This window comes from Capricornis sumatraensis, chromosome 3 (genome assembly GCF_032405125.1).
Source record: "Capricornis sumatraensis isolate serow.1 chromosome 3, serow.2, whole genome shotgun sequence".
In the NCBI taxonomy this organism is placed as follows: Eukaryota; Metazoa; Chordata; class Mammalia; order Artiodactyla; family Bovidae; genus Capricornis; species Capricornis sumatraensis.
In genome coordinates, this window is record NC_091071.1 from 74994905 (window position 1) to 75139083 (window position 144179).

The window sequence follows — 144179 nt, forward strand, 5'->3', positions numbered from 1 at the left end:
ACCAACCTAGACAGCATATTCAAAAGCAGAGACATTACTTTGCCGACAAAGGTCTGTCTAGTCAAAGCTGTGGTTTTTCCAGTGGTCATGTATGGATATGAGAGTTGGACTGTAAAGAAAGTTGAGCGTTGAAGAATTGGTTCTTTTGAACTGTGGTGTTGGAGAAGACTCTTTAGAGTCCCTTGGACTGCAAGGAGATACAACCAGTCCATCCCAAAGGAAATCAGCCCTGAATATTCACTGGAAGGACTGATGCTGAAGATGAAACTCCAATACTTTGGCCACCTGATGCGAAGAGCTGACTCATTGGAAAAGACCTTGTTGCTAGGAAAGATTGAAAACAGGAGGAGAAGGGGAAGACAGAGGATGAGATGTTTGGATGGCATCACCAACTTGATGGACATGAATTTGAGCAAGCTCCAGGAGTTGGTGATGGACAGGGAAGCCCGGTGTGCTGTAGTCCACGGGGTCACAAAGAGTTGGACACGACTGACAACTGAACTGAGACTTGGCAGTCAGTTCCACAGGGAATGATTTCAAGAGTCCTTAAGTATCCGAAGAAAATTTCTATGTAGTGTAAACATCAGTTCTTTAAGCAGACCTCTTTCATTATAGTTTTTTGTCTCTTTACAATTCTGATCCTTCTTCTCTGAATACAGTTCAGGAAGTGGATATTCTTAAACTGCAGTAACCAGAACTGAAGTCAGCACTTCACAGCATGGGTGGATATTGGGGTGGTGGTGTAGGGGGAGTGGTGTGGTTAGGGCAGGGAGTCTATTATGAAGCATAAATCTTGTCCAGGTGAACATACATGTTCATTTTTAAAATCTGAGTCCAACACTTTACGTTTAACTCTTAATTGTTACACGTCTTCACTTCCTTCTTTTGAATCCTGAGTTTGTGATGCACATGGTAATATCCCATCCCAGTTCATGTCAGGCTGATGTTGTTTCTCTTTCAAGGAGGGCCTCAATTACAGAGAGATGCCTTGCTTAAAAGCATGACCAATCCGGGGTACTCACATGCAATGATTGATCACGGTGGGCTTAAAGACCTGATGTCCTTGGCTCACTAGGGGACAATTCCAATGGGCCATATTGGCTCTGGGGCTCCCTGTGGGTTGTACTGAGTACACATCACAGTTTCATTTATTCCTCTGTTTAATTGCTTCGGCCTCTTTGATTCTACAAGTATTGATACCTAATAAATATCTGCATGTCAACCCCCATTTTAGAGTCTGTTTCTTTAAAATCCAGTCTGACAAGAAATGGTCCCAAAAAAGTAGTCAATATGATGGGGTTCTGGAGCTGCACTTGCCCATCACTGATGGTATGTGACCACAGATGCCCAAGGTGGCAGTCCACTGGGGCTAGTGGAACTCAAACACAATAAAGGACAGGTAAGGGCATCTAACTGCTCAAAGCCAGAAGGTTGCACTTATCATAATGAGTGTCAGAGTCAGAGTAGCAGGAAAAGGTCCTGACACAGAGAGCTATGGAAATGGCTCATAGATACTGGTGTATCTACTGACAAAATAGATGGGCAGCCTTTATACCATCGCAGGAAATTAGGATAGATGACTAACAGCCTAAAGCCAATCACTCCAATAAAAAATTGCAATAGCTCTTGCCCATTTTCCAGACCTGAGTTAGTTTTCAGACTCAGGATGCATTGACCCAAGAAGGGGCTAAGTCCCTAGGAGGAAGGACCCAACTGTATCATACAAGTCTATATGGTAATGGTTCCCCCAGTCCTCCTAAAAAGGGACCCACAACCATTTATTTAGATGACTGTGCACCAGGGAAAGAGGAATATCCCAACATTTAAGGACTGTTTGATGCTGCATTAGACTTGACTATATCTGGAGAAATGAAGCCTCATCATGAGCCTCCTGTTTCAGAGGGGACCTGTAAGAACCAGGAAATAAACAGAGTCCAAGTCCAGGGCTGGCTTAAGTCCCCTAGGTTTGTAGATCCATCAGTGGTCACTTCCCCTGTCTGAGATCACATAATTGAGATTGGCATATTTGGTATACATGAAGTCCCTACACAGGGCATTTGGCTATGGGATAATGGCTATAATAGTGAGGAAGGCCAAGAGGAAATCTCTGAAACTGTTCCTGCCCTCTCCCTCTAATCAAAGTAAAATAAAATAAACAAGGTTGCAATCCAGGGAGGATAGTGGAAATTAGTCTTACCCTTAAATACCTAAGATGTGCAGGGGTGGAGGTCCCATCACATCTTCACTTAAGTCACCTAAGTCCCTGTAGAATGCAGATAGATCTTGGAGAATGAGAATAGATTATTATAGATTCAATCAAGCGGCCGCTGCAATTGCAGTTGCTATGTCAGATAGAAAGAGAACATTTGCTAGAGAAGGCTAACGAACCTCAGGTACGTGAGTGAGGTCATTGGTTTGGAAAATGTATTCCTTTCTCTTCCAACCAGAAAAAAGAAGGGAAATTGTTTGCATTCATGTGGATTGGGTGAGTCATAATATAGTGCAAAGAGATACTGATTCTCTGGACATCTTGCAGTTAATACCACACCATCTATGATATTCTGCAAATCAGGCCAGGTGAGTAATAAATGGTCAGCATGGTGGAGGCATTAGGTGCTCTAAAGGGCAGGAGATAAACCCTTTGAAGACTCAGGAGCCAGCGACATCAGCATAATCTTTGGGGATCCTGTGATCTGGGGCTTCCAAGACATATCCTTCACAGTAGAAATAAGTTATTGCATCTCCTACCATGAGGGGGGAAGCATAGTACCTGGTGAGACTCTGGGTTCTGGAGGCAGCATGTTGTACACCTGGGAATGCCACTCTGATCATAAACTGGACAACGGGACAAACTGCCATCTCTGAGTGAACACAGAGCAGACAGGTCTGTGTAGCAAGTCCTGGTTGCAAGTGTCAAAGTGTGGCAGAAGCTATGACATCAGAGGTGATGGTAAAAGATGTGGTATGGAGGTCAGGGCAAGTACCAGTGGTATAATCACAAGCCAGGCCTGTGAATCAAGGCATTGCCATTTGTAGTAGTAATTTATATGCCTTTTGAAAAACAACTCAATATGTTCCTGAGGCTTGGTAGAGACTAAATACCTGACTGAAATGAAAGTGAAAGTGAAGTCGCTCAGTTGTGTCCAACTCTTTGTAACCCCGTAGACTATAGCCCACCAGGCTCCTCCGTCCATGGGATTCTCCAGTCAAAAATACTGGAGTGGGTTGCCATTTCCTTCTCCAGGGGAATCTTCCCAACCCAGGGATTGAACCCGGGTCTCCCACATTGCAGGCAGACACTTTAACCTCTGAGCTACCATGGAAGCCCATGCCTTTGGAATCAGATCTCAGAAGTTGGATTCCAACAAAGCCACTAAGTCCAAAGATAAGGCAAGGCTAGCAGCGATCCATGGTAAAGTCAAAGCAGAAAGACTGGGGCTAAGCACAAACCAGACTGGAAGGCATAGGAAGCTGCATGAACAGGGAGCCCCATCTTCCATCTCTGTACCAGCACCTCTCACTCAGCTCACCTTTTTACCATGTGGAGGATTCCTTATGTCCATTCCTTATGGAGGAGGAAAAAAAACTTGAATTTTGTTTGGAAAGTAGATGCAGTGTAAGCTCAAAACGCATGGCAACTGCTCTGCAGCCTCACTCAGGGGTTCAGTTCATTTCAGTTCAATTGCTCAGTAGTGTCTGACTCTTTGTGACCCCGTGGACTGCAGCACACCAGGCTTCCCTGTCCTTCACCAGCTCCCAGAGTTTACTCAAACTCATGCCCATTGAGTTGGTGATGCCATCCAACCATCTTATCCTCTGTCATCCCCTTCTCCTCCCGCCTTCAATCTTGCCAGCATCAGGGTCTTTTCAAATGAGTCAACTCTTTGTATCAGTTGGCCAAAGTATTGGAGCTTCAGCTTCAACGTCAGTCCTTACAATGAATATTCAGGATTGATTTCTTTTAGGATGGACTGGTTGTATCTCCTTGCAGTCCAAGGGACTCTCAAGAGTTTTCTCCAACACCACAGTTGAAAAGCATAAATTCTTTGGCGCTCAGCTTTCTTTAGAGTCCAACTCTCACATCCATGCATGACTACTGGAAAAACAATAGCCTTGACTAGACGGACCTTTGTTGGCAAAGTAACATCTCTGCTTTTTAATGTGCTGTCTAGGTTGGTCATAACTTTCCTTCCAAGGAGCGAGCATCTTCTAATTTCATGGCTGCAGTCACCATCTGCAGTGATTTTGGAGTCCTCAAAAATAAAGTCAGCCACTGTTTCCAGTGTTTCTCCATCTATTTGCCATGAAGTGATGAGACTGGATGCCATGATCTTTGTTTTCTGAATGTTGAGCTTTAGGCCAACTTTTTCATTATCTTCTTTCACTTTCATCAGGCGGTTCTTTAGTTCTTCTTCACTTTCTGCCATAAGGGTGGTGTCACTTAAAGTTAGCTTTCAAAGATAGTGGCTGGGGAAGACCTTTCATATGGGCAGAGCATCAGTGGTGTACCTGGCTGTTCTAGTATGGAAGGGAAAATGGCTCTGTTAAGAATATGCATCATGAACAGAAGTGAATGGCCTGGCTGATTAATTAAGGCCCTGAGATGAGAGAGATCAGAAGATTAGGAAAAAGGAGGTCTGGGGTAGGATCATGTGGGTGGGCATATGGGAGTGGGCACACAGTGTGAGGATTGTGGTATTTCATGTTAACACTGACCAGGGAGCATCCACGGCAGAAGGGCCACAAAACGGCACTATGGACCCATGCCTATTACTTTGTCCACTGTCCACATGTGGCTTGTCCAAACTGAAACATGCTGTTAGTGAAAATACTGGACTTCAAAGATTTAGGAGTACAAAAAGAGAGGAACATAAAATGTTTTTTGTTGTTGTGATTACATATTGAAATTTTTTTAATATTAGGGTGAATAAAAATATTTTGAATTTTTTTGTTTTACTATTTTCCATGCAGTTACTAGAAAATGTAAAGTTGTATGTGCAACTCACCCCTATGACTCACATTATGCTGATGTAGGCAGAAAAACTTGGCCAGCTAACAGCAGTGAGCCTCAGCCATTGAGTACTTCAGTGCTGCCGTAATAGGCCCATGAATTGGGCAGCAGTGGGAGACAGGAAAGTTATGCTGGCCCCTTGAGCACAGCCTCCCATTTACCAAGGTAGATAAAGCTACCACTGCTGCCCAAACTACAAAATGCCAGCAACAGACACTCAATATGGTAAGCCCTCGATATGATGCTATTTTTCCAGAAGTCTAACCAGACACTTACTGGCAGATTAATTTCATTGGACTTCCTACATCCTAGATGGATAAGAGCTTGTTTTTCATTGTGGCTGTTGTTTGCTTCTAACTTATGTGTATATGTGTGTGTGTATATATATATATATATATATAAAGTCTGATTTTGCTTTTCTTAGCTGCAAGGCTTACAGTATATTTAATCTGCTCATATTAGACCCCATATCACACCATTTCGGAACGGTGAACTAACTTATAGGAAAGGAAGTGTGTAGTGGGCTTGTGAGCTTTCACTGGCCATATCATGGACTCAGAAGCTGCCGATTGGACAGTGCTGACCGGCCTGCTAAAGGTGCAGCTGGAGTGCAAGTTTGGAGGTGAAATTCTATAGGATGGGGTTATGAAGTCTATACATTGGACCTTTATATACTATTACATCCCCAGTAGGAAGAACACATGGGTCTAGGAACCCAGGTGTTCCTTCCATAGGGTGAAAGCAGAAGTGGCCCCACTTAACATGACCCCCTGGGGAAAACTGTGCGTCCTATTCCACAACTCTATGGGCTTCCCTGGTGGCTCAGAGGTTAAAGCATCTGCCTGCAATGTGGGAGACCCAGGTTCGATCCCTGGGTCGGGAAGTCCCCCTGGAGAAGGAAATGTCAACCCACTCCAGTATTCTTGCCTGGAGAATCCCATGGACGGAGGAGCCTGGCAGGCCACAGTCCACGGGGTCACAAAGAGTTGGACACAATTGAGCGACATCAAAAAAAAAAGGCTCGGCCAGGCTAGAGGTCCCAGTTCTCAAAGTGGGCACACTTTTATCAGGGGTCTAAAGATTCCCATAGAATGTAAGCTGCTGCCTGGGCATTTGGGGCAGGAAGAAGAGTTGTCATCTTAGTAGAATTGACCTTGATCATCAGGAAGAGATGGGTTTACTGTTACACAGTGGGAACAGGAAGAACTATTCATTAGGACGCCTCCTGGGTCTGGGTCTTACCACCAAAGAAGCCACTGAGACTAGCAGAAGTGGTCGCTGAAGCTGAGGAGAAAGCAGAACAGAGAGTGAACGAGGGAGATGATGTGTATCGGGGTGGTTCTAAGACCATCCGCAGCGGCAAAAGCTGTAGTTCGTTCTACTAACCAAGCTCTTCTAAGTTTTCTTGAATCCCAGAGGGCCTGCTCCCCGAAATTTAAATGAAGAAGTGGGTCTGAGTTGTGGTCTGTGAAAGACAGAATTGTCACCTTTAAGAATTCCCCTCCAGGGGAGGGCTTCCCCAGCTTCTGAGAGTGCTCAGTAAACAGTTTCCAGCGTGCAGCTCTATTTTGGGGCATTTCTACTACAGAGGACCAACCTGCCCCAGAGCACTCCCTTCCTGGGGGACCTTGTCCAGTGACTGATTGTGGGGTGGGTATAAAGGTCCAACCATTTTCAGCCCCCAGGCTTGGAGGAGCCCTTTCTTGTCCAGAGCACCCAACTGGGGATGGCTGGCTGGGGCTTTGTTGGGTCTGCTTTGTAGCTTGATCTCCTCCTCACCTGTGTCCTCCTCAAGCTTCCACAAGCATTGGTCCCTAAGGAAAATCCTGCTTGCTAAACTGCATCTCAGCGTTTCTGCTGGAGAGCACAGCCTGCAACCCCAGACTCGAGAGATTCAGTCCTCCTCTTTGTACCATTCTCATTCTCTTTCTTTAGTTACCTCTTTAAACACCCTTTCACTCTCAATCTCACATCTTTATCTAAGCTCTAGATTCCTATTTCCTTCTGTCCATTTGGTATTTTCACTGAGTATTCCAGCAACACTCCTTGTCCAAAATGAACACACCTCCTTGTAACACTAATTTCTGTGGATGATGTATCTATTCACTTGAATTCTTCCCTGTTCCCTTAGATTCTCCACCTGTAGTGTCTGTCTTGAGTTCGTCTTCTTTTTGCTGCTCTTAATCTCTCTCACCCAAGCAGGCTTTCAAATAACTAGTCTTTTCTTTGCCATAATCATCTGGATCCCTGTCCTTGCTTGTCTGGAGGGGACCTGTCTTGTTCATGCTGCCCCCTTGTAATCTAGCAAAATGTCCTAAACATAGCAGGCCCTTGACAATGATTTGATGAATGAGTAGTGACTTCAGTAGCTACAAGGAAGATTTCTACTCTGGCATTCCCATCTTCCCAAACTGTCTGTATCCTGTGACCAGAGTGCTTTCACACTGTTAAGCATCACTCTTACTTGGTTGGACCTCCTCTTCTAATACCTTCAAGATTTCCCTCCTTCCCTAAGGCTAAAAGGAAGACTCTGCAGACTAGTCTTCAGAGTTCTGCAATGTCTGAACAGATTCTCCTCATCTGATTGCTCATTTGTCCTTCAAGGTATATCATCTGCTCTTAGCAGCGTCTTTCTACCCTGCACAGAAGGGGGTGACCTGGTCCTGACTCAGTCCCTCCTCAAGCCATCCCACATCTTGCAATCTGGATGTCCCGTACCTGTAAAATGTCTTCCTCCTGTTGAATCTGACACCATCTCCACCCTTTCAGACAGCCATCCTTCCTTCCTCTGAACTCCTGCAAACGCACCACTCAGATTTGTACGGCACATATGTCAGTAAACACATTTTAAGCAGCTACTATATTCTGGGTGTTAAGTTGGATGCCAAGGACATGGTGAGTAAAAAGACACGCTCGTTTTTGGTTCTCAGGGAGTCCTGCAGAGGGAGTAAATAGGTAAATAAGTTCAGTGAGACTTGAAGTGCTGTGCTGTCACTCAGACGTGTAAGCTGCTGACTTTGCAGCCCCAGGGACTGTAGCCAGGCTCTTCTGTCCATGGAAATTTCCAGGCAAGAATACAGGAGTGGGTTGCCACTTCCTACTCCAGGGGATCTTTCCGACCCAGGGATGGAACCCGCATCTCTTGCGTCTCCTGCACTGGCAGGCAGATTCTTTACCACTAGCGCCGAGGAGCAGGCCATCCTGGAGATTCAGAAAGGCAACATGGAGTTTGAAGGGGCATCTGAGTTTTTGTTCAAAAATAAGTACTCACTGGAATTGTGCTGTCAGGATGTAGTTGTGGGGTGTATATTCTGGGCAAAGGAGGAGGCAGAGAAAAAACAATGTAGTAGAGTCAGACACAACTGGGCAACTGAACAAAAAGAGCAAAAGCAAAGTCTAAGCAGTCTGTGTGCAGTGGAACAAACAGTCTGACAAGTAAAACAGCTAGAGAGATTTGCTGTACCCAGATCTTACATCACCTCGTGGGGACACTCCAAAGTGAAAGTTGCTCAGTCATGTCCAACTCTGAGACCCCATGGACTATACAGTCCATGGAATTCTCCAGGTCAGAATACTGGAGTAGGTAGCCTTTTCCTTTCCCAGGGGATCTTCCCAACCAAGCGATCAAACCCAGGCCTCCCGCATTGCAGACAGATTTACCAACTGAACTATCAGAGAAACCCTGGGTACATTCCAAAGAGTTTGTGTTTTATCTTGTCAACAATGAGGAAGGAAATCCTCAGATTTTTTAAGTAAGTGAGCAACATGATCAAATCTGTGTTCAGGGGTGATCAATCACATAGTATGATTTAACTTTCAAAAATATAGATCTAGTGTTCAAATGTAAGAAAAACAAGTTGTTTGAAGACAGTGACCTGTACATAATAGGAAATTAGGAAGGACCCATTTTCTTTTCTCTTCATTCTACTGCCAATAAAAAGAAGTTTGGTTACCTTGAGTCAGCATGATTAAACAGATAGGCATGTACGTGTACCTATGTGTGCATATTCTAAATACCAGATCACACAGATTCTGCCTCAAGCAAAGCAAAACACAAATACTACTAAACAGGTGAATTGCAGGATACTACTTACAAAAGATTGGATTTGTCTTGGTAAAAATATCCTCCCCAGTTTCACTGGAACAGGAAGTTCCTCTCTGGCCCTCATATTTGTTTACATGTCATTACTTGATGAAAGGGTTGAATACAGCTGAGGAAGAAAAATGTTATTAAGCATCTCCACTTAGAGATCAATCACAGTAGAGTTAGCACATCTCTGAGTCATTTCACAGGAACTGGCTTCACACACAACTTTTCAGGAATGTATCTGTTACACCGAAGGAGGGAGGTATTCTTCTATGTGTGTGACTGCTTTGAAGGTAAGAACAAAAGATTTACACAAAATGCAACAATAGATACAATTTAGAAACTGGTTTTACTCTGCTGCAAACAAATGGACAAGATATTTGTACAATATATAATAAAAAGTACAGCATAATACAAGGGCCACTAATAAAAGAAACTTAAGGATAAGACTTAAAAATGCTTATTTGTAATATATATATATATATATACACACTGCAATAAAAAGCCACAATAAATACACGAATTTCCATGTCATTCATAATAAATACTGAAAATATAAATACAGAAGACTACAGCTAATATGAATAAATTATTACAACATAAAATCCAGGTTAAGTTCTGTTGACTATTACTGTAGCTTATTTTATATACCCTTTGGCATCTTTGATGTTATAACTTATACACAAGAGAAATCAATCTAGAAACTAAGTGACATACAACATGATGTCTTAGTGTAAAGTGAAGGTATGTATGACTTTGATTTTCTTCCCGTCAACCTTTCTAAGTGATTATACTGAGCATAACAGTAATAAAGTATCTATTGAAATACTGTTGAAATTGAGTAAAGGTCATAGTAAGAGTCAACAAAAAGATAAAACCAATCACAATATAGAAATGTTATATGGTGAACTGATCCCACTGTGTTTAGATTACTTTTTTTTTGCCAGTGAAATCCAACAGATAAGAAACAAAAAAACCCACAAATACTCTCAAAAGACTTCCCTTGTGTAAAGACCATTCCCAATGTCCGAATGGTTCAATGTAGACTGAAGGATAACACCCAAATGCTTTGGATCATTTGATCTACCATTACATTCAGCTCACAAAATTTCACCAGAATTTGCAAATGTACCAAATTTCTATGGCAGCTGGAAAGTGGACACACAGTTGATGTCTAAGACTATGATCAAGATAAAGATACTGCAAAAGGTGACATTTGTCTATGCAACCAATTATACATACACATTTTAAATGGGGAGAATGCATTTTTGACCAATGTCAGATGACCTTTTCCTATCAAACTGTTATACCCTGTGACACTGAGGGAAACACATTGAAATAACAAAGTGCCATTTTCTGCATTAACAGGCATTAACCAGTACATATGTATTAATAGTTCTATCTTAAGAGGCTATTACACCAGAAATGCAATAAACTAAAATGAAAGCAGCTCAGCTTTACTAAGACACAATAAAGGCTGAGGTTCTTAGGAATAGAGTAGTAATCTACATTTAAAAAAAAACAAAATTATTTCTGTACTGTAAATGTCTAGCATTTATTTTACATCAAACACTTTTGAAACATGTTTCACAAACTACGCCTCAGACTTATTTCCATAGAGGTGTCTAGAGTCAATTAAAACATGGGCCAAATGATTCAACATTCTTTACATAAGCAATCTATAGGGTTTTTGTTTTTGTTTTTTTTTTAAAGCAAAAAAAGGTTATTTCCCCTAAGGTTATTTATGGGGAGCAACCACATGGATGTGGCTGTCATTTCACAAGATCATCTGAGTTGGGGGAGTTAAGCAGCTGTACCTAGACTGGAAAAAATCCCACAGAGAGAGGAGAAATTGATTTCCAGGGTGCTCCTTATTTTCCTGCTAGTTCTAACTCCAAGCTGGAAGCTACTCTGAACAAACAGAAAAAGCTCTCTGCAGGGGGTGCTTGGGTCAAGTGATGTAATCAGAAAAAAATCACCACCCTCCTGGACTCCTCCTTCTGTTTTCAGGCTTTGTCAGGACAACACATTTTTAATCATTGTGTGGAACCCTGAGAAGGCATGCAGCCACTGTTTCCAGAACATGGGGACAAAGGCTGGGATCAAATGGTGGCTGAGTAATTTCTCTGGAGTCATTCTATCCCACACCAGACTCTCCATCGCCAGTCCATTCCCCAGAAAAAGTGGGAAAAGTAGAGATTCTCCTTTGTCATTTTAGGGTGTAGAAAGATGAATGAGAAAGTATCTATTTGGAAGCAAGAAGGGAGAAAATGCTCCCTTTTTGTAACTGCAACTTCTCAGAAAATTGAGCAGTTCAAAAGCTGAGTCACTTGATCCTAGTTCTGATATCTGTCACTGGGGATCTGAAACAGTCACTTTTCCTGATATCATAGGAATGGCAAAACAAAAAAGGAAATAAAAACAAACCAAAAACTACAGCAATATTTGTCATGAGCAGGTCAAGTTACTGAACATTGTCCCAATAGCCAGATTTTTATTTTTAAAACTCTGATTTCTTAGGAGTCTTAGGGAATCATCAAATGTAACAAACACCAAAGGTTAGGGGAACCCAACTTTCTGAGGCTCCCAGGACAATGGCCCAAATCACCACATCTGTTGCCAGGTGCCTAGTTCACAAAGACAGGCCAAGACATTTTCCTACTGTGAGAAAAGCCTAAGAGAACTGGATTGTGTTGCTAAGGAAACCATCTTCCCCAGAGATGTTAAGAATAGATGGGTATCTATCCTGTAGAGCATGCCTGAGTGACAGTCTTCCCTAGAGGTAGATGGATGAGTTAGATGACCTCTGGAGCCACAGGGCTATAAAATTTGAAGAATACAGAAGAATCTCAAACTTTCCATTATTCACACACAGTTGGCCATTTTAAGTATCTTTGAAAAGATGAAACTATGCTGAGATACCCGTTTGGCATGACTAATGCCTAATGAATCAAGACACAGTAACCCATGGCAGTGGACCTTATTTGGTTATGGTAAAGAGGAAATGACTTTGCCTATTACTAAAATTTAAAATCAATTATATTCAGAAGTCATTTGGGTATCATTAAAACATTCAACATTAAAACATCAACACTAAATTAAAAATAAAACAACAGCTAACCTTGGGCAATTTATATTCTAGTTTTAGATATTTGGGTTTTTTCTCTTTAGAAGAATTCAGATAAGAATTTCATTTCATTTCTTCTTTCTCTTTCATGTTTAACTATCTTTTCAAAATGGTATATAGATCTTTGAATTTTTTTTAAAGATAAGCACTTTATCTATGGCTAAGGAGAAAAGCTTGGTGGCCAACATAAAAAGAAAGAACAAAACAAAATTGGATAAATTTTGCTACAAAGTTAGAAACTTCAATTTTATTTTGTATAGGTGCCCTACTTAGAGACAACAACAAAACCATATTAGGAGATCACACCCCTGACAAGGTCATTTCTGGTCCTACCCAACATGGCAGGAGAGCTTGATAAAGAGCTTGGGTGATAGAAGCTCCTAGACAATTTTTAAAGAGATATTTTCTAAGTCAATTTCCCTTCTAAAAATATTCATTAATAAATAACTTGCAATATCCTGCTAAGCCAGATTAAAATATTGAGAGAAAGCCACAAGAGAAAGGAGAATACCTAACAAAGAAGTATTCCAAAATTACAACGGAAGTCATTCCAACAGGTCACATAAATTAATTTAGACAAAGACTAGGCTAATTTCTACCATACATTTGTCTTCTCCTAAACCCTTCTAATCAATATATATTAGCTTAAAAATATTTAAGCGGCCTCACATGTCACTAGAATGAGTCACTGAACTGAGTTGACTATCACCATGGTAACGAGTAATGCAAAGAAAGGAATGCCACCATTAGTACGCTGAATACAAGCATTGTCCAACATAAATTCTACATTCTTGAAACTTCAGTTCTGCCAGAAGCTTCTAGGAGAAGAAATAAAATGACACACTAGAGTTGGCTTTTCTTGAATTACAAGCAAGTGAAGAGTATCAAGCAAAAACAATTACCCTGTATAGTGATATATTTATCAAAAGTGAAAGAAGGTAGTCAACAACCTGACTTAAATCTTTGAAATTCATTTTCCATGAATGTACCAAGTATCTGAGTTTACTGAAATCGCAGCCTATATGTTAGATTACAAAAACTGCATATAAAAATGAACTGGCTTAGGTTTTCAATCTGGTTGTACAGAGCTTCCTGCTTCCCATCATTCTGTCTGAATCACCACTGCCAGGATACAGCAATCAGGGCACTATCCAGACAGCACAAAGTTAGACTAACCCCAAGGCTGCTTATCAAGTAAAACCCAGGTCACATCAAGCTTTTAAATTTGAATTTCTGATAAGAAAGAAAAAAACCAAAATACTTGCATTGTTAGAAAGGGAGGAATCTCTTGCTCCCCTTTGTAGGAGAGGGGTTGAAATAAAACTCAGAAACAGCAGTTTTAAATAATCACATTCAATATACAGATTTGGCAGGTGAAATATCAAAGAGCTCTTTCATTTCCATATTCATGACTTTTGACAAGACTCTATCAGTCTTTTTAATACAAAATGTGTTTACATCTTTAAAAGTTTTTTTTTTTATCATGCTGTAGCTCTGTATTTTTTTTTAAAGCATCAAATTATTTTTAGATAGGAAGATGTAATTGATGGCAATAGTAGGTCACAGATATGAATACAAACTGGGCTGTGAGGGTCCACACTGTAACTTCTAGGTTTTGGGTTGCCATTTATGAATTCAGTTCTGCTAGTAAAATAAAATTCTAGTTTCTCAGCTCAGCTGAAACTTTATGATTCATAGGAGACACCATAACTTATTAAGCTTATAGTCCATTCTCACCCCACCAAAAATTTCTATAATTCTAGTGAGTTTTCAAATTGCTGATATTCAGTTAAATTAAGTCAATTACATTCTTTAATGCTACAGAAAACATCTGATGAGCTGTGCTGTTTGCACAGAGCTGTGGCATTCGGCTTAGGCATTTAAGTTACTCATGCACAAGTTGGCAGATTTCAGAATGAATAATGTAATCAGTAGTTGCAAATTTGTGTTAGAACTAAGAGTGATTAAGGCTTTAGCTTTTGGTGTTGGTTATGGTAAGAATTCATAGCTTAGTTCCCGTTTTGAATTATAGTGGTCTTGCCTTTGAAAGCATGAAGCTAGTTCTCATTTAAGGTTGGTATTTTATACATCAACTACAATAATAAACTCTGAACTATCTTGAGACAACAAGGAGCAGATGCCATCTTGAAGAGAAAGATTAAGTCTGTGTTTGGAGAAAGGGAAGTCTCGTGGCACCTTTTACAAGGGTAGTCTCTTAACTTTGGAGGATGTCGATTTTCTACCTGCTAATTCAATGGTTTGTAATCCCTGGCTAAAAGTAAGGAGGCCGAGTGACCTGTTTTCTACAAGCTGCAAGGCAATGCTGTTGGAACCAGGAACTCAAGCTTAGCTATTTTATAGGCTCTTTGTAAATAGAAATGAGTGATGGTGTTCTACATTGTTGCTTCAAAGGTTTCCTGAAAGGTTTCCTGGGTTATGTGTGAGTCAACCTGCCTTTGAAACTGTCTGGTAGGAGTGCTGGTATAAATTTAGTGTAACTTACATAGGTCTAACACCGAAGAAGCAATTATGTGAAAATCTCTTTTTCATTGGGTTAAGTTCTTCTAGTTGTGGCCAAATTTAATTCATAAATTTCAGACAGAGAGGGAAGTAGGAGGGTCCAGTGACTTCTACTAATTTAGGCAAATTAGTTTTCATGTAGTCAGACAAGAATTGATGTCATTTTTTCTAACATCACTTTATAAAGTCATAACTTAAAAGGACTGTAATGAAGCTTGATTATTTCATTCCACTTTTCATCATTATCATAATCCCTTGGAATTTGTAGCGTTTCCCCCTCTTTTTAACCACTTAGGACAGTTCTTCTAATATAGTAGGTGTCCAATAAATATTTGTTAAAAGAATTGATAAACACACTGTAAATATGTTAAGACCAAAGGATTTTGACTTGTACAACAATCTCAGAAGTTTAACCAAAGAATCAGTGATATATCAGTGAATAGGAAATAAATCATTCATTTCCTTGCTTAATGACAACCAAACCAGAATTCTGCCTAGAAATCATCTGTCAGAGGATAAAATTTTAAAGAACATAATCATTTATAATCTCCTTTTTCCTTTGTTAATGTGTGAGACCAGTGTTTCTGTAATTTATTGTTTTTATTGGGGGAGGTATTGCTGGGCTATAGATGATTATGAAGATTTTAATAATAAAATTAATTAGTAAGTATTAGCTTCCAATTTTATATGTGATTGGCACTCTGGGAAAAATGCTGTTTCACCACGAAGAAAAGACTGGCTTTCAGAAAGTAACCATATTCTTCAATTAACCAAAAGGCAGAAGACAAATGGATTTTACTGATGTCTTAAATAATCAATGATCAAGAGAAGGGAAAAAAGTAAATCTCTTTGATTGATTTCTTTCTCCCAGAGGAAACCTAGAATGACAAAGGAAATGCAAGCTGCTCCAGCCACTTGACTTGCAAATCAATTTGGCCTGGATTATAACTGGGAATTAAACCCTAATAAAAGGTAGAGGGCTGGTGCTAAAACAACAGGGATTAAAGCACGACGCTTTGCCATTGACAGTGAATGACTAAAAAGCCGTGTGTCAAAACAAGACTATAATTTGGCTAGCTATACTACGGGGGTAATGCAACAGCTGCAGGTCAGGTTACTGTGTCTCTGTGTAAAGATCTGAAGAATCCACTGGCTGCGCCCAGCTCTTGGTCCCCATTTAAAAATGCTTAGAAAAACCGTAGCCCTTCCTGGCATGTGGGCATTTTTTTGTTGAATAGATGATCTATTAATGGAAAAAAAAAGAGTCAAATGGCACACTGTGCTCTCTCAGCTTTCGTGGGAAAAAGTAACAGTGAACCGATTCCACCATTAGTAGTATTTACAACTTTGAACCAGTATATTTAAACTATAGCTTTAAAAATCATCTTCATTTCCAGACCACAGTTTTAGATCATAAAACCCAACCAAATGCTAGGGTAGGAAAAATTCAGTACTCCTTATTGGCCTAAAATCTGTCATTCTCTGATGTGTGGTATTACACCTACTGTGTGTATTGAGGGAGGCATGTACGTGAGTGTTTTCAATAGGTAATCTATGTATGTAGGCAATATTTAGGGGTTAGGTTATAAATATATATATGAACGTTTGGAACAGAAGCTCTCGTGGCTGGAAGGTTAATCCTGTGTAGCAGTGACTTTTGACCCCAATTAGACAGACAGGGGAAAAAGCTCTGTTTTTTTGTTTGTTTTCCTGTTTCTAGATTAAGCATCTTTTTGGAAATGAAGCTACAAAACAGAGACCCAGTCCAACATAAACAAGTAGGTGTCAACCTTCTTGTGAAAATAAAGCTGAACTGAATTAAATATCCATCCTTTCAGAATCTAGACTGGCATTCTACCCTTCAATTCTGCACAGAGACACCTCTGCCCCACTCTGCCGCACTGTGTTCCAAGCATAAGCTGAGTGCTTCACACATGAGTAACTATTTCAAAGGCTTGCAATGGTCTAATCAATATGGCACACAGGATTTTTCATGTGCTCAAATGAAGGAACAATAGTTTCTTGTCATTTTCTCTTTGGGCCTGTGCTCTTTAGATTGTATTGATAGGGGGAAAAATTTGGAGATCAAGCACTAAAAACTGTAATTTTACAGACAACATGAGATATGGTATCAAGATTTGAGCAAAACCCCAATCTGAATAGCCCAAAGGGCCTGTCATTCAAAAGGAGCATCCCTGCCCCTATTACTGCTACCTCCATAAAGACCAGCCCAAAGCTGCTTTAATATTAATGGTTCTAAGGTTGGGTTGGCTCATTGTGGGGGTAGAGTAGGGGCTGTAACCAACTGCACAGTGGAAGAGCTGCCAAGTAAACATGTTTTCCCCAAGTCAAGTCTTAGTAGAAATTCTTCCATTGGAGGACTTTCTCTAGACCAAACATTTTTAAATTCAGTGAAATAAAATAGTATTCTTTAAGGACTTGAGATCTACAATGTATTTATATCCATATTTCTAAACATCCAAGTCTAAGAGACAAAAATTAAGTAGTGATGCAGTCACTGAATAGCAAGGCATGTCCACATTTCAAAGAGGCATAAAATGTGAAATGACATAACAATAGAAGGTCAAAAATATGAAACAGATTTAGCATAGTCATATTGCATTGGAACTAAAAAGTTAGAACACACTATTTAGTTACCTAAACTAATTTACAGGAAAACAGGATCTTAGAAGTTCTCCGACGAACCAAGTGCAGATAATCTAAAGGTGGGGAGTGCATGTTTTATTTCTATCTGTCCCCTTTTATAAGAGAACATGAGGTAATTAGAAAGTATTCAATGCATTCTGGACTGTTCTGCTAATTGTCCCAGGCAAGAGAAATCAAAATGATTCAGAAAAGTAAGGCCTAGTTGAGTATTTGGGTAGAGGCCCCCACTTCAGTCAGCTAGTCACTAAGTGTAAATTTCATTAAACACTCATTTTTGTAGAGACGGATTGATCACGCTGTAGAAAAAGGCTGGTTGCTGAGGCTGTGTCTCTTCCATGTTTTCTCAGCCTCCTCTGCTTTGACCGAGTTAGGTCTTGAGAGTGGTGAAGGAAAACAGGTCATTTTTCCTTCATAAAGTATCATTGGATTGATTCCTCTATTTAATTCTATGAACCTTATAATAGTTACAGATTTTAAAAATGTTTTCTGTTTTTAATTTTTCATCTCAAAGAGTTCTTAGTCCCCACCCCTCACAAGGTACCATGAAGGGGCACTAAAGTGCATTTTGATGCAGGGGAGTAGAGTTTGAAGGTGCTGTCCAAGCTAAGAACCAAGATGCTGCTGTGTTTAAAAAAGAAAGGCAATTCCTTCTACCTCCATCTCTGGAGTCAGCTGAGGGAGGGCAATGAACTAGGCCCTCACCAGAGGATTGTCCTAACTCTTAACTTTAGAGAAAACTGTGTAAGGACCTGCACATACAGACTCATTTGTTTGTCCAAAATAGCAAAAATAGGCCTATTTCACCCTTAAGAAAGGATTTGCAAATCTGATCAGACATGATCATTAAAACATGAATGGATTCCAGAGGCAATCCATGTGGGCATGCTCGGTGGTACTAACTATGCATCTTCAGCTGAAAAGTACATGCTGCAGTTCGTTTTCATCAGAACATGACTTCTAGCTACCATAAATAAAATACACATGGGGCAATTAAATCTTTTTCTTACAATAATAACTTTTACATTAAAAAGTCACCGTCATCTTCAGATATATCGAAAATTAGGACTCTAAATCTCATTTCCCAGTCTTAGTTAACAATCTTGCACAGGCCCGATAATCCAAAACTTGGAGCTCTGATCTAAACAGCTTGGCAGGTTTCACACAGTTTGACAGGTAGGCAACTGTGAGATATGCTTTTTTTAAAATTAGCATTTTCTATCAAAACAGTCTGAAATCATTTAAAATCCTCATAGAGACTGCGTTTGTGCAATGGCACAGTCATGTAGCTAGAAAGGAGAAAACAAAATACAGTCTGGAAGCTTCACCACGGGCCAAGTTTTCTTGGTCCTCAGTTGAAACCACAACGAGCCCAGGAAATCCAATTAAATACAGTGCTTTAAATAGGAGAAGAGTTGGTCTTAGAATAACTTAAACTACTAAACAGGGACAGTCTCGACCACGGGCGATTTGATGCACTCTTCGTGCAATCTACTGTTTTCTGCAAGGCTCAAAGGATCTTCAGCAGGATGCTCTGAAATGTGACTGTCACCATTCATCGCAGAGACAAACCCTTCCTGGGAGGGGCCTTTCAAGTATGAGTGAAATTCCACTTGAGGATGACTGGACCTGTGTTCGGGATATAAGCTATTGCAGGGCACGCCGCCGTCACTTTCCGAAGAGGAGCAGCAAACGATGACGGAGGGGTTGGCGGCTGGATAGTGGGAGGCGCCGTATGCCTCTTCGGCTTGCCGGGCGTAGTCCACGAACTGCTCCGGGGTCATGGTGTAAGGCACCAGCGAGAGGGTACCGCTCTTGACAGTCTCTCTTTCCGGATAGTTCTCAGAGATCTGGTTGGGAGTTCCTGGAATGTGGCTATCTATTTGGTAATAGAGGGTCGAAGAGTTGGCATAAAAAGGAGCGTTCTTTGAGTGGCTCTCGTGGATGGCGGTGCCATCGGAGTAACAAAGGACGGAAGGAAGAGGGACCACCTCGGCGTGGGGACCCAGACCTTCCACGAAACTGTCCCCTTTCTCGTCGTCGTCCTCTTCCTCCTCCTCCTCCTCTTCCTCCTCCTCTTCCTCGGACTCACTGGGGGCCAGGCTCTGCGTGCTGGAGTCCGTGACTCCGCTGCAGAAACTGCTGCCATCCTCTTCCTCCTCCTCCTCCTCCTCCCCCTGGCAGTCTAACTCCTCGGCCGACTGCAGGTGCAGCACGGCAGCCTGCGGTTCCGTTTCAATCTCGAAATTGTCTGCGAGAGCGTATTCGACGGAGTGAGCCACCGGGCCCATGGAACTACCGTGCGCACTTATCTCCCCGTGGCAGCCGTTCAGCGCGGGGATTTGCTGCTCTCGGTTCTTCTCCAGTTCAAGTTTCATTATTGTGTGCAAAAAGTGAGTCCGGACACGGATAGGATTAAATTCAATTCTACCTGCTGTGTTACTGCATCCTTCTTTAGTGCAGCCACAGGGGAAAGACATTCGATCCACCTTGGGAGGAAGAACACAGATTAGCCCCCCTGGAACTCTGAACAAATCAAATCAAAATCCGGTACCTCACGGCAAACCCTTGGAATCTGGGATGACAAACCCACTTACGCCAGAATAAATGACAATCAAACAGTAAACAGAAGCAAAAGGGGAAGTGAAGGCTTACGACAGAAGAGTTAAACTAATTTTAAACCTATGCTTCATGTAACAATGAGTTGATGGTAAGATTTTAGTCCGTTTATCCCTCCTGCGCTTTCTTTACTTCTGTTTCCATCCTCCCTTACCCCTTCTCTCCTGCCCATTAATTTCGGTCCCATTTTTTCCCCCCAGTGCGTCTCTCTTTTTTCCTGAGCTCTCTTTTTTCAGCAGCAAGCCAGCTCACATGCCCAATTTTAAACAAATTTACTGCCCTCAATACCCATCTGCTATTTTTAGTCTAAATAACATGACACTCCTTACACTAGCCATGAGTTTTTTCTTTTCTTATTGTAAAATGAACTTCTCTGCCTGAGCCACCATTTAGCCTCATGCAGCCTGATAATTCACTCGCATTGGTTCACTGTCTTATTCTTCTTGGTACTTGATGCACTGTGGGGGCTGCGATAGGTCTGCACATTCATGACTGTGACTGGTGGATTCCGGTTTAGTTGCTGGCTCCCCGTCTCCTGTCCCTCCCTTAGACTACAGGCTTCTCTAGAAAGCGAAAGTGAAGTCGCTCAGTCGTGTCCAACTCTTTGCGACCCCGTGGACTGCAGCCCACCAGGCTCCTCCGTCCATGGGATTCTCCAGGCAAGAATACTGGAGTGGGTTGCCATTTCCTTCTCCAGGGGATCTTCCCGACCCAGGGATTGAACCCAGGTCTCCCGCATTGCAGGCAGACACTTTAACCTCTGAGCCACCAGGGAAGCCCCCACAGGTTTCTCTACAGAAGCTGCTTATTTAATCAATACCCCCAAATTACTCCAATAGTTGGACTCTATAGATACAGTGATTGGGTTCAGCAAGGGCTGTAAGACTGAGCTCCTCACTCAGGTGATGAGTGGAATTCTGGGCATCCCAAGGAACGCCTAAGATATGCTTACTGTCTTAGACCCCATCTGTATGCAGACCAGAGTATAGGCAACCAGGAAGAACTTGCCTTTCTTGCTACCTTATTCAAGCTCAGGAATTTCCCATGTCATCCTGGCCCCAACAAAAAGCAGTAGCAGATGTCAGAGCCAGAATCTAGAGCCGGCTTTCTAAGCTGTGATTTCCTTTTCTGTGAATCCACCTCAAGCAACTGCTCAGCTCAGGAGAACAGCCTTCTCCTTTTGTCTGCCTGAGGGCTTTAACTGAAAAAGTTGAATTTCTGCATAAAATACCACATCCTATCTAATCACATAGCACCAATGCTGCAGATGGATAGGAACCTGAGAATCATCTAGTTCAGGGGTTGGTAAGCTTTCTTTTTGTAAAAGGCCAGAGAATAATCTTAAGCTTTGTGAGTCATACAGTCTCTCCAGCAACTACTCAACTCTGCTGTAGAATTATGAAAGCAATTATAGGAAACATGTAAACAAAAAAACAAAAACATGGCTGTGCCTCCATAAGACTTTATTTACAAAATCAGGTGGCGGGCCAGATTTGACCTGTGAGTAACCATTCCCCAACCCCTGATCTAGTCTAGCCCATTCAGGTCAGAGGTGCAAAAATTGAACCCAGTAAGCTTACCTGACTTGCCAGTTTCACATAGTGGCAGAAAACAGAGTCAGGAGAACTCAGTTTTCTGAAGTTCCAGTATAATCATTATTTCACTAGTCTGCACCACTTCTAACCAATCATCATTTTATAGCCCATGGATGGATTAGAGAATGCAAACTCAAATGGTGGGGATGACATGATCTCCCTGGCTGCTTGTTAGAAGCCAAAATGAGCTCGTATAATAAACGAATCCAAGGGGAAACAATTTCAACTGTTAATTGCAGCTTGGATTGCCTTTCACACTATATCATATGTGTGTGTATATATATTATGTAATATGTGTATATATACACATTAATATATTATATATACACATTTATGTATTATGTATACTATGTATATAATACATGTATTATATATACAAATAATATTATATAACATATAAATATATGGGTGTATAGGTAATACACATATATAATATATAAAATATTATGTACACATATATTTACATAGATATGTATATATGCATGTTTATATAATATATATTATGTATAAGTATATATATTACATATACTCATTGAATTAGCATTTCTCTCTTCTTGAATCATGTGTCTTGCCTTGCTTCAGAGTTTTTTTCACGTGTGGGAAACTTCATTACATGTAACACAACTGCCTCTTAGTGGATAGTGTATAATGTCTTGCCTTTGGGTTCCCTGAAATCCCGATCCTTACCTGACACTTAATGCCTGCCAGGCTGCAAGTACACGTTTCTGGATCACAGAACACCCGGCAGTCACAACCACAGTCCTCTCGAGACAGGCGGATGGCCCTCAGCTCATGCTTTTCCTCCACATCAATCTTTTTAACTCCAGAGGCCCGCAGCAGTGCTCTTCGTTTTTTTGTCGGCAGGGGTTGAAGAAAGAAGTACTCATCCACCTCGGTATTGTCTAAATCAATATCATCATCAGAAATGTCATCCACTGTAAGAGTGCTCGCTTCTTCAGATTCCACGGTGCCATTCTTTGTCATCTAGAAATACAAAGCAGCAAATAAGAGACTTAGCAGGTTTGAAAATCCCCACTTTTGCACTTGGTAAGAATGAAGTTATTATATAACATTATGTCCCCATAATCCATAAGTGTTTATGGATAGGTGTGGGAGATTAAGAGATCTACACTTCCACTTACAAATGATTCATATGGGATGAAAAAAACAAAAAACTGTGAGTCAAATCATTTCCTCTTACTTTTCTTTTTAGAGAAGTTACAGGAAGGCACATGAACATATCAAAATGATAGGCTTTTATATAGACACAAGACCTGTTAATTGGAACTCTTAACCTCCTAATCTAGGAGCTACAGTTGTTGGAGCCTTCAGCCAGCATGATGCAAAACAGGCCAAAGGTTACAGATGCCCATCACTGAAAGCTATCTTTAGACTCAGTTCATGATGGACACATTTGATGTTGGGATAAATGTATCCTTGTTCAGAGGTGATAGCATCTTAGTGGAAGCTGCTGCCACCTAAATCAGCAAAACATGTCCTTGAAACAACTCTGTCTTTTGAGCTCCAGAGAAGCCATGCACTAGGAAATAAAGTTTTGCTGCCCTGTGCTGTTTGGATTACGAACATGGTTTCTGTACAGAATGTTCCATGAATGAGGCCTTGATACGAAGCAGTCAGTCAGGTCAGTGTGCTCTCAGTAAGACAAGAGCAGATGGCAGTGAGGCAGGCTCTTGCACACAGGTACCCAAACAAACTCCGCCCTCCAACGAGTTCATAGGAGACTACCCACAGCAGTACCTTCTGCAATAGAGCCCCTGTGGACGGCTGGGTCTCATACCATAACTGTTCTCTTCCATGTATATTTCCTTTCTAAATTAATTTCATTCATCAGGAAACCCAGAGTCAGTATTTCACTTCTTACTGCTATATCACCACATAACATGTTTTCTTCATAAACAAGCATTTAGAAAGAGACACTTTCTCTGAATATGAGCAAAACATATATTCTGAGAAGCAGCTCAGGAATGAATGCAGAAACTCAGTAGGGGACTATTCAAGGAAGTTCTAAATAGAACTTTTTTGATTCTTTAGCTTTTCAATGTATTACTTTATGGATTTCATTAACTATAACCATTACTATGCTTTTTGATCTTAACAACAATTCAGTTATTACACAGTTAAAATACCCTGGTGACACCAGACATCATTTTCTTATCTTCATAGGAAAAAGTCTGACATTTAGAGAAGAATATTCATTACTGACCAAAAGTCCCAAACTTGACAACTTGACAACTCTAAATGTATTGAAAAACAAATAAAAGGTTGATCTTTGCCCTTAGGTGGAGGAAACAACACAGTAGCAAGTGTGTGTGTGTGTGTGTGTGTGTGTGTCTGTGTGTTGCAAAGAGTCCCTGAAATAATTCTCAAAAGCTGTTGATTTATTATATAAAATTTTTGTTTTACTTCAGAGCTTAAATCTATGTTCTAACAAAGTTAAGGCATTTCCTTTTATTGGGTTTTGTTTCTTGCTGTGATCTGTAATTTACTACCTTTCTTGAAATTTCTTTATAAATGCATTGGTTAAGCTGTTTTCACTTTTCTTTGATGTCCACTAATAGGATATGACTTTGTTTGGCTGCTATTAGCACTTTTGTTAATTCTTATTTGCCCACAGAAACATCTTTCCATCTGTAAAGATTTGACTTTTGAAGGAATTCAAGTGTATAACTGCCCAACATATGCTCAGTCCTGCCTAACATATACTCAATTAACCAACAGGAGGCTTACCTTTCCTACTTTGTCATTTCTGTGGGATTTAAATTATGTTTTCATTAATTCCTGGCTTGTCTATGTGAACTTCATCAAAATTCTGACTCTGCAGCACATGCAGGACACCCAGGACTTGGTTAGCATGATTCATTTCAGTACCTCCTTCCTACTTAATCTCCATGTTCTATAATATTTATGCTCCCTTGTGAAGCTGGTAACATCACAAAAACAACAAAGAACTTCATTTCATATTGACAGGGCTTGATTTTTAAAAAAATAATGGCAGCTGTCATATAACACATGGAATCTAAAAATCAATAAAAATAAGCAAACATTTTAAAAACATGAACATTTTTAGGACAACATGAATAACCCAACTGGCATCTAAGAATGAAAAAGAAACAACTGTATCTCAAATAAACTACAGATGATTCTTAATCCAATACCGCATGATCCACTGATCCCATTCCTGAGCATTTATCTGGAGAAAACTATAATTTGAAAAGATACACGCACCTCAGTGTTCATTCATAGCAGCACTATTTACAATAGCAAAGACATGGAAGCAGCCTAAGTCCACTGACAGAAAGCTGATAAAGAAGATGTGGTGTGTGTGTATATACATATATATATATATGTCTGTGTGATGGAATAGAAAACGAATGAAATGACCCCATTTGCAGCAATGTGAGTGGACCTAGAGATTATCATAATAGGGGGAGTAAGACAGACAGACAAAGATAAACATCGTATGGTATTGCTTACATGTGGAATCTAAAAAAAATGATAAAATGAACTTATCTACAAAACAGAAATAGACTCACAGACAGAAAAGAAATTTATGATTACCAAAGGGAAAGGAGAAAAGAAGGATAAGTTAGGAGTTTGGGATTAAAATATACACACTACTATATATTGTATAAAATAGATAACCAACAGGGTTGGTTGTTGGTTCCCTGTATGGCACAGGGAACTCAATATCTTGTAATAACCTATATTGGAAAAGATTCTGAGAAAGATATACATATATATAAACCTGAATCACTTTGCTGTGTACTTGTCCCTTAAATTACAATAAGGAGTTTCATTTTAAAACAAAAATTCAATTATGAATCTAAAAATCCTTGATACAGAGTGCAAACTATTTTCACTCTTGTTCAAGAACACACAAGGGTCATAATGAAGATTTTCAAAATCTCATATTATCACTGAAGTGGTCTGACAAGGTTTTCTCCTCACCTATCCAATATCATCTCTGCCATTTCTAGTGAAGACTGGAACTATTCCAGTTCATCCTAGTTAACTGGCTTGTCTCCCCTCCTCACAGTATCTGGTTTGGTGTGTAACCACTGACAGGTACTATTCTCTGCTGTCCCCTTGGAAGTCTTTCTCCAACTCTCTCCTCCAGGATATGCCCATTTGCACCTTTAAAACTCAGGCCAAACCTACTGAGCTTAAGTGCTCTTTTAAATTAGAGTATTGCATACATTATTTTCAAATGCATTTTCTATATTACAGCAATGGAGAAATAAGTCAATGAGCATTTTATTTCTGTTCACTAACTCATGTTCATTTCACTTTCAAGATCTAGTACAACAAACTCTGGGGAGTCTTCCAAGACTTCCTCATCTGTTTTTGCCTTTGTTTCTGCATCTCCTTTACCCCATGACCCATCTTCCCAGGAATATTTATTTTGTACAATTTTTTTTCTCTTTGACATGAATGATACCTTTAAATGTCTTTTTCCTATCTTAAAATAGAATCATTGAATTTTCAGACGTTAGTTCATCAAATGCAGCCTCCTTATTTTATGCATTCCTGAAGCTCAGATTATTAACAATTACATCTTCTCTAAGACATGCTTATAGAATCTAATCCCCTGACTTCTATTTTAGTATGCTTTCCCTGTATAAAACAGATGGATCCCAAGTTCAATGGTACCTAATGCAGTATGGGGACTATTAATATAATGTGAAATTAAACCACAATGTGTCTAAAAAGTTCCTTTGTTTATAAAATAAATGCATACAGAGTAACGATCACATTCAAAAAAATGCTCTCTTTTGAAGTTGATTCCTTAGAAGACAATCTGTCTTGGACCATTTCTGGCTCAGTGTTGTTTTCCCAAAGAATGCTGCCTTTCCAAGAGCTCAAAGAAGGCTTGCCAAAAAAATGTGATTTAAGGAGACCATCAAATGATACTGACCTTCAAACCTGTTTGTGTGTGTGTGTGTGTGCGTGTGTGTATGACAGAGAAGGAGAGAGAGAGATTGGAGGTGGGGGTGAAAGAGAGGTGAGAGAATCAGATATAAGATAATAATAGCAATATGAATAACAATAGTTTTGAATCTGCATGTCACTGCTTCAAGCACTTTACCTGCATAAGCTCACTGAGCATCACAAAATATCTCATAAAGTAGATATCAGCATTAGATTGTTTTACTGATGGGGAAACTGAGGCACAGGAATGCTAAATAACCTGTCCAAAATCATAGGCGGTGAGGTATGTACTATGTCAGAATCCTAAATATTTAACTCTGCAGCTTGTGTCCTTAACTGCTTTGATAATTACTGAGATACACTCTTTTTATATATTTAATATATATTCAGTAATCTTTTATGCTTATTTTGCATTAGGCTCTAGGTGTGTTGGTGCACAAGATATGGGTCTTGAAATCAATGGATTAAAGAGGAGAGGAATCTAGTAATTTTTGAAGGCAGGAGGAGAAGGGGACGACAGAGGATGAGATGGTTGGATAACATCACCGACTCAATGGACATGAGTTTGAGTAAACTCCAAGAGTTGGTGATGGACAGGGAGGCCTAGCGTGCTGCAGTCCATGGGGTCACAAAGAGTCAAACACGACTGAGTGACTGAACTGAACTGAACTGATAATGATTTTCTAACTGAACGTGGACACAGGGCATTGAGACTATGTAGAAGGGGCAACTGGTGGCTCAGATGGTAAAGAATCCACCTGCAATGCAGGAGACTGGGGTTGGATCCCTGGGTTGGGGAGAGTCCCTGGAGAGGGAAATGACAACCCTCTCCAGTACTCCTGCCTGGGAAATCCCATGGACAGAGGATCCTGGTGGGCTACAGTCCATGGGGTCACAAGAGTGATATAACTTAGTGACTAAACCACCAGAAGCGGCCTCTAGTGGTGGGGCAAGTGGTGGAGTGAGGAGGGTAGACTTCACACCTAAGCTTGAATCTGAAGATGGAGTAGCAGTTAGCTGAGCAGGTGGAGGCAGAAGGCAGTCCCTGCTGAGCAACAGTAGCTTTACAGGCCTGAGATGGGACAGAGCTTTCACTGGCCTACAAAATATCCAGACTGGATGAACTTGTGTGGCATCCCTTCCTGTCTTGGCTCATAAGCAAAAAACAAAAAGTAACTAAACAGAACGTTTTCAGAAAGTAGCATCCCCCTTCCTCTGCCTTCGCCATCTTCAGGTGATAAGTAATGTCTTAACTCGTAATTTGATTTAGTGATCCTTAGCTTATATTTATTTATCTCATTTATGTGTACATGTGTTTATCCTGTATTGGAAATATCTTGAGGGATGCTCTGTGTGTGTGTGTGTATTTGCTTTGTTCTAATGATGCTACTTAAGATAGGACTTAGTTCTTGAGCCACTGTGTGGCTCTACAGACTCACTCTACAAATTAAAGGATTATAGCTTTTCTTAAACAGAATTGAAACTCCTTACTTTTGCAAATCTATCTGATATATACTGATAAGTATGAGTAAACAGTTTCCAAAGCCCAACAGAGTAAAAGTTTTGCCCATCTAAATATGTTTGAGGGATGGGACATGTTACACATTACTTCCAGAATCAGCAGAGTGATTCTTAGACTATCCTGAATCAAGGACCAGATGGGATGGGGGAGTGAGTGGGGTAGGGGATTGGTGAGTGGGAGATTGTCACATCAGTAGTCAATCTTTTTTTTTCCCCTATATCATGTAGTGAATATATTCCACTGTAAATTCCAACAAGATGAGCTTTTTGATGAATTGAAGGCTTGAAGAAACTAATTTAATGTAAAATAATTATAGCGAGGGAAACAGTACTGAAAATGTGGATCGACCATAATGCTAAAAACAAAGCAAAAACCCACAAAAATAAAAGCACTTCCTTTCAGTGGTTTAATGTGTTCTTAATAGTAAAAACTCCTGGTTATTACAAAGTCATTAACACATGTATCAGTGATAGTGGCAATAAGAATGTGAAAAAATAATTCAATTCCACAAACACTGATTGCTGCCTATAATAATGAGGGTGATGTGGAGAATGACCCAAGCCATCATATATTGAAAATCAGGTGCTGAACTCTCTACTTTATATAAATTATCTCACCTGATGTGCAAACAATCATAGGAAGTATTTTAACAGTTGAGAAAATTGGAGCATGAAGAAGATAATTTGCCAAAGTCTAGCTACTTAGATAGTTGGTGACTGCACTGAGAATCAAACTCAGGTTTGGTTTGACTCCAAAGCTTGAGCCAGGCTCACAAGACCAGTTTGGAGTGAAAATTCTTAGAATAATATTAATAGAAAACCTGAATAGAAGAAAAGAGAAGGATATGGTTGCAGCTACACTCCAAGAGCTGATCTCAGTGCTGTGGGGCAGGAGGTAAGAGAGCAGAAAAGCTTCCTTATAATTAGCTCATTCAGAAATTTAAAAAAATATATATGATTCATACACAGAGAACAAGAGCTCAAAAAAGAATACAGGAAGCCAGCTGAAGATATGACATTCTCACCAGTTAGCATTTCCTTTGAGTAATCTATTTTGTGCGCTTGTGGAGGTGTTCTTTCTAATAGACATGCCAGCAAAAGAAGCTAGTCCAAGTGATAGCTACCAGTGCTGACCTCATGTGTTACTTTTGATTTTCCCAGCTGACTTGTAACTCATTTACCCTGTGCTATATGCTTAGTCACTCAGTCGTGTCTGACTCTTGGGACCCCATGGAGTGTTGCCCACCAGGCTCCTCTGTCCATGGGGATTCTCCAGGCAAGAATACTGGAGTTGCCATTCCCTTCTCCAGGGGATCTTCCCAACCCAGGGATCGAACCCAGGTCTCCCGCACTGCAGGCTGATTCTTTACTGTCTGAGCCATCATTGCCATAGTATGCTGCCTAATTTTGTAGTAATATATTAGTTTTGGTGATTGGTTTTATGTCTATCTCCCTCATTATAATGGGAATATGTTGAGAATAAGGACCACCAGCTACTAGTCTGCTGGGGAGATGATTGTGTAATAAATATGATAGAGTGCGGTAAGTGCAACAAAATATACGAGCAAGTTATAGAAGCAGTGGAGAGGAGCAAATGACAGACAAATAAAATGGGAGAGAGCTACAAAGACACAAAGTAGAATCATTTACTTCCTATTCTGATTCTACAGTCTGTATCAAGAAGAAAAACCTTTAAACAAGAAATGGAAGAACAGATACGTTAGGAAGAATTTCACTTAAAAAAAGAAGGTGGGAGATAGTGAAAGAGTGCTCAGCAGTTTTATGTGAGAATCCTTAGGCCTGGGCTATTCATGTTTTAAATCAACAAAAAAGTTGAAAGTTATGACTGCTCTGTCTAGTATCTGCAAAGAGTTATGGAGAAAGGAATTAAAGGGTAATCAAAACGCAAGTAAATTATTATTTTTTAAAGTGTAAATTCTAGATAAAACTCCAAAAAAAGAGATGATTTAAAAAGATGGTCTCTGTACAGGTGAGAACAGGGAACAGTAACTATGAGACCTCTGCCTGGGCTCACTAGGGAGAGAATGTCCATTTGTCAAATTAAAGTCCATGCAGAATCTTGACCTATTAAACAAACAAAAGTGAGAAAGCTATCCAAAGCCCTGACCCCATGGAACATAACTGGAAAACCAGTGATCTAGTCTTGAGAGTCTCTGACAAAGTTTCTTATGTTCTGTACATGGAAGGATGGGATACCAGCTGATTAATGAGGGTATGGTTGAATGCATGGATTTTAGTTAGTTGAAATGCTGAAAATATTTCAAAGAACAGAGATACTCAGCCTCTTTGAACCACCAATAAGGCGCGTGCTGCCTAGAGATCCTATTGGCAGTAGAGACCAGCCCAGGAAAGGAATCTCCATGAACGTCACCATGGGGTGGTGACAAGGACCCTCTGAGAGGGTATTATGAACTTGGCCCTGTCTTGTTAAATGTAGTTTTTAAATAATATCTTGGATGTATAACTAAAAGGCAGGTTAGCACATTTTTCAGATGATAAGATCAAGTTCATTCAAATAAAAAACCCAAAATTTTATTGACTGCTCTCTATACACCATGTATAGTACTAAAGAGGACTCTTACCCTGGAGACGTTAAAAAGTTTTAATTTGCATGATGATGCAGGCCTGATTTACCAGGCCTGATATGCATGTTTGCTTCATTGTCTTTTTGCTGTTGTTGTTTTACTTACCACCAGCATAATATGAACAAACAAACTGATTAAGATCCAAAAGCTCCTGTACCTTTAGCATATACCTGTGGATAGAGTATCTACAGCTCGGTTAGCAGGTAATGTAACATATCCCTATGTACTGAAAAAATCCCATCTTGAGTGCAATGTCCAGATCAAGTTCCATAGTTTTTAACTGGAGTGTAATAGCTTTACAACGTGTTTGTTTCTGCTGTACAACAACATGAATCAGTTTTATGTATATGCATATCCCCTCTCTCATGAGCCTCACTCCCACCCCACCGCCAGGTTCCATATTTTGAGGTAGACATTAATAAACAGCATTATATTCAGAAGAAGTAACCAAGGCTATAAGGTGTCTGGAAAACAGGAGCGTTAGAGAAAAGAACTAAGGATGTTTAAATCTAAAGAACAGAGACACATGGAGCCCATATAAACTATTGTCAAATAGTTGCATGTCCATCAAGACTGCTTTCAAACACCTGGAGTTTGGAGAACAGGAATAAGATTTATTCTGTGTCTCTGGAGGCCAGAATCAGGGTCAGAAGGTATAATTAGATGATAGCAGGTTGATCAATATGAAGAATAGGTTTTAACAATTATCACTACAAAATGGAATGGGCTTCCTCAAAAAGCAGTGTGTGTTTATATATAGTAGTACACATATATATATATATGTTAATCCCAACCTCCTAATTCATTCCTCTCCTTCTTTCCTCTTTTGTAACCAACTATACTTCAGTAAAACATCTGCTCGCAATTCTGGAGACCCGGGTTCAATCCTGGGGTCGGGAAAATCCCCTGGAGAAGGAAATGGCAACCCACCCCAGTACTCTTGCCTGGGAAATCCCATGGACAGAGGAACCCGGTGGGCTAGTCCATGGGATCGCAAAGAGTCAGACATGACTGAGCGACTTCACTTTCACTTTCACTATACTTCAATCCTTTATTTTAAAAAGCAATGTGCTTTGGGTTGCCAGAGGTGTGCAATGAGAGGCTGGATATACATATCTGCATTTGTATACCCAAATACACATAGGATATATATTTGATGAAAGGGATTCCTGGTTACATGTTATGCATTGAATAATAGTCTGGGTGCTAATGTCTCTGGCAAACCAAACTAAAACATTCATATCACTTTGATATTCAGTCAGATCTTACAGTATAAGTCTTCGGCTCATTAGCTGTTAATTGTAGGTGGCAATTTGGAAACAGATTCATTATGTTTGGCTGTTTTGTCAGCTGATAAGAATTTCAACAACCTGAATTTACAATGAGGCCTTGGTTTACATATTACCCCAAAAGTCACCAGAAAAGATGACAGTATCAAAAAATAAGACATACATCTCCCATACATTCCTTTATTCTTCCTTCTGGTTTAGACAAACATTGTCTCTTTTAGCAGAGGCTAATAAGTGAAATAAATCCAAGAGTGTGCTGGTAAATATTTAATAACTATGTCTCAGAAAAAAAAAAGGAAGGGCTGTTTCTAATTTGTTGTCGAGTTTGTTGTGTTTGTCTAATGTTGTGTTTGCTTTGTGCTTGTCAAGTCCCACAGTATGACTATTCCCATCATTGATGATTTCAAGCTACCATGGGGGAAGAGGTCAGTCCAGTCCACTTTAGCGATGAATTTTTATACGCTGACTCCAGAACACAACATGAGCCCCAAATATTAATGAGAAAAATCAGCTGAATGGATGTCTCCTGAACTAGAAGATCACTGTTTATTGCACAGGAAAACTGTAGAGATTGATTACATATGTTTAATTTTTCCACCTAAATAAAAATGCCAGCATTTTTGAAGGAACTGATTCTTAAATTTATTGCATTTGCTCAGGACTGAAGCCCAGCCTCTCAGGATGCACCACTTTGGTTAGGTGTATTTTCTCTGATCCTCTCAAAATATGTTGCACATATGATATGGCAAGTATTTGAGAAGTCCTTATTTTCCATTTGGTGTCAGAGCAATGCATTCTGAAGTACTGGTCCTACATAAGCTTTTGAGTAATCTCTACAGAGGGCTGACAAAGAAATTCTGTATGGAGTTTAAAAATTCTAAGTGGAGTTTATTTATTTATTTATTTACTTTACAACAAGACCAGCATTCTCTGACCCATCTAGTAAGAACTGTAGTATGAGGAAATAGTTAAAAACCTATCCCTAAATTTGGAAACCATAGGTTAGAGATACCTGGCATCAGTCATCTCTCACAAACCTCTAATGGCTTCTACCTCCTAGAGCATTTAGGAATTTTACTTGAAGATTAGTTAAATTATGAAACTGTTGAGAGGAAACAAGAGGGCAGGGCTGGAAGACTGGGCGTGCAGGTGGAGAATTATAATGCTGTACAGGTAATTACTAACTGAATAAACACAGTCATAAATCTAAGACTCTGGGTAAAGGAAATTTAGACAGAGACGTTTTAAAGTTTGCTCATTAAAGGAAGAGTTACCATCTGGCAACTCTTTTTTTATGAAGAAAGAGAGCAAACAACCAAGCATTACTCAAGGAACGCATGGAAACCCCACAATGAAGAAACAGCTTTGACCTTAGAAAGGAGAGGAAGAATGGTCACGGTTGAGAAAACACTGAGAAAAAGAATCCAGTGAAAGTTGTGAAAACTAAGTTACATTTCCTATACCATGGTAATAGAATCCAGAAAAATATAACCCCAGAGGCGAAGTCAATGCCAAGGTTCTTTTGAAACATAGAAGCAGCCGCCTAATGGATTTTACAGATACACATGAAATGGGAATAAAGGCTAATGTAATTGTTCAACAGTGTGGTGCAGATGATGAAATCTAAGTACTTAATTTGGAAAAATGTGTAGTATTAAGATGACTGCAATGATTACTGTGAAGAGCATGACATGTCTGAATGGGCTTGACAGGGAAAAAGAACTGTACTCTGTAATTTAGAAATCTAAAGCTAGTTATTTCTTCTAGAAACATGTACTTTATTCAATAAGCTTTCTCTATTAATTGTTTCTAGACAATGTTTGGAACAAACACCACCACCACCAATAAAGGCACACTTGAACTCCCCCCCCCCAAATAAAATTGGATTTGTTCTACAAATCTAATTATATATATTATTTCTCAATATATCAAACTCATAATTAGATTGAGATGAATCACTAAGAAGACATTTTACAATGAAAAGCTAAATTTCTATCCTTATTTTGCTTCTGAAGTATTTTATTATAAAGAAACACTAAAACACATGCCTGTGTTCTTTTTACTTAAGACTTTAATCTTAAGACTGTCATATGGGCTTCCCTGGTAGTTCAGCTGGAAAAGAATCCACCTGCAACGCAAGAGATCCTGGTTTGATTCCTGGGCCGGGAAGTTCCCCTGGACAAGGGATAGGCTACCCACTCCAGTATTCTTAGGCTTCCCTGGTGGCTCAGCTGGTAAAGAGTCTGCCTGCAATGCAGGAGACCTGGGTTCAATCAGTCGGGAAGATCCCCTGGAGGAGAGCATGGCAACCACTCCAGTATTCTTGCCTAGAGAATCCCCATGGACAGAGGAGCCTGGCAGGCTACAGTCCGTGGGGTTGCAAACAGTCCGACATGACTGAGCGACTAAGCACACAACACAAGGCTATCATACAGAGTAAAGTAAGTCAGAAAGAGAAAAACAAATATTGTATGTTAATGCATATATGAATGTGGAATCTAGAAAAATGGTATAGATGAATTTATTCGCAAGTACAAATAGCGACGCAGACTTAGAGAACAAATGTATGGAAACCAAGAGAGGAAGGAGGGATGGGATGAGCTGGGAGATTGGGATTGACATGTATACACTATTGATACTAAGTACAAAATATATAACTAATGACAAGCTGTAGTCTAGCTCAGGAAACTCTACTCACGGTGCTCTGTGGTGACCTAAATGGGAATGAAATCCAAAAAAGGGGAGATATGTGTATAAATAAAGCTGATTCACTTTGCTGCACAGTTGAAACTAACACAACGTTGTATATCAACAATACGCCATAAAAATTAATTTTAAAAAAAGGCCCCATTGGAAGAGATGTCATTGTATAAACTGATTCACTGTTTAGAACCTGAGACACCCTGGAAAGACACACAGGTAGAGTGGAAAGAAAAACATCTCCTTTATGTCCTGGAGCTTCTGTTTCTCAGGGAGGTAGGAAGGAAATGACCAGTACCAAGTCCACTGAGTTTCCTGGTGTGTTTTATCTGGTTGGCATAGGGAAGGCTTTGGAAAAAGTTTGACACTGAAAGCTTTGCAAAGTGTTTTTTTATTTTTATTTTTTCGTCAGATGTTCCTTCTCTCTCCTCCCTTAATGGGCAATTCACGGTCACCCACAGAGGACCATCTCCAGGAAAACCAAATTTAAGTGGCAAAGTCTGTCCTTAATAATCCTCCCTTTCTTCTTTGGGTCCCTCTCTCTGCTACTGACCCTCTCTAGCTGCTTTAGCCAAAAAATGGAATCAACTTAGTCACATTCTGTTGCTTATCCCAGAGGTATATTTCAAAGAAAATATCATATTGAAAGTGAAATCTCAAGTATCTGATTGAAATTTTTGGATCCGTAATGTTTTTGGATAGCTAATTTTAGATTTTGGATAGCTAAACCTTAGACAAACATAGTCAATGATATTTAAAAACTCATTGAAGTTAATATACATCTTCCTCCATTAATACCCCTCAGATTTTTCAGTCAGTGAGTCCACATTGCTTTGATCTTTTATTAGTTTTCTGTGAAATGTGTTTCCCAGTTTCTGAATACTTTCAGTAGGATTAGATCAGATCACCTTAGAATCCCATTCATTATCTTTTTGCTTGGCATTCACTTGAAAGGAGTGATGATATCCAAATGCCTTTTGTTTGTATCTTCACCAAAATGGAAAGTTGCATGTTTTCAGTTATCAATGACAAACCAAGGCATGACACCCACTCGGAAGATTGCCTCTTCAACGTGCAATGCTAAGCACAATGACAAAAGTAAATCAATGACAGAAGCCTCTTTCTGCTTCTTCTTCAGCTTGCTAAAAATAAAAGGGTAGAAGTAACTGAATACAAATTATAGTATCAGAATACATCACTGCCTGGCAAGGAGGAATGTTCCTGAAGGTATGTAGCTCCCCCAACAGTCATTGTGTGTGTCTGCTACGAAGGTCACCACAATAAATCTTCTGGTTCTCAGATAGAATTACAGTTCCCCACCTGTTAAAAACCACCACACACAGTTCCAAACCCCAGACAGGGATGACTCCCAATAGGTACAGAGATTGTCTTTCCCGACACCTATTGGGGATAATCAATTAATTTTAGAATAGTAAATAACAAGATAATAGTTTTCTATTGAGTGAGCCAGTTAACATCTTTGTGCTTCTTTATCTTCAGTTGTGCACATGGTCTCATAATTTACATATTCCAGTGGGTTTTTGTCAGGATTAAATTAAATAATGTTTATAAAATGCCTGGCAAGTAAAAAATCATTTAATGAATGGCAGCCCATCACTATTGTTCCGCCAATATTTGAGTTTGGAGAATGACTTCATCTTTTGAGTAAGGGTTACAATTGGTTTGTAGTGAGTTAGAAAAGCAGAGAGTATATTTCAGAAGCAAATCTGAGAATTATTATTAAATTAGGCTACATTCAAAGCTATCAGGAAGAACAGCAACAATAGTGACTTGTTACCAAATAAATCTTAAGGGCCTTTCAATGAACTGTGTCAAAAATACTTCCAAAGGAGTTATGAGACTTGCTCTAGGCTAGGTTGTAACTAGCTTCATTTAAGCGATTGTCTTCTTGCGCAGCTGGGAACAAAGCACATACACGAGGTTTAAAGTACCTAAAAACAGGTGTTTTGAAACACACATCACACCTCTGCTAACTGACTTCATATTGGCCTCTAAAGGTATAGGTAACACAGGTGTGCTTATGGTGTTTCTGCTACTTAACCAGTGATCCTTTATGTTAAGCATCCTGGATTATGTAAGAAAAATCTTTGTCTTTCTTCCTTTGTCCTTAGATAATAATGGGAGGCCATTTACTATAAGCTGATAAGTTGATGGATCAATACAAATATAAAGAGTGTCTCTGATCAAGGAAAAGGTTGTCTGAGCTGTGTTTCTCTCCACTTAATCTCTAAGATGGCACAATGATAGTTATCTCTACCTGGATCCCTCCCTGACATCACTTTAATAACTCAAAAGCCTCTCAGAATCACCTGGATTCCTTGTCATATTCTCGTCATTGAGAAAGGTACTATCACCCACAACCCATTCAGTTTTGCAAGCCAGAAATTTAGGAGTCATTCTTGACAGCTCCCCACTTTCCTTCCAAATCCAGCACATCATCAAGGACTGTTGATTTCATTTCCTAAATTACTCCCCCTGTCCATCTCTCTTCATCTCCCCTAGCATCAGTGTAATCTAACCTACCATCCTCTCTCTCCTGGACTATTGTAATAGCCTCTTAACTGGTCTGACTCCATAAGCTCCCCCGACACGGCTACCCCTGCCCCTAAACCATTCTCAACTCATAGCATGAACCATATCACATTATTCTGCCAACGGACCCCATGCCTAAAACTCCTATATGACTTCTGATGGCATTAGGATGAAGAGAAAAACAATGTCTTAATCAGACTGACAAAGCCCAACCCTACCCCCATCACGATCTACTCCTTCCATCTCTGCTCCAGGCTCACTCGCCTCTGCATGCTCCCGTGCTTCCTCCTGACACAAGGTAACTCATCGTTCCCTGCTGCCTGAACGATTCTCACCAACCTTTTCTGCCTAGTTACCTGTTCAGATTTCAGTTCAATCGTCACTCTCTTGAGGAAACTCCTTGATATCCGGCCCACATCAATTCTCCGTTACATACTTTCCTAGCACCTAGCAACTCCCCTTTATGGTACTTAATGAAGATGTGATTTTGTCTACATGATTAATATTTTTCTTTTCTGTTAATATGCAAGTTCCAGGAGAAAAGAGAGCACATCTATTTTTCATAGCAGTTAGCCCCAGCTGAAGCACAGGGTTTATGACCTAAATAAATATTTATAGAGTGAATAAATACACGATGTCGGGGAAGTTTTCTGCCCTGTTTTCAGTGATGAGACTATACTGTTTTTCCTTTAAAAAAGCCTCAGCAGAGAGTCTGCTTGGAAGATACCCATTTTAATCTGCAGATCTAGATATGAAAATGGGATAATGCAACCAGATTGAGGTAAGGATTGGGGGTTTGGCAAAAAAAAAAAAAAAAAGTGCATTTCTAAGGGTTTTTTTACCTTTAGTTTTAGAGAATTCAGTTTTTCCTCCCTGAGGTGTTCTCTCAGCATCTCCCGGTGGAGCCTCTCCTGCTCTCTGGCAAATTCGCCCAGGGTGTACTGGCGCACGCTGTTGTGGCGGTTGGACATGCCCAGGGTGCTGCCGCCTTGGCTGGGCACACTCGTGAAACCCTGCCTCCTGGTGAAGTAGTACACAGTGACGCAACTGAAATGTACATTCTTGGTCCTCAGCCGCTTCTCTCTTTTGAGGATGGAGGAAGCTGAAAGGGAAAGAAACAACTCAGAGAACAGCCCCACAGCAGCTTTCGGATGAGGTGACGAATTACAAAATGCCACTCGATGATCTTAAATTTACGGTCAACCCTTTCTGGCTGGGAGACACTAAAAATGTTGTCACTCAGAATTGGCACAGACTTCACATTGCTTGCTTAGATTTTCTCCTAGCTGTGGTGAAGTAGACTTTTAAGTCCTCTATAACGGTAGTCTAAGCAAACTTTTAGGCAAGTTGCCAGTAGTCTGTGAATCAGTAGCAGAATTTAATTTCTCATTTTCCTTCACCTTTTAAGTTTTTTGCTTTTATGATTTTCACATGAGTTGTATTTTACTATAACCAGAAAAGACACATATTACAAACTTTTTGGCTCTCATTTGATATGGAAGGCTCTTGGTGTGAAATGTCTATTTTTAAATTTTAGAAAATTCCAAAATGCAATAAAAATTTATAGAAAAAGGCTCAATGGCACTATTTAGGCATTTTTACAATCTAAATCTAGCCAAGTTTTCATCTGAAAAAACACCAATAAGTAACATTATGGACAGTGGGACTTTAATCCAAGTATACATTGAGAATATCAAAAACATCATGAGATATATCAGAACCTTTACTATTAGTTACAGACACATCAAGATGCAGAGAGCACCATGGAAGGTTGAGATGAACTCTGTAGTTGAGAGAAAGAGAATTACACATTGACCTTTTGAAGCTGGAAGATGTGCCGGTCTGTTTATTTTGTTGTGAAGTAACCCAGTCTTATAGAATTTGAGTGATTTCTTTCAATGAAACAGAATGAAACAATGAACCATTTATGGACTGTTCAAAGAACTATACAAAGGACTATGCATGAATTATCTCATTTTATTCTTATGACTGCTTTGAGTTAGAACAATCCAAGCCTCCATTCTGAGGAAAACAATCCACAAAAGGTTAAATTACGTGGCCAAGGTCATATAACTAGCAGTGAAAATGGGATTCATTATTCTAGAACCCAGTCTTTTAGCCATCAGGTCACTGTAGAAAGCTGGGATCAAGCAAAGGAAAATGAACAAGGCTAAGATTTGGTGCCACACTACTTCTGGGAGATGTCAACTGCTGCAGACTCCAAAGATGATTTTTATTTATAAGACTGTATAAACAATGAAAGAAAAGTAACTACAGGAGCACTTTGGATTTATATAAAAATATGCTTCACCTAGAGTCAGACATCCTGGAATGTGAAGTCAAGTGGGCCTTAGATAGCATCACTACGAACAAAGCTAGTGGAGGTGATGGAATTCCAGTTCAGCTATTTCAAATCCTGAAAGATGATGCTGTGAAAGTGCTGCACTCTATATGCCAGCAAATTTGGAAAACAGCAGTGGCCACAGGACTGGAAAAGGTCAGTTTTCATTCCAATCCCAAAGAAAGGCAATGCCAAAGAATGCTCAAACTACCACACAGCTGCACTCATCTCATACGCTAGTAAAGTAGTGCTCAAAATTCTCCAAGCCAGGCTTCAGCGATACGTGAACTGTGAACTTCCAGATGTTCAAGCTGGTTTTAGAAAAGGCAGAGGAACCAGAGATCAAATTGCCAACATCCGCTGGATCATTGAAAGAGAGTTCCAGAAAAACATCTATTTCTGCTTTATTGACTATGCCAAAGCCTTTGACTGTGTGGATCACAATAAACTGTGGAAAATTCTGAAAGAGATGGGAATACCAGACCACCTGACCTGCCTCTTGAGAAATCTGTATGCAGGTCAGGAAGCAACAGTTAGAACTGGACATGGAACAACAGACTGGCTCCAAATAGGAAAAAGAGTATGTCAAGGCTGTATATTGTCACCCTGCTTATTTAACTTCTATGCAGAGTACATCATGAGAAACACTGGGCTGGAAGAACCACAAGCTGGAATCAAGATTGCCGGGAGAAATATCAATAACCTAAGCTATGCAGATGACACCACCCGTATGGCAAAGTGAAGAGGAACTAAAGAGCCTCTTGATGAAAGTGAAAGAGGAGAGTGAAAAAGTTGGCTTAAAGCTCAACATTCAGAAAACGAAGGTCATGGCATCCGGTCCCATCACTTCATGGGAAATAGATGGGGAAACAGTGGAAACAGTGTCAGACTTTATTTTTTTGGGCTCCAAAATCACTGCAGATGGTGACTGCCGCCATGAAATTAAAAGATGTTTACTCTTTGGAAGAAAAGTTATGACCAACCTAGATAGCATATAAAAGCAGAGACATTACTTTGCCAACAAAGGTCCGTCTAGTCAAGGCTATGGTTTTTCCTGTGGTCAATATGGATGTGAGAGTTGGACTGTGAAGAAGGCTGAGCGCCGAAGAATTGATGCTTTTGAACTGTGGTGTTGGAGAAGACTCTTGAGAGTCCCATGGACTGCAAGGAGATCCAACCAGTCCATTCTGAAGGAGATCAGCCCTGGGATTTCTTTGGAAGGAATGATGCTGAAGCTAAGACTCTGGTACTTTGGCCACCTCATGCGAAGAATTGACTCACTGGGAAAGACTCTGATGCTGGGAGGGATTGGGGGCAGGAGGAGAAGGGGACGACAGAGGATGAGATGGCTGGATGGCATCACGGACTCGATGGACATGAATCTGAGTGAACTCCAGGAGTTGGTGATGGACAGGGAGGCCTGGAGTGCTGCAGTTCATGGGGTCGCAGGGAGTCGGACACGACTGAGCGACTGAACTGAACTGATGCTTTTAAGGGAATAGAATGAACTTCCAAGTTCAGTTGTCTCATTTTCTCCTTATAAAACCTTCAAGCCAAATAGAGAAGTTGCTGTGATACATATCATTTTGAGGATTTATATATTTAATAAATATAAACCAGTAGTTTTCTCAGGCACTTTCTAAATGATTGGATATATTGGTGGAAAAGACATCTATGATCCCTGCCCACATGGAGCTTTCATTTCCAGTGATGAGAAACTCATAATAAATAGACTCAAACAGAGTAAAGGAAATAAGACATTTGGGCAAGAATTTAGCTATCTCAACTTTTCCTCCTCATTAATGCTTTACTTCTCCAGAAGAGATTGCCAGGGAGCAAATGCTTCTAGCGTGTATGTAATTTTTCCATTTATCTTTTCTAGTTATCTATGTACATGTTCACGGCAACATACTTGTACTCCTGGCAGTAGTGACAATTTTCAACTTAAATTTAAAAGCTCTGATCTCCTTCATAACTGTAGGTTTAAATCATCTCAGAACAAAGAAGAATCTGTCAAAATGTAAAAGATTTCACCATAGAGAGCAAAATTCAACCATCTGCCCAGTAATTTGCTACCTGATCCGACAACCTCATCCGTCACCACCTTACAGCAGGCTAGAGCCTCTGCTTTTTGGGTGATAATCTTGAACTCATTTTGCCCTTCATATCATAAGAATGATGCCCTGAAAATACTATCTTTCAAGGCCATAATTTACAAATAAAATAAAAATATTTTAATGTACTTATTTAAAATAATTATTATAAACACATCTGATAGTTTCCTTACTTGTCTTTTAGATAATTCATAGTACTCTACATGAGTTTCCTTTAGAAATTTTTATTGAGATTTTGTACCTGCATTTTTAGATGATAAAAGAATTCCACCTTTTGGATGAATTTACTGTACCATCCTTTCACAAAAGGCCATATTATACTTTCCCCAGAAAACTGTTAAGAGATGATTTTCCAAGGCTTGGAAAAAGACAACAGCGACAGAGAGTAGAACCCCTTCACCTGGGCTCTTGGCATTTCTAACACTGTCACAGTACACGTGGACTTATGCTTTTTCCTATCCACTACAGCTTATAATTCAAACGTGCTTATACTTGTTTCAGCATTTGCATATTATAAGTAGCACTATAGAAATATGATCAAAAAGCCTACAGAATACATTTTAAAGGAAGCCTTTGAGATGTTGTAAGATTAGCCTTATAAGGAATATTTTAAATGTGGCTTTCCTAAACTTAAGAGGCACTCATGTCTCTCTCTTCTGATGATTGAACTGGAGCCCTAGAACAGGCCCTTGTGGGCTGTCTCTTGCCTCCAGAACCAATTTGACTAACAATCACAGAATGAAGTTATCAAAAAAGAGTCTGTTTTTCAAACCTGAGAAAAACAGATGAAATCCACCCAGCACATCTGCCATAGGCAATCTGAAACCTCGATACTACACCTACCTAGTAATCTGTGCCCTTTATAGGATAATTGAACTCAACGTTGTGTCTCTACAGAGTTCAGGGTTCATTTTATTACTGCAAGGTCAAGAGCAAGAAAAAAAAAAATGGAGAAGGTGGCGTTCATTACTGCTTTGAAAAATAACTAGTCTGTTTTCATATGCAATGCTAATTTTTTGCTGCCTTCCAGCTCCTCTTCTTTTATCTCATTCAGTTACCATCCTGCAGCAGAAGTGTCTAAGTGCAGCAGTATCATTTGTCCCAACCAGGACACGGCTCTTGAGACCACCATTATGGCTAGCACATCAGGGTGTACTGGTATTGCTGTACAATCATCACATATTATGGAGATAATATTGATCTTTATAAATTAAAGGAATAAACAGCATAGAGTAGCCAGCATTAGCTATCTGCAGAAGCTACTCATCTTGAAAATGCTTTTAAAAATGAATGAAGAAGAGAGTTGAGAAATTAATTCACGATGCCAGGGTTAGAAAGTAAGTAGATAAAATAACATAAGTTATACCATATATTTATATAAAGAGTTCATGCTCAGAGTGGATTAAAAATGGAAGCCATTTGGGATTAGCAGATGCAAACTATTATATATAGAATGAATAAACAACAAAAGTCCTATTATATAGCAGAGGGAGCTATATTCAATATCCTGTGATAAACCATAATGCAAAATAATATGAAAAAGAATGTATTTATGTATAACTGAATCACTTTGTTATATAGCAGAAATAAACACAAGCATTGTAAATCAGCAATACTTCAATAAAATACATGTTTAAAAAATGGAAGCCAAAGCTAAGTGAATATTCTGATCTTACAGAGAAGATGAGTATATTAAGATATCAAAGCTGCCTCACATCAGGCTCTAAGAAAATGCAACCAACCTTGCTCCATTTCGACACGCATAAACCAACCTGTTCATTCAGACTGGAATATAACTTCAAAAGTCAACAAGACTATCTGATTGACTGTCAATTCTATTTCTTGCTGAAAATAATCAAATTTGCTTTCTGGTTTATACTTCAGACGTTTGTGAATGTGTGTGTCACTGCATCTGAGATTGCCCTCTCTGTATGCACAGAGACCATCGTGTGTCTGAGTCTATAAAACTGAAGACAAGATTCTGGATCATTGATTCCACTATAGCGCAATCATTCTGGGGCCAGTGCTTGAGGAGTAATTCAGTTACTCTCTTAATGCGCATTTGGCTCTTTTAGTGTCAACAACTATCAGCAAAGTCCAGATAGAGGTGGAAAGGCAGACAGCAGTAAACAGAACTATGTATTTTGGCTCTGAAGTTGCCACATGGAGGTTAAGAGTTTTTGGTCCAGTCTGATGTTAAACAAGGGGAAAATTGTGGAAAATAATAATTTTATCATTTGGGTCTGATGAAGTTAATAGTATACGTCTTTCTCCTATCCAGTATATTCAAAAGGAAAATATCAGATGATTTGTAAGTCAATATTGAGTTTATTTTTCTTTGTTGTAGGAGTGGGGTGGAATTTAGTAGAAGCAAAGTGAGATTGTTGAAATTAGTTTATCTAGGTAAATCCTGGGTAATAAAAACTTGTTTTCTTAAATTATACAGGCCAAGTTAATCAGGGTCTCTGAAAGTATGTTGTTTCTCACCTTTTAAAGAACAAATCAAGATCATATCAGTTATGAAGTCATGAAACCTAACTTTCAAACAAAAACCCCATTGTCATCAGAAAATATTTTGCATAGAATTAACAATAACAGCTTAGATATTAAATCAACTTCCAATGGTTAAAGTTATTAAGATTTTAAAAAATATATGTCCTCAATCTATCCAAGGGACTTCTACAAATCTCCCGTGATCATATTTTCACATCTTCTCCAGCTTGACACAATTGTCAAGATTGGCCCCTCTTGATCATGGTGTCTCACACATGGTCTCAGAGCTTAATCACAGGTAAGGTGTGAAATGAATCCAGCAACCAAGCAAAACAGGAGTAGTTCCTTTGAAAATGAAGCAAGTTTTCTGTCAAAAGTAATTCTTCCTTGTTCTAATTGTTCCCTTTCATTCTTTTATGTCACATTCTCAAGTTTCTCAAATCTACTTACCACAGTTGTATTTTTGTGGGTTTTTTTGTTTGTTTGTTTTGTTATTTTGCTCAAGTAAGGTATTTAGGGAAGTAATAAATCTTTCAAGTGGGAACAATTCCAAAAGACTAATAAAAGGAAATGTCTTAAGGCATGGATAAATGAGAGGCAAATGAAAGTAAAGACTATTTGGGAGTATTTTCCTTCCAACTGTGAACAGAATTCAAATTACCTGAAGTATATAAAAAAAAATGGTGGCCAAATCAATAGTATGCTATACTCAGGATGTTATTTTATATTCAGTGATGAAAGATATAGGGCCTCCTTGGTGGCTCAAGCAGTAAAGAATCTGCCTGTGATGCAGGAGACAAGGGTTCAATCCCTGGATTGGGGAGATCCCCTGGAGGAGGCATGGCAACCCACTCCAGTATTCTTACCTGGAGAATTCCAATGACAGAGGAGCCTGGTGGGCTACAGTCCATGGGGTCACAAAAAGTCGGACAGGACTGAGCGAATAACACTTTCACTTCATGAAAGATATACCATGTGCAAAAACAATCATGAAAGAAAGACTTTTCCAGACACTGGATCTGTTAGAGACAATACTGGGATATTCCCAATGTTTTGGAATTGAAGTGCTGTGCATTTCCCAAAAGGCCATCAGAATGGAGACAAAGTCGGTAAATGTAGGAAAACGTCAGGACCCATCAAATTAGGGACTTTTTTCTTTTACTATGTCCTTATTTCTATGAAAGCAGCATTCAAAAATAAAAATCAAGGAAGAGTAGCTCCCACTTGAAGTGATGCTTGAGATATCAAGTCCCAGTTTGTTTCTGGTTCCCTGTAGTATGAATGATAGCTCTAACTGCTTTTCAAACTGCAGCACATCTGTCTCTCCAGCCCCTAAATGCCATTCTTCCCCATCTCCAACCAACCAACCAACCAATTTATGTTCTAGTAACGGGGCAAACCGACTGGAGAATATAAAGTATGATAAACATACATAAGAACCAGTCAGCATTCTGATGTCAGTCCTTCTGTAGAAGAGAAATAGGTTTATCATTTACAGACAAGATTAGGTAGTTTAACCATTTAGCCCTAAGTATTTTCCATCCTAATAACAGGTTGAAAATATTCACAATGGATTACTCTGAAGACTAATAACGTCTTTGGTGCATTGAAGCTTCTGAGTGGAAATAACTCAAGATGAAACCCTTTTGTTTAAATCGTTAGTTTTACAAAAACAAAACAAAAGAAAAAACCCTCTCTCATAAGACTATGTGATAATAAATTTTCTATCAAGACGTACAAATACTGCATACGCATTTAAGCAAAAAATTTAACAAGAAAACAGAAATAATATAAAAAGTTGCCCCTTCAGGCTGGACGACCAACGCTTTGTTTTGGATAATGAGCATGCGCGTCACGTCGTCATCTATTCAGTCTGTCAGCTACGTCCACACAAGCAAGCTAGAGAACGGCGGCGTGCAGGGAGGCAGCTCTCTCCCCAGTCTCTTGACAGCTACAGCCTAGGCCGCTCAGCACACTGCAAGCTGAATTTGACATTAGAGAGCGTGGTTTAATAGTGTAATCATCTACTTGCAATTCTCTGCTTGAAAAAAAAAATAAAGTTTATTGTCCAGGATTTTGATATATATTTAGAAAGCTGCAAATAAAAATTGAGAACTTCGACCTTCCAGCTTTGATGTCATAAATAATTATGATGATTAACTCACAAAGAGTGGTCATTTCAGAACTAGCTCTTTTTTATTCATACATTTGAATTTATTAAAAATGCCCTCTGCACTTTCCCCCTAATTCTTGTGAGTTATCTAAAAAATAGGGAGGGGGTCATTTTATTCTCATACTTATTAGAACAAAAGGAATAAATGCTGTATTTTGAAGTTATAAATTTGAAATAAAAAAACTGAAAGAAATGAATAAGGACCTACTGTATAGCACAGGGAATTCTACTCAGTATTCTGTAATAACCTATACAGGGAAAAAAATCTGAAAAACAATTGATATAAGTTTATAACTAATTCACTTTGCTGTACACCTGTAACTAATACAACACTGTAAATCAACTATACTCCAATATAGTTTTTTTTAGATTGAAAGAACAAAAATTTTAAAAAGAAATCATGTTCTCCCTTATCTTTAATCTTTATAGATGACTTAGCACTAACCCTTTCACTGCTTATATTAAATTGATGCCCATTGAAAATGCAATGTGACTTAGAAAGCCCTAGCCATCAACATCAAATGCAATTAATACTGGGAATAGTGAACTGTTAAACTAAAACAAATTTAGATTAAACCATTGATTAAAATAGTACCATTAACTGAACGATCAACCAAGTTTCACTCTAATTTTCCTTTTTCATCAATTCATCCATCAAATTTATAGTACTAGGTATCATGAATCTTGGGATTCTAATTCTATATTTGAAATGAAGTCTTCCTTCTGGTCTTTATATGATAAATAGTGTGTTTATATAACATATCACTTAAATAAAGTTTATATATTAAAATCCTTTAGCAAGATATTGAAAGACAATATAATATTAAAGTGTTTTGCTAAATTTAGAACCTGCATTCTGTTCAGTTCTGTCTCAAACAACTGAAAGTTCAGAAATTTTTTCCCTGTTCCATATATTCAACTGGCCATCTGACTTTATTTCTAGTGAGAACAATTTCACAGAAACTGATCAATGTTATCACCACTTTTCTCTGTTAACAGTATGTATTTTCCTTTAGATAACATAATAATTTTCCAGAGAATCTAAGATTTCTACAGAGATGATATTAACATTTATATATGGAACATTGATTATTACTGAGGTCTTTGTTATCTCATTTTTTAAAGAATGCTTCTTTATTGTAAGCATACCATATCACTAATGAATTAGAGAAAGTATTATCCTATCCTCATACTTGGAAAATAATAAATTGTTAGATAATGTACTTAATTCAAAATCTGAATTCTAAATTTGCTGATTTCCATTATACAGATAAAATTAAGGGGCACCTGCATTTTTCAATCCCTCCGTTAGTATTTTCAGAATTATGTTTACCTCAGGAGTATTATCAGAAATATTACCTTTGTAAAAAACCTTAAGAATCACAGATGGAAAGCATTACATACGCAGACTACTATCTTGGTGATGCTGTTAAACCAAACAAAAAGTGTGTTCCTTTATTATCAGTGAGAAAATAAATACCACCTACTTCCCAGCTTGTTTCCTTAATCTCTCATATGTGCAATTAAACCCTAAAACTACATGCTTAAGAAATACATTTCACTGCTATTAAAGTAACAGACATTTCCAAAATATATAAACTCTCATTTTATTAAAATCTCAACATGTATACCATCTTAGGACCATATCGTTTTTTACTGGGAAAAAAAGGTAGTTGTCACTAAACATAAATATTCGCAGCTCTGGCTGCAGTCCAAGTTGTAAGCACTTTCCTCTGCTGTCTCAGCAATTCTCCTGATGTCAAAGACACATTAAAATAAATGGGAACCATATGGCTCGGCAGCAGAATACCCGCGCTCTTACAACTGAGAGGGCAATGCAATTCATTACCACCATCTGAGAAATATTTGGGGGACATGGAATATCTCAATGCAAAATAAAGCTGCATGAGGCAGGCCATTTGATTAAAATGCTCATACAATGACAGAAGGAGATATTTGCTATTCTTTGGCTCTACTAACCTGTTTTGCTGCTTTTTACATTTTCTCAGTACCACCATGAGCCTCCCCTGTTAGAAGAATTAAACAGCACTTCCCACCTGCTCAACGACTTCCCCACACTGTATCTCATCTGGCTCAACAATGTAGGCCCATCAAGCCTAATATATCATGAAAATCCAGGTCAGAGCATCACTGAACAACAACAACAACAAAATGAAACAAAGTCCTCAAAAATAACAAGAGCAACTAAGATCAAGTCATTCTGGAGAGGACTGGGTCAAAGGTAATGCACTTGAACTTTGCTAAGAATGAGGAAATCTGAAAGCACATTTCTTTTTTATATCCTTAACGTAAAAAGCCTTTGCTATACTCACCCCAAACAAAAATCAAAATCATTAAAAAAAAAAAACATAAAAGGAAGAAATTCATCAATGCTGTATTACTGGCTCCATATGTCAGACATTCTAAATTTAAAAAAGAGATCTAGGGCTGCAAAGTTGGGATTAAAACGGAGTCTGGGAAGGCAGCTGGGAGTGGGGCAGCTGGGGTTACTGTGGTACCTTCTGTTTCCTGGCTGTCAACGAAAGATTTGGGAGGGTTGTAAACAGCAAAAAGAAAGAAAGAAAAACAAAAGAAAAAGTTCATGATTTTTCTCCAAAAATAGTTTTTTGTTGATTGAGCATATGCTTCAACTTCTCATAATCCTCTCAGACACTTTTAAAAGCTACAAATAAGGAAACTGCTTAAGCATCATGTTTGGCATAAAATTACTGCTCCATATCTACTACTAATAGAAAAATTAGTTGAGATTCAGCTCAAATGTCAACTTTAAGAAGCCTTTCATAGAATCCCTAATATGTGGTTTGTGCCCTTTCTACACATTTCCAGAACACCCCTGACTTGGTATAGATAATATGAGGGTGTGTTTCTCCTCCACTGCCTGGTAAACACCCGGTGGGCAAGGAGGTAATTTTGCTCCCTAAAGAGCCCTCAGGGGACAGCACACAGCCAGGCACTGAGGACTCACTTGATAAATGTTTGTGTAACCAAATGAGATGAATGAATAACTGAGCTATGAGGTAAGTATGTAAACGTATACATTTCCTGAATACACTTGCCTTAATTTTAAATGATATGATGGCATTTGACAGTTTTCCCCTAAAGCCTCGTGGTCAGTGTCTTCCTTCCTTCTTAGTTTCTAGTCACTTTATTTTCTGAAGGTACTCTTCAATAAAAAACATAATATACTGAAGAGAGGACACCTTGCCTTCATGGCTTCAGGGTACACACAATTTTTGTATTACAAACCATTTGAAATATGCTATATTTTCCATTTCAATAGATCAGACATAAAAACAAAAACCCTGGCACCATAATAAACCTCTAAATAATTCATTAATAATGGGCTGATAAATCCATCTCTAAAAAGCAAGTAACTAGTAGGGGAGTTACCTGAACATTAGAAAACAGTTTTGAAAGAGAAATCCTGCTGATAAAACATCACTAATTGGTACTGACCTCTAGCAAAAACAAGACTGAAATTTTTGCCTTTAGCAGTTCACTAGTGATAGATCTACAAAACAATTCTATCTCTTGGTACTTAAATTATTATCTTTGCCTTAGAGTCATGACTATCCTGTAAAAATAAAATCATATCACACAAGATTTATTAATTTCCTATGGAATTTTATGATATACAGCCATGTGCTAAGATATCTAATTTTCCTCTTTTTGTGGTTGGTAGAAACGAAAGTAAAAGCCATGGTTGTCGAGTTCCTGAGACAAACTGCAGAAGCAAGCAAGGAGAATTTTGAATTTTTATTGAAATATGAGAGCCAGGCAGAACTGATACAATATAGGCTACTATGTAATTTGAGAGAAGGCAGCTATTTATCTTGTCTGGGACAATTTTACTCTGCAACTAAAGAGTCGTCCTCTTAATATTTCGCAGATGGGGGCAAAAACATGAGTTTCTGGGTCAGAAACAAACTATTTCAGTATTCACAGTACAAGAAGCAGAACGAGCATCTTGTTTCTGTTGGTACTCTTTGTTCACCAGATTCTACAGGGGCAAGGTGGAGGAGCCAAATGGATGCTGCACACACAGTACGTTTGCATTGTACCAAAGGCACAATGAATTTGGGAATCCACTGTTTTTCTTAGCAAGCAGTAAACAAACCTGTTGTTCATTGCGAAGGAGACATTACCTCATCCTTCAGGGTGGTGGTGGTTTAGTTGCTAAGTTGTGTCCAACTCTTGCAACACCATGGACTGTAGCCTACCAGGCTCCTCTGTCCATGGGATTTCTCAGGCAAGAATACTGGAGTGGGTTGCCATTTCCTACTCCACAGAATCTTCCTGACCCAGGGATCGAACTCGAGTTGCTGCACTGCAAGCAGATTCTTTCCCATTGAGCTACCAGGATCTCTTTGCAGCTCACAGATATCTCCCTTTGAAAATACCTTGCCAAAGGAGAGAATCAGCCCAAAGTTCTTGGGAATGTATTTGGCAGTTCCCAGTAGTGGACCCGGTTATGATTTGATATCACATCTATGGGGTAAATAGGGGGATAAATTGGTTCCAGAACCCCCATGGAACCAAAGTCCATAGATACTCAAGTCCCTTAAGTAAAGTAATATAATATTTGCACATAACCTATGTACATCCTCCTGTATACTTTAAATGAACTCAAGATTTCTTATAATGCCTTGTTGTTCAGTTGCTAAGTCGTGTTTGACTCTGCAACCCCATGGACTGCAGCATGCCAAGTTTCTCTGTCCTTCACTCTCTCGGAATTTGCTCAAACTCATGCCCATTGAGTCAGTGATGCCATCCAACCATCTCATCCTATGTTGTCCCCTTCTCTTCCTGCCCTCAATCTTTCCCAGCATCACAATGTAAATACTATGTAGATTATTGCAAATATAATGTAAATATTATGTAAATAGTTGCCAGAGCACAGCAAATTCATGTTTCTCTTTTTAAACTTTCTGGAATTTTTTTCTGAATATTTTGAATCATTTGTTGGTTGAATCTGCAGATGCAGAATCCACGAATATGGGGGCGGTCAACTGTGTGCATCCGCATATACTCTCAGGTACCTCAGGATGTATAGAAACAGTCCCCCTTCTGGGATCTATGTTTTCCTTTTCTATGCTACTCATATGACATATAGGTTGTTACAGGAAATATTTTTTCCAAAGCTAAATGTGACTTTGGGCTATGAAGGAGAACCAAGGTATAAAAAGGTTTCTTTTCCTTCTATATTTTAGGATTTTCCATTCCTTGGGATGGAAGAGAAAAAAATGAGCAGAATGAGAATACTGAGTTTCATAAAAGTAGGATTCAACCCCCTCTATCTTCAAGAGCATCACTTCTCAATGATTTCTATGCTTCTTTTACATCTGGAGTGAACTCAACCTTGGATCCCTGGTTCTCAGCATTCTCCACTAACGAGTTCCCCAACCTCCTCTCATGCATATATGGTCTGTGATGTCTCTAAGTCTAAGGTTTTCTTTTCAGTTAAAAAAATGTTTTTATTGGAGTATAGTTTCTTTACAATGTTGTGTTAGCTTCTGCTGTACAGCAAAGTGAATCAATTATATATATATATACATATATCCACTCCTCTTTGGATTTCTTTCCCATTTAGGTCACCACAGACCACTGAGTAGAGTTTCCTGCACTAAACAGTAGGTTCTCATTAGTTATCTATTTTATATGTTGTTGTTGTCTGTTACTAAGTCCTATCTGATTCTGCGATCCTATGAGCTGTAGTACGCCAGGCTTCCCTGTCCTTCACTATCTCCCTGAGTTTGCTCAAACTCATGTCCATTGAATCAGTGATGTCATCCAACCATTTCATCTCTGTCACCCCCTTCTCCTCCTGCCCTCATTTCATACATAGTAGTGTACATATGTCAAAAAAGTCTGGAACACTTCACAAATTTGCATGTCATCCTTGAGCAGGGACCAGGCTAATCTTCTCTGGATTATTCCAATTTTTGTATAAGTGATGCTGAAGCCAGCACTCTAAATTCAACTTTTAAGTGACTTTCACAAGCAAAGCATTCATCTCCAGCCCCTGCCAGGGACCAATTCGCTCACCAAAGGGAATCGGTGCTGGGAGATGGCATAAGGAAAAAAGTGAGAAGCAGAATCAATTTGAGGTCGACCCTGCCTTGACCCCCCGGACTTCGGGTCTTTGATCAAGGATTCAGTAGGGATAACACAGGATGTTTTTTGAGTACTTGAATAATCTTGAGAGAGTTAAGGGACTATTATTGTTCCCAGATGGTAATGGATATAATTACTTTCCTTCGACAGAAGAAGTTACCCTCTCTTCTACAGCAAGCCATTGAAACTGAGAAAGACTAGAAAAGGCCATATGTAGCTTTGAGCACAGAACTCTTCGGGGAGGAGAAGTCTGGGTACAAGAATCCAGGGGCAGCTTAGGGGCATTAGGAAAAGATAAACCAAGACTTGGTAAATCACTGCTGTGATCTAGTTTAAAGTTTCATGCAATCTATTACTACAAACTACTGCTACATATTTTGACGATCTATACATAAAGTAAGGATATTTGTACATAGGCCAGTTTTAATGGTAGAGGTGTGTAATCACAAAGTTTGAAAACTTACTAGTATACCAGTGGTGAAGCTGTAAAACTAGTAATGATAATTGGGTAATTTTAAAATGTTGCTTCTATTGATGAAGTTTTATTTGTGTGTTGACCACGTGCCAAGGCCTTTCTAAGTGCTTCATAGGTATTAATTTATTGAATCTTCATACCAATACAAGCATTGTTAGAATAGGCAGACTGTTCAATTTTATAAATGAAACTGAGGTCCAGAGAGGTGAAGCGATTTACCAAAACCTCACAGCTGGTAGCAGAGCGGCCTGATGTGAATGCAGACAGCATCAGTCCAAGGCTCAAGCTGTAATCTTAACAATCTCCTGCCCATTCTTAGTTCTGGAATGGGCTGACTCTTTTTTCTCCCTTCTTATGTTTGTTCCATGACGTAAGTATGTTTGTCAGATCAGACTTTAGTCAAGGATTGGCATCCATAAAAATAAAGAGGGCTTATGCCAAGGTATGGGCTTCCCTTGTGGCTCAGCTGGTAAAGAATCAGCCTGCAATGGGGGAGACCTGGGTTCGATCCGTGGGTTGAGAAGATCCCCTGGAGAAAGGAAAGGCTACCCACTCCAGTATTCCAACCTGGAGAATTCCATGGACTGTATAGTCCATGTGGTCGCAAAGAATCGGACACAACTTAGCGACTTTCACTTTCATGTTCCATGAAAATCAGCTTTCAGGACTCAGAAAAAAAAAAAAAAACAACTAGAATTATAGCAATGAAAATCTAGCTTCATTATTAAGAAAACAGGAAGAGAGAAAGCAAGCTGCTTTTGTTTTAGAAGCAGTTAGAAGCAACATAGGTAGTAAACTGTTGTAAGCCTCTGCCTTTTGATTACCAGAATGCTAGTGGCCTGGAGCTATAAATCTTAATGACACAGGCTTTAAAGTCAGACACACCAGTAGGCTCATTGCTAACTTAGGGCAGTGACTTAACCCCTGCTTCTTTATCTCAAATTTCCTAGGGCTGTTGTGACAGAGTAGAGGTTATAAACATGAACTCTGAAGACAAAACACTTAGTTCAAATCCTGTGTCTGCCATTTGCTTGTGGTATGACCTTGGACAAGTTATTTACTCCCTCTATGACTCATGTATTAATATAAAATAGTTTTAGTAATAAAACCCACTGTATAGTGTTGTTACAAGGATTAAACAAATTGATATTTGTTAAGCATTAAACAAAGCTTGGTGCATAGTAAGTACTATGCAAAGTGAAAGTGAAGTCGCTCAGTCATGTCCAACTCTTTGCGACCCCATAGACTGTAGCCTACCAGGCTCCTCTGTCCATGGGATTTTCCAATAGTACTGGAGTGGATTGCCATTTCCTTCTCCAGGGGATCTTCCCAACCCAGGGCTTGAACCCAGGTCTCCTGCATTGTAGACAGACGCTTTACCATCTGAGCCACCAGGAAGTACTATGCAAGTGTTTGTTAAATAAAAATAAAGAAATCAATAAATCATTCATATAATTTGAATTGACATAAATCATTTATATAGAGCAGTAGAGTATGTGAAATGGAGAGATCAATATGTGTTAACTATTCATTGGCAGGGACTAGTCCCATATGACAAGTGTTTCACAATGAAAATGTTCTATTCTGTATTTTCAGTTCAGTTCAGTAGCTCAGTCGTGTCCGACTCTTTGCGACCCCATGAACCACAGTACGCCAGGCCTCCCTGTCCATCACCAACTCCCAGAGTCTACCCAAACCTATGTCCATCGAGTCGGTGATGCCATCCAACCATCTCATCCTCTGTCGTCCCCTTCTCCTCTTGCCTTCAATTTTTCCCAGCATCAGGGTCTTTTCAAATGAGTCAGCTCTTCACCTCAGGTGGCCAAAGTATTGGAGTTTCAGCTTCAACATCAGTCCTTCCAATGAACACCCAGGACTGATGTCCTTTAAGATGGACTGGTTGGATCTCCTTGCAGTCCAAGGGACCCTCAAGAGTCTTCTCCAACACCACAGTTCAAAAGCATCAATTCTTCAGTGCTCAGCCTTCTTCACAGTCCAACTCTCACATCCATACACGACCACTGGAAAAACCATAGCCTTGACTAGACGGACCTTTGTTGGCAAAGTAATGTCTGCTTTTTAATATGCTGTCTAGGTTGGTCATAACTTTCCTTCCAAGGAGTAAGCGTCTTTTAATTTCATGGCTGCAATTATCATCTGCAATATTTTGGACTTTAAATACTTTTTTTTTTTCATTTTTGGTACATTTTTGTCATTGAGTATCTGACATATATATATATATATATATATATATATATATATATATATATATATACACCTGACATAGCTGACATATATATTTTGGGAATTACACAAGGTCCTAGGGTTGTCTGAATAAGAGACAAAAGGTTCCCCAAGTGAGGTTTAGTCTAAGGAAGATATTTTAATCTTGATTTTATGGAGGAGAAAATAAAGGCCCAGAGTGGTTCTCATCCAAGGTCACAAGCTGGTCGATGAGACGCATGTTCTACTCTGTCTGGCTTCACGCTGGTGCCCTCTGCCTTTCCCTCTTCGGCTCGTTCTCCTCAGGTGTCAGCATACATCCTTCACTGTTCTTCGTTTTGCTCCTTCTGCGTCGTGCTTACTGCAAATCCTGTCTATACTTCAAAATTACAGGATTTAAGTAACACTTTTCTTTTACCTTCAACAAGAATTGATTTACATTTATCTGTGTATTCATTTCTTTACCCACCCATATTTATCACCATTAACCTGGGGCCAGATCTCTAAGATAATGAAGATACAGTGATTCCTCATTATTCAGAGATTCTGGATTTGTGAATTCGCCTTCTTGTTGAAACTTATTTGTAACCTCCAATCAATACTTATGGTACTTTCATGATCATTCACAGACATGCCCAGAGCAGTGCGAACTCTGAGTAGCCTCACGTTCTCAGCTGAGGCTGAATAAGCTGACTGCTTGAATCTGTTTCAGCTCTCCTAATGTAAACCAGCATCCTTCGCGTGGTGTGTTCAGTGTCACAGGAGATGCACTTTGGGGCTTTTTGTTGGTCAGTTTGCTGTTTGAAATGGCCCCAAGCATAGTGCTGCAATGTCCAGTGTCCCTAAGTGCAAGGCTGTGATGTGCTAGATAAGCTTTGTATGGGCATGAGTCACTGTGCTGTTGACTATGAGTTTAATGTTAATCAATCAAGAATAAAAATTAAGTAAGCTTCCCTGGTAGTTCAGATGGTAAAGAATCTGCCTGCAACGCAGGAAACTCGGGTTCAATCCCTGGGTTGAGAAGATTCTCCCAGAGAAAGGAATGGCAACCCATTCTAGTATTCTTGGCTGGGAAAGAAAAGCCTGGTGGGCTACAGTCCATGGAGCCGCAGAATCGGACACAACTCAGCAACTCACATTGCCACTACTACCTTGAAACAGAAACACACTAAACAAAGTATATATTGACCGGTGGATGAAAACATGACCACAGGCTCCCAGAAACCTAACCCTATATTTCCTAGGCGCAGAGGTTCAGTATTTGCTAATTTATTGTTTGCTGCAACTTTATAGAACACAACTACTAGCAACAATGAGAATTAGTAGTACTTTTTCTCTGTTCATGGGCCATTTCTCTAACAATTGATGGCTGAGCAAAGTTAACAGAAAAGTGACAGAAAGTGGTACTTAAATGATTAAAATATATAAAAAGTGTTCAAACTCACTAATAATCAAATAAGTAAAAATCAAAACAATAACAAAATACAATTTTTTCCCATTTAACTAGCCAATAATGAAAAATTGGAATAATCTTAAGTTGTGGCAATAGCACAAAGAGATGAGCATTTTTCTATACTATTGATTGGTATATACATTATTACAACGTCTTCAGAAGGCAAGTTCTCAGTGTATATTCCAAGAACCTCAGAAAAGGTTTATCTTTTTCTTTTTTTCAATAAAAATAATTCTGGATCTAGGAATTGACCTTAAGGATACAGTAATCAGAAGTTTTAAAAATTATGTGGCCAAGCATGTTCATTAAGTTATGTATAATAATGACAAACTGAAAACCACCTAAATGGTTGACACTGTAGAAATGGTTGAGTTAACATAAGGCTTTGCCTATATGAAGGGATAGTTCTGTAACCAATAAAATTAGTAAGATTTTGCAGATATTTTAATACTACTGGAAAATGCCTGATACAATGTTCAGTATAAAAATTAGATTAGAAAAAAATGTTTAACAATATATAACAGCTATATAATAACATACAAAAGAAATACTGAGAAAATATACCATAATGCTATTATCATCTTGAAGTGATAGCATTACAGTTCCACAAAATCCATTTCTTTACAGTTTTGAATTTTCCAACTTTTCTACAGTGAATGCCACAAAAAGCAGAAAAGTTATAGACATAAATTCTCCATTTTGTACTTTAAGATCATTCTATTGCTTTTGAATGTAAGACAATAAAATTGTTTAATGCATTCATGAAATGGAATTACTATAAATGAGTCATCTTATACTCTAGCATTTATGACCATATGTTTCACATTTTGAAAATTCCATTAAACATAACCACAAGTCCTTATACATAGATTCCACAGACTATGTTTAAGACCCTAAACTACTCCAAAATGGTTATGAATGTGTCATTCCTTGTCTATCTCATCACAACCAACTAAGTACTAATTCAGCAACAATGTGGATGAACCTAGAAATATGTTAATAAGTTCATCTCCATTAGCATGCCAGGTATACAATTAGTCTGTTCTTTCTTCACAGGACATCCTCACCATCACTGGACAGTAGTGTTTCTACAAATCTCTACGTAAAGATTCAGACAGTTTAAATCAGTCTCATTCTTGGTTCTGAATTCGAATTCCATTTCCTTGTCAGAACTGTAGTTTTGTTATCGAGAACCCTAGTCTCATTTAGTTTCCTCCTAGTCAGAACTTGGTTTTATTCCTTCAATTCCAGCTACTTTATGAATAACACTTGTTGCATCAACCAAGAATCAAAGCTCTATGACCTGCCTATTTCCTTAATCCCACAATATGTTCTGCCATACTTCTTTTCACCATATCAGCCATTTTAGCTAAAAGGAAATAACTGACCTAGATCAGAGCCATACGCCATGATATTGTGAATAGGATTGCTGATTTTCATACATGGGGTCAACCCTACTGCCCAGTCCCTACTGCCCTCAATCCCAATCCACTAGTCATAAACCAAATCTCTGTGTGCTCTACTCCAGCATCAGTAACAAGCAAAAGAATTTGTCAGTTATCAGTCAGCTAATGCTTAATTCTCTGATTACTTAAAAAATAATGCAAGAGTAGGAGAATTATCATGATGGAATTTTGGAATGGATGCGAAGAATATCCATAGAATCTACGTTTTGCTAGAATTCAAATATATGTGTAGTTATATATACAAATAACATAGAGGTATATCTAAATAGTCATATATCCATTTGTTTCAAGTATCTGGTAGATTGCTAATTTGGTTCGAGTGAAGCCAAGGTTGTACATAGTAACAGTAATTACCTCTCCTGTGTAATTACCTCATCAATGCTATAAGTCATGAGAATTAAATGGGAGATATGAGCCCGAATAAGGCAAATACATTAGCACTCCTGAAAGCATCTCAAGGCATATGTCTATGATGGAGTTAGGATAGTTTTCCTCATATAGTTAGAATAGCTTTCCTCATTTCAGATCTCTGAAAACACACAGATCATCTTCCTATATTATTCACTCCTTCAAAGAGTTCCTCACACATAAACACCTAATTTATGCACCCAATTATGCAGGCATAGGAGAAGGCAATGGCAACCCACTCCAGTACTCTTGCCTGGAAAACCCCATGGATGGAGGATCCTCGTAGGCTGCAGTCCATGGGGTCACGAAGAGTCGGACACGACTGAGTGACTTCACTTTCACTTCACTTTCATGCACTGGAGAAGGAACTGGCAACCCACTCCAGTGTTCTTGTCTGGAGAATCCCAGGGGCGGGGGAGCCTGGTAGGCTGCTGTCTATGGGGTCGCACAGAGTCGGACACGACTGAAGCGACTTAGTAGCAGCAGCAGCAGCAGCATGCAGGCACACATTCATATTTTTCATTCACTGAATAAACATATATTAAGCACCTATAACCCTGGCAATTTCTATGTGGCTTCCGCATACATTACCAATCTGCTGACATAATGAGTTTGCCACTGGCCCCAAGCTGATAAGATAAGGATGTTCATTTGACCCAATGGAAGACATTGTTTTTCTTAATGTTTACAGGAACACTACTAAAACAGTGTCATGTGTTTACATAGATGTAGGAACTTGTTACAACAAAAACCAGGTTTCTTTACTCTTTAGTCTGCCACTCCCATGCTGTGTTTGAATGTTTGAGAGCAGAAGCTGGAGGGAGCTAAAGGGCTTTGCATAATGAAAGGATGTGCCTTGCAGCTCTCAGGGGAGCAATTCAGGAGGAAAACGGGGAAGTACAGAGGAAGAATAGAGCTAGGGAGAGAAGCGAGGTTGCACTTTTTATCATGCAATGATTACCTATGACTCTGAAACAGATTTTCAATTCTATGGAATCAGGTCATTCTCATGTGCAATCCTGGTGAGCTTGCACTGGATCATGGCCACAGCTCTGAGATGACTTCTGCTATCTGACACAAAATCTAGACCAGTCCAGACTAGTTTCATCATTAGGTGAGACACTATGTGTAGGCAAGATGATATTACCTCATATGTAAATAGTATAACAAATAAGATTAGGGATTCAAAATAGCTATTTGTACTGCATGTACCAACACTCTATGATGCCATGTTTCTACCTGTATACAAATGACGCACTTGCTCTTTCTTACTTGCTGTCTTTCTGCTTCAACAAATGGTCAACCATTTAATTAAATGGCCAACCAACTTATTAAAGCAGACAATTATCCCAGACAGTAAACTCTCAGACGTGCCTTGCAAATAAGGGTTACGGTTTCTGAAGACTTTGGAATTTAGTTTCCAATTAAAATTCCTTCTTTTCCTGGGAAAAAAAGAGAGGCAGGGTTTTGTCAACCTGGATAAATCAAATTGCCCCGTGTGGTACTGGGATATATATATATATATATATATATGGAGAGAAAAAGAGTACGACTTTCTCCAAGTTCCGCTCACTCATCTCCACTGTGATCACAGTAAGTTTTTCAAACAGAAAGCTAGAGGATGAACCTCACTGGCGTCCGGAGGGCCCAGCCTCCCCGCACTGCTCTGGCAGCTCTCCCACTCGTCCGACTCTCTGCTGCGGGGTTCTCAGTGTGGACAGTAATTCACAGGGGACAACAATCGGCTCCCTCTGCGGAGAACGCCTCGAAGGAACTCCAGGCGCCTCCTCCCCCAGCTGCAGGCTCTGCAGGGAAGGTTCTGCTCAGGACGGCACTGGCCAAGCCCACCAGTCTGCTGGTCCGGGAAGGCACCAGGCACCGCAAGAACGCCGGCGGACACCAAGATGAACAATCTGTCATTCCTTCCTAGACAAATTGACAATATAGCAAGGAACACAGAAGTACCTCAAATAACAAGGCAACAAGGCGCTAGAATGGCTTTCCTCTAGAGGTCGTGTTAGCTGTAGTTTTCCGACACTAGTGTGCAATAATTATCGCCTAGCAGGTAAGTTTCTTCATGTTGATGAGAGCAAAGAGCATGCTTCACGTCTTTATCTTTTCAGCCCCTAGCACAAGGCCTTGCACACTTCCTCATGTAATCCAGGTCTCTGTTCACGTGCCTTTTGCTCAGAGAAGCCCATCCATCATTCTTCAATCCTTTCCCTCCTTTGTTCTCAGAGTCCCTATCACTGCCTGATGTTATACATTTGTCTGTTATCATTATGACCATCAGCATATAAACCTACAGGGCCTTATCAGTCTTTTCACCACTGTATCTTCAGTGCTGGAATATTGCAGAATGGGTGCTCACTGCATATTTTATAAATAATATTTTACAACAAATAAATACTTGTAGAATGACTGGATTGCTTTAATACTATAAAAGAAGTAGGGAATGCTATGAAAACTCAATGGAGAAATTCATCTTGGCTACTGAAGGATCAGGAAAGGTTTTATGGAGCAGGGCCTTGTAAATGTGGGTAAGATTTCAATGGTACTGAAAAGAACCCCAAGGTCGCCAGTGGCAGAAGACATTTAGGGACCACAGAGTGGATGGCTGCAGATGAAGTTCCGTTTATACGATAGTTACTAGTTAAATTTAACAGATATTTATTGAGCACCTACTATATGCCAGGTACTATTTTTAGCACTGAGGAAATAAACACAGGAGTTAGACACAATACAACACAGAACAGATCAGCTTGGTTTTAAACTCAGATCTTGTGATCAGGAGACTGGATTTTTAGTCTGTTCTCAGTGGGGTGTCTCAGAAAGCTTGTAAACTAGGGGATTGAAGTTATTAGGTGGAAAACAAAGAAAGGCATTAGAATGTTGACTAAAGCAAGACTAAAGAAGCTCCAATTATCAGAAGAGATTTCTTTCTTCTTGTAATTAAAAAGTAAATATTTCCCAGGCTGGTTCATAAGAAATTCTAGAAAAATAACAAGATCAGAATACGATGAATGCCAGAAAGGTTTCATGATAGACCATTGCATTCTTTCTTAAAGATAGAAACCCCAAACCTGCTGACTCTGGGAGGTTAATGATCTGTATTCCAATGTAGTTACAGATGATTTAAGTGATAGAAACAATAAAAGACAGTTCTGGTTGCCTTTCTTTTAACAATATTATTACATTATCAGCCCTCTGGAGTGAGCATCCCTACGTTTTAATCACTTGAAATGGTATTATCAGGTAATGACAGAGATGAAGGCTTTCAGAGACAAGGAATCAGCTTAACCGTTCAGTGAGCATCTGGTTCACTCGGGTGGTCCTTTTGCTATGTTTAAGGTGACAGGAACATCTGCATTAAGCATGACATGAAAGAATGGTCAAATATCACAGACTGTATTTAAAAAAGAGAAAGAAAATAAACATTTTTCACATTTATACCATAGTGCTCAGTGTTTTTCAGGTTTTATCTCATTAATTCTTGGCACAGTCCTACAAATGAAATAAAGGGCTTCTACTCTGCAGATAGGAAATGGAAATTGACAGCTGCCTAAGTCGCTTCGTCCATGTTGTTCAACTAGACTGGAGAGTGCAAATTCTGACAAACACAGTAGCAAAATAAAAATGTAAGCAAATCATGAGGTATGCCACAATCATATTTATTGGGACTATCCCATGAGGAGATGTTCATTTAATCCAAGGTTTTTTGTTTTTTTTTTTTAATGAATCACAGTCAAGTATTCTACTGGAGAATTTGTTTCAACACAAATGGTTTCAATTTGTTGATTTCTAGATTTAGATTTGAAAAATGTAAATGTAAGACTCTCAAATCCCATTGCAGGGAGAGACTGTTGAAGAAAGAGAAAACAACATTTGGTTTTTCTTGCTTTCTTTTTTCTTAATAGGATGTCAGGCTTGTGACATTGCTAAGAAAATACAAAGAACATTTTCTCACTAAATTCAGAATTAGTACCTAAGCAGTATTCTAAGCATTTATATAACGCTTAATGGTATTCTATTATTGCTAGTGTGAGGATGGTCATATTTCATTATTGTTTCTAGGTTTGACCACACTGCACAGAAATTGTGAAAATACTCCAAGCAATTCTCGAGTTGAAAGCTTTAAGTGCCAACAGTATTTTAACTCATCACTCTGAAATAGGTTCATGCATATTTTATTGCAGGGGTCAACAAACCTTTTTTCTGTAAAGGGCCAGATAATAACATTTTGGTTTTGCAGGCCATTCTGTCTCCTGCAGCTATTCCACTCTGCCATTACAGTGCAAAGGCAGCCACAGACAATGTGTAATATGTAAACGGACAAGGATGGTTGTGCTCCAGTCAAACTTTACTTACCAAAACGAGTGACAGGAGAGGCTAGGCTTGCAGCGACTGTAGTTTGCTGAACTCCGAATTATAAAATAGATTACTGCTATAAAATATCATTTAAGCAGAAGACATATTCTGATCGCCTGATTACTAGTTTGTGCAACTAATCTGTTTTCACTGCTGCCTCTTTTATTCGGTTGAGATCTTTCAGAGCATGGAGTGCATCTGGCTTTCCCTTAATATCCCTGGTATATTAAGGGCAGGACAACTGGGTGGTTGCCAAAGGTTCCTATTAGAGCATCCATAACGGGGTATTAGAGTATCATAGGAATAAATAAAATACATGTGCCAGTAAAGCTGGATTTCTTGAGACTGGCAACTTGTAAATTGGTCTCATTGTCACTAAAGTATATAAAAAAGCCTTCACTGTCACCATTTATCTTTGTTGAGGATACACATGGCACACACCCCAGGCTTCTCCTTGCAAGGAAAGGAACAGCCATTTCCCTGCACACACAGTGCCCACCCCCACCCAGCTACTAAGTCAGTTGCCTGAAGTTGTAGTCACTGGGAGCTGAAATACTGGAAGTGCCTGATATATGGCATAACTGCTGTTTACCAGGAACATGTGATTTATTTTATCATTTAAATTAAAAACCGTCTTCTATGCCTCCTCAGAAGTGATCTGGTTCAGAAAATTGCAATAGCGAGGCAATTACATTTAAGTTGTAAAGCTATATAATGTGTAGTGCAGGTAATAAATCTCTCATTTTAAACATAATGAAAAAGGTATACAAATAATTGAAAACCTCGGCCCTAGTAAGAGGATGTGGAACAAACAATTCATCTCCCCAGGGCATCCACATGTTCCTGTGTGTCCCCGGGTAGGCTTTCAACAAATGTTTGTTGAATGAATGAGGGCAATAGGCCTTTGCTCCACCACTTTTGAGGGACTGAAGGGCTGACATGGAACATGTTGAATGTTAGCAATTTTATGATAAGAGATATAAAAGAATTTCTGATAAAATTCCCACTGGAGGATAGCTGTGCAAGGTCAATGTCTCTTAAAATGGTGCTGAAATTCACCATGAGGGAGAGATATCCATGTTCAGGGTAAATATGAAGTGTCTACCTTGTTCTTCATCTGGTATCTGGGAGGAAAAGAGATGCTGTGGAACAGCAGTTTTGGGGAGGATCCTGGAGACCCAGGCTGGAGAAATTACTGGCGTCCAACTGAAGGGACAAAGCTCCATGGCAGTTCTCATGAGTACCCAAAATGTGTCCACCACTTGCTACAGCTAGTGCCCCAGGGAGGATGTGCGCTAACAGGAGAAAACATGGTGGATTTCAAAGTGATTAAGGAAGAGGCATTACAAGTGGGTGAACCAAGAAAGGCAATGAAGCAGGGTGAATAAACACTGGAGGAAAGGGACTCAGATTTAGCAGTAGAAGAAATAAAAATTGCAATGCTAAATGCCGTTTTAGAAGAAAGAGAAAAGACCAATCCAAAATATGCATGCAAGATTAAGATTAATATATTGTTCACGAAAAACACTAGAATTTAATTTTTCAGGCAGAAAAGGAGACAAAAAGGAGCTTTAAAATGTCTTTGAAAGTCAAAGAACAAGCATCTTGGATGGTGCACCCCAGGTCTTATTTTAGTCTATATACAGATACAAAGATTAAGCTTTTGTGTAGTCTGCTGAGATTCTTTGAAAGAAAGCTTGTTTTAAACAATCAAACCCACCTGACTACAAAAGAAAAAGCTGCAACCTTTCTTTTAAGTGGTTGAGAACTGAACCACAGGAAATCAGCTTAGACTCCTCTAGATCTGAGAGAAGGAAGAGTCTGCTGAATACAGCAGGCAGGGCGTCCAGGATTAAAAGAGGGAATCAATGAACAGTAGAGTGCAAAATGAAGATAAATAAAGATGAAAACTTTTAAATGGAATAAAGAGGGGGTTATCAAATAGGACTAATGCTCAGCTGATGCTTCAGGTTTTCACAAACCCAGTAATTTGATGATTCTGGAGTTTCATGTTTACTAATTTGGTTTCTGAATCAAACATAACTAGAGATAGTTTCACTTCTCACTTGGAGACTATGTCACGGTATCTGGAAAAAGATTACACTCTGCCTCCAACTCTGCCCTCTTTCCTGACTTGAAAGATACCCAATGACCTGATGATGCTTCAGCTGCTTCACAGAGATAGACGGATCATATGCACCCTCCTGAATTCAAAGCATGTGGGAGAAAAATCATGGGCACTTTTCCTATGTGAAAGAGGCGCATGAACTGGGGAATGAGAAAGCACAGCTACTCCAAGTGAAGTGAATGTGAGAGAGTTCCAGGGTCATGGGACCCACTGCTGTTGCACATTATTTAATGAGTCAGGAGGAGGTAAATGGTGAGCATACACAGTGGTCCTCTATCTATCCATGGGACCCAAAGCATAAAGGAGGGAGGAACATCAGAACAACTTGGCGAGAGCCTGAAGAAGCAGATCACCCCTCTGAGCAGGGTCATATGTGATCCATGAATATGTTCTCAAACTTAATGTGTATCACACTCTAATATGTATCCATACATCGAACAGGCTGAGGCTAAAAACGATCCATTCTCTTCTTCAAGAATTCCACGGTGGCTCCAAGAGAGGGCACCAAAAGCATGGTTGCATGTGGTGCAATCAAGTACAGTGTTAAGGGAGAAGAGGGGTTTCAAAATGGAGAGACTAGCAGTGCGTCCTTTTAGATGAGGGGGAAAAGCAGATTGCCACAGTTTCTCAGTAAAAGTGGGCTATGCCTACTTCAAGGGTCGAGAATGAAAGAGAACTCAGGGGAGCTACCTGTGGCTACCATAGCACAGCAAGAGCAGCTAATGCGAAAGGGCTTGCAGGCAGGATGGCAGAGGATTTCAGGCGATGGAAAGCTCAGCTTGGATGACACAGAAATCAAGAAAATGAAAAGGAAATGATTGCACCTGCTGAAGAGAGGAGATGGGTGGGCTTATATGAGGCAGAGGTCTTCTCAGGCTCTGAGGAGAATATTGAAGGGCAACATCCAGCCCAGTTAAATGGGTTCCACAGTGTCTCAACACTGTCAAGTCCTGGGTGACAAGAAGAGTCTTTAAGAGATTATCTGAGAAAACCAGGTGGTAGTAAAAGAGAAGAGTCTCACAGGAGCTGAGAGGTATTCAAAGGAAGCTATGAAGAACCTCTTCTCTAAAGGGCATGAAAGCATAAAGCCAGAATAAGCAACATGTATCACATCCGAACAAGGAGGCCGGAGACGCCGTTTATACAGCGGCGAGGGGAGTGCTGCTGGAGAAAGAAAGGAAGAAGCTATTCATTGTGCTCCTGGGGAAATGGGATAGGATTGGGGGTATGGGAAACTAGAGGCATGAGGAGGGATTTTCTATGGTTTAAGTAACTTTATCCTTGTGTTAAAAAGCTTGGCAGAATAAAGAGTTTTCACACTGGGAGAGATCGGTCCACCCTGGGGTGAAGCTACTTGGCCACTGGGTACAAAGGGACAGGGGGGGCAGTAAAAGGTGTTGGCAGCAGGCACAAAGAAACTGTGCATCTTGGCAGTGAAGCAAAACAGGAAGTTTTAAGATGTGTGCAGCTCTCACCGATGCTTTGCACAAGGAACTATCGAGTGTTAACAACACATGAAAACTCTGAAGAAGAAAAGACAATATTTACACACTTGAAATATACCAATCTGAATGCACTGTCAGGATTAATTTAATAGTTACAAGCTTTTGTGTTAGTTACTACTAAATCTTGCTTTTGGCCCTTTCTACTCTCCTGCCTAGAATATTCTTGTCCCAGAATAACCACATTGCTCCCTCTGTGCATTGCTCCTTATTTATTATGGGTCTCCGCTTAAATTTTACATTCTTGGAGCGGTCTTGTCTTCCCCTCTTTTCTTTCACGCTCTCCTTTCCCCTATTTTATTTTTCTTTAAAGTGCTTACAAGATATGTATATTCATTATCTGCTTTCCCACTAACATGTTGGTTCCTTGAGAGCAGGGTAACATCTATCTACCCGAGGCTGTGCCCTCAGAATCTAGAACTGTGGCCAGCATATAAAAAGTACTCCTATAGGGACCTCCCCTGTGGTCCAGTGGTTAGGATTTTGCCTTCCAGCTCAAGGTGTGCTGGTTCAATTCCTGGTTGGGGAGCTAAGATCTCACAGAGGCAACCTGTGAGGTTGTCATGAGGTTGTCCATGTTTCATGGACAATAAGCCAATTAAAAAAAAAAAAAAAGCAGTGTTGTAACAAATTCAATAAAGCCTTCAAAAAATAGTCCACATCAAAAAATTCTTTTAAAAAAACGTGCTCAGTAATATTTTTTGGAAAGAAAGAATCATTGGCCCCATATTACAAGTGAGAAAATGAACTCAGAAGTGTAGTAACTTGGCTAGGACACAAAATGATGGAGTCAGGATTTGAAATGGAATCTTTTGGACTGGCTTGTTGTTTCAGTTCCTCTGTGTGACCTCTTTAAAAGCAGAACATGTATGTCTGCAGGGCAGTGTGACACAGTGTCGGCTTCCCAGCCAGACTGGGATTTCAATCCTGGCTCAGCCACAATTTAGTTGCCCACCCTCTTCAGGCTTTGTAACCTCTCTTGCCTGTTTCCTCTTTGTAAAATGAGAATATCTACCTCACTGGGATGTAGAGATTAACAAGTATAACGTCTGGCACCTAAGCAATTCCTAGTGAATGGTAGGTGAGACTACTGGAGTGGACAGAATAAATGAAAGAATGAGGTGTTAGGAAGCAGGAGGAAATAGGGAAAGGCTGGGAAGGAAAGGTGAGAACTTCGGTGTGTTTGGCTTTCCTTGAGAGCTGTGGGATGGAAAGAAGGCTTCTTGGTTAAGAAGCAGAAACCAGGCAGCTTTTATAAAAAGGGAGGACCTCTAAGGGGAAATTTATGAGGCCCCAGTTTAGCAATGGAGGAGAGCAGCTGGCCAGCAATGGACTCTGTAGATACCATGCTCCCCCAGAATGGTGAACCTTCATAAAGTTGCAGTGATACAGGATGAATAAGTCTAGACAGCTAATGTACAACAGCAAGACTCTGCTTAATACTGTACTGCAGACCAGAACTTTGTTAAGAGAGTAGATGTTAGGTGCTCCAACTATACACACACACACATACACACAAATGGTAACGATACGAGGAGATGGATATATTAATTAGCCTCACTAGAGTGATCATTTCACTGTATATGTATATAACAAGTCATCACGTTGTATACCTTCCATATATACAATTTTTATTTAAAAATTACAAAAAGAAAGAATATCTTGACCCTTTATGGTAAAAATGAAGAAAATCAAGGTGAAATTTTAAAAATATATCCTACATTGAGTGTATACTTTAAAATGTTGATTTTACGTGAATTTCAGCTCAATGGGGAAAAAATACAAGAGAGAAAAAAAAAAAAAAACAGGTGAACCCACGGAACATTTGTTGTAATTTAAATCCCTGAAAGTGAGGAAATTGTGGGCTTACATCAAAGGGGGAAAAAGGCTGCCTTTGGAGGCCGTTTTAGGAAGAAGAAAGGGCTGGCTTGACAGGAGCCCTCTGTGTGATTCTGCACCACAGGCACAGAGGCTTTGTTCATGCCCTCAGGAGGTCTCACGGAACCAGGCTGGGGCATAGATACGCAGAATCCCAACACAGTTCTGTGTTTTGATAAACCCTTTAGCTTCTGAATATATAGGGAAAAGCCTAAGGTAAATAAAATATTTAATACAATGTCCTTATTTAAAAGACCAAATTATATAAAATAAGGGCTATTTTCCTTCTGCTCTTTCCCCCTAAATTCCAGGATGACTTTTCTGAATTATCTTTAGGGCCCAACCCAGGATGAAAGAAGAAATAAAGCAAGTGACTGGAGTAACAGAGCAGGCAGCTAGGACTCTTTTTGTTATTGTTTGCAGGGAGTGGTGGGGAGGCGGGGGTGAGGTTGGCAAGAGGATTCTCCAGGGAGGAACGGGAAAATGAGGCTGATAGACTTCCTGAGGAATCCAGGGAAATGCTAGACAAGGAAAACATAACTTTTGCAGAGAGGAGACAGTTAGGGTCATTTCACTTGAGGTTGCTCTAAAACAGAAAGGAAGGGTGTTAGAAAAACTGATGGTAAGAGGCAAAAAGCCGAGGCAACAGCCACCTATAAGAGGAGTCTGAGGTTCAAAAGTGGGAACTGGAAGGGCGGGAGAGAGATTAATGACATCACACCATGATATGTGATAACTGAAGACTCTGCTGGGCAAGGACATCAAAGAACCAATAAACTAAATGTCATACAAAAGGCCTGGGCAAGACTCTTCAGAAAGGTGAGGAACAAGTGGATTTAAAGGCAGGAGGTCTGGGTTGGAGGAGGAGAAAATGGGACATTACAGGTGTAGAATAGCAGAGAGACTGGTAGCTCTTTTACCAAGATTTTGGCTACTTCTCTGCTAACGTCATCTCAATCTGGTCACCAGCCTCCCTGACAGTGAAATGGAGTGATGAAGTGTCTAGGTTCTAACCAGTGGGGATGTGTAATAATCATATGGGCAATTTCTGGGTCTTGTGTTTAAAAGAGGTGTCTTTCTCCTCATCATTCTTTTCTTATCTGCTACCCACGAGTGAGAATGTGAACATGCTGGCAGGAGGCCAAACAGTCAAGCAATCAATTGGATGTGAAATATCAAAGGTCAACAGGACAGAAGTAGCCTGAGTTCCCTCAACCAGGGAGCCGCCAAATGGGCAGTGGGCTGCTTAGGCTTAGACCTTTATGTGTAGGGTGAAACAAACTGTTATTTTTCTTTAAGCTACATAATAACCTTAACCATAAGCTATATTCCATAGTGTAGCTAAAGTGGCTATTATTCTGTTACATCAGCCAAACTAATACGTAGATACTAAAGAGAAGGCTTAAATATAAGCCTCTCTTTAACATACTATTTTTAAAATATGTATTTGGCTCTTACAAAAATATGCAGACCCAGAACTAACCCATCAAAAGGTCTATAAAGCCAGATGTCAATTAAGGAGACTTAGCTGGATAATGATGTGGTGGAAAATATATGTACAAAAGAAGGAAAATGGGCTACTGGAATTAAAAATATTTGCAAGGGAGAAACTTTTGAATTCAGTTTGAGACATAGTCTCTTTTCTCACTGCCATAGTAACTTTTGAAATTATTGTTCAAAGTGGAAAATATGGCAGAACAAGTAAGATGCCAATTATAAAAGAAACATTTAAAAATAGAATAGAAACACCAGAGCAAAGAGGGAACTTCTACCTGTCTTTCAAGAACGATAGGAGTAGTGGAGGTGATGGAATTCCAGTTGAGCTATTTCAAATCATAAAAGATGATGCTGTGAAAGTGCTACATTCAATATGCCAGCAAATTTGGAAAACCCAGCAGTGGCCACAAGACTGGAAAAAGGTCAGTTTTCATTCCAATCCCAAAGAAAGCTAATGCCAAAGAGTGCTCAAACTGCACAATTGCACTCATCTCACACACTAGTAAGGTAATGCTCAAAATTCTCTAGGCCAGGCTTCAACAGTATGTGAACTGAGAACTTCCAGATGTTCAAGCTGGATTTAGATAAGGCAGGAGAATCAGAGATCAAAGCTGCCAACATCCGTTGGATCATCAAAAAAGCAAGAGTTTCAGAAAAACATCTACTTCTGCATTATTGACTACGCCAAAGCCTTTGACTATGTGGATCACAATAAACTGTGGAAAATTCTTAAAGAGATGGGGATACCAGACCACCTGACCTGCCTTTTGAGAAATCTATATGCAGGTCAAGAAGCAACAGTTAGAACTGGAAATGGAACAATAGACTGGTTCCAAATTGGGAAAGGAGTACGTCAAGGCTGTATATTGTCAACCTGCTTATTTAACTTATATTCAGAGTACTTCATGAGAAACACTGGGCTGGATGAAGCACAATCTGGAGTCAAGATTGCCGGGAGAAATATCAGTCACCTCAGATATGCAGATGACACCCCCCTTATGGCAGAAAGCAAAGAGGAACTAAAAAGCCTCTTGATGAAAGTGAAAGAGGAGAGCGAAAAAGTTGGCTTAAAACTCAACATTCAGAAAACGAAGATCATGGCATCTGGTCCCATCACTTCATGGGAAATAGATGGGGAAACAGTGGAAAGAGTGACAGACTTTATTTTGGGGGGCTCCAAAATCATTGCAGATAGTGATTGCAGCCATGAAATTAAAAGATGCTTACTCCTTGGAGGAAAAGTTATAACCAACCTAGACAGCATATTAAAAAGCAGAGATGTTACTTTGCCAACAAAGGTCTGTCTAGTCAAAGCTATGGTTTTTCTAGTAGTCATGTATGGATGCGAGTTGGACTATAAAGAAACCCGAGCGCCAAAGAATTGATGATTTTGAACTGTGGTGCTAGAGAAGACTCTTGAGAGTCCCTTGGATTGCAAGGAGATCCAACCAGTCCATCCTAAGGAAATCAGACCTAAATATTCATTGGAAGGACTGATGTTGAAGCTGAAATTCTAATACTTTGGCCACCTGATGCAAAGAAATGACTCATTGGAAAAGACCCTGATGCTGGGAAAGATTGAAGGTGGGAGGAGAAGGAGATGACAGAGGATGAGATGGTTGGATGGCATCACCAACTCAATGAATGTCAGTTTGAGTAAACTCAGGGAGTTGGTGATGGACAGGGAGGCCTGGCATGCTCTGGTCCATTGAGTTGCAGAGTTGGACATGACTGAGTGACTGAACTGAGGAGTAGGGGAACATGTTAAATTATCTAACGAAAATTCCCTTTTTAGTAAAGTTGATGGCTCTAAGGTGAAAGTGAAAGTTGTTCAGTTGTGTCTGACTCTTGGCGACCCCATGGACTGTATAGTCCATGGATATCTCCAGACCAGAATGCCGGAGTGAGTAGCCTTTCCCTTCTCCAAGGGATCTTCCCAACCCAGGGATCGAACCCAGCTGTCCCGCGTTGTTGGCAGATTCTTTAACAGCTGAGCCACAGGATATCTCTAAAGAGAAAAATAAATATTCAACTCCTTTGTGGAAATAATAGCATACTTAGATAGAAATATCAAATGGGAAGACAAAACAATGAGGTGCAAGGAGGAAACAAGACTAAGGCAATATACTTCATATCTCACAGGTATGAAGATGAAAATGTGTTTAGACTTTAATTAATTTTTTTCAATGGTACAAATCATTAAGAACAAGAACCGATAGAGAATTTGATGAGAACATATATTAAGCTTTCTTTAATAAAGAAATACTATTATTTGCAGCTAAATAAAAACAAAGCAGTTCAAATATCCCCTCATCTGGATGATCTTCTTGGTCCATAGTCTTTTAAACAGAAATATTCTGCTTCTGCACTGCTTGACACAACTTTCCTTTACTTCTATGGACTCATTTTATGCTCCATTGAAAACTGTTTGCATCTTCGTTTCCAATCACTAAAATTGGGAGTTCCTTGAGGGCCAAGTCATGTTTTATTTCTTTGTGTCTTCCATTCTTAGCATATCAAATGAAAGAATACTTGAGGACAATTTTGTCTGCTGGGAGGAAAGTGGGATGAAAAGCCAGAAAAGAAAGCCAAAGCTGGCATCAATGGTATTTCAGAAAAGGATTGAAGGAAGTGAGCAGAACACAAATAATAATATTTTGGTAAGACGCCTGCAGTAAAAGCTGCCAAGAACAGCTGTGGTTGGACAAGACTCAGCAAAGCACCCAGGACTACAATGATCCACAACTGCTTACCAAGGATGGTATTTGTTTAGTTTGGCTTCTGATTTCCAGCTTAAGATGTATCATAATGTGACCATATCCGTATGTTCTTTCAAAGTAAAGAAAAGCAAGGTTACTATATGATGGTCATTACTCTCTTAAAGTATAAGTTTGAAGAAAAGCAGATTAGAAAAAGACCCACTAAAGAATTGATTACATGTATTATACTATATATAACATATAACCATATATAATACAATTATATAATATATAATCATCATATATGTAAATCATTACATATTCCCTGGTAGCTTAGCTGGTAAAGAGTCCACCTGCAATGCAGGAGACCCCAGTTCAATTTCTGGGTCGGGAAGATCTGCTGGAGAAGGGATGGGCTACCCACTTCAGTACTCCTGGACTTCCCTTGTGGCTCAGCAGGTAAAGAATCTGCCTGCAATGCAGGAGACCAGGGTTCAGTGCCTGGGTTGGGAAAATTGGCTGGAGAAGGAAACAGCTAACCACTCCAATATGTTGGCCTGGAGAATTCCATGGACTATATGGTCCAGGGGGTCGCAAAGAGTCAGACATGACTGAGTGACTTTCACTTTCACATAAGTAAGTGAGTAAGTGAAGTTGCTCAGTCATGTCCGACTCTTTGAGACCCCATGGACTGCAACCTACCAGGCTCCTCCATCCATGGGATTCTCCAGGCAAGAATACTGTATCTATTTATATATACATCACATACACATATGAAAGAGAAGATAAAGTTAAGGGCTGGTAAACAAAGCTTGAGGCCACTTAATCCATAGGTAATATTGACATTTTGTTGTAGAGAAGGAATTATAATGTAATATCTTTCAGATAAACTCCTTCTATGAAAATATGTGAGCATCCACTGAATGAAAAGGCACCTTACAAATACCAAATAAGCCACAGAACTTCCCTGGCAGTCCAGTGGTTAAGACTCTACGCAGCCAATGCAGGAGACATAGGTTTGCTCTCTGATCAGGGAACTAATATCTACATGCTATGCTATACGGCCAAAATAAATAAATAATTTTTAAAAAGATATCAGCCACCGCATTTATGGGATACCAATACTACCCACTATGAGCTTACATTACAAAATATAATGGAAAATCAGTCACAATTTATCAAGAGCGTGCTTGCAGTATTTTGCAAACTTGATGGTAATATTTAAGTAAAACTTTTTTCTGCATTATTAACCTTATAAATAATTCTTAAATAAAATAAACATTTATGTAGAGTTGATCTCAATAGAGTACTCATTTGAAGTGACAGAGGCATCTAGGAGATACTAATAAGTCCTGAACTGTCTTCTTATCAACCCCACTGGACTTGTCCTTATTTCCTAATAAATCATATTAGAGTATTTAGAACAATGGTTTTTCAATGTTTTCAAACTGAGGCTCCCTTTTAATATCAAAATTACCATCCCCCACATTAAATTTTAATTGGGAAATACACATAAAAAGGCTACTTTGGACTTGTAATTATTTTAAGTGAACATGTTTTATTTAATTACAACAGCATCTACATAGATTCCCAAAAAACGAAAAGAAAATTTAAAATATTTATTCACTTTAAAACATTCCTTTTTTTCTTTTCTGTTTTTGAATAGTAGATGACCAGATATCTTAGATATTTTTAGAATGTTTATATTGTTATAAGTTCTGTCTGGATCAAATTAATCATAAAGAAAAACTAAAAATTTTAAGAGCTTGTATGCTTTATCCAACAACATTTATAGAAAACCACATAATAAGTAATTATTAACTATAAAGTTGCTTTAATTCTACTTTAAAACAACTTTGCAACTAAATAGTTTTGCTTAGGTAATACATGAAATCTCTAAAAATACAGAAGAAAAAAGCTGCATATTTTTTGAGTGCCCACTTCAGATACATGCACTTTATCTGAGAATTTTTGATTTCCAAACCTTACTCTTACTAAGCATCTATTCCTTCAATGAGAGTAGCAGGTTCAGTCTTATTAATAATCAAATGAATGATATCACTAGCATGCTTGAAAAAAATCCTTTAAAATATTTTTACTCAGAACTTCTAAGTCCTTCTGACTTAGGTGACTGTACAGGCAATTCAGTACCTTTATCAGATTCAGCAAGTAAGGGAACGGCACAGGTGGAAATTACCTGTAGCAGGATGTTTGACAGTAAACCAACTCTGGATACGCTAACGCTTCTTTTTTTGATAATGCTTTACATTGTGTGTGTAAAACTTTCATAACTGATTTTGAAAAGACATGTTCTCACAATATTTATACCATTTCTTGATTTTGCTAGCAGCTACCAGGTACAATCTCTGGATTGAGAAGATCCCCTAGAGGAGGGCATGGCAACCCATTCCAGTAACCTTGCCTGGAGAATCCTGTGGACAGAGGAGCCTGGCAGGCGACAATCCATAGGGTCGCACAGAGTCAGATACTACTGAAGCAATATAGTACACACACTTGAGGTACTATATGGTGGGGGGGAAATGACACGTGACCCCACTCGCCGAGAAGCATTGTTTGCTCCCTAAGCTCACTCTTAACATAATAAAATAGTCTGTGGAAGCAAAAAGAGTCAATGTGACTCCACAGTTGCTATCTTTAGCACGTGTGAATCTGACTCCAAAAGGAGTTGGTTGTTCGGTCACTCAGGTGTGTCCGATTCTTTTGCCACCCATGGGCTGCAGCTGGCCAGGCTCTTCTGTCCGTGGGATTCCCCAGGCAAGAATACTGGAGTCGGTAGCCATTTCCTTCTCCAGGGAATCTTCACAACCCAGGGATCGAAAATGCATCTCCTGCATTGGCAGGTGGATTCTTTACCACTGAGCCATTAGGTAAGTAGGTAAAAAAAAAAAAAAACCTTGTAATTTTTTTTTATTTCACAACTCAGTAAGTGGAAAATGAAGACACAGAAGAGGATACTCACATTCTTTTAGAAATAATTTTAGGTAAAATTATAAATTAGGAGAGATTTGGCTTTAGTGCTCTTTTTGTGGATTTCATTGTAGCTATTCTATAATTCAGACATGCAGGGCACTACTGGGGCCCCATGCACCTTCTATTAGAAACCAAGTCGTTCACTACTTTGGCTGTGATTGACAATTTCATGGCTTTAAAGACCTGATATTAACCATCCCCAAAGAAATAACGCAAAGGATGGGTTTAAATGAAAAAGAATGTATTCCTAATATGTTACAGCACTTTTGAACAGCTTCCCAAAGTCACAACACATAAATAACAACATTCATAAGGGTAATCCAGCATAATCCTGCTGCTGCTGCTGCTGCTGCTAAGTCGCTTCAGTCGTGGCAGACTCTGCGCGACCCCATAGACGGCAGCCCACCAGGCTCCCCCGTCCCTGGGATTCTCCAGGCAAGAGCACTGGAGTGGACTGCCATTTCCTTCTCCAATGCATGAGTGAAAGCGAAGTTGCTCAGTCGTGTCCGACTCTTCTCGACCCCATGGACTGCAGCCCACCAGGCTCCTCGGCCATGGGATTTTCCAGGCAAGAGTACTGCTATAAAATTCTTTTTCCAAATTCTAACACATTACCAAATCATTCTTTAAGTCAAAGCCAAGTTTGGTTCTCCTAATAAACCCTTTATAATTAACCTCAGAGCATTTCCCAACCCTGTGAAGGCTATTATTTCTAGCACTCCATAATCCTTCCACATATATAATTTTCTCTGTGTGGGCCTGTAGAGAGGGGGAAAAGGTGAGCAGATAGCAAAGATGTCTTAATGCTGGCTTCAGAATTATATGAAATGGTGTAATTTGTGTAAATGTCAATTTGTTTAGTTCTTGGTTCATACTGTCTTTCTGCTATATAACAAAGGTACCTAACTTTGTGAATTTAAGAGTCCAATTAAATGACAGTATTGTTTGGGTGTTAGTAAATATTCGCTAACGTTGATGACAATAAGCGCTATGTTAATCAGATAACACACTTCAATTTCTAAGAGGGGAAAAAAAGACTCTCTTAGTTTTTCAAGCATCTACTTAAAGACAGCACAGCAAATGACCTGCCACTACTGTGCTAAAAAGTCACAGATGGAATATTTTTGTTGGTATAATCTGTGTACAAAGATCATTGAGGACCAAACAGTTTGAACTGTGGTTTTCTGTTGCTGTGGCATATTCTCATGTATTTGTCCTCTACCTCATTTCTGTAGAACTGGAGGATAGACAGTGTAGCTATCTGATCAGAATTGGGGCTAGCCTGTGTCAATGGAGGAGAAGGAAGCTGAGGCAGTGGTTAGTCTGGAGTTGTGCCTGATATTCACACTTTAATTGTAACTGAGCTAACTGACCACAAATCAGACAAAAGCTCACGGCATAAAAAGACTGGAAATGGTTGAGAAACATAAGAGAAAAGTTGGTATTTTTAAAAATATTTAAGTATCTATAAATTATCACCCAAATTATTTTTTCATTTTATTGTAATGAGTGCTGTTCCTCCACCAATTCTTAACAATTTTAAGAATTTGTAATGAGTCAATACTTATGATAATTAACCATTTTATCAGTTAAGAAACACTAAAATTTTATACCCAGGGCATTCAAAAAAATAAAGGAAAAGTGTAGACAAAGTTTAAGGTGCACAAAACCTGGTGGGTTTAACAACAGTCAGAGAGCTAAATCTAATAGTTAACAACTGGCTCTCCACAAAAATGTATTTATTTATATAAAGAATGCATAGACCCACTATTTACAAATAATAAAATATAAATATTCTTTATATAATTCCATTTAATCAATTGATTCTCACAGAGTTATTAATTGAGTTTTGCCTAAGTTTTGTACCCATCACCAACTTCCAGCTGCGAATGATAGATGAGTGTAATTAAGATATGGATATTGGTTGGCATTTTCATTTAAGAAAATGGGTAAGAGGGTTTCCCAGATGGTGCTATGGTAAAGGATCCACCTGCCAACGCAGGAGACATAAGAGACGTGGGTTTGATCCCTAGGTCAGGGAAGATCCCTGGAATAGGAAATGGCAACTTGCTTCAGTATTCTTGCCTAGAAAATTCCCTGGACAGAGGAGCCTGGCAAGCTACAGTCCACACAGCTGCAGAGAGTCAGACATGACTGAGCAACTGAGCATACACACATGGGTCAAAGGAAAATGAAATATCAAAAACATGCTGAAACTTCACTCATCTGTCAGTGACATGAATGACTTCTCTGCTAAGCAGGATTAAAGTTTTGAAGACCAGAAGAATATTTATTCAGCTTCTTGTGTTATGCACACTGTAAAAGCTACAGAAATGATTTAAGTTGCATTATTCACATTTTTCCATTCTTTTCTACTGTACAATCTATAAAATAATAAATTGATAGCCCTGATGTGGGGGTATTTGCCAATTTCTGTGGCGCAAATAATCCCACCAGGGCTGGTAAATTAATATAATTTTATACCAATATAATATTTATGGGAATAACTCAAAGTACACAATAAACATACAAGCAAAAACAAAAGAGCTCTTATGATAACCGTCAAAATACAGTCAAACAATATTTTTAGAATTTCACTGTTTTGATGATTATGATGTCATTTTTAAGACCATTTAAAAATCAAAATGGAAGAGTTATAGTTCAGGCATCCAAAATGAAGCCAAGTTACCACTGTAGATGTGGTTTCAGACACCTTTCATCATCATTAAGAACCTGAATTTTCTCTAGAACATATCAAACTCAAGGAAAACTCAAGCCACTCAGACCCCAACCAATCCTTGCTTATGAATTCTCTTACTTCTTACTAGCTCCAATCCTAATTATCGAAAACAATTTATGTAACCTTGCAATTTTTTTGGTTTCATCAGCCTCCAGCATTTTGTAGTCAGGGAAACACAATTTCAAGCGCTTCTTAATTCTGTCATCTCCCAGGTTTTGTCTTAACAAACCCCAAATAAATGCCTCTTTACTTCAATCAGGCCTCAGTTTTTGAAATTTTGGTTAAGAGTTACAACAAATATTTTCACCCATATGTCCTCAGACCTTTGGAAAAATGAATGAAGGTCATGTAGTACTCTGACACACTCTTTTATACATGCATAGTTCTATTATTCAAGAATTCTAAGGTAATTGATTTTGCTACTCTATATAAAGCATAAAATTGAAAATTGGAGAACTAATTAAGTACCAAGAATAACCACAAAAATAAAGTTAAAAAATTCTTTGCATATGGCCGATATGCATTTAATACTTTGGCAAGCATTCTGTGGTTTTGTAAATATTACATAGACAATATAAAGGTAATCTTTATTAAAAGCAAAAATATATATATGTATATTATAAATGTTTTTACTTTTAAGGCAATACAAATAAAAGCTGTACAATGAAGTTTTTTGGATTAAGATTATATTTTATACTTAGAAAATTAAATGATTTCATTTCATATTTAGAAAATTAAATCACACACACATAGTTTTCTGCAAAGATTAAAATCAAGCCTAGATTAAGAACTGTAACTCAGAGGAGAAAAAGTTTCATTGAGCAGATCATTTGATGCTTCCATAGAAAGGTTCCTCTGTCCTTGGGATTCTCCAGGCAAGAATACTGCAGTGTGTTGCCCTATCCTCCTCTAGGAGATCTTCCCAACCCAGGGATCGAACCTGTGTCTCTTGTGTCTCCTGCACTGGCAGGCAGATTCTTCACCACTGAGCCATGGGGGGAAGCCATAGAAAAGTAAATGTGCATGGTTAAAAATTCAGGTGCTAGAATGAAGTGACCAGGGTTTGAATGTGGTTCTGCCCTTACTGACAATAGGACCCAGGAAGACACTAACCTCTGAATTCCAGTTCCTTCATGTGCAAAATTAGGATTAAAAGTAACAGCTGTTAAGTGTATTAATGCATGAAAAGTATAGCAGTGAATATAATTTTTTTTTAAAAAAGCTCACATTTCTTTTACCATTTGAAAGGAAACCCACCCTTCTAGTGAGTTTGGAACAGATTTTGTCTCTTAATTGGAAATTTTAAGAGATGCTAACTAGAACACCAGAAATTTTTTTTTCTTTTTTAAAAAATTTATTTATTTTTTAATTGAAGGAAAATTGCTTTATAGTATTGTGTTGGTTTCTACCAAACATCAACATGAATCAGCCATAGGCTTACCCATGTCCCCTCTCACTTGGACAGCAATTGTTCTTTAATGCATATGCTTATTTATTACTTGTTTACTGTCTGTGCTGTGGGCCTGGGCCAAGCACAGGCCTCCACCCTGAGATGCTTTTCCTGCTTGTTACCCTTTTTCCTTTCTGGATCCCACATTCTGAGTATGTAAGTATACATTTTCAGTGCGATCAACTGCATTATCTTCTTTCTCGATCCCTTCCTCCTCCCTCCCTCCCTGACTTTTAAACCTCAAGTTACTACCTATTTCTTCCAGTACACTGTCCTTGCTAAATGTTATAGAAAACTTTCCAGAAATACCTGTGCCAACACCGTACTTCTCTGTGCTGGTATTTACACAAAAGTCACCCTTTATTGATGTTCTGATAGTGCCTAGAATTCAGGAGAATAAGTCCAAAAGACATCGAACACCTGCTGTGACTCTTTCCCATAAACCCTGTGGTGGAGTGCACTCTTAAAAGCTCTCACAGTTCCATTAAGATGGTCAAAGAGAGAACTCTGCAAATGGCTGATGCTAATGAGCCCATAGATATTTTTAAAGCCTGATGTTGTCAATCAGAGGGGAGGCAGCTGCCAAGACATCCTCTTCTTTGCAGCTCTGAAGCACTTTCTGCAGGGAGGTGGGCCTGGCTGGTGGTGCCACAATGCCCAGCCTTACGCCTCAGTCATAACAATGTCAGCAACTCTTCCCTGTTCGTTTTACTCTAAGAAGAAAATACAACTCAGAAAAAAAATTAAGGGGTTCACCTTCAAAAAATGTGAGAGGACAAAACTCTGATTATCTGTCCTGCATTTTAAATACAAAGAAAATAAGCCAATACACCTTATTTACTTTGAACCCAATCCATGTAATGAGTGTCAAATTAGTGCCTCTCATTTTAAATGGAATCTATGTGCTATTTGATTAATTATCAGTAGACTGTATATTTTCTGAATTGGATGAGGACAGTTAGGAAATGTTTTCAGAAGTCTGAGAAGTGATGCTAGAATGAGAAAGATTGTCAATGCTGTTTTCAACAATAATTATGGGAAACAATATGATCTAATAATACAAAGTACAGGATCCAGAGTCACGCTGACATAAAGAACAAAAGCGGGCCCCATTACATATTAGCTTTGTGATTTTGGGCAACTACTTAAAATCAGCATCATATACTTAATAGGTTATGCCAAGTAAGTAAAATAACACGTGTAAAATGTAAGTGCAGCCCCCAGTACAGATGTTTAATAAAAGCCCAATAAATGCCAGTTATTACTGCTGTAAGAATGGAGAGTAAACTCTGGAAATTCTTACTTCCGTATCTGTTGCATTGAATCTCATGATGTTCCCTAAACATTGTTCCCCTGCCTATATCATGAGTATCAAACAGGTAGTGAGTAAACTGAACACGGCCTCAAGAAGAATTTCACTGGAATAGATTTGCTGTTACTATTGTCACCATTAAATCTAAGGTCTTCTGAGGAGGTATACTCTAGATCCACCATTCCTTCACGTCATACACTTGGCTCCTTTCTCACAGACCTACGACTTGCCTGCATCTGAAGATTTACTTGGATTTGCATCTCTGATCTAGATTTTTTTTCAGACTTCTATCCCACGCTACCAAAAACACAACTGTCATATGTCTCCTTCCTCTTGAAAACTATGTTCTGCTCATGTAGTTTTCCAGAATAAGTATTAATAAAATTTGTGTTGTCTCTCATTAGAGCCATCATTATGATAATAGCTAACACTTCCTGGGCACTTAATATAAATCAAGTACAATGAAAGCATTTTGCCTGTATTCATGTAAGCCACCATCAAACTTCCAATGCAGATACATTTTTTACCAGTATTTATAGATGAGGATGGCTTCCCAGTGGCTCAGGGGTAAAGAAAGTGCCTGCTAATACAGGAGACACGGGAGATGCAGATTCGATCCCTGGGTCAGAAAGATAGATCCCTTTGGAGAATGAAATACTACTCTAGTATTCCTGCCCAGAGAATCCCATGAACAGAGGAACCTGGCAAACTGCAGTCCATGGGGTCTCAAAGAGTCAGACATGACGGAGACGGAGCATGCATGCACGGATGGATGAGAAAACCAAACGTTAGGCTACTACATGACTTGCTACTGAGCAGACGATCTTTGAAGAGAATATAGGCAATTTGAGTCTAGACATTATATTTTTAACTAATAGATAGACTAGAAGGCCACTTATTGTGGATTTTAATAGTCATTCCAAAGGAATCATCCCAAAGTGATTATATTAATGGTGGGAATTTCAGTCATGTGGTAGAAGATATTTTAGGACAGAAAAGCCTCTTAAAATATACTCCCCAAACGTCTGCACATTGTGTTGACAAGTAGGGTTGACCTTACCAATTTAAAAATACAATTAGCACATAAATGAGACAAATGTAGATATTTAGTTTTATAAATAACATTCCATGACATCAAATGACTATGTATTTTGTATTTTAAACATATTCCAGACAAATCATCCCTTCCAATTCTTCATTCTTTTGTGGCTTTCTTTAGAAATTTTTAGTTAGCATACTCCTTTGTGGTAATGAGATGTTCCAGAATGTTCACTTATACATTTCAGATGAAGACAGCATTGAAGATAATTTTTTAAAACTATAAGTACATGAATATTCTATTTATTTTCTAACATTTCACTGTCAATAGGACAACATACATTAACTCCTTATTCCAACCATCATCGCTTATTTTTACTCCATCCTCATTAAACTGTCATTTTTTACAGTTCTAATGTACTATGGGTTTCCCAGGTGGCACAGTGGTTAAGAATCCTGCCAATGCAAGAGATGCAGGTTCTGTCCCTGGGTCAGGAAAGAGCTCCTGGAGTAGGAAACGGCAAACTACTCCAGTATTTTTGTCTGGGAAATCCCATGGACAGAGGAGCCTGGCAAGCTATAGTCCATGGGATTGCAAAGAGTCAGACACGACTAAGCAACTAAACAAGAACAATAACGTACTATACTTTGAGTGCATAATCTATTTAATCAAGACATCCTAAAATGTCATCAATTAAAATAATTCACGTTTCATAATTCTGTTTGTGTTTTTTTTCTGGTGCAATCTATAAACTAAAAGTGCCAGATGGAATATTCTATTGGACTTGTATATAGCTACATTAATGGTATACAAACATAAACACTGAAAACACTAAGATGTCCTCAAGCACGAAACTAACTCAAGCTAAAAGACCGTCAGAGGCGTATTATATTTGGAGGGAAAAACGATTACCTGAATCTTACACAATTTAAAATACCTTGAAAATCAATCTCTTTCATAGTTTTTTTTCAAATAATCGATATAATCATGGTTAGAGCTACTTCTAACAGAACTAAAACTAGACTGAGGATCTTCTGGCTCCTCAGTTGTGACTTTTTCAATTACAACGAACTGAAGGAATTTGCAGTAGAGTCTCTTTCTCACAAATTCAACTGGTGCAATCAGGAAAGCAAAATCATAGCAAACCTAAATATTTGTCTTTCACAATAGCTCTGAAACACAAGCAGCTATTCACTGATAATCAAATAAAGAAACAATATTCCTTTTTAACACCATAAAGGAAACATAAAGGTTATGTAGGACTCACTGTATATAAAGTATAACAGTGTATAGTGTATTTTATAAGTACAAGAAGTGAATTTTGATGAATATTTTTCCAGCTATCACTGTGCAGCTTGGAACATAACACCTGGGAAAGAGATGGCTCCCTACATTTTAGGACCAAGGCAATGAAGGTATGAGGTTTCAGGAAAAAAAATTTGATAACATCACTTGGCTATCATTGTGGACAAGAGAAAGGCACTAAATGAATACATTAAATTTAGTTCTACCTAATGAAGAAGCACAAGCTGGAATCAAGATTGCCAGGAGAAATATCAATAATCTCAGATATGCAGATGACACCACCCTTATGGAAAAAAGTGAAGAGGAACTAAAAAGCCTCTTGATGAACATGAAAGAGGAGAGTGAAAAAGTTGGCTTAAAGCTCAACATTCAGAAAAAGAAGATCATGGCATCCGGTCCCATCACTCCATGGGAAACAGATGGGGAAACAGTGGAAACAGTGTCAGACTTTATTTTGGGGGGGCTCCAAAATCACCGCAGATGGTGACTGCAGCCATGAAATTAAAAGACGCTTACTCCTTGGAAGGAAAGTTATGACCAACCTAGATAGCATATTGAAAAGCAGAGACATTACTTTGCCGACTAAGGTTCGTCTAGTCAAAGCTATGGTTTTTCCAGTGGTCATGTATGGTTGTGAGAGTTAGACTCTGAAGAAAGCTGAGCGCCGAAGAATTGATGCTTTTGAACTGTGGTGCTGGAGAAGACTCTTGAGAGTCCCTTGGACTGCAAGGAGGTCCAACCAGTTCATCCTAAAGGAGATCAGTCCTGGGTGTTCACTGGAAGGACTGATGCTAAAACTGAAACTCCAGTACTTTGGCCACCTCATGCGAAGAGCTGACTCATTGGAAAAGACCCTGATGCTGGGAGGGATTGGGGACAGGAGAAGCAGGGGACGACAGAGGATGAGATGGTTGGATGGCATCACGGACTCGATGGACGTGAGTCTGAGTGAACTCCGGGAGTTGGTGATGGACAGGGAGGCCTGGCGTGCTGCGATTCATGGGGTCGCAAAGAGTCGGACACGACTGAGAGACTGAACTAAGAACTAACTAGGAACTAACAACCAAATTTGGCCTGAAAGTTTCTAGTGGGCTGCAGGCTCTACTGTTTTTCCTTATTCAGAATACAATGGTAAACAAAATACATATGCAATAGTAAACAAATATAAAATAGTCGCAAATTGGGGTATGTCCTATGAAAGGGTAAAAAGGTGCAGAGAAAGAAAATAATGGGGATGTGGACAGTGGGTTATTCACAGATTTTTATCCCAAGTGAAAGATACATAAAACTTGTCAAAAATTGTAAAATATTTCAAAGTTACAGATGTAACATGTACTTATTACCTACATTTAATGGATATTAGTATTTAGCATATTAACTTTAGATTCCTCCTTTTGAAATATAAATGAAAATGAAAAAGTACAGTTAAAGCATCCACCATCCATTCTTAGATCCTTCCTTTTTCGAGGTACCAATTTTCATATCCTTTTTTATCATCCCTTCCTATGAATATTTTTTGTTTCATAAAATAGATTGTTTTTCTGTGTGTTTTAATGATGTAAGTACTGTCTTGCAACTTGTAATTTTCACTGAACAGTGTATATATACATAAATCTGACTATTTAGTTCAGTCTATTACCTATTTTGTCATTATATGAACAAAGCACAGCTTATCCAACCCTATACTGATGGGCGCACGCATGCATGCGTACCTGCTCAGTTGTGTCCAACTCTTTGCAACCCCATGGACTATAGCCCACCAGGCTCTTCTGTCCATGGGTTTCTCCAGGCAAGAATACTGGAGTAGGTGCCATTTCCTTCTCCAGGGGTTTTTCCAAACCTGGACTTGAACCTGCCTTGCTCGTGTCTCTTGCCCCAGCAGGCAGGTTCTTTACCACTGAGCCACCTGGGAAGCCCCATATTGACGGTTAACTTTTTACTACCAGGTTTCCTAGATGCCACACTCACAGTGCATCTGGCACTTAGAGTACATTATGAGAATGAGAGCTCCTGCCTCAGTATATGCTTGTCAATAAATTATACTGTCAAACTTTAAAATTTTGCCATGTTGATAGTATGTCATGTGTGAAACAGTGTCTTCTTTCAACTTTAATTTCCCTAATTACTAACCACAAAATTGAACATCTATTCATAATTGTATTAGCGTTTTTCTGTATATTATATATTTATATTCTGTGTCTATTTTTTATTGGATTGGCTTTTATTTTTAGAAGAGTTCCTTTCATATTGAAATAGTAATTCCTTGTCAGTTACTGAATTACAAATTTTTTTTTCCTGTCTGTGCCCATTGTTTCACCTTTTTAATGGCATATTTGGTCATATAAACAAGCTTAATATATGCAAATATATCATATTTTCTTATGTTTTGTGTTACTTGCATCATACCTGACATAAAGATATTCTACATTTTTCTACAAGTTTTATAGTATTTGATTTTTTTTTACATTTAGGTATTTTGCTCATTACTGAACTGATTTAGTTCATTGGGAATTTATTTTCATATATTGTATGAGGCAGGTATCTAATTTTATATTTTTCAATGTGACTGGCTAGTTGTTCAAAGAATATTCACTAGAACAGTCTTTGCTTTTCCATCTCATTTGCAATGTCTCCTCTGATGTAAACTAAGTTGCCATTTAAATGTGGCTCTGTTTCTAAGCTCTCCATTTGTTCCACATGCAGTCCCATGTTTTTAACTACTATAACATTTTCAGTACTGAGATATGTTAGGGTAAGCACATCCTCCCCTTTCCTTATTCTTTTTAAAAATTTTACTGGGTCATTTTTTAAGCCCTAGACCTTTCACAGAAATTTTAGGATAAATGGTACCTACATATTTTAATGTATTATGTAAAATTTTAATTAAATAAAAATATAAGAGAGTAGCATACTTTTAAATCTCATTTCATCTGCTCTTTTTTTTTCCTTTTTTTTTTTTTGCTGGGTTATTGGAAAGCAACTCCAAGATAGTATCATTTTTCCTATAAAAACTTGCATATATATCACTAACAGATGAAGACTTTGGATCAGCATGCTCTGGATGGGGGATCAGAGACAGCTACCTCAAAGAGCAGATATTCAAGCTGGAACCTCAAATGTCAAGAGTCAGTTATTGGAAGACTCTTCCAAGAAGGATCTTAGAGCAAGAAATGTTGTTACATTCAAGTAACTGAGTCAAGATCAGTATGGCTGGAGTTTGGAGATGGAGGGAAGGCAGGAGTGGAGTTGGAAACGACAGCAAAGTCTCAGTCATTGATTTTTGGAGGCTTAGGTAATGAATACAACTGAAAGCAACTAAAGGACTCAAACAGGAAAGAGATGCGATCCAAAACACTCCTGCATAAAGAAGAGGCTGATTTTCCTACAAGAAAGGAAGCTCAGAGCAGCTGGCAGGCTCCTGCAGCAGTCCAGAGGAGAGATGCAAGTCATATGTACTGGGAGTACAACACATATGGGGATCGGTGGACAGATCTGAGACCTATTATATAACATGTGACTCTAGGGGAAAGACAGTAAGACCAAAACAGAATTTTTTTTAAAAAAATCTTAGGGCTGAAATAAACAGCTCAATATAGTAAGTCATCATTTATTAAGGCTACATGTGAGGTCCTGATTCTAAATTTAAACCAAACCAAATAACACTAAATGAACTGCACTTATATAATGTTAGTGGTATGAGTTGGTAATACCTTTTTTTCCCTAGCTGTTTCAAAGAATGGTGAAGGTGAAAACATCGTGGATTCTCTCAAGTGTGTTATATTGCTACTGCCTAAATAGCTGCACAGCATCCAATTAAATAGTGATGTTTCTGCCTGGGAAAGCTGGATACAAGCAAATGAAACCAGAAAGGTGCATGTACATGCTGGGAATACATAATTACAGTGGGAACCTATTTGAAACCCAATTCACCATTACACATATTCAAATATAATAACCGATAAATCAGGATCCTGATATATCACAACAACACCCATCCAACTCATAAATTACAGAGTTAGCCTGAAAATTGGTATTTATTTCCACTAATGTCCATGTAATTATGAAGTCCTACAACAAATGCATCTTTTTTTCTTTATGTGATTTATTTGTACTAAAAAAGAAAACTCTTTATAGAGCTAAGTGCTATTTATCAAGTATTTATTAGCAATTGAACCAGCAACAGTCTTAGTGCTGAGACTATATGCTTAAGCTCTATACATCTCCAAAAAGATAAGGTATACACACAAATAACAATGGCGCAAAACAGATTACAGTAATTTAGACAAGGGCTGAAGAGCTATTAGACTATAAGTTTCCACATAACTGGATGGTGTCTCCTTTACTTTTTTATTTCCAGCTCCTAGTACTAGTGCTATGGCAAACAGTAAGTACTTAATAAGTGTTCATTCATCCACTTACACAAATACTGATTAAGAGGAGTTACTAGATACGAGACATACAAAGATCTAGCTCCTGCCTTTGCTGAGCTTACACTCATTCCTTTGAAACTCATTTTGAATGCCCTGCTTAAAGACAGAAAGAAGGACATGCAGAATAGGAAAAGAGGAAAGTAGGGTTTGTGATGATGAGAAGGCAAGGTAATCTGTTCAATGTGAGGTCAGAGCTGGAGGGACTTGATGAGTCTGGTAAGTACTCTGTGCTTTGAGATGGAAGAGAAAACAACCCTAGGCACCTTAGGAGGAGGCCATGTTGCAATAATGGGCAGCCAAGTTGAAAACACCCAGTTTCATCATTTTCTCCAAAACTTCTTAAAGTGTTCAGCTGTTCTGAATAAAAAGGAAATATGGAGTAAAGGATATGGGAGGAAAATGGTTAAGAGTCCAGGCCTCATCACACTCTCCGCAAGAAAAGCCAAAACAATAGAGTGAATATAAAGGGTGCTGTGAAAAGATATGCAAAGACAGTAAGTCGGTATTATGTTGGGGAAAGGGCTTCCCAGCTGGTGCTAGTGGTAAAGAGTTCACCTGCCAATGCAGGAGACATAAGAGATGTGAGTTCGATCCCTGGGTCAGGAAGATCACCTGGAGAAGAGCATGGCAACCCATACCAGTATTCTTGCCTGTAGAATCCCAGAGACAGAGAAGCCTGGTGGGCTATAGTCCATGGGGGTCACAAAGGGTTAGACATGACTGAAACGACGTAGCATGCACCCACATGTTGGGGAAAAAAAGAGTATGAGATAAAAATACAGGTAGAGGGAGAAATGGAGTGGAAGGAGAAGGGGTATGGTCTGAGTTTAGAGCACTGAGATTTGATATTTCAACGACAGAGCTGTTCTGGTTTGTCAAACTATCATGGGTAAAGCTGTGGACACAAGCAGCTATTGAGGAGTGGAGCTAAATGATATGAATGGAATAGAAGACTCCAGAATAGAGGTGGTCAAGGAAACAAGAGGCTAATGGTTCCGTGAGCTATCACATGGCTATTCACATCATGGTTTGGTGGGAAATACTGGGCTGGAAAGAAGATAGAAAACCATTGCCAAAGTGTTTGAATGTTGTGAAATACCAGGAGATTCAGGCAAAGAGGATGAGTAGAATAAGAGACTTGGTAAAGTTTTCATAGAGAAAAAAACATTTGATATGAGCCTTGTAGCAGGTACAGAACTTCATAGTCAGAGATTGTGAAGCAGAGAACTTTCAGCCTGAGGGATGGGGAAAGCAAAGTCAGAGGAGGCAGCAATGGTTAACTATTTCTGATTCATTGCACTGGATTTCCCAGATTTCTCAGGCAAAATAATATGAAAATAATTCTACTGTCTATCAGTCAATGGCTTTTATAATATATTCATATTCTAGTGAGTATTAAATATTTTCCAAACAGACCACTAACTTGTATCTATTTCTTTCACTCAAACTACTTAAATCCCATATTTCCACTAAACTAAACACTTAATGACTTAACTGGTCCATGGCTAGTGTCCAGACAGGGACATGACCTACTATGTAAATCTGCAACTGGTTCTAGATCTGATCTCACAATGCCAGGCTAACTGGTCCTTTTCTAGCACAAGGAGATGAAGGGAGTCAGAGTCTGGGAAGGTCTTAATTTAACAGCTTATCAGAGGTTCCTTGACCTATGTTGCTTATTTTTTCCTACTTGGTTTCTGCTCTAACTTAAGACCAATTTTGATCCTTGTTCTTAGAACCATATTATCACAAGGTAGAAAGAAGCTTTTGAGGGTCACATGGTGCTAACTCCTGCTCAAAGACTTCCCTAAAACTTCGATGTTCACTTTCTGCCTTAACAGGCCTCCATTGTTTGAAAAATCATTGATTCAGGGATTGATTGCTATGTTTGTTTTTGCTATAGTAAGTTCTTAAGTTATTATCACAATGCTGAGTAGACATGACCTGTCGCTGTAATCTGAGCTGTATTTACTGCATGTAGTCTATCATTTTGACATGTCTAAAAGCACCTACCACAGAGACCGAACATAAGATACACGGTATCTGTCAAAACCGAATCTAAATGTTCAATGCATTTTAACCGCTTGGTAAAGAGAATAGATATGTTTTGGTCATACTTCCACCACAAAGTTTCACGTTAAGATCTGATTTCCATTGATTTTTTTATCTCTAATCCCACTATACAATGTGCAGTCGGTGGGAGGGAAATGACGTTGGAGGGAAATGGTGACTTGGCTGCACGTGGCAGCGTATTCACGCCCTGTGTATTCAGAGAGAAAACCGAGGGAAGTAAGGAAGGAGAGAGGGAGGGCGGGAGACAAACACAGATTATAATCTCAGCCACTGCATAAATCAATAATATGTCTCTGAATGTTAACTTCTACTTGTATAAAATGGGTACAATAATGGCTCCTAATCAAACAATGATTTTAGGCTATCCAATGAGCTCAAGAATGTGGAAGTATACATTAGAAACTCTTATCCTATATAAGACATCCACTATCAGATTTCACATGCAATTTAGAATACCTATCATTTTGCCTTTTTATATTTCCACTTCCTAAATACTATATGTTTATTTGTGGAAACACTATGTTTCAGGAAAAATACGTGTTCCTTGGGAGAGGATGCTTCATCGAACAGCTTCTCATTACTTGTATGAAGTGCCAAGAATCTTGAGAGGGTAGGAAAAAAATCATACCAGCTTCTCCGTAGCTCTCCTTGTGACAGAGCTCAAGTATAGCTGACTAGCTATAGAGCCACAGGGATTTGATGAAACAAAGCGTTCCACAGCAATACAGAATCCAGCTGCTTCTATCTCAAGGGAAGTACAAGGTATGACCTTGGTTGATCGCTGGCGAGTATGCTAGTTGCCTAGCAAAACTCGGAAGTCCAAGGAAAAAGGCATAATGTCTTTACTGATTTACATTTCTAAGCTTTTGATATCATAATGTGATGTGCTACAAACTGAATACACTTACAGAAAGCATGGAATAGCATGGAATCTTCTACTACCATAGATGCTGACTCGTACCACCTGATTTGTATCAATTCCTGTATTTGTAATGATAACAAAATGTTATGTTACACAATATGTTAGTGCTTATAAAGCACTGGGTGTACCTGACATTTTAAATTTGAAAGACGAGCTCACAATGAGTGAGATTCAAATAACCGTATCTTAAAAGATCTGTGTGAAGCTAAATTTGGTTTCCTAATACCACATAAATTTGATAGGAATCAAAAATCCTTCTTTACAGTAATTACTTGTATTTTGAAAGTATAAAAATATATTTAAAAAATAGGATTCATCAATAATAATACATATTTCTAAAAATGACTTCAGATCAGTACATAATTTAATCTAGCTGAAAAAAAATAAATAAAACATTTTACAAAAATTTATGCCTCTCTTTGGGGCTAGCAAATGATTTGGAATACATTTCAAGAAACAAGAAATCTTTTTAGCTACTCTTACATGGGTTAACATGTTCAGATCTTTTATACAGCAAATATTAATATTCTAGGGAGAATTTTTGTTTTTTGATGTTTTGCCTTTTTTCTTCCCACTTTTTCTCCTTCCTCATAATGTTAATATGGTGAACTAAAGAGACTATTAAATCAAAAGGGCACTTTTTATTAAATCAATCATTTAACTGTCTTTAAAAATCATGAAAAATCTCTGCCAGATTTCATTTAATACAAAGTTAAATTATCAAGTTTGAAAACTAACCATTGCCAACTACCACTGACAATAAATGATGAGTTGAAAATTTCAGTAACTTCTTGGGCATCACAAAATATGTCTATTTTATTCAACAGGAAAAATAACATCTGTTGGACATAACTCATAAAAAGTCTTTACTAGCTAACTGAAGCATTGCATGGTTTAGCAATCATGCCATTTGCTTACATAAACACAATCTAAACTACAGTTATTTTAGTTTAAATGTAAAACACTTTTTGTGAGATATATAAATATTAACTGAAATAAAAATTAGCAAATATGAAATTAATCTATCATTCAAATACTTCAAAAAACCAAATTGCTTTCAGTTTTTAGAGTAACTTATGATACAAAGACCTTCCCTGACAGTGTAGGTAAAATTGTGTGTTCTCCTTTTCTTAACACTACCTCATGTCTTCATGCTGTGCTGTGCTAAGTCGCTTCAGTCATGTCCGATTTTTTGCGACCCTGTGGACTGTAGCCAGCCAGGCTCCTCTGTCCATCAGACTCTCCAGGCAAGAATACTGGAGTGGGTTGCCTGTACCCTGCTCCAGGGGATCTTCCTGACCCAGGGGTAGAAACTGCATCTCCTGCATGCAGGCAGATTCTTTACCATTAGCACCACCTGGGAAGCCCCATGTCTTCATAATTATCATGAAAATACATTAACTGTATCAGCTACCATAAACTTAATGAATCATTTCCCCACTCTTAGACACATGACCTTCCTCTTCCCTGCCCTAATCCCTATTTTTTGGCATTGCCCCCAACCATCAACATTTTCAATTATGCATTTTCCCTGTGTTTTTGATGTTTTCCCCTTTAGACAAATTATCTGAAGTACAGATGTATAGAGATGAATATCATTATGGCTCTTATATTTCCAAAGTGCTTTATAAATTTCATTGCCATCAATAGCAATATGGATGTACATACAATTTGTACCACGATCGTCACCAGCACTTAAGTACTGTACTACCATTTTTTATTGGAGAGAAGAACACTAATTTCATGGAGATGAAATTTCCACGATTTCATACAATGAAGTCTCACTAGTATTACTTTACTCTCTGTTATTACTACTGTAATGCTTCAAAATATTTGCTAATTATATTTGCTATCATGTTGATTATCTTTGAAGGTATGTATCTTAATTTATATGAAAAATTTACATGTGTATTTTTGTATGCCATTAGATAATAATGCTTTGCCATATTAACTGCAAATTACTTTCCAATATAGATTATTTTACTTTGGGCTTTTGGGGGGGTCAGGTATGTTTAATACTTTTCTATTATTAAATATTTTAAGTATTTTGCAATGTGACTTTTTTATATTACTACAAAGTTCAGATAAAAATCCTACCAAACATTTAGCAAATATGTAATTTCCCCCATGGTATGTATTTTAAAAATCTTTGTCTACTTACTCCATCTGAAATGTATTTTGGTATATGTTGTGAGATATGTTTCTGAATTTTTCTATTTCAAACTCTAATACCAAAATCATTTATTAAATACTTCCTCCCTCTCACATTGCTTTACAATGCTCTATTCATATATGTATATAATGTATACATATATATACACAATATATACATATTCCTATATGTATATATATAATATATAATTCTTATCTATACTACGCTGAGATTTTCTCTATTTTCCTAGATTTAATACAGTACCAAAAATGTTAAACTATATAATTTTCTATGATTATTTAATATCTGGAGTAGCTTTTCAAGATTTATGGCTTCTTTTTAAAAATATCCCTTTATTCTCATTAGCTTATTTTTCCAAATAGATTTTCATTATTCCATCACCTTTAAGCATATTCAAAAGCAGAGACATTACTTTGCCGACTAAGGTCCATCTAGTCAAGGGTATGGTTTTTCCAGTGGTCATGTATGGATGTGAGAGTTGGACTGTGAAGAAGGCTGAGCACCAAAGAATTGATGCTTTTGAACTGTGGTGTTGGAGAAGACTCTTGAGAGTCCCTTGGACTGCAAGGAGATCCAACCAGTCCATTCTGAAGGAGATCAGCCCTGGCTGTTCTTCAGAAGGAATGATGCTAAAGCTGAAACTCCAGTACTTTGGCCACCTTATACGAAGAGTTGACTCATTGGAAAAGACTCTGATGCTGGGAGGGATTGGGGCCAGGAGGAGAAGGGGACGACCAAGCATGAGATGGCTGGATGGCATCACTGACTCGATGGACGTGAGTCTCAGTGAGCTCCGGGAGTTGGTGATGGACAGGGAGGCCTGGCGTGCTGCGATTCATAGGGTTGCAAAGAGTGGGACACGACTGAGTGACTGAACTGAACTGAACTGAACTGAAGAAAGTCTAGTTGAGCGTTTTATAAAGATTATACTTTTATATCCACAAATTAATGTGGAAATATTTAATAGATTTACCTTTATATCCAGAAGCATAATCTGTCTCTTCATTAATTCAAGTACTTTTCTAACTCACAATAAATCGCATTATAAAGATATGTCCAATATTATATAATTAAAGGGCAGAATGAGATAATAGAAAAGGTGAAGACTATGGGATGGGACACATAAATATATGGAGAGATATATATATATGTATATATACACACACATGTATATATGTGAGTCTAGTCTTAAATCCTGTGTGATCTTGGGCAAGATATTTAGCCTCTTTGAGCCTCAGTTATTTCCTCTGTAAACTGAAGGTAGTGGTTCTCCCAGGATGGCTGTAAAGGGTAGGAATAATGTATATAAAACTATTGGATTACAGCATGTACCCAATAAACGTGAGCTATGAGAATAAATTTTAATATAACATGTGCTCAGTACTTGACATTTTACAAAGTTCTTTCATGTGTACTATCTCACTTGCTCTTTGATCTTCACAAAACATCTTAGATGATGATGTTGTTGTTATTATCACTGTTAATATTAAGACCAAACAGGTAACATGCATCTTTAAAATCAAAACACAAGCTCATTTCACACTATCATGACATTTGTAAATATATCTGAAGATCAACCTACATCATACAATTACTTTGTCCCTTATTATTTGATGACATTTTTGTTATAATAATTGTAGATGTCCTCTCATTCTATTTTCTATGAATTTTGCTTGCTTAAAGGAATGCTGCTGATTTTAGTATATGTGTTTCATATTCAATAGTTTTATTGAGCTCCCTATTAACTCTTAAAAATATGATTAATTCTCATTTTCTCGGTAGTCACATTAGCAAAATAAATTCTACAATATGTAATGACATATTAATAAAATCAGCTACTTAACTGAAAAATAAAAAACTAAAATTAGTTATCTATCATCATATCACGATATATTAAAAGCCTCCTATGGGAAACATAAACTCAAGATTATTTAGCTAGTAACAGTCAGTTTCATTTAGCCTGTCTATTGTATTACCTTATGAAATTCTCGTCAGTCCTTCAAACCTCACAGTACCTTGCCTGACAGGAAGGTGTGATGCTACAGTGCAGTGGAAAAAGAGAAAGAATGCACCTTTTTTATTTTGTGGGCTTTAAATATTATTCTTAAGGATAAGAGAATAAAGGGATGAGTAGAAAGAGGTATAAACAGCACTCACTTGCACATTTGGGAGAGTTTTGCTGCTTTTAATCTCTTAAATCATGGCTGGCTATGCCCTTTCTCAGTGAGCCCAGACCTTCCACTCCCAAATACAACCTCCCCACTTTTTTTTCCTCCTAGGGTATCATTTCAGCTTTGACGAGGATACATTTTTTGTGCCTAGACATGTTTTTCCCCATCTACTGCCAGAGTAGGGCATTTCCTTTGAAAAGTAATAATATAAAAAGTCATTTTTCATTGACTCTGTTGGTTAACACGATCAAATAATCCACCATACAAAGGAATCCATTGATGCCTCAAAAATCATTTTTCCTTAATCATGTCTTGCTTTTAGTTTAATTGTAAAAACAAAACAAAATTAGTAATAACAGTTAAAAAAATCACACAATAATACAATTATTTTCACTGTAGAACCAAACAATCCGCTTCAGTTACGGCTTCTTCTGTACTCACGGGGAAAATGATTAGAAGTGGACGGATTGACACTGTCCCCACTGTCAGCGCTTTCACTGCTGGAAACTTCATCATCTGATTCCCGCACAGAGGAGCAGGGCGAGGAGCCGTCAACTTCTTCAAACTTCCTCTTTAAAATTCCACTCATCGCTGCAGTGCTGTCACATGTACCTGTAACAGGAACGGGAGCAGCGGAGCATTGAAATATTTGACCGCTGGATGTGCAGCCAAGGTCTCTGGAGTCATTTTTATACGGCTTTTTATACATGAGCTGAGTTTTCCCTTGAAAGGATCACTAAGCAGTTTTTTAAAAAATATTTTCAGTAATGAACTTAGATTAAATACGAGCATCTGACCACTTGCTTACCAAAAGGTGACAATTTTTTAGACATATTTCATTTTAATGCACTCCCTCTATTCCTTTTTGTTGGCAAGTTGAGAAAATCCACTTAAGTATGTAAAATTCTGTAACAAAGATAAACGTTAATGTTCCCCAAAGTCCTAAACGATTACTGGAAGGAACACGGATAAGTATGCAAAAACTTCATACTCAATTTTTAAAATGCAAGAAACCCAATTAGCTGAGCACAACGAAGCATATGCAATCAGATCTAAATTTTAGGTGGTTTCCGCTTAACTATTACAATAAAGTGAAACGCTTCCACATGATACCTGGTTGCTGAAGCTGTCGCCACAGTTTCAGAAACCTCCTAAGGATATTTACAAGGGATATCGCACTAATTGGGTGGGAAGAGTGAAGAGTGGGAAGTGGAGGTAGTTTCTCCTAAAGGATGAATGATGTGTCTCCTCTCCTTGAGCTGCCCTCTCTCCATCTTCATCATTTACCTTGACATATGCACAAGGGCATAAACTTTCTGCCAATGTGAACATATTTCAGGAATAACTTATTATTATATTAGCTCAGATATAGGTGGATGGTCTAACATTGCTAAATTAACTAAGCTGAAGGTATTACTCGGTTGATTCCATTCATTCTATCTTCCATCTTATTTATGTCAGCTGATTTTTAACTCCCATTTAAGTTCTTTGTTACATTATCTAGGTACTGGCTTCAGAAATTGCTGTAATTACCTCCTTCTCTATGCAAATCACAAAGCGCACAGTCTGACCAGATCCCTGGAGCTGGGCCAGTTTTTCAAATTCTGTTTGGATTAGCAGCATTAGAACCACCTAGAGGGAAATCTTAGAAATGCAAACTCTAACAAATGCAAACTCTAAAGCCTCATTCCCGATCTATTGAATCAGAAACTCTCTTGGAGGTTAGGGCCTAGGACACTGCTCTCTGAAGCTGTCCAGGTGATTCTGGCACATACTCAAATTGAGGGCCATTTGCCTAATTTCTAGTCTCTTCTCCAGTAGCTCCTTCCTTGGACTTTTCCTTCCTTGAGTGTGGCCACACACCAGCCCCAGAGAGTTATATAACTCAGCACTCAATTCCTAATCAAAATCTTCTGTGACCATCACTGGTGTGACTTCTAGTAAAGTTAAGGATAGTATTAGATGTCTCTTAAGTAACATTAATTTCAATTTACTCTACTCATCTATTCGTGTGTTTAGTAACCAGTAGGCATATGCTTGACTCCTTCGGTCGAGTAAGGGGGGGTACAAAAAGGAGTAGATGTGTTACCCGCTCCCAAGAAGCAAGCATTCACTATGCTGGGCTGCATGGAATTGAGAATACCTCCAAATTCATGTTCTATTGCCTTGTTTTACTAATTTATGTCTTTTCATGACTTATATTAACAACAGATAACTGATAGCAATAAGAAGATACTGCACTGTCCCCTCTTTTGAGAATAAAATCTCTACTCTGACTCTTCTTTTACCATTATTCAGATTGGCTTATTATTTTCTCTGTCTTAAAGAGTATGAAATGCATATAATGTTCATGCATATCTGAGCAGGGCGGAGGGGGAAAAAGATATTTTAAGTAAAGTTCCTGAAATAAAAGTAGGACAGGATATAAATTTGAAAATCGTTCACTTCAAACAAGATGCAAAGTAATTCATGAGGGAGAGACACCAAGACACAAAGTAATACAAGATGGAAACCCATGTTTAAAAAGTACATTTTTCAATAAGACATTGCAATGGTAACAGTTAAAAACCACGTCCTTAAGTGCCATTTAACCATCTGATCTCCAACTTCCTTAAGAAAGGCAGATTTCTTGAGAATCAAGGACACCCAATTGGCCCAAAGGAAACTACATTCCAGCATGGCAAAATGTGGTACTTGGCACTCTCCTCTTCCTTTCTCACTTCCTCAAGCATGAGAAGGGAAATTTTTGGAGGGATGCTAAGATAATTCAAAAATCTCTTTTCCCATTGTTGTTACATTTGTACTGGCAAGACCTGAAGCAGTGGAGTTGAAGGCTGACTGCAATTTCTGTCTACATCTTTGGGACTGAAAGAGCCTAAGCTCTTCCCAGGTCAAAGGAGAAAAGGAACAGACTGGTTAAGGCGGGATTAGTATCTATGCTGAAAATTAAGCATTCAAATAATTACAGGTGGGTATAACTTTAACTTTGGGCTTCCTGGTGGCTCAGATGATAAAGAATCTGCCTGCAATGCAGGAGACCCATTGAAAGCAAACAATAGTGGATGGGAGAGAAGAATTAGGAGGTGGTTGTCTTAGTCCAAGTGAGAAATGGTGATATCCTTGATTAATATGTGTTTCAGGGTTCGATCCCTGAGTCAGGAAGATCCCCTGGAGAAGGGCATGGCAGCCCACTCCAGTATTCTTGCTTGGCGAACTCCCTGGACAGAGGAGTCTAGTGGGCTACAGTCCATGGGGTCACAAAGGTTGGACACAACTGAGCGACTTACACTTTATAACTTTATAACTTCATTCATACCAGTGAAACTGGTTAAGTGCTAAACTGCTTGTGCAGCAACCAAGCATAACACTTGTCTAGTTTCACAGCCTTTAAAAATATGTGAGTGTAACAAGATGTTATCACAAATTATGAGGGCCAAGTGACCTATTGCTTACCAGAGGATAAACCTTGATCAAGACCTAACAGTGGAATGGTAAAAGGAGCATGTGGTTTTCTCCTACATCTATAGTGTCTCACTAGGAAGAAAAGAATACAAGAACTTAAAGAGAAGGCCTGTTAATAAAGGAGTTGTATATACGTGGTTTGCTTGTACCCTGTATTATTTCTCTTAGAATTTGAGGACAACCATATGTAGGTGGCTAGGAACAGATGCAGGTGAACAGAATCAATGCTTGTCCTGTGGCTGCACAGCTCCTTAACTTGTCATATATTTTTTTCCTAAAGAGGAGACAGGTACGAAGCTAATGAAAAAGTGGTCAACATTTCAAATTGGTAAACAGCATCAAAGCTCAAAGATCAGAAGATAAACCTGACAGGCATTAATTTACTCTAAATATGATAAGCTGATAATTTGCCTCGTTAAAAGCCATTTAAATACAGCTACCATTTTCCAATTCAAGAAACACATGTTAATCAACAGTATCACCATTTCTCACTTGGACTAGGACAACCACCTCCTAATTATTCTCTCTCATCTACTACTGGTTAGCCTTCAATGGGTTTTCCAGGTTGGAGGCAGGACGATAAATTTAAAATGCAAATGTGATCATGTCCGTAGCTTAAAACTCTTAAGTGGCTTTGGATTGCCTTAGGATGAAGTTCAAAATCCTCAAAATGGCTTATAAAGTCTTTAACAACATACTCTGGTTAACTTCACCTTTTTGGACCATTTGGCCTTGTTGCCAGTATTTCAGCTCTAATAATAATTCACTTTCTCCAACCTGTCTTTTCTCTCTGGACTCTAAGCCCTTTGATGCATACATGATTTCTTGCAATCTTCTTTTTAGCTTATTTTCCCATAGCACTTACCACCTTCTAAATCTATATTATTTATGTACTTTTTAGGTTTATTAATTATTTTTCATCCCCTGCTGGAAGATACAAAAGTGGGAATATTTGTTTTCTTTACAGATGTTCCAAGCATCTAGAACAATGCTTTATATCTAAAAGGGGCTCAATAAATATTTGTATGATGAATGAATGAAACTCTTCCATTTCCACAGTTTAATTATGTTGTCAGTGTCTATTTTCTCTGATAGACTAAAAGCTCCATGAAACAGAATCATGTTCATCTCATTCACCATTCTATCTCTCCTAACAAAATATCTGGCATATTTGATTAGATGAGAATCAAAATGAGATGAAATTGACCTCAAAGCATCATATAATTTCTTTTTGCTTGCCAGCAACCCAAAAGCCAATTCTAGCTAACTTAAGCACAAAGACATCTGTTGGAAAAATACTGAACTAGTTGATGCAATCTAAAATACAGCTGAAATGAAAAATTGAGGAACAGCAGGAATAAGGACCACTTCTAGATTACGGCTGTAGAAATTCCTTGATGTGGTTTTTTTTTTTTTTAGAGCACCACTGTTACCGGGTTTAAGTCTAGCAACTTCTGAGTCTCACAGTTTAAGCTTAATGTTCCAAGGCATGAGCAGCCTTTAGCCCATTTTGGGTCAGGTGTCAGTCCTGTGACCATTTACTACAAGGCCACTGGGCAAGGAGCCACCCAATTAGGTATCACTACGAAGAACCTCACTCAGAAGCTTTAATAAGCTCACCGCATTTCAAAGCCAATAGTCTCTCTTTGTCTAGCACTGATTTATCTGATTTTTTCATTTATTAATATAATCCATGAATTCATCACTTGGCCAGCCTCTTGGTTTGCGATTCCTTTTTCCCTACACTCAAGTGCCCTTTCTATTGTGAAATTCAACTTTAAAAGTCTAATAAACATCTTATAATCTTGGATATCTGTTATTCTTAATTAACATATACTATTTATTTCATATTTGTATTAGATGTGAGATGCCTCTGGATATTTAAAGAAAAAGTAGTTGCAAAGTAGAAATGTTTCCATCTCTATTCAGAAAGATACTGATAAATTATACCAGATTTTCTATAAGTACAATTATTTTATTTAATGTATTTCTGGGAAAAAATGTCAGAAACCAGAAAGCTGGAAGGTGAAAAAAAGTAAGACATTGGATAAAAATGTACACTTTAATGCCTCGGGAAGGACTGAAGCTAAATTTTGGGTATTTGTTGGAATCTTGTTCATGTTCCTCTCTTTCAACAGACTAAAAATTTCATAGCTTTTCTAGGTAACTCACTGAGTTCTTACTATCCTATTTATATTCATCTTATGTTTAATCCTTTTTTCTTATGACAGTCTGTCCCTATTTTTAATGTTTTGCTATGTATTATAAGGAAATGGCTACAGAAAATATGGCTTAAGAGCATTGTCAATCTCTTAGTTCTGTACAGCAAGTTCTTTGATTTGGAGAAGATTCATTTTAGAGTTGCAAGATTTAGCAAATTAAAATAAAGGACACCCAGTTACATTTGAATTTTAGACTAAAAAAATAACATCTGAGATATAAATTTACCTATTATTTGTTGCTCATCTGAAATTTAAATTTAACTGGGCACCCTGCTTTTCTTCTTACATCCCTAACTGGTGCTCTTGGCTCTTGGTGAAAAAGCAGAATGACTATGAAATCAAGAAAACATCTACATAAAAGATGCCACCTACCGACTGGAACTGGGGCGTCCCTGATAGCTCAGTTGGCAAGGAATCCGCCTGCAATGCAGGAGACCTTGATTTGATTACTGGGTCAGGAAAATCTGCTGGAAAAGGGACAGGCTACCCACTCCAATACTGTTGGGTTTCCCTTATATCTCAGCTGGTAAAGAACCTGCCTACAATGTAGGAGACCTGGGTTCGATCCCTGCATTAGGAAGATCCCCTAAAGAAGGGAACAGCTACCAACTCTGGTATTCTGACCTGGAGAATTCCATGGACTGTATGGGGTCACAAAGAGTTGGACACAACTGAGGAACTTTCACTTCACTTCACTTCACTAACTGGAACTACTGCATATGAATATTCCTGTTCTTTACCAATCAGATAAAACCCAGTAAATGAAACATGTAAGGTTATTAGGGTGAATCACGAGTTCATCAAACAACTGAAAAAAAGGTGAGGGGGCGGTGGGAGACAGTTAATAAGTTAAGGGCAAGCCTGCCCCATCACTGATGCTGGAAAAAATGCATTTAAAAGGAAGTAATTCTGCCGTGGCAAGAATTTCTTTATATTGAAATGGGGAGATATTTTCAGTGAGATGCTGTTTCTTCCCTAGCCTGATGGTTCATTTGACCTGCAGGTCCTTAATTCCATGGAGGCTACTTAGACCAGGAGCTATACATGGTCTTCTCTCAGGAACAAAGAGGTGTGTCTAGAGCCCCTCTGCTCAGTTTTACCTGGGTGTATCCTTTGCACTGGTTGCTTGCTAGTTTTGTAGTTAATCAAAATGAGAGTAATCTTTAACTGCAAAGGTCATTAACAAAGACCCTTCTGCCTTGGTGACGTGGCATATATCAAAGGAGCGTGGTAGCTTGCAATGTAACCTGACTTGAAGGATAATTATTCCTGGTTTATCAAAGAAGAAAATAATTTACTTTACATCCTCATCAAATTCTTCCAGCAAGCACAAAAAACTAAGAAACTATAATAAAGTTCTCTCCCAACGACTCTGATAAGCTAAGGCTGTTCACTTCAGTCAGCAATGGGCCTGGAGCCCAGGAACCACCAGTGTCAGGATTCAGCTGCACAGAAAAAGCAGATCATTCTCCTTTACTGTTATGCAGAATGGAAAGCAATTTTGATGTTTCCTCTGGTTGCTTCACCAAATTCAGATGATGAGATGAGAAGCACTGCAAACAGGTTGATGAAAATACTGGTGTATGGCTCTTCTGTGATAGCAGGTGGGAAAAGCTTAGCTGGCGAAACCAAGATTATTCACAATGTCACACTTCATCAACTAGATTGTCTACAGGGCCAGAGAGAGGATGAAGAGGACAGTTGCTCAATTGATGGTGTGCAGGTTTTATTCCAGTACTTAAGAAAAGAGGGCTTGGCTGAAAATATCACACTGTAGTATTTTCTGGTGGTATATCATTAGTTATCAAGATGTGTTCCTGACTGCATGAATGCTTAGTCACTCAGTCGTGTCTGACTGTTTGCGACCCCATGGACTATAGCCCACCAGGCTCTTCTGTTCACGGGATTCTCCAGGCAAGAATCCTGGAGTGGGTTGCCATGCCTTCCTCTAGGGTATCTTTCCAACCCAGGGATCAAATCTGGGTCTCCAACATTGCAGGTGGATTCTTTACCACTGAGCCACCAGAAAACCAAGTTGCTACTAAATAAGATAATTATTATCTTAAGAAGTTGGCATCAGACTTCAATGCCTTGACCACACCATGCCAAACGGTCTCAGAATGCTTATCCATTGCTTTTTTTTAAAAGGGGGGATATCTTCTTCCACAATACTAGGCCATTTCTGCCTTAACCCATTTGGCAAGAAATTAATATAGCTGCTGCCAAGAAGATAGGGATTTGGCAATGAATTCACAAGGTAAACTCCTGCAAGGTGTTTCCATGGGGCACCACCAATGTGAAAAATGATACTGGTGGTTTGCCAATTCAAGGAGTACAAGTTAGCCAAATACATTTCTCTTGTCCAGGTGTCTGCTTAAGCCAAAAATGCTGGGAGTGCTCTTGTCTAATGAATATTTTTGTTGGAGAAACAATTGGAGGGTTCCCCAATTATGTATGAATTCCTTATGCCAGAGTTAGCTGTGACCTTGAGTTAAAGGTCTGAGTTACTTTATACTTTTTGAATTTCGACAATTTTGTAGCTTGATGATTTGCAGTTTGAGAATTTAATTAAAGAAATGAATGCTTGCCCCTGAAACAAGTGCACACATGCTTACGCCATTTATCCATGGATTTCCTGGTTAAAAACTTCTGCTCTAGTGACTTAATGCCATTTCCTCAGCTTTGGTGGACATCCAGAACTTGAAAGAATAATTGATTGTGAACACATTAGTTTAAAGTATCCTAGAAGTCTGAGCATCTGTTACCTCCTGTTCCCTTTACACCAGGGTCATCCCTCTCCTAAGGCAAGGTTCTTTCTCCCCCAGCTTCTTCTGCCATAGGTGCCAAAGAGTGAACTGCATCTCCTGTGGACATTCCTTACTGATTTCAAGGGTTCCTTTCTAAACAGCGTCTGTCTTTCCTAAGATGTAGTTTAGACTGCCTCATCCCTTTTATAATAATGTCAGTCACCATTTGGTGAATATCTATTATGGGCCACTTTGCACCTATCCTCTGTAATCTTTTCCCAAAACCTGCAGGGTAGTTTTAGCAAAGGAAACTGTGGTTTCAGAGATCTAGGTCATTGGTCCAGGAGACCTGAGCCAGACTTTCTCTGAAAAATATTCCCTGACCAGCATCACACTGGGTCTAGTGACCTCCCTACATTCACAGCACAGCACCTGGTTGGTGCACAGAGCAGTATTTACTACACTGCATCAGAATTACTAGTTCACCTGACTGTCACATACTTAACTGAAAGGTTCTTCCTGAACTGAATATGTATTCCAGTGCCTGTTCAGTAAATGAATGGTCATCAGTTTGGAACCTAATCCTGGATCAGCTACGAACAAGTGGCCTAATTTTAGGTAAGAGGATTATCTCCTCTGGGTCTCAGTTTCCACTTCCATCGAAACAAGGGGCAGGGCATACCTAGTAAGAACAGGCTCTGATGCAGTACAGTCCCCACAACCAAGGAGTAAATGATAAAAGCCTGGCCTCCATCAAAGGTGGGTGCCTCTAACTGTCAATACTGTCCTGCCTCACTGTGTGCAAACTGCAATGTCTAAACTGATGCATGCCCTGCTGACAAAGGAATGGAAGGCTACTCCACTTACTAATGCTAAAGGGGTTCTATAGAACCCCAAGAAGCTTTCCATACTACCTGTCATTGGGATTAGTGTCCATATAAGATAGCCAGAACTTGATTTTCAATGCTTTGTAACCCTAAAAAGGTCATACATTAATTGTTATTTGGCAACACAATATAATAGAATACATGTGGACAGAAAGCCAAAGTTGTTCCCTAAAGTTAACTTTCAGGATGCATTTTCAGTTAGCAAAAGCAGAGAGACCCAACCAGGAACATGATAAGGCTTTTAAAACTGTTGAAAACTGATCAAGTGCCTGTTGTAAGCCTATTTTTCCTACCCCAACAACAAAAGTACCAATGAAAAATTTATTTTATATGCTTCTATTAAGACTTAGTCTAATTTCTTGGACTTTCAACATTAGAAAAAAAAAAAAGGACCACACAAATGTGAAAGAATTTAGAATTATTACTGCAGCACTGGAAGTTAACATTTTTTTCTCCTGGGCACTTAAGAAGTTTCTCTTCAGTCATTTAGAAATTTTCTGACTAAATAATAGAGTAGTCAGCATAGATCAAAAGATATTTGAGAGATATGACATCCTTTTCCTTCAGAAGAATCATGGGAATAGACTGAAGTGAAAGATCTTTTAAAAACACTTCCTTGTAAAGTACCCTAAAGTGGACATCATAATAAATATGGTCAAACTTCAGGCCATACCCATCTAAGCACTGGGATCCTGACAAAGATACTGTGCAAAAAAAATTAAGAAGATTTGAAAAATTAGAATAAGTAGAAAAAGTACTTAACATGTTCTTTAAAATGATCACTACCTTAGGCAAGATATAGATTTTTTACTATCGAAGGCAGATAGTAAATAGTTATTCAACCTGTAGCTGACATTGCATGAAGCAGCAATTAGTAAAAATAATTTAGAGAGTAAGATTAAATACCTGAATTTTCAAGTCTCAGAGAAGATTCTCCTGGCATAAATTAAAATCATTCACAACAGAAATAAATCACACCAAACTCATACAATCTTTTAAAACTTGGAAACCCACTATTGAGAAAAGTTCCATCATTCAAACAAGTTTCACAAAAGCAGAATCATGATATCCCCCACCCTCCACCACCAATTTATCCAACACTTGCTACTCATGTATAGCCATCACAGAACACTTTTATGTATGCTACTGTTAAAATAATTTTTAAGTAAAAAAGATGTAGATATATTTCTTAGATTTCTTTTGAAAAACCTTGTGGCTAAATCAATTGATGCAGTATTTCTAGACATCATTCTGATACAGAGGAAGTTTTAAACAGAAGTGGGTCCATGAATATTTTTTTCATGATTTAAACAAATTAGCACTTTTAAGTCATGAGGCAGAACTGGAATCCTGCTCTACAACAGCACTGGATCAGCAAACGTTTCTTGGGCACCGAACATGAGCCATGCTCCCTCTATAACTGAAAGGTCCATATGTTAGGGGAAGCACACTGACTGAAACCGCCCACCCTGGCCAGGCACCATAGTAACCATTTGCATGAGTTGTTTTATGACAGGAGGTCCTGGTAAGGAACAAGGAACTAATAAGCCTCCACCAACCAGAGGAGTTCAGGAAAGGTCAAAAGGAGACACCACATGTCCGACCTCCTCCCATAATCCTTCTCTCTGGCATCCATTTTGGCTGAGCAAGGCATGTACCACAAGGAAGGACTCTGAATCAGAATGACTGGCTAAAGACAACCCGGAAACGAATCCCATCAGCATAAAACCCGAGACTGCGAGACATGTGGCAGAGCTGTTCTCCTGGGTTTCCTTACCCTACTGTTCTTTGCCTGGGCGCCCTTTCCCAATAAAATCTCTTGCTTTGTCAGCACGTGTCTCTTCGGACAATTCATGTCCGAATGTTAGACAAGAGTCCAGTTTCGGGCCCTAAAGAGGTCCCCCTTCCTGCAACACACAGTCTATGGATAAACCAGGAACTTTGGGTGGAAAATGAACAACTAATGCCTTAATTGTACAAAGTCAACATGGAAAAGAAAAAAATAGTAGAGCAAAGCCTTAAAAATGAAAAACTTTAAAGCAACAAAGGATATAAAACAAGAGAATTTTAAAAAAGCATATATTACTACATTTGTGAGATTTTGTGGATATTATACTTCTAGTTGGTAGGACTATGAAACCACATATATTTTGAATTTGATGACTATGGTGGCTGCCACCTCTACTTGTCCCATCTGAATATAAGGTAACAACGGCCCAGTACTTCCTAGGTATGACCTCTAAGAAACTCCTAGTGGGTTTCTATCTTTGGAAAACATGTCTTCATTGAAGTCTTATCTAGAGTGTTGTAACTATAGACTTAAGCTGAACTTGTCATATGAGGACCACGGAACCAACTCCTGTAGGTTGAAAAATATTACTAATTTATTACTATCAGTTCAGTTCAGTTCAGTTGCTCAGTCATGTCCAACTCTTTGAGACCTCATGAATCGCAGCATGCCAGGCCTCCCTGTCCATCACCCAAATTCACATCCATCGAGTCAGTGATGCCATCCAGCCATCTCATCCTCTGTCGTCCCCTTCTCCTCCTGCCCCCAATCCCTCCCAGCATCAGGGTCTTTTCCAGTGAGACAACTCTTCGCATGAGGTAGCCAAAGTATTGGAGTTTCAGCTTCAGTATCAGTCCTTCCAATGAATACCCAGCACTGATCTCCTAATTTAGGAAGGACGGGTTGGATCTCTTTGCAGTCCAAGGGACTCTCAAGAGTCTTCTCCAACACCACAGTTCAAAAGCATCAATTCTCTGGCACTCAGCTTTCTTCACAGCCCAACTCTCACATCCATACATGACCACTGGAAAAACTACAGCCTTGACTAGATGGACCTTTGTTGGTAAAGTAATGTCTCTGCTTTTTAATATGCTATTACTATAGGTACCACTTTTAATGCTCATATTCTGTGCCAGGCATGCATCATGCCATTTTGTTTTCATAAAAGCTCTTTGATATAGATACAATTATTTCCACTTTGCAAATGAAGATGAGGCTTACAGTTTTCAAGTACTCTGTCCAGGGCCACATGGATTGTAAATGGCAGACCATGCTTTAGAAGTGATGCCAGGGTTGGAACTTAAAGGTAAACTCCCGAACACCATGCTATTCAGTCTTTTCACACTCCACAATATAGTGTGAACTCACACTCTTTAAAACTACATCATAAAAGCACTTACTTATCAAGAAAACAATGTACAACATTTTCCTGATTTTTCAGTTGTTCATGAATTGCCCTAGATTTACAATGTTTTGTTGTATTAGACAAAATTACCCAGGCTTGTTAAAGTAGTTCTCAGGCATTTTTAAATGCTAGTGGGCAAAAGAAGACCATGACATGGAAATTTTCCCCAGCACTTTGGACTATTCTAATTCTTACAGAATGAGAAGCAACATTTCTTCAGCTCCTCAAAAATCTTCAGAATGTAAGAGACCATCTATTAATGGGTATGATATTAACCACTGTATGTGTCTTAACACATACACTATACTAGTGAATTTTGAAGAAATAGGGATTGATGGCTCTGTTGTCTTACTTTTCTTGTATATGATTGGGGGAATATTAGGTGTACACACATGTGTACATGTATGCACACACAAATAACTAAATAATGCATTTCTAAATGAATATGTGCATTCATAAGCTTACATGGAGATGAGAGATTGCCTGAGTAATAAATAGCATGGTGGTAGAAGGTGGTGTACCTAAGAGTCCCAGGATTTAAGAATGAAATAGACCACAACTCCTGAAATTGCTAAGAATAGGTATATGCACTAGTGTTTAGTCAAACGCCACCAAGATAATTGGTCTGTGTGTTTTCTTTGGTATACTTGTTAGAAACTCCTAATTTTCCTGTTAGAAAAAGTAATTTCAAATCCCTGTTGGTGATTTAGTATGACAGATTCTCATTGTAGCAACCAAAATCAATTTCTCATTTATCTGGAGTTCCAACATGATTTTAAATATCCTAAATGTAAGAAAAACGAAGACAAATTCTACGTTTCTATGCTGAGTATACTCCATATCTGCATACGTCAGAAGGTCAGCACATGGGGTAATATAGAGGGATGTTTACCTCTCCCCACTTTGCCCACTGAAGTCTAAGCTATATGGAATTTAATGTAAAATAAAGTGCATACACTTCATTTTTAATTACTGTCAGATAAGGAGTAATTATTAACTACTAAAATAATAAATATTAAAAGGAGAAAAGAAAGAGTAAAATATAAAGGGCACATAAAGTATATAGAAAGCATATAAAGCTATATGCTAAAAAGTATATAATAGCAACACTGTTTAGTACTGGACTTTCCTGTAGCTCAGATGGTAAAGAATGTGCCTGCAATGCAGGAGACCCGGGTTCAATCCCTGTGTCAGGGAGATCCTCTGGAGAAGGGAATGGCAACCCACTCCAGTATTCTTGCTTGAAGAATCCCATGGACAGAGGAACCTGGTGGGCTACAGTCTGTGGAATCGCAAAGAGTTGGACATGACTGAGCAACTAACACTATTTAGTACTGGGGTACAGTTGAGTAACAGTGTTATCATTTGCTATAAGTTGGTGTAATGGTGGAAATAATGATTCTTATGCCATGAAGAAGGGCCTAAACTGATTTCCACTTTGCTCAACAAAGCAGAATGATATGTACCATATCTTGCTTCCATGAAACCAATTATCATTAAAGAAAAACTGGCCATTTAAGTTATAAACTTTACATATTTGGAAAATTGGTTAATTTAGTAGATTACTTTCCAACTGTCCTAGACAAAGTATTACTATAATGTTGCCATCTGTCTAATAATATGGAATAAAAATAAGACCTTTAAAACCATCTTACAATTTTATTATCCTTATACTCTTCAACAAAATTAATACAAGTCTATTTACATTTTAGAATAGCCAATAAAAATGCAATCATTTGCTTTGTTTCCTAAGAAATGCCAAGTTAAGATGAAAAAATGTGATTGTTTTGAATACTCAATTATTTTGAACATTTTCCATCTATATGTTGTAATTTTATTCTTTTTTCTTTTTCATAGGCACCAGAAGTTCAGGAAAAGGACACATATATTGATAATACACCCTAAAACCTACACACACAATTTTGAGACAACAACAGCTATTTGTAGATTTTAGATTATGTTCCATCCTGCTAGACTGAGTACAACATGTTTGCCCTAAAATCTTTTCCAAGCTTACAATATGGTCTCTAGTTTCAAATGATGACAAAGACAGATTGGTAATCAGAAAGCAGGAAATTAATTTTTGAAAAATCCTTAAAGATTTCTTTGAAGTCTGATATAATACTACCTCTCAAAGTACACTAAGTGTATGTCCTTCAATGATTTGTTTTTACTTTACTCTCTTTACTCTTAACTTTCTAAATTTAATTTTATTTGCATTTACAGAAATGCATTTTTCTATATGCATTTAAGTATCCAGACTATGAACTTACTAGGTACCTGCTGCTGAGATTTGTATGGAAGCTGTATGGTTCAAGCAAATGCAAAAAAGACTTCAAAGTTTTCAGTGAATTTGCATAGAGACATAAATTCTCCAGGATATTCAAAGCCATAAATTTGCTGCAGGACATATATAGCTCTCTCGTGGCTCACGAAAGCACAACAATTCTCTTTATTTCACATTTGTCTATTACCACATTTTCTACAAGAATCTTCACAGGCGCTCCTTCTTTGCCCGCACTGTTGTTATTTCTATATTCAGAATGTGCTAATGGGTAGTAGCAGTTGCATTTACAAAGTTAATAGTACTGGACAGGCTAAATGAACTTTAAACCTAGTTCTTTCCTCTTCCCTGTGCCCTGCCTGTAACACACGTAGAGGATTGGTAGGCATAAACTCTGGGCATGACCTGAGCTAAAAGTAAAGAAGTTTGCTTTTCAAAATTGTTGGATAAAATACAGCTGACTGTAAGAAAGACTTTATTTGGTTGTTTGAAATACATGCATGCATATAGTATGTAAGCATACATATATAATATATACATATCATATATATTATATATAACATATAAATATATAAAATATATGTAAATATGTATTTCAAAACAATTATATACCTATATATAAAACAAAAGTAACCAAATATGTTGTTTGGACCAAAGGACAGCATTTTCTATTCAACATAAAAAGGAGTGATTGATTTAAAATATACCCCCTTAAGCTCATTACTGAAAGTTACAAAAGAGAGTTTAGAAGAAAATGGCAGTTTATTTGTTTTTACAAAACTCATACAAAATATGAGTATCTTTTCCTAATTTAATCTCAGGATCCTGGATAAATGTCAGAATGTCCCCAATAGAGTGATAAAGGATGAGAATCTGGCCCTAAATGACTACTATGAAGTGATTTCATAAATATTTAAAATACTTGTCCTTCACTGTTTTAAATGGCCATTCTCTTGTTTTGGTCTGCCCTCCATGCTCCCCGTACCCCATTTTAAAATAAAAGATATTAGTGCCAAACTACCAAATCTTGATAATCATTATAATAAAATTAATGCCCCCCTTTTCAATGCAAAAGAAAGTAATTATCTAAACATGTGCTAGCTCTTTGTAGGTAAGGTTCATAAAATTCACTCAAAATATCTTAGGCAAATATGAAAGCATAAAGTAATTTCACGACGAAACATTATTTTGCCTCTTCATCTTTCCAACTTATTTTCATACACATATACTTATAAGGTAAACATATAAATATTTGATGCAAATTACAATAACATTTTTCCCCATCAGCACTGTAACTGCTGAATTGATATATTTGAAAATTTTAATGACATAGTCTGATCATGCTGCTTTAATTAAGTTTATTTAAACATATGCTTTTTAAATAAAAAAGCAATATGAAGAATAAAAGTAAGGACACATTTGTTTGGTTCAGGTCAGACTTTACTATGATGTAATCACACATTTTATGAAAGTGTGAAATTTAGTCCATGGAAAAAGACTTTTCCTGCCTGTGACATTTATGAGGTTCACTTCACAATCTAGACTTAACTGAAAGGAAAAGTCATAGGAAGCTGAACATGTTGAGTTCAAAACAGCATTATCCAAAAAGTCCCAAAGAAAATTAATAACAATTATGAAAATTAAAGGATTTAAAGGATGCAACCCCCAAATAAGAAAGTATTTCTCTGATAAGGTGTTTAGTAATGAAATGCAGAATGAAGACTCTCCACAATGAATCCTCTCTTAAAAGGAAATGAACATATAACTGATTGAAACTGTCCTTATGGTATCATGTGGGTTATGAACAAAAGAACTCCATTATTTAGTTCCAGATACCTCACGACAATCTTAGGTTCTTATTTAAAACAAAATTATTAAAAATGTGAAAATCCTCTAAAACTTTAAAGTCTTGACATTCAACTAGATGTTTCAACCGAGATACCTCCCTGCAATCAAAAACTTTCTCCCAAATGGAATTATTTAGAATCCCCAATCCAATTTTTTTCTCTCATGACATTATTCCACTGGAACAAAATACCCACGTTTCAAATTGAGACAACATTAAGAAGATTAAATAAACTAGCTAAGGGAAGGTGAAAATCGAGAACACCCTGCCTATTTCCACAATGAATTAAAACAGCCAATCCTCATCGGTGTCTTTTATAGAAATAAAATCAGGCGCATCACGAAATCTGTCACCGTACCTGCGTGCACTTTAAACGACTACGGCACACACGCTGTAAGATCTTCACTCTGAGACATAAAGCACACTTCATGTAACTGCTGCAAAACACTGCTGCAGAGGAGCCCAGTGCATTTTTTTCGGGCAACTGATCCAGCTTTCCACCAGCCCTGTGACCTTTGAACTCCCTTCTGCCCCCACCTCCTCTCGCTTCTGCAGTCAAAGCCTCGGAGCTGGTCTCATTTGCATAAGGCTCGGGCAGCCCTCCAGCAGCTGAAACGGAATGCTGGGTAAGGAATTGTGGAACTGCAGTTCTGCCAGAATACCTGAATCACCCGAGAACTGGAATCCGCGATAGGGGGTGGGCACCGACTGCGCCGGGCTGCCCGTATCACAGCCCCACCCCCAGGCCCCCTTGTCTATTAATGTATAAGTGTTTTTAACTCTTTGTTTTAGAGTCCTGCTTTCCCCTTCCCCACCAAAAAGAAGCTGTCAGCCGCGACTATGGTAACCAAGGAAACCCAAATAGTCAAATACTTCATTTAAATACATGTGGAAGGCCAATTTAAAATTTTCATTAACTCCTCTTGTTTTTGAAACATAGCTATTTTCCCCCCTTGGAAGGCACAGTGCACGCATAATCAGGAACATAGGATAATTTCTTTTTGTTGTGGTTTAAACAGCATCTTACAGGCATTGAGTCACTATACGAATACATGAAGTCACTGTGGTAATTCTATAAAATGTTAAATGCGCCCTAGTGCCTTAAGATCATCCTAAATGGTGTCCGAGAAATTAATTGTAAAGAATTTAGGTCCCACGATGCCTTTAAAACAACACAGCAATAAAAATGTAGAGCAAAGTTAAACTATGTGTTTTGTTCCAAAGATTCATGCAGCAGTAACGCTTGTCTCTCTTTGGCAGAGATGTTCAGTGTTGTGCTATTATTTGCTAGAGTTATTTCTTCCCTTGTCTTCCTACACACAGCAGTCTCTCTATTTAAAACACAAACTCTCTTGCTCATAAACCTAAGTGATTATTTTCTAGGTACAGAAGGTCATGTATACATATTTTTATAAATACCCATGAAGGCACATATTCTTTTCTAAATGGTGAGTCAATGGAAGTATGCATCATCACATAATTAATCCATTCTTCTTTTTAAAATTAAGCTAATTTATTTTCTCCTTTAATGAGTGAATAATATTTATGAAATAAAAGGTTTAATGCAATAAAGAAATATAACATGAAAAATAAAAGGCACACAACAGATTAATATAGATATATGTTATTTTATAAAATATAAAATGCATTGTTCTGGGAGATAGCATTATTAACATTTTAAAATTTTCTTGGTTTTAAAATTTGTTATTTAAATAATTAACTATGTTAAATCTCTTGTAGTACACTAAAAGATATCAATAAATTTTGAATGATATATCATCTAATTCATAAGACACAAACTATTGCAGTACAGAATTTTTTAATCATGGAAAAATAAATGTGAAGATTTTTATTTGAGCTATTTGTTAGTATTCTCCCATAAGTTATTTCTGCATTATAGAAGGTTAGAAATTACTTAATGATTTTTTAACCCATAAATTTTTAAATAGGATAAATAACTTTTTAGTTTACTATAATCATATAAACATTTCTCTATCACATCTGACTACATCAGCCATTTAATTGAGTTGGGTCAATTCAAGTGCATCCTTCATATTACACACTGTAAATATCTTGCAAAGTTTTTAAGGCAAAATACACATCAGCCCATCCTAATTTAAATCCAATCAAACACAAGGAAGTGTTGGAGTAATTTATAAAATCACTGACCTGTTCAAATAGCAGTAGTCTTAGTCCTTGCACTCTTTTTCCATTAGAATCCAAAATAAATTGATTAACATTTTCTAATGTGTGTCAGCATCACCGAAGGCACTGTTCTTCCTGGTTCAGCGGAATCTTCTGAAATTTGCCAGCCCTGTGTTTTATTGCTGGTACCGTATGCTTTATTGTTCAGCGACAAGAGCTTCACTCTGCACAAAGACTCATTACCTACTGCTTGCTACACGGCATCAGCCTCACTGAGGCTGCCTATATGTGATCACATGGGAGTTTTGTCTGAGAAAGCCAGGCATGCCACTGACTTCACTGTGTCTATGGATATTTTTATCAGCTGAGGTCTGCTAGGAGGAAGGAATAACAGATTAGGGAGCTGCTCTAAGTCATTAATGCAGCACAACTTATGGAAATCCCTTCACAAGATTTTTTTTTTTATTATTATAGAAAACATTTGAGCAGGAATTCAAAAGAAGTTCACTAGATTTCATTTTAATATGAGGCTGGAAAATAATTTAAGGAAGGGGAACTAAGGAAAAAGCTGTTTCCCACCTTTTGCTTTCTGAAAGTACTTTTGTACACATGTTATTAAAGAACCTTGCTGAACTGAATGATTTGACAGTATGTTTAACCTTTAGATTGCTGGTCTTTCTTTTTCTTGGTTGTTTTCTAAAGGATAAGTCATTGTTTCCCTCAAAATCGCTCAATGAAAATCTCAGTCACTAATAGATACGATATATGAATAAAAATAGAGATGTTCTAATTACTTTTGATAAAGTAGATGAGAGAGTGTCTTTTACTGATGTATATAAGTAAGGTAGATTAATTTATCTTCACAAAAGATGACACATTCCTAGAAGAGCTGACTTAAAAGAACAATGAAGATTTCAATTTAAAGATCTAAAAGGCATGTGGTTCATATTAATTCTTAAAATCGCAGTAACTTATTTTAGACAGCTTACCTCAATAAAGCATATGGTTTACCTCATCTGATTTCAGTGTTAACAAGTAGTTTCAAAGCTGACTACTCAACATTTACAGTAATTTTTCTCCTATGTAAATATTGAATTAATACACATACATATATACACATAGGTATAGTCAGATTATCTTTCCAAAGTATATTTTAAAATAATTACCTAAAATAATTTCTCAAAATTTGAAAATGGATAGTGGATTTCCAAATGAAAAAGCTATTTAATAATTGGAAGTTGATGAAAAAATAAACTTCTTATCTCTTTAATAATCTAAATTGAATTGGTAATTGAAAGCTTGTTTCTTGTTAATCTCAATGGAAATCTTAGGACAAATACATGTAATGTGCAACGAAGAGCACAGAAGTAAAAGTCAGTCAGAAAACCATAAATAAATATCAGAAAATAAATTTTTCTGTACAGTTAGATATATAGAACATTTTAATAATGCCTGTAAGTAATATAGTAATCCTAAAAATAGTAAATCTATATACCTGTTAAACTTTTCATTAATGAGAAGTTATTTTTTGGAAATAATTATAATTTAAAATTTTTCTGTGTCAGCTGAAACTTTAAAAAATAATTTAAAGCCAAAATAGGCATGTGTGGCTAAATAGCCAGTCTCTAAATATGATGATTTAACATCATTCTTTATAATATTTTTTGTAGTCTTAACATTGATTTAGAATGTTTCATGATTTAAGTAAATGCCTTTTCATGGGTTTTTCTTAACTTTGAAAAAATATTCAGATATGTTTCAAATACCACCATTTTAATGTATTTGTTCCAAAATGCTCATGTTCATTTTCCCCTGCAAACAAGAGACGCGCTAAAGCTAGAAAACCTTGGGGCATTAAAAGAAAAAGGAAAACAAGGGTTTCTGGCTTATAGTGTAATTCTGGGTTCTTAAAGATATGCATATTGTAGCTAATATCTTTGATGATGTCATCATGTTAATGTACAAGGAAATAAACAAAAGGCAGCCATTTTTCTGTTACTGCATCACTTCAAAAACAGTGAAATAAAATGGTCGCCAAATGGAAAAAAAGAATCAGCAGAAAACCAAGTTACTTTCAAATTTTGGGGAGAGGGAGGGGCAAAGGTTGTGAAATTAGAAATAAAATTCCATATATATGAATTTTGTGTGAATGTATATAAAGAAATGATTTATAATAATAAACAACTATAAATAAAAACAAAGGATATAGAAATAGAAAGCAATTTAAACAAATTATCAGTAAAATAATATCTCCAATGGAAAGACTATAGTCTGTAAACAATGTATTAAATGTAAAAGCTTATTGAATTCATTAATGTTGAAAAAGGTATTTAAAGATGGACAACAGAGTTGGAAAGATCTAGAAAAAAAACAAAATGATCATGAAACAGTATATAAGCTTCCCAGGTCTACTATTGTCTTAAATGACCTTGCTGAATTATTCTATCATCTTATGCCTTATTTGTCAAGTCTGCAAATAGGAACAGAAAAATCTTTGGAAAACATGTCATGGAAATAAATAGCAATATTTTTATACTTCAGTTCTCTAAATAAGTTTTAACCAAGCATTGTCAACTAATATTAGTAAAATAAGGAGAAATGATGTAAAATTCTAATGAATAGTTAAGAGAATTTTTAAATGCATTATCCTAATAGAAGAGATAAACAGTTCTAATAAGTAGATAGGACTTTCTGAAACAAGAGGTGATTTTTTTCCCTAATACCTGCAGAAAATAAACTAGAAATGAATTTAGTAAGTAATTTGAAATGAATCTCAAAATTGCCTCAGGATTAAAACAAATTACAAAATATACCCATCCTTCCAATCAAAATTCTGTAACTTGGTCAGGGACATGACAAGAGAATTGCAGCAGAGTTTCTGATTCTCACACAATGAACAGCAATGCCTCTGCTTATATAACAGGTTCATCAGCCAAGAGTTCTTTACATTTGAAATTACCAGGGAAACACAAGATCACAGCTTAAAGAAGGAAATTCCATCCAAGATTAAAAGAAAATTTTAATTTGCTTTGTATATGAAAAGCTGTGAATTCAAAAAAGATATGTCAATTCTTATTATTGACTCTTACTAGCTTGAATTTTCTCTGATGACAAAGAGGCATAGTAGAATCATTTTGTTTGCCCCTAGAATCGTTTTGTTTGCCCCTCTTTTCTAGAAAATAACTAAAGCTTGTCAGAAGTAATCCAGAATGTTTGCTATCCAATCCATTCAGTTACTTGGATATAGACACGCCAAGTGAATGGTCCCTTGAAAATTCTACCGCATGAAGAAAGATGAAGATTAACAGATACCATCACCTGCATTAATTAGAACCGTATTAATTGGCACGTACACACACACACATACACACACACACACGCACATATATGCTGGCATATACCAGTACGTCATGTTAGATGTACCCTTGATAAGGCTGTATTTTCAAGGTACCTTCACCCTTCTTTACAGTATATTCAAAGAAGTCAATAAGTTGGCCACGTCAATGTCAAAATCCAGGACTAACTCAATTCAATTCAACAAACATTTGAGAGTTTACTATGTACTAAGACTGAGAGAGTTGCTAGGGATATAAAAATGAAAAATACACTGTACCCAAGAAGATTATAATCTATCTAGCTAAAAAATAAAAGTTGCTTAGCAAGCTATGGGAGGAGTAGTACAACAGAGATATGTTTTCTAAAGTTTGACTATTTTATCGACTTAGCATGTATTTTAGGTGCAATTAATATAATTCTTTTCAATATTGTTTCATAAAATCAGAAAATCATTTATCAAATGTCATATCCAGATGTCTATATCTATATATGTAACATGTATTAGCTACATATTCCTGTGGTATCCTTCTCATCAAGAGTTTGAATTTAATTTCCCTTGCCTTCATTCTAAGTTAGCCTTAATGATTTGCTTTACCAATAGAGGCTGCACAAGTGATGTTTTGGAGATTTCAAGGTTAGTTCCTAAGAAACTATAAAGCTTCCAGTCTAGCCTCTTGGAGTCTCTTGAGTCTTCAGGAGCCTTGAGTTGCAACATGAGAGGAATAACTACACTAAGACTGTCACAAAGAAGCCAGATAGTAGCACTCTGATCAAATGATCTGAACTGAGCCCAGGATTCTGGCCATTCCTGATGCCTAACCCATATGTAAAGCCATCATGAACCCTCCAAATCTACCTATCCACCAAAGGTGTATCATGAAGTTACCCTAGTTGTTACTATGGGGCAAGAATCGCTGAGCTGAGTTTTTCTCAAATTCTTGTCCTAAATAATTCAAAAGATGTAATAAAATGGTTGCTGTTTTAGGCACTAAGTGTTGTGGTAGTTACTCGGATATTGATAACTAGAAACTTTTTACGTGTGTAGGACAAAGACAACATAATAAACATAAAAGTACAAGAAAGGGCAGTCTAATATATATATATATATATATATGTATACACACACACACACAAATACATATATATATATACACACACATACATGTTTCCCAAGGAGTGCTAGTGGTAAAGAATCCACCTACAATGCCCGAGACTTAAGAGACAGGGGTTCAATCCCTGGGTTGGGAAGAGCCCCAGAAGGAGGGCATGACAACCCATTCCATTATTTTTGCATGGAGAATCCCATGGACAGAGGAGCCTGATGGGCTACAAAGAGTTGGACATGACTGAAGAGAATTAGCATGCAAACATTCAGTGAAATGGGTGAATTTAATGGATTCATTAAAAGAAAATACAATTTAGGAGGGTGAAGAAAAAAGGAAAAAAAAATTCAGAGCGTGTCCAAGCACATGTAGACTGAGTTATTTAAGAAGATTGTATTGCAGAAATGGGGTATCTGAACTAACAGAGAAGGGATTGCTTCACTAGCCAGAAGAAAAGGGAATTCCCAGTAATGGCACTTTGGGAAAATCCCAGAAACAGGGGCAATAGCTTTACTATAATAAGAGGAACTTTGAGGAAGCTTGGGTGGCAGGAGATTTAGGCATGTGATGGGAGGTTAAAGGAGAAAAAAGGAAGTCTGGTGCCCCTTCTTAGAGTGTGATGAAGCTTGAAGTGCAGAGATTTTGTGCAACATAGGAGACACTGGGAAGTGCCCGAGGCATAGAAAAGGAGGTATGGTCAAAGTGATGAATAAGTGATGGTCAACGCTGGCAGGAGAGAAGCAAGGCAGCAGGGAGTCTGAGGAAGAGGAGATACGAAGAAATGATGAAACCCTGGCAACTGAGGAATGAAGAGAAAGGAATTCATCATAAAGAAGGAAGGAATTTTAAATTGGTGGGATAAGCCAAGCTCTCTGATTTATTACATTAAATTCAACAGTTCTGTGATTTAGTTACAAATTATATATGACCAGTATAGAGCATCTAACTAGCTTTGTTAGACAGATTTAGTAATTTCATGGGTAGTTTGATTTGTATTGGCCTCAGTTTGTCTTTCAAATATTGTGAAAATTGGTTTACATCAAATTTTGTTAACATTGTGTTTGGGAGCTCACAAAAGACTATAAAACAGGCTCTTCCTTAAATAGAAAAAGTACATAGAGGAGACCACTTATGTTTCTTTCTGCTGTTTGATTCCTAACTTGGGAAAATAAAAATACGTCTTAATTCTATAAAGATTAAAAAGGTAGATACTTTTGGATAATGCAAACTAAGACACCCCCGAAACCACACACCATTACCTATCAAAGTATACAAGTCTACTAGAGCTTTATATTTCTGACTCTTCATTCTATTTGGATACTAGACTACCAAAGTATCAGATGCTAGGTTAAGCAGCCAGTGAACAGCCACGCAGAATGATGCAGGTTAAATGGCAGGTATTGCTATAATTGCTGCTGCTGCAGATACAATATGTATATAAATCATCTGAACACGGCTGCAAAGAAGTCTTTATGCAAAGTGACCCAGAGATGAAAGTATCCAGGTTTTCCCCTACCCTTCTTTCTCTTTATCAGCACAAAGGCATTAGAAAACAGCATTTATCCAGAGAAAAGAGTAAATGAAGCAAACATTCTGAGAACACAAAGGATACATTTATTTCTTAGTGACCATCAACTTTGATTATAAGGATTTCTTTTTATGCTGAATTAGATGTCTAACATGGGACCAAAAATATGGAACTGAGCAGGTAAAAAAAGAAAAGGAAAAAAATAATAATTTAACAGGACCAGTGGCTTTTCCATATCAATGGGAAGGTTATATCATAAGTAAAAGAACTATCAGTGGTAAGGAATCTGCCTGCCAATACAAGGAGACACAGGACATGGGGGTTCAATCCCTGGGTCAGAAAGATCCCCTGGAGAAGGAAATGGCAACCCACTCCAGTATCCTTGCCTGGGAAATCCCATGGACAGAGGAGCCTGGCAGGCTACAGTCTGTAGGGTCTCAAAGTCAGACATGACCAAGTGAGTAAACATGCACACAAAAGAGCTATGGAACTGCTTTGGGGTTCAAGGCAGGGAGGAGTTTCTTATATTTTATTTCACTAACACAAGTCTATAGGTACTTGACTAGATTGAATCTACTCTGATTTATATGAGACATACAGAAATAGTTTTAGCATATTATTTACCTGGGTTCATTCATTCATTCACATATTCATTTTACATTCACTGACTACTATATGCTCAGAATCTGATTCAGTGCTGACAGGTTAAAGAGATGAATAAGACACAGGCAGCAAGCTAAGTGGTTTTCCACCTAGAGGGAGGGACCTATATAAAGAAATAGATAAAACATAATGGGATACATCCTCTAATTGAAAAATGTATAAGAACATAAAGACAGGCGTGAATAAGCTATATAAAAATAGCTAATAGTTATCAAGTACTTAACTAAGACTGAAGTGTTTTACTTTACACATATAAATTGACTCATAACAATTGCAACAAGCCTCTGAGGTAAGTTACTTTTACCATCTCCATTTCATTGATGAGAAAACTGAGGAATAGGCTAGTTAAGTGACTTGTTAAGTGACTTCTCAGTTAAGTGACTGACAGAGTCAGTATCCAAAGCCAGACAGTATAACTTTAATGCACTGTGTCTCCACTGCTATCATGTTACTTGAGATAGTCACAGTGGGCTTCATAGAAGAGGTGATATGGAAAATGAATCTTAAGGGATGAGTAAGAGTTCTTCTGCAGAAAAGGAGAAAAGTATTCTAGGCAGAAGAGCTAAAATATATACAGAGTCTGAGGCATGACTAATGTATATGTGGAAGAAGCTAAAAACTTTACTGTGAAAATGGTAAGTTTATTTGATCTTGATACGGGATTGTGCATTTGTAATGCTGGCTTATTTGGAATTCAACTAAGAATCAGTTTGTACTTATAGGGGATGTAAAAATTGCTTGACTACACCTGTGTTTTGTTATTAGATGATTCAGGAGAATGAACAGGAGAGAAGGTCTGGAAAAAAAGGACACCAAATGAGACAGTTGAAATATCCAATAGGAAAAGGTTACAAAGCTCTGAATGAAGACAGTAGCAGCCCTAGTTATGGAAAGGAAAGGTATTAAGGAAGTAGGTCAGCAGATAGGTGGGAATGAGGGGGAGCCCTGAATCCAGGATTTTTTATTTGGGGGACAGCATGGATGATGATATCAGTAACCAGTGTTAGAAATACAGAGGAATTCTTTTCATGCCTAGGGCAGCCATGACTTGTGGTCCCAAGTAGCACCTGAAACGTGTAGCAGCTCCAGAGCATAGCATGCTGGATATACTGACTGGTGTGTTTGCTCCTCATTCAGCTACCCGTTCCCATAAGCTGAGGGAATGTTTCCGCCAAATCATTTTCCAAGGAGATCCAACCAGTCCATTCTGAAGGAGATCAGTCCTGGGTGTTTTTTGGAAGGAATGATGCTGAAGCTGAAACTCCAGTACTTTGGCCACCTCATGCGAAGAGTTGACTCATTGGAAAAGACTCTGATGCTGGGAGGGATTGGGGGCAGGAAGAGAAGGGGACGACAGAGGATGAGATGGCTGGATGGCATCACCGACTCGATGGACATGAGTTTGAGTGAACTCCGGGAGTTAGTGATGGACAGGGAGGCCTGGTGTGCTGCAATTCATGGGGTTGCAAAGAGTCAGACACGACTGAGTGACTGAACTGAAGGAACAGGCTTAAGTATGCCCCAAGGGATGAAGTAGAAAAGATCTGTATACAGAATTTCGTTAAGATTGATGGCAAGGTCCACACTGATACAACCTACCCTGATGATTTTATGGATGTCATCAGCATTGACAAGACTGGAGAGAATTTTCCTCTGATCTATGACATCAGGGATTGCTTTGCTCATCATATTACACCTGAGGAGGCCAAGTATCAGTTGTGGAAAGTAAGACAGATCTTCCTGGGCACAAAAGGAATCCCTCATCCTGTGACCCATGATGCCCACAGTATCTGCTACCCCGAATTCCTCATCAAGGTGAATGACATCATTCAAATTGATTTGAAGACTGGAAATATCACTGATTTCATCAAATTTAATGCTGGCAACCTGTGCATGGTGACTGGAGGTGCCAACTTGGGAAGAGTTGCTATGATCACCGACAGGGAGAGACATCCTGGTTCTTTTGATGTAGCTCACGTAAAAGATGCTAATGGCAACAGCTTTGCCATCCAGCTCTCCAACAATTTCGTTATTGGCACAGACAACGGACCATGGATCTCTCGTGAAAGGATATCTGCCTCAGCATTCCTGAGGAGAGAAGAGATCGGCAGCCAACAGAGCAGTGTATAAAATGATCTCTAGGTGACATGACTCTCAAAGTCTTTGTACTTAATTAAAGATATGGAGCCAGTCAGTGGTAAACACTGGATGCCTAAAATGCACCCAGAAAAAGTACAAGGCCCTAAGAACACAAGGATTCCATCCTGAGTGTTCAGTGCCTGGCAGAGGAGTTCACAGACAAGATCAATTATCCAGATATACATTTCTCTCCATTCTCTCAGTGGCCTGATTAAAGGTGAAGAAAACAAAATCAACTTCACAATCAAACTTCAAATCTGGAATACCATTAATTGAACTTAACTATGATACTCATATAAGGAAACTATATAAAAGTGTTTTATGCAGATTAAGATCATGGTCCAGATCACAAAATCTACCTCCACACTTTATATTAATCATACAACATGAAGACATACAAAAAAATAAATTAGATTTCTCCTTTAGGCAGGTGTTTTAATGAGCTTAATCCCCAGGCTTGCTATTAATGCTAGTGACTGACTTCTTTGAAATGAGGAATGCATTTTCTTTCCTGTTCATATAGTCAGCTTCCTGTTTAGTATTCATTATTCATATCTATTTTTATCAAAGAGCACTATTACATGAAACCATGATCCAAGCATGTTTGGCTCTAATTTTTAACTCTGGAGGGAAGGAAATTATACACCCTTATTGTACTGGTATATAATTGACTTCCTCGGTGGCTCAGACAGTAAAGAATCTGCCTACAATGCAGGAGACCTGGGTTCAATCCCTGGGTTGTGAAGATCCCCTGGAAAAGGGAATGGCAACTCACTCCAGTATTCTTGCCTAGAGAATTCCATGGACAAAGAAGCCTGATGGGTCCATGGGGTCGCAAAGAGTTGGACACGACTGAGAGACTAAAACACACACACACACACACACACACACACACACGATTTTTATATACAAATGTGATCAGAGTGTATATGTGTTCCTTTGTATTAGACGATGGTGTTATTTAATTCGGGTTATCAGGCTAAAGAACCTTTCACACCTATCTTAATTTGGAACATCAACATGCCATTGAAGGAAAGCCATCAGTCTTGCAAATAAATAGTAAAAAAGACTTTTGATCACAGTCTCATTTAAACTCTGTCTAGATATTCTAAGAATTTCTTACCTTAGAGTAAGAATAGAAAGAACTGTAAATACATTTTATCTGGAATCCTGAGGGATTCATGGGTGACTCCTGATAACTTTAGCTGACAACCAGGGATACTACAGGTATTGCTACTCTTTTGAGGCCAAAGCAAGATTTTAATCTTTGCCTCTATAATTGCTGATAGTTATCTACGTGTATGCTGTCACTTCAGTCGTATTTAACTCTGCAACCTTATAGACAGTAGCCTACCAGGCTCCTCTGTTCATGGGCTTCTCCAGGCAAAAATACTGGAGTGAGTTACCATGCCCACCTCCAGGGGATCTTCCCAACCCAGGGATCGAACCTGCATCACCTGCATTGGCAGGCGGATTCTTTACACCTGAGCCACCTGGGAAGCCTGATAGTTTTTGATTGTTGTTGCTGCTGTTATTCCATCACAAAGTCATGTCCCACTTTTTGCAGCCCTTAGGACAGTAGCCCACCAGGTTCCTCTGTCTATGAGATTTCTCCGGCAAAAATACTGGAGTGGGTTGCCATTTCCTTCTCCAGGGGATCTTCCTAGATCAGGGATTGAACCTGCATCTCCTGCAGTGGCAAGAGGATTCTTTACCACTGAGTCACCTATGGGGGAAGCCCATATTTATCTATGAAACGGGATTATGATGACTGAGACAAAATTGGGCATTATATTGCTACCATTTCCCGGCCATGCACAGTGAGGTGACTTTAATGTTGTCTACTGATGCTTATTACATTGTGTCTGTACAGTATCACTTTGACCCAGGAAGCCTATGACTACATTATTTCATTTCCCCTTTATTTATTTATTTTTCCCTTTGCTTTAATTTACTATATATTATAGCCACCCTGAAACCAGGTGGAAGCAATAAATTTAAGACTTAATAAACTACAAGTATTACATATTACTTATTATATATGTAATTAATATCAATACTTATTACTTATTACATATTTATCAATGTCATAGAATATCATATAGCCATTAAAGTCAGCATTATGACTATATAAAAATATAAATGTTTAAAAGATAATAATTAGTGAAGAAATTTACCAGAAATATAAACAAATATGATTACAACTAAAATGTATAAAAGAAGACTGGTGAGGAATTAAAGGAATTTAGGGATTGTGTATGAGTTTAAAACAATATACACACTGCAAGTTCAGTGTTTTAAGCATAGGATAATTAGAAAAGTAGAATCAAAATCATAAAAAGTAGTTATCTCTTGGACATCAAGTAATAGGTGATTTTGATTTTTGACTTTGGCTTTTTCTAAATTTTATGTGTTCTATTTCCTGTTACTGATACAGTGAAAAATTAATGATATTATAATTTTCATATTAAAATTAATTATGCTAAATTAATTTAATTGTAGAAAAAGAATTTAAAGTTAAGGCTATTGTTCAAACAATTTTAACTGCTGTGATTTTAAGCCTTCAGATATTAAGGAAATTGAACTCTGCCTCCACACTCCACCCTTAGGCCGGATTTGACACAATGCCATCTGGTCTACTAGGTTTTCAAAGATGTGATTTTTTTTTTTTCATTGATGAACAGATTCCTTTTCAACATTTTCTTCAAGCAACTACACACTGTGTGTGCTGTTTTTCTAAATTCACCTTTGAGGTACTGCAAGAACGTTCACGCATCTGCTCCCAGGCCTTCTTTCAGGGCAGTGGACCAGAATAGGTGACTAGAGGTGGCACGAGAAGGTCTCAGTGTGTAATCCCACTCCTGAATGAGCTGCTGAGCCTTACATTACGATACATTATTTTACTTGCCTGGAGGAGATGATTGTTGTTTTACATACAGAAGAAGGTAAGGCCCCTAGAGTAAGAGATACATGTTTTAATTGGAAGAAGACGTTGGGATTAAAAATAAAAAATCTACAGCTGGGCATTATGTAGTTCCAGTTGAAACTCAACAGCAGAAAAATTGGAAAGCCTGGGGTAAAAGCATCTAATTGGGAAAATATTAATGTATTCATACAAAATATTCCTTATGCCTGAGAGTGCCTGGAAAACAAGTGCCCAGCCATTTAACTCTGGCTTTCTTGCTATCCCAGAGAGACATGATGCTAAAACTTATGAACCTAATATATCCCATTGTCAGTTTTGTTACAGTTAATCATATACTGGGAAAGTATAACATAGCTGGGGAGTTTCCCAGGCAACAATTTGAGGAGCGACTTTGAATCTGCAATGACCCATAAATCTTTGGTGATAAATAGGAGACTCTGGAACAGAAGACCATTCTCGGACCACAGGCCAGTATTAACTGAGAGATGGTTCTCTGCTTCCTTATTCTCTCTTCTTTCCTTCATCAGTCAACTCTTGCTCCCCCTTTAAGATTTAGCTCAAAATTGCCTTCCCTTTAAAACCTATCTCCATATCCCTTGCACACAGAGAGAAAAGGCCATAATTTTCTCTCTCTTTCACATGTCTTCACTTATTACTCTACTATCCACCTTACAATATCATACTGTAGTGATGTGTTTGCATTTCTAGAAAGATACCAATAAACTGGGATCTCAAAGATAAAGGCTCCACATTATTCACATTTATATCTTTAGTGCCTCCCACAACCCTTTCGCGCTGGGGGATGCTCAATGCTGTGAACAAGTTCTTGCAGAAGTGTTTTTAGAATATAGACATAAAATGTACAAAGATTTTAGATAGCTGTCTTTAGAATATTTGATAACACTGGTAACACACAGGTTGCTATTCAGAGGACAGAATTATTGTTTAACACCAGCTTCCAGTTTGTGTTTTCTGAGCTTGTCTCAATAGAAAACAGATGAAAAGCTGGAAAGATTGTGCACACTTCCTCCTCTCACCCATCACAACAGGGTTGTGAAAATTGGATCAGACAGGGTATCTTACAATTTCTCTCCTCTAGTGGCTGTTCCACAGCTGATAACATATTTTCAGCCTTGTTAAAAATTTCTCCAACTGATAAAACTTCTTGGGCCTTTTCCTCAAGTACCAATCATCCTTACTATCCCCTTTGCCAACAATTTTTCTCCCTTCCCTCCTTTTCTTCCAAATACAGAAGAGATGTGCTTCAACTGTTGCTATGTCCAAGAGCAGGGCCTGTGATTTTGCTTGTACTTGTTTGCCTAACGTGATCTCTTTGAAGTCAGAGGTCAGTTTCTTTCAGAGTACAGACACTTGCACATCAAGAGGTATTCAGGCTTTGCTAATGGGCCTTAACAAACATGTCACATTTCAGATCAACACGTCTGCCAATATGTAAGCCATTTCAAGAACACTTTTTCTGTCAACAGAAGCTTTCTGTCAATTCATGACATGTGTTAAATGAAACTATGTTAGATAGACTAAAATGTCCACACAGTAAGAGTACATACAGAAGAGCTTTGTATTTATATTCATTCAGCATTAAGTTCACAACTCTAACGGTTATTAACATAAGAAATGCTTATTGAGACATTGATTGATGATGAGAACCCCCTCCCCCATCAAATCTACAGCAGATGGACCAGAAGGAAAAAGGGTTTACAAAGTAGAAATTTCTTACTCCGTTTTTATTTTTTTTTAATTTAAATTTATTTATTTTAATTGAAGGCTAATTACTTTATAATATTGTATTGGTTTTGCCATACATCAACATGAATCTGCCTGCAACTGACTATTCTTTCCTCTTGAGGCAAGGGACATACTGTGCTGTGGAAAATAGTAAGATTTCAGTTTAGTTGTAGAGAATTTCATAGGACAAAAGAGATGATAAGGTGACCTGTATTGCAACAATTTTGTAAATGTTGCTGCTAAATTTATAGAAAAAAATACAATTTTATAATATTTGCAGAGAGAATAAAACCCAAAAGGTTTCAGTGAATATATTGCCAAAATTGAAATGACTTTTTACTGAATATCAAGAGCACAGAATAAACAGAAATATCATTACTAAATTGGAAAAGTAAGAAATCATTCTTGGAGAGAAAGAAAAAACATTTCAACTATTCTCCCTTTCTGAGTCCAATTTCATATGGCCTTTTGAAGGGGTTGTGCTGGGTAACTTGAATTTATTCAACCTTTTGATGGACTTGAATTTTCTCCTGAGATGTTTTAAACATTTCTTTCATCCTTAAGTAGCCATGCAAGAAAGAAGCACCACTTGTAACTTTATCCCATTTTACTGATGGGAAAAGTAAGACATAAATATTTCAAGGGACCATTTTCTTAGTTTAAACTAATGCTCTTTTCGGTCAAGCACTCTGGCTTTTAATTATTTAACTAGAGAAATGTATTTGACAAGCAATAGTCCTTAGTAGCTAATATAAGGAATTAAAGTCTTTCTTTTTATATGTTAGATAAATGGATAGTGTTTAAAGGGATGCTTCCTGTTCCTAAATGCACTGTATGAAAGTGGATAGCTATAACCAAATATAAAAATAATAGCATTTTTTGCTTCTCAAAAGTTTAAGCTTCAGTGAGCCAAATCATATCATAGACACCAGTGAAACAGTTTAGAGATTGAAGACAAATCACGAATGGAGTAGATCTGCAAGCCAAGCACATAACGGGAAAATGTCTGGTTCGCCATACGGACCTGAATTTCATATCTGATAAGTAGTTAGCCAAATTATACACAGACATTTTGAGCTTTGCTTTTAGATAGGACTTTATCACCTGATTACTGTATTGCTTTTCTTCTTGTCAAAAACAGAGTGATTTGAATAACTCAAGCTCAACTGGGGAGCCAGGCTTCTGGCTGTTTGGGTGGATACTATCACTGGAGATGGGGAGGTTGTGGGGGGGCATGAATGGAATCATTTGGTGAGAACTACATGGCTTTAGGTTAGATAGAAAAGACAGTATAGAGCTTGGGTTGGCTATGGAATAACTTGATAGATGAAGATGCAGGAAAAGAGATGGGCACATAAAGATTATTCACATGTGTTATGAAAACTATGTTTGAAGTGAGTGCTAAAAAGGGGGCAAACTACATTATTCTCTTATTTAAGAGACCCGTACCTTGGGGCATTTTCAAAAAATCTTTATAGAAGTCACTAAGAAACTACTTCTGTCCCTAGGAATATAGGTATAATATTTTAAATTGATATTCCTATTAAAAATGAATTTTTAGGGATGAAGTCCATTGATCCCATCATTTAACAATGAAGAAATTTCCGGGTAAGATAACAGTCTGTGAACTCTCTAAGACAAGAAATAGGACTTAACTATAACAATATATAACCTTTTGTTCTTGGAACAGGATGAATTAAAAATGATACTGGTTTTGAAAAGTATCACAGAGTAATTCTATAATATGGGATAAATAGGAGACTAGAAAGATGACTTAAAATGCAAATGTAATAGTTTTCTGATTTGTTCTTACAGATCTCTTAACTTAGCTATATTCCCTTAAATTCTAATGTGTCAAAGCTAAATGGTGACAATAGAACCTGATCTTGTTCATTAGTACAACTATTAGTCCTATTATACGTTCTTTTTCTTTACTTGTGAATAACTGGGACTCCTTCCAAAGACTAGTCTGCTAATAAATTATATTTCATTCATTTTTTTAAAAAAATCTCAGCTTCCCAACATTTATCTTGGTTTAATGCATTTAAATGTTGTTCAGTTAGAAAGCCTTAAATAAGATACTTAATAAAAAAATGTTCACTTGACAATCATATCCTATTTCTCCTAGTCTTTATCTATGCTGAGTTGGATACCATTTAAAACAAGTGATCTTAAAGGTGCACCTCTATCAGTAGAGATCAACAGTTAACAGAATATTTTTATTGCTGTTTCTGTCACCTTTATGCACTGTTTTGTTTTGGGTATTTTTTCTGGTACCAGAGTGATTTTTTTGAGGAAAATGGCAAAGAACCAAAAATTTGTATTTTTTTGAAAACTAATGCAGTTGGAAAGAAGAAATGGAAACTTCCATATTTGAAATTTCATATCCCAAATGAATTGATTAACATGCAAAAGGTTTTGAGTTTTTTCTTTATACATGCCTTCTCTCTCTCTTGCTCTGCCTCCCACCCCCAAAGCTTCTGCTATCATTTGACTGCACGTTTGTCCTTTACTTTAGACCTGTTAGACAAGTGTCTAGTTTACAGGCAGCAGCCTGTGAGTATGAAAATGGGCCTGCTGCTGCTGCTAAGTCGCTTCAGTCATGTCCGACTCTGGGACCCCATAGACGGAAGCCCACCAGGCTCCACCGTCCCTGGGATTCTCCAGGCAAGAACACTGGAGTGGGTTGCCATTTCCTTCTCCAATGCGTGAAAGTGAAAAGTGAAAGTGAAGTCATTCAGTCGTGTCCGACTCTTAGCGACCCCACGGACTGCAGCCCACCAGGCTCCTCCGTCCATGGATTTTCCAGGCAAGAGTACTGGAGTGGGGTGCCACTGCCTTTTCTGTACTATTATGTTGCCTGTATAGATGTGTTTCTCTGTCATTTGGGCACTATAATGGTATCATCAGTAATTCAGAGTATTATTTTCAGCAATCTATGCCTGCTAGATGATTAATAACAAGGATGATCATGCCAAGAAAAGTATCATCATATATTGCTACATGAATAGCTCCCTTTGGAGATGGGAAAAATTTACTGGGGGGGCTAAAGAAGATTAGATAACTGAGTGCTTGCAAAATCAACCTTCACATTCATAATGGATTAATAGGTAAAGTCACTAACACTTCCACATACATGCTGTCACTTTTTAAAAAATTTGGTGCTTATTTATATTTGCTCATTTGTTGTCTTATAATTGACACACAATATCGTGTAAGTTTAAAGTGTACAACATGATGGTTGGATATATTTATATATTGCCATATGATTACCACTGTCACGCTGTTACTTTTCCAAGAGAGAGCTGATTGGGGTGAGTTTATGTATATTTATGTAAATATTCTTGTATGTGTATGTGTGCAAGTATATTTAAGTCATGATAAACATAAACCTTAAGCTAATCACTGTTCTTATGATTTCAGATGACTCTTCATTAGCAATTACAAATTTAATTTGTAATTAAAGGTCAGGTCTGAGCCGGCAGTGTATTCCTACGAGTAGGTATAAGACAATAGAAACTGTGATAGTGGCAGTGAATGAGTAGTATATACCCAAAGGTGTTAGAATTCAAACTCTTAAAACCTAACATGCTGGCTAAATAAAATAACTAAAGAGTTGCCATATATTCTACTTTATAATAATTTTCCCCCTTAACTTTTCAACTTTCCTATGGTTTCTATTTTCCTTTTACCTTGTTAGTAGCTTTTTAAAAATCTGTGTTAACACCTGATATTTGTATTTATTTTTAAAACCCTTTAGAGATATACAATACTATTCAGGCTGAAAGAAAAGGGAAAACAGGGCAATTTTAATAAGAACATTAACTCTCTTTGACTACATTGACTCCATTTAGTGAACTGGAAATTAACTGAATGAGAAGCCAGCTTCCATTATCTTTACACCTCTAAACATAACATCAAACTTTAATAAATGTGGGCTCAGATAGTAAGAGAATTAAATGCAAGGCCCTAAGGGCAGAGGTTTCTAGGAATGTGCTTATAATAGAGTTTCACCTGGAATTCAATTAAATATTTAGTGAGAGTGGCTGAAAGAAAGGTAGTGTGCTGAAAGCTGTGTGGGAGACAGAGATGAATACGACACAGTTTTTGTCCTCTAGAATGTCATGATCGATGGAAGCTAACACATTTCACCTCAAGTGTGGGGTGTATGTGGTGGTGAGGGGAGCTCCCTCCCCTTTCTCCTCCAGCCCCTACAAAACTGTTTATATTTGTACAGTCCCATCACGCTTTCCCTGTTTTGTAGGACGAAGCATCTTTTTTCCTTTTCTTGGCTAATACCTCTGCATGTGCCCTTGATCCCATATTCTCCCTCTCTCTTCTTAGGAATTGTGCTATAAATCAGTGGTCAACAAGTTTTTTCTGTAATAGTCCAGATAATAAATATTTTATGCTTTTTCAAGACATATGGTCTTTGTTGCAACTATTCAGCCCTGTTGTTGCAATGCTAATGCTGCTATAGACAGTATGTAGATAAATCAATGCATCTGTGTTCCAATACAATTTTACATATGGACACTGAAATGTGAAATTTTTATGAGTCATGAAATGTTATTTTTCTTTTTTTCCAATTATTAAAAAATGTTAGAACATTCTATGAGCAAATATGATAAGTAGCAGGTCAAACTTGACTCTCAACCATAGTTTGCTGACCTCTGCTATGAATAATGGCCATTCTTCCACATCTTCAACCATTCCTTTTCTACTTTCTTCCTTTTAGCCTATAATCACACTAAGCTAAGCTAAGCTAAGCTAAGTCGCTTCAGTCGTGTCTGACTCTGTGTGACCCCAGAGACGGCAGCCCACCAGGCTTCCCGATCCCTGGGATTCTCCAAGCAAGAACACTGGAGTGGGTTGCCATTTCCTTCTCCAGTGCATGAAAGTGAAAAGTGAAAGTGAAGTTGCTCAGTCGTGTCTGACTCTTAGCGACCCCACGGAGTGCAGCCCACCAGGCTCCTCCGTCCATGGGATTTTCCAGGCAAGAGTACTGGAGTGGGCTGCCATTGCCTTCTCCCAATCACACTAAGGAGAATATAAAAAATATTTAGCAATAACTCTGGATACTGACTGATGACTCTAGATTCTGACCAATCAGAATAGGGAAAATCTGCCTCTCATATCTAATAGGAGCCATAAGCAACTAGTGAATAATTTTGATGTCTTTAGGACAAATACCAACCCAGAACACACCTCATTTCATCTGAAAAATGAAACAAAGCACATTTTGTACTGCCATCTTGATATTGGTCTACTCTCTTTATACCCAATATTTTTGAAAATTATTGTAATTTATCATCTCTCATCTATTCTTCAATAAGGCATCTGTTTCCATCATTCCTTTAAAACTGGCCTTTCCAGAAGAACTCTTTTTAATTTTTCAGCCCTTTTTATGTGTTCAGTTTCTGTCACTTGCATTAAATCCCTCTAGGCATTTTCTACTTTTCCAACTTCTGATTCTTGGTTGCCATGGCAGGTTCCTCTTTTTCCAGCCCTCTTTTCTGCAACCATTCCCACCTGGTATCCCCCAGCATTCTCCACCCACTTCTCCCTGTTCCCTCTTCTTGCCTTGGCAGTCTGATCGATTCTTAGGGTTTCATTTTCATTTTTTTGCAGATGACCTCTATGTTTATATCTCTGACCTTGATCTCTCTTTAGACTTCAGAGTCATTTCATCACTTGGATTTCCCTGAGGTGTCCCCAAAGTCACTGTGTCGGACAACGAACCTGTAGATATTTCCCCAGACATGCTTCTCTCTCATATTCCATATCTTAGTCCAGCAACGCCACCCGTGTTGCTGAAGCCAAGAAATGTAGAATCATTCTCAATGCTTTCCTGCCCTTACACCTAATTCCACTTAATTAAGCACTGACTTCTCCATCAAATGTTTCTTAATTCTGCCCCTCTAGCCACATCCCAACTATGGCTGCCTTTGCCCAGGCTTTCTCACTGAGCTGGACCGCTGTGCTGGTCTAGTCCCTGCTCTCCCTTTTTATACCACCAGATGGCCATCAGGTGGGCCATCTCAAACACAGTGTAATCAAAGAAACCACCCTCTCCACTAACCTCCTGAGTGACTCACTATTAGGATACTTAGCATGGCCCCAAGACCCTCTACCATATAGATTCTGCTTCCTGCCTCAGGAAGCCTCTTGCTGCTGCTGCTGCTGCTGCTGCTAAGTTGCGTCAGTCATGTCCGACTCTGTACGACCCCATAGCCCACCAGGCTCCTCTGTCCCTGGGATTCTCCAGGCAAGAACACTGGAGTGGGTTGCCATTTCCTTCTCCAATGCATGAAAGTGAAAAATGAAAGTGAAGTCGCTCAGTCGTGTCCGACTCTTAGTGACCTCATGGACTGTAGCCCACCAGGCTCCTCCGTCCATGGGATTTCCCAGGCAAGAGTACTGGAGTGGGGTGCCATTGCCTTCTCCCCAGGAAGCCTCTTACTTTCTATCAAATCCTATATGTTTTATCTCCATCCCACTAATAGTGGGGATGGAAAAAAGCTAATACAAAATAATAACACACATATATCTAATGCCCTATTATATAATGCAATCCTATACCTCCATGCCTTTGAACATGTTATTCCTATCAAAAATATCTCCTCTTTTCTCCTCTGCCTAGTCCTACTTATTTATTCAGCCTCTGAATTCATAAGACTGCTCTAAGAGCCCTTCCTCATTGTTTTCATTTTATTTTTCAGTTTCTATTGAAAGTATGACTTCTCTTTTCTCTAACTATCTCAGCTTCACTATTACCAAACAAGTAAAGTATGGATAGTCATTGTCACTCGAGCTCCTACTCCAGTAACTGGTAAACAGGTCTAGGTGAAGACTACTTGGGAAGGCACAGTATTTAGAGTGTCTGGGTTCTGTTCCCAGCATCACAGCTTATTGCTCTACGGCTTGGGGTTTACACTTTCTAAGCCTCATATTTAAAATGGAAACTCAAGTCATTCATGAAAAAAATACCTTTGGGACACAGATTATGTTTCAGGCATTTTTCTAAGCACAGAAAAAAATTCTCATTTTCAAGGAACTTTCATTTTAGTAGACATAAGGGAAGGAGGGGAGAAAGAAATAAATAGATAATAAGAAAATAACTAAAATATACACTCTAACATATGGAAAGTGCACAGGGCATAGGGAGTAAAGTGATAGGATGGAGGAGGAAGATGGGAGATTTCAGGCGGTGATTAGGAAAAGTCTCACTGAGAAGTGATATTTGAGCAGAGACCTGAAGGAGGTGAGCCATGAGAGTATCTACAGCGAAGAGAATTCCAGGGAAAGAGAAACAGCAACTACACAAGAACTGGCCTGTTCCGTAAATAACAAGGAGGCAAGAATGCTGGAAAAGAGTGAGCAAGGGAAGGAGAGAGGAGGAGACAAGTTGTGGGGGAGGTGCTCACACGGTATCAGAAGAGAGCAGACAGGACTCTCATTTGCAGCCTCTTGTAAGGACTTTGAGTGAAATAGTCACTCGGGGATCTTGAGCAGAAAAGCAGATGATCTGAATAAGGTTAAAGATGACTCTGGTTGCTGTGTTGAAAATATATCATGGGAGAGGAAGGCTAGAAAGAGGGCCATTTTAGAGACTGTTAGCAATGAAGCAGATGAAAAATGATGGAGGTTTGAATCAAGTGAAGGTGATAAGACATGGTTTATTTTGAACACATTTTGGAGTAGCGTAAAAAAAAAAAGACTTGCTGGATTTGGGGTGTGGGAAAAGAGGAGACAACCTTGACTCCAAGGATTGTCACCTGTGTGATTACAAAGAGGGTGTTAGTGCTTTTACTGGGAAATCCTGCAAAAATTTCCCAAGGAATAAATAAGAATAGGAGTTTAGGTTAGATAAAAATAACTTTGAGTTGTCTATTATATATTTGAGTGAAGAAGTCAGATAGATAGTTCAATCTATATATGAGCTGAATTTTATGGAAGGTCTTTAAGCTCAAGATTAACATTTTCCAGTGAACAAATTATATACATAAAGCCTCTAGACTGTACGTAAAAGAGAGAGGCAGTCTGAGAACTGAGTTCTGTGCACTCTAGTATTTAGCTACTGGGGAAATGAGGAATAAGCAGCAAAGGAAACTGAGAAGAGTCGGCAAACATGGCAAAAAGAAAATTATGAATGTAAAGTAAAGAAAGCAAAAAAATCAAATAAGAGAGTGCACAAGAGGAAGTGATCAGCTTCCTCCGAAGCTACTGATGGGTCAGGTAAGTGGAAGACTGAGAATTCAATTTTATCTTTTTTAGAAACTCAGAGGCCACTGTGACCTTGATAAGCAGCTTTGATGAAGTGGTAGGGGCAATGCGTGACCAGAGAGCATAAATAACTCTTTCAAGGAGTTTTGCTAAGTGTGTGGATAGTAGCGAGGCATAGATGGAAGGTGATGTGAAAGAAAAGAGACTTCACTTTTAAAGAAAAAAAAAAGGCATACTTACATGCTGATAAAACTGACATAATAGAGGGAGATACTGATGGTATGGGAAAGAAGAGTAAATATCAGAGTAATTTCTTTGGATAGGCAACAAAGAATGAGATCTCATGTATACACTGAGTGTCTGGTCTTGGAGAGCAACACGAACAGTTCATCCATAGTGACAAATATTAACGGAAGGTAGAGCTATGGAGGAGAGCCTGCACCATTTCTCTTCTGCTTCTATTTCTCAGTGAAGTAGTAAACAAGATCATACGCTGATCACAAAGATGTCAGGAAAAGATGTTAGAAATTTATCGTAAGAAGAGAAAGAATGTCTTTTGAACTCGAAGGAACTTAGTGAACCTGGAGAATATGATAGAATTAGTGACTACCAGCAAAGCTCAGTTGAAATTAGTAGTTATAAGTTTAAAAAGAAATAAATCAGTATAGTTGTACATTTTTCTCCAATCACATTCAACTGGAAATAGGTCTAAAATAGGCAGTGTTAGGTTGAACCTGGGGTCAGATCATGCCAGGAATGTACTATAAAGTGGGAGAGATGGGCCAAGGGAATTGAGGATAAATTTAAGGAAGTGATTATAATAATGGGCAATGTAATCTAGTTTATAACTGTGGTGTTGGAGAAGACTCTTGCGAGTCCCTTGGACTGCAAGGAGATCCAACCAGTCCATCCTAAAGGAGATCAGTCCTGGGTGTTCATTGGAAAGACTGATGTTGAAGCTGAAACTCCAATACTTTGGCCACCTGATGCAAAGAGCTGACTCATTTGAAAAGACTCTGATGCTGGGAAAGATTGAGGGCAGGAGGAGAAGGGGATGAGAGGATGAGATGGTTGGATGGCATCACTGACTCAACAGACATGGTTTTGGGTAGACTTCAGGAGTTGGTGATGGACAGGGAGGCCTGGCGTGCTGCGGTTCATGGGCTTGCAAAGAGTCAGATACGACTGAGCGACTGAACTGAACTGAATCTAGTCTATTTGGGGAAGAAAGGAAGACATGAGTAAAAAGGTGGTGAGATCCATGCATGGTAAGTCCTTAAGAGGCTGTAGAATTACAAGATTCATATTACTAGAGGGATAAAGCAAGTAAGACAGGAGGTAGTTAGAGAATGGTGATCACAGAAGAGTTCCAGGGAGACTGAGCTCACGGAAGGGCTACAATTATTGGATATGAAAAGCTGTGTGGTATATACACAGAAAGAAAGCAAAACATAAAGTTATTGGAGAAGGTAGTCAGAAACCTGCCACTGGAAGGCTTATCTGCCTGCTGCTGCTGCTGCAGCTGCTAAGTCACTTCAGTCGTGTCCGACTCTGTGCGACCCCAGAGACGGCAGCCCACCAGGCTCCCCCGTCCCTGGGATTCTCGAGGCAAGAACACTGGAGTGGGTTGCCATTTCCTTCTCCAATGTATGAAAGTGAAAAGTGAAAGTGAAGTCGCTCAGTCGTGTCCGACTCCTAGCGACCCCATGGACTGCAGCCTACCAGGCTCCTCCGTCCATGGGATTTTCCAGGCAAGAGCACTGGAGTGGGCTGCCATCGCCTTCTCCTTATCTGCCTGGACATTGATATAACCAAGAATTAGGTTATGAAGATATGATGTTAGGGAGTGTAACAATAAGACACTAACATTTTCAGTGAAGGAAGGGGAGATATGGGGTTTGTAGATAGCTGTATATAGAGATACTGATAGCTTGTACCTTTTAGGTTGCTGAGGATTAAAGAAGATATGCATATAAGGTGATTTCCAGAGTACTAGTCCACAGTGAATTCAAAAATATTGGTTTTTATTATCCTATCAAATCCATGAAGTGAAGTCACTCAGTCGTGGCTGATTCTTTGTGACCCCATGGACTGCAGCCCACCAGGCTCCTCCGTCCATGGGAGTTTCCAGGCAAGAGTACTGGAGTGGGGTGCCATTGCCTTCTCCAGGGGATCTTCCCGACCCAGGGATCAAACCCCGGTTTCCCTCATTGCAGCTTTTACCGTCTGAGCCACCTGTTGCCAACACCAAAGCCTATCTCACCTTAACATTGGCTGATAGAGGATAAGTATTATACTAAAACAGATGGTTAGTTTTCTCTCTAGATTACTAATAGAGATGGCTGTAGGAGTCTGAAGGGGATGGGCTTAAGAGCACAGGAAGTAGAATTTCTGTGATATGATGATTTTGGTAATATATTAATCAGAAATTCCATGAGGTCATAATTTAACTATTTGCGTAAAAACTAATAGCTTTTTTCTCTTTCAATTAAATTTCCATTTGAGCCACTCTGCCCAACAGGCTTATAAATGAAAATGTAGGGCAACAGAATGGGTCACAGATTTTGTCAGGACACTGGCCTTCCCAGCAACATGAGTTCTCAATATTCCGGAGGATAGTGTTTTTCATAAAATGTCTGTAAACAAGGATGTAGGGTCTTCTGTTGTTTATCATCACATCATGAAAATTAATAAGCTAGATTCTTCATTGAAAATAAATAGGAACGCTTTTTCACACTTTCTCTATTTACTGAATTTCTGTACTTCTTTGGAAACTCTTTAAAACCCTCTGAAGATTTCCTTCCATGTATCTGTCTCATGTGAGAACAAGTTGACATTACAGGCTAAAGTTGATTGGACTTCTGAACTTTTTTAAGAGTAATTTACATATTTTTGTTTTGCTCCCAGATCCAGAATGATAGCCCAATATTTTATGACACATCCACAGAGCTTGCAAATCAGTGAACATTATTTTTACTTTGTTATGAAATGCTACCATTTAGATTCCTCTGGTAATGCAATTTTGTTCTGCTCCTAGCTTTCTATTTTAGCAACGAACAACCAGAATTAGAAAGAAATCATCATTATCCAGATCTGCAGGGGCTTTTGAAACTGATTTCTGCCATTGCTGGATACACATGAGTGTTTTTAATGTATAATTTCTCTATCTCCATTTGCAATTCAGCACTCAGGGACAACAGAGAAAGAGAAAGATGAGTAGTAGAGAGACAAACAGTGGGAGTCCCACTATTCACTTGGGTATGGGGGAGGCTAAAAGATTTTGGGGAAAATAGATAAGCACTCTGGAAATAAGTTGTGAAGGATACTTCATTTTCTCTTAATGGGAACTTCTAAACTGTCTGTTTCAACATCTTTTTGTAGAGTCACACTGCGGTGGGGAGAACTCATAATAGTGTGTCTATCCTAGGGTTCTGAGTGGAGATGAAATGACTAGGAATATTAGCCTGACCTAGCCAGTGTGAAACAAGAGCTTCAACCCTCCATAAGAGAATGACCTTGGAATTGCATTGAAAGCTCAGGCAGATTTGGAATCACAGAATGAGAGCACAGGAAGGGACTGTGAAAGCTGTGTAGTTCTGGAAGCAGATCATAGAAAAAGGGTAAGAGAAAGTGGATCTAAAAGAGCAACTTCAGAGGTTAAAAAAAAAAAAAGATTCGGGATGTGAGGTGGAGAAAGTGGGATTATATGATAAAATTAAAAATGCAGAGAAACTGTGTTTGAGGAAAAGCTGAGCATGATTGTTTCATCAAATAATTGTTCTTGTCAGAGGCCTGAATCCAGGCAGAATGACTGATGAGAGAACCTTAACCCCCTATGGAATGATGGTGGCCTCTTAAGACATAGCTAGTGAATGTGAGCTGGAGACAGAGAAAGTAGGACAGCAAGGAATGGGGAAGATTCAGAAGAGCTGGGCCAGATTTTTGCAGTGAAAATGTATCTCTATTAGCCTAAACATAGAAACTTAAAAAGGACTTGTGCCCTGACAGTGTTCTAGAAAACAATAACGGGTGAATCTTCATTTCTCCTCAGCAGATGAAGCCTTTTCTGGGCTTGCTCTGTTGTCAACAGGAAAGATGGAAGCACATTTTAGTCCACATTTATGTAAAACATAAAGCAAGTTAGAACAGCTAGAATTTATTTGTCCCAGGAAGACAATGACTCTCAGTGAATTCTAAACTATTGGCACTTAATTGAGCTGTTAATACCATTTCTACTCTATCCAAAATAAATCGTCCACTCTGTTTCCCTTGATTTTTCTTTTTCCCACAGGATCACATTATAATTCATCCACAGACTTACTGATGTACTAAATTCTCTCTAAAATAAGGCCTTACTTACAATAATATTCTGCAACATCAAAATCACATTTTTCCTTCATTCAGGCATCCAATTCTTTTCTCTTTTCCATTTTGTTCATGCACCACCAGTGATATTTGAAAATTTTGTTGATGTTTTATTAATGTCTTTTTTTGCCCTCAAATCACTAATAATCATCACCAGGGCCTAGGAAGATCATTTATCCTTTTACCACATCTTTAATTCCTTCCTAAAGCTAAGGTTATTTAGCCAGCTCTTAGAATATTCAAGGTCCTATGCATATAATGACAATTAAATAGCTTAAAAACATGGTATGCTTCCCACTCTAAAAATGTTATGATTCTTCAGTCATGAGCAACAGACTGCAGGAAAACCTTTGGGCTGGACTAATGATTTATTTTCCTCTGTACATTTCCAAGGTCATTTTGATGATTATCTCTAGATGTCAATATAAATGTGGAAGGACACATCATCTACAGCATATGGACTTCAGAAAAACTGAAAGCTCCTTCAGGCAGCCGTAACAATGAATCTTTATTGTACTCTAGAGCCTGTGTGGCCTTGTAGGGGATTTTAATAGCTAGAAAAAATATGGTCTCTATCTTCTTGTCATGTTAGATTCTGTCACATTTCCCATCCCTTCAATTCTTCCCAGTTTGAGTGCTGGTGAGGAGATGTGTCTTTCAGCAATTTTGTGAAGATTCAGATAGACTAACATGGAAGGAAAATGTAACAGTTCACTGAGAACAATAATATTACATGTAATTGAGAGCTATCATATTTAAACTTAAATTACAGTTGAGTAACTAGGGTGTATTTCTTAAGCAAAGCAAAAAAAACTAACTCTCTAGCATAGAAAACCCCAGAGCTTTCTATGCCAGAGGCCAAGCTCTATAGCAGCCTAGTTTCATAAGCAGACAGTTGCTATTAACTTGGATTAATTGACTATAAGTGTAAACTTTCAAACTGGTCCCTTAAGTTTAAACGTACATTTATTACCTTAACTTTCAATTCTTCCAAACAAATCTGTAGTTTATAGTTGTGAACCTTGGAAAAGCTATGTATTTTTACATTGAAAAATTGAGAAGTATTTCTGGTACTTCCCAGATTTAACAGGACTCTGAGATGAAGACTTCATAAAAATGCAGTTTCTATTAGCTCAGATTATAAATAGAACCATCTTCACAATATGAAACACCAGCTCAAAATTATTCCTTCAGGCAATCTCAGTATAACTAAGAGCAGATTAAATAGCCAGATTCTAAGAATTCAAGAATTCAAAAGTAGTTTCCCTTAAGTAAGTCATAAAACTCTTTACTAGTCTATGTATATTCAGTGTGTGTATATGTGTGTGTGTGTGTGTTTATCTCTTTATATATATATATATATAACCTCAGTAAAACAATTACCAAAAAAGTTGAAAGGATGGGAATGTAAGTAATGGGAAAATATTTTTAAAAGTGAATTCTCTCTTTATTTAGACTGGAATAGAAATTCCTAAAGAAGTAGTTTTGAAAAATACCATGAATATGTGTTATATTAATTTTTGACATAATTCTGTCTAAATCTATTTAAAGAGTACCTTGTCCATGATGGATTCTTCACAGAACTATTGAGATACCATGATTAAATATGATTCTTTAATGTCACTTAAAAAATGATGCTATTGGTAGTTTTTATGTGCTTGCTCATGTTTACACTTCTCAATTTTTAGGATATATAACCATCTCCAAACAATTTAAATGCCTTTTTCTTGAAAATAATAAATGTTAAGACTTAATATGAAGCACTTATATTTTATGTCACAATATTAAAGTCTTGTTTGCTGTCTTTGTGATAAGACACAATGACTTTTGGTTATATATTTATAACTAAATATATATATATTTAAATTATAGCATGTGAAAATAACATTATTTCCTATGTAAATCTAGTTATAAGGTAAATGTAGTTATATGGAATAGTTTGGATAATTCAAATTCAAGAATATTTATTGGGCAGTTTGCCATGTGTCAGGCAGTAATGTCATTTAATCCTCAGCGTATCTTGGAGAGGTCTATGTTACTAATCCCAGTTTACATCTGAGGAGGAGAGAAGTAGTTCTTAATGTCAGACTATTAATAAATAGCAGAAATGGGACTCTAATCATGTCTTCATAACGAAAGGCTGTGTTTTATTTGTGATACTTCAGGAAAAGCAAAGTTCTGTGATTAATTATTCCCAGTGCATACTTTGAAGGAATTTCCACTACATTATTGCTTAAGTAGGTTTTCTCCATGGATCTGAATTGGCTGCCCCATTGGCTCAGAGAGGAAAGAATCTGCCTGCAATGCAGGACCTGGGTTCGATTCCTTGGTTGGGAAGATCTCTTGGAGAAGGAAATGGCAACCCACTCCAGTGTTCTTACCTGGAAAATCCCATGGACAGATGAGCTTGGCAGGCTATAGTCCATGAGGTCACAAAGAGTTGGACACGACTCAGTGACTAACATCTACACACTCCGTGGGTTTGAATACCAAAATAATAAGGCAATCGTTCAGGAAATGATTTAGCAAACCAAAAAATTAGCTTGTGCAGCAGCAGGGCTGAGCATGAAGTTTTGAGTTCCATATCATACTTTTCTAGGCATTTGTGTGCTTTACTGTGAGTGTGCATTATTTTCATAATAAAAACAAAATAAATTACAATTTAAAATACTTGCAGTTTAAAAATAATATGCTCTAATATCTTTTATTAATTTTGTAAACTGGTATGCTACAAAATAATATAAAATATATATATCCACCTAAATGTTGATAGTGGTACCTCTGGATTGTTATTGTTAAGAGATTTTAACATTTTTCTTAAGTGTATTCTTAATAGTTTTTTTTAAATAGTTTCCTGCACACCTGGATTTTATTTTTCTTATCATTATCATGACTTACTTTTATAGTAAAAAAAAAAACACAAAAAGAAATATGCTTTTTATTTTGAAAATAATTATCTGCGCACATACTCTTATTTCCTGGGTAAAGTCTGACTATCCTCTGGACTATTTCAGTCAAATCTAAAAGCAAAAATCATTGAGAAACTGGGAGTATTTTGAATTCTATGCATGTACTTAATAGAAAAAAGAAACACTGTCAATATACATATGAAAAGATCCTCAACCTCTCTAATAATCAGGGAAGGGAAAATTAAAACCCAGAGATACCAACAAAGCACACACACTAGACTGGCAGATTTCAAGACTGATGATATTCGATGTTGGCAAAGGGATGTGATAGCAGGCTTTTGCCTACTTCATTGCAGACACAATTTTTTTTTGTTGTTGTTCAGTAATTTGGCACTGTCAGAATTTTTGAACGTCCAACTCTTTTGACCAGCAATTCTACGTCTGGGAGCATATTCTCTGGAAATACATAAGTGCTTTCTATAGCACTACTTGTAACAGTGAAAAATTGAAAAGAATTTCAAACGTCTTTCCAAATGGAAATAGTTAAATGAGTAGTGACACATTCATAACATGGGGTGCTCTGCAGATGTAAAAATGAGTGGCTCCTATGTATGTTCCAAAGCAGAGAACACCAAGGTAATGTTTTTACCACACACAGAAAAAGGCTTAAAAGAAGATATGTCTTTGACTCTGTTTACCAATTAGAAGAAAAGAGATATAGAAACTTTAATTTTTACTTAATATATTTAATATTATTTGCAAAGATTTTCACAATGCTTACTAACATCCTTCAAATTTTTAAAAAGTCGCAATATAGTTAAAGTAATCCCAGATACCTACCCAATGAGTTAAATTCTGTAGTTTAAGTCAGTTAGAATTCCATCTTTGAAAAAAAGGTATGTAATTCGCTTTCTGCTTTATAGTGTTTTCCAGGGTCTCAAACTATGAATGGGTTTCAACTGTGAGCTCCTTCTCTTCTCCCACCTTCACCCAGGAGGAAAGTTAGGTGCCTGTCAGGAAAAGCAATTTGGCTATACAGTATGACTTGAGGGAAATTCTCTGAACCCAATAAAATGTGCTTCCACATTGCTTAAAAGGCTACTAATCAGATGTCCAGTGGCAGACAAATGGATAAGAAAGCCATGGCACATATACAGAATGGAATATTACTCAGCTATTAAAAAGAATGCATTTGAATCAGTTCTAATGTGGTGGATGAAACTGGAGCCTATTATACAGAGTGAAGTAAG

At 38.2% G+C, this 144179-nt stretch overlaps 1 protein-coding gene, 1 non-coding gene and 1 pseudogene across 2 annotated transcripts; 1 reads left to right on the forward strand and 2 right to left on the reverse strand.

Annotated features, from left to right (window-relative positions):
- Positions 1-18848: 18848 nt before the first annotated feature.
- Positions 18849-95790, reverse strand: CSRNP3 (cysteine and serine rich nuclear protein 3). Its single transcript, XM_068969224.1, has 4 exons — positions 95643-95790; positions 38085-38344; positions 22311-22607; positions 18849-19898 (listed from the first exon to the last, which is right to left on the reverse strand). Exons 1-4 carry the CDS (start codon positions 95788-95790, stop codon positions 18849-18851), a joined length of 1755 nt encoding a protein of 584 aa, XP_068825325.1.
- On the reverse strand, positions 52247-52353 carry LOC138077241 (U6 spliceosomal RNA). The gene has a single exon (XR_011144705.1). It is a non-coding gene; the product is annotated as a U6 spliceosomal RNA (small nuclear RNA).
- Positions 95791-121661: 25871 nt separating the features above from the next.
- Positions 121662-122748, forward strand: LOC138076277 (small ribosomal subunit protein eS4, X isoform-like; annotated as a pseudogene).
- Positions 122749-144179: the final 21431 nt, after the last annotated feature.

Coding starts and splice junctions, on each gene's coding strand:
- CSRNP3 (XM_068969224.1), bottom strand. CDS start 95,790: ATGAGTGGAATTTTAAAGAGGAAGTTTGAAGAAGTTGACGGCTCCTCG. Junction 38,345..95,642: donor CACTTCTAATCATTTTCCCC/GTGAGTACAGAA, acceptor TTTCCCTTTCAG/CTTCCTCCATCCTCAAAAGA. Junction 22,608..38,084: donor TGAATTCTCTAAAACTAAAG/GTAAAAAAACCC, acceptor TTGTATTTCTAG/ATGACAAAGAATGGCACCGT.